General features: G+C 42.3%; 4 protein-coding genes and 1 pseudogene across 4 annotated transcripts; 1 reads left to right on the forward strand and 4 right to left on the reverse strand.

Moving 5' to 3' along the window:
- Positions 1–4,876: 4,876 nt before the first annotated feature.
- CALHM4 (calcium homeostasis modulator family member 4) lies at positions 4,877–10,021 on the reverse strand. Its single transcript, XM_075554641.1, has 2 exons — positions 9,464–10,021; positions 4,877–5,704 (listed from the first exon to the last, which is right to left on the reverse strand). Exons 1-2 carry the CDS (start codon positions 10,019–10,021, stop codon positions 5,321–5,323), a joined length of 942 nt encoding a protein of 313 aa, XP_075410756.1. The 3' UTR covers positions 4,877–5,320.
- A 7,613-nt stretch (positions 10,022–17,634) lies between these two features.
- On the forward strand, positions 17,635–75,060 carry TRAPPC3L (trafficking protein particle complex subunit 3L). Its single transcript, XM_075554642.1, has 5 exons — positions 17,635–17,676; positions 21,085–21,182; positions 24,876–24,975; positions 64,159–64,344; positions 74,841–75,060. Exons 1-5 carry the CDS (start codon positions 17,635–17,637, stop codon positions 74,958–74,960), a joined length of 546 nt encoding a protein of 181 aa, XP_075410757.1. The 3' UTR covers positions 74,961–75,060.
- CALHM5 (calcium homeostasis modulator family member 5) lies at positions 55,121–61,884 on the reverse strand. The gene is made up of 2 exons (XM_075554640.1): positions 61,058–61,884; positions 55,121–57,518 (listed from the first exon to the last, which is right to left on the reverse strand). Exons 1-2 carry the CDS (start codon positions 61,688–61,690, stop codon positions 57,129–57,131), a joined length of 1,023 nt encoding a protein of 340 aa, XP_075410755.1. The 5' UTR covers positions 61,691–61,884; the 3' UTR covers positions 55,121–57,128.
- A 13,656-nt stretch (positions 75,061–88,716) lies between the features above and the next one.
- LOC142452370 (ubiquitin-conjugating enzyme E2 variant 1-like) lies at positions 88,717–94,593 on the reverse strand (annotated as a pseudogene).
- Positions 94,594–101,131: 6,538 nt separating this feature from the next.
- CALHM6 (calcium homeostasis modulator family member 6) lies at positions 101,132–105,600 on the reverse strand. The gene is made up of 2 exons (XM_075553977.1): positions 102,929–105,600; positions 101,132–101,905 (listed from the first exon to the last, which is right to left on the reverse strand). The coding sequence occupies exons 1-2, from the start codon at positions 103,451–103,453 to the stop codon at positions 101,483–101,485; spliced, it is 948 nt and encodes a 315-aa protein (XP_075410092.1). The 5' UTR covers positions 103,454–105,600; the 3' UTR covers positions 101,132–101,482.
- Between the last annotated feature and the right edge of the window lie 17,501 nt (positions 105,601–123,101).

The raw sequence follows: 123,101 nt of genomic DNA on the forward strand, positions 1-123,101 counted from the left end.
CCAATCATTCTCAAAGCATTTGCTCTCCACTTAAGCCCTTTGCATCAGGTCCTCTTTTTTTTCCCCTCCCTCCCTGCTCCCCACTCCCTCATGTGCCCTTGGTAATTTATACATCGTTATTCGGAGGAGGTCACATGTGGATCCTTGTAATCAGTTCCCCCTTTCCAACCCACTCACCCTCCACTCTCCCAGCATCGCCCCTCACACCCTTGGTCCTGAAGGTATCATCCACCCTGGATTCCCTGTACCTCCAGCCCTCATATGCACCAGTGTACAACCTCTGCCCTATCCAGCCCTGCATTTTCCTTCTACAAGCACTTTGTCTAGTGTCATGCCAAAGGTATGTACACATATGTATACAGATACATGTAAACATAAATATAGAAATCTTTCTAGATTTAAACAGCCCTCAAGAATTCATTTAGTTGTTTAGAAAATGAGGATGGCAACCTATGTACAAATATGCTTGATCCGGTTGATGTATAGAATGTTATAGGAGTTTTCCGATTCCCCAATAAAATTATTCAAAAAAAGAATTCATTTAGTTCAGTTCCTTGCCTTCCAGCAGGTAAGGTATCATTCTCCCTATTTTATAGATGTAACAACTGAGTCTCAGAGAGACTGACTTGCCCGGGGTTAATTAACTAACACTGGCGAGGGCATGACACGTCTACTCTGCTAGCAAAGGGCTATACTGCACACTCATCGATAAAACACAAGGACAGAAAACATTTCCTTTCTTCTTTAAAATGCACTTACTATTTATTCCTATTGGGTTTAAGGTTCTCAGAATTTTGCACAAAAATAGATTCTATCTTCCTTATTTGTGTAAAAACATATAACAAATAGTTGATCGCAGTTTAAGTAGTCAAGTTTGCTATTATCATTGAGAAGCCCACCTGGAAGAAGCACACCAACCTGTGTGATCACGAGGTGTCGAAGGGATCAGGTATCAGGCATCATCAGAAGAAAAAATCTTATCATAGTGAATGAGTGGGGGAGTGGACAGTGGAGACCCAGAGCCCATTTATAGGCCACTGGACATCCCCTTACAGAAGGGTCTTGGGGAGGAGACGAGCTAATCAGGGTGTAATGTAGCACTGATGAAACACAACATTCCTCTAGTTCCTAAATGCTTCCTCCTTCCCCACTATCCTGATCCCAATTCTACCTTACAAATCTGGCTAGACCAGAGGATGTACACTGGTACAGAGAAGACCTGGAAATGAAGGGAATCCAGGGTGGATGATTCTTCAGGACAAGTGGTCTGAGTGGTAATACTAGGAGGGTAGAGGGAGGGTGGGTTGGAAAGAGGGAACCAATTATAAGGATCTACATGCGACCTCCTCTTGGGGGATGTACAACAGAAAAGTGGGTGAAGGGAGATGTCTGGCAGGGCAAGATATGACAAAATAATAATTTATAAATTATCAAGGGTTCATGAGGGAGGGGGAGTGAGGAGAGAGGGGAAAAATGAGGAGCTGATGCCAGGGGCTTAGGTGGAGAGCAAATGTTTTGAGAATGATTAGGGCAATGAATGTACAAATGTGCTTTACACAATTGATGTATGTATGGATTGTGATAAGAGTTGTATGAGCCCCTAATAAAAACGATTTCTTCTTTTGGTTTGTAAAAAAAAAAAGAAAGTGAATCTTGAAAATCAAGTTGACGGTTGGCAGCGAGTCCATTGTCCAGTATGATATCATTACTATAGCTAAAAAGAAAGAAAGCCCATCAAAGACTTATTTTCAGCCAATGACCCATCAAGATACATTAGAAAGCTGTCAGATACTAGAGGTCCCATTTAATAAATTCAAGTCAGAGAGAGGTCAGGCCAGCATGACCTCTTGGAGTTCTAAGTACATGTAAGTATAGGTTGCAGTCTTGGTTCCCCAAATATATTATGAGTGCCAAGGTGCAATTTGATAATAGCATGTCAGAAAAGGCAGGAATAATGTCCCCATGGTGGAGCACAGAGTCTGGGAAGCTCTTTAGAATCCACTTTATATGTAGTGGCTATAAAAATGCTCCTAGCATGTAGGTGTTATGAAGAACATTTATGATGCTAAAAAATGACATAATGATGTATCATCTTGACCTGGTTATGGTAGGATGACGTAAGACCTTGGATAGTCTTCTCTCTCATGTGTTATCATTAGAAAGAACTCTTTGCCCTCATTCTCAAACTCGAAGAGACGAAGAAGCGTGACAATGCCCTGGACATGGCATTGTTGCTATTGTGAGATGCTATCAAGTCGCTTCCTGTTAATAGTGACCTTATGATATACACCAAACAAAATATCGCCCAGTCCATCACCATCCTCACAATCATTGCTATGTTGAACCCAGTGTTGCAGCCACTGTGTCAGTCCATCTCGCTGAGCATCTTCCTTTTTGCTGCTGCCTCTCTGCTTTACCAAGCATGGTGTCCTTTTCCAAGGACAGGTCCCTCCCGACCACATGTCCAAAGCACCTGGACAAATTCTCTTTATCCTCACTTCCAGAGAGCAGGGTCTATACCTATACTCCTTCAAGTGAAATCTCTCTCTGGCTGTCTCTGGTATTTTCAGCGTGCTTCAACACCATCATCCAAATGCATCAATTCTTCTTCGATCTCCCTTATTTGTTGTTCAGCTATCACCTCCATAGGAGGCAAATGAAAATATCATGACTTGGGCCAGGGGCACCTTGACCTCAAAGTAACATCTTTGCTCTTGAACATTTTCCAAAAGCCTTTTGCAACAGATCTGCCCACTGTAATATGTCACTGATTTATTGACTGCGACTTCCATGGCAATTTACTATGGATACAAGTGAAACAAAATCTTTGCCAACTTTTGTCAGGGGAACCAGCCCCTATCAAATCATCACAGGCCCAGCAGGTGCAATTGTACAGCCATAACATCTAAAGATTACAGTAAAGTCATAGAGAATAAGAGAGATAACAGGATGTAAAATGAAGAAGTCAGGCACATTTCATGGTGGCATGCTCACCTCAGCCCCACTTGGTGGTCCAAATGAGGAGGTGGAAGGTGGGAATGGCAGGGGGGAGAGAGCGGGGAAGGTGGATGGGGAGAGGGAGACTGGGGACCAGAGAAGAAGGGACCAGAGGAGAAGCACCTTTATTGTTTGGGGCTTTTATAGGTAGCCATTAGTCATATGTCACAAGGTGGGCGGGAATCACAGTAAAGTCCCTGAGCTCACAGGTGAGGAAACCTAATCCCTGCACTGGGAGAAGACATGAGGGGGATGTGTCCCTCAGTGGGAAGAGATACTCAGGCAATGTCTGCCTCTACAGGGAGACAGAATCAACCATGAGCTCACTTTAAGGCATCCTAACTGTTGGGGGAGAATCTGTGGGAATGACCTTTGCTAGTTTCCCACAAACCTCAATCTTTTTATATGTTTTTCATAATGCTACTTATATACCAAGTCTTGAGGAATGTTTTGCTTTCATGATATTAAACTATAATCCAGACTGAAGGCTGCAGTCTTCGGTCTTCATCTGTGAGTGCTTCGAGTCCTCCTCAGCATCAGCCAGCAGTGGTGTCATCTGCATGTCTCACGTTGTCAGTCCCAAAGCAGCATTCTTCTTCCTGAAGTTCAGCTTAAGGTTATTTGCTTAGACATAAATTGAGTAAATATGGTGAAAGGATATTACCCTGATGCACACCTTTCCTGATTTCAAATCACACCGAAGCCCATTATTCTCTTTGAATGACTCTGTGCATAGGTTTCAAATGAGCACGATCAAGTGTTGTTATATTTTCATTATGTGATATGTTATCCTTAGTTTTTTTATGAACTACAGAACAGAATGTCTTTGCATAGCTAATAAAACACAGGAAAGCATCTTTCTAGGAGCCCAGATAGTATAATGGTTATGCATTAGGCTGCCGACTGAAAAACCAGCTGTTTGAAACCACTAGCCACTCCTTGGCAGAAAGATGAGGCTTTTGACTCCCATACAAAAGTTACAGTTTTGGAAACCCACCAGGGCAGCTCTACCCTGCCATCAAGGGTCACCGTCAGTCAGAGCTGCCTCTATGGCAGTGATTTGGGTTGGATGTATCTTTCTGGTATTCTCTGCTTTCTGTCAAGACCCCTCATATTAGCAACATGCTAGTTTAAGTCCTGAGCCCCAACCCCTTCTGAATCTGGCAGTTCCCTGTTGATGTACAGCTTCAATTGTTTTAAACTTGTATTGGGGAAAAATTTATATGTAGTGTGTATGGTATTTCTTGATAATTTCCTCTATCATTTGGATCACTCTACTTTAAAATGGACACAAACATAGATTCCTTCCAGTTAATTGGCAAGGTCACTGTCTTCCACATCTCTTGGCATAGGCAAGTAGATCCTTCTGGCCCTGCATCCATCTGTTCTTAAACATTGCCATTGGTATGCCATCCATCCTGGGACCCAGTGCTGTCAGTGTTGCTTAGATGTCTTCCTTCAGTATCACAGGTTCTTAATCATATGCTACATTGTGAAATGATTAAATAAACATTGCCTGAGTATCTCTTCCAATGAGGGACACATCCCCCTCATGTCTTCTCCCAGTGCAGGGATTAGGTTTCCTCACCTGTGAGCTCAGGGACTTTACTGATTCCCGCCCACCTTGTGACATATGACTAATGGCTACTTATATAAGCCCCCAAACAGTAAAGGTGCTTCTCCTCTGGTCCCTTCTTCTCTGGTCCCCAGTCTCCCTCTCCCCATCCTCCTTCCCCGCGCTCCCCCTGCCATCCCACCTTCCACCTCCTCATTTGGACCACCTCTTTGGGCACCATGACTGTGTATCCTTCTTTGGCAGCTTCCGGAGTTGTTCACTATTTTGCCCATGGAATCTCTCAATATTGCAAATTGGGTTTAACAAGAGAGAAAATATATGAAAATAGGGACAGAGAAAACTGGCAGTACACATTGGAAGTCAAGGAGGGAAAGAGAAGCTAGCATTTATTATCACATCTTTTATGAAGGCATCGTGCTATGAACTTTGATGTCACCCTGCAGATGACAACATGACACACCATTTTCTCAGACAGCTATGAAAGAAATGAGCCAACATTCAAATTTTGATGATCTTAAATTCCAGATGATTTTTGTTTGATCAATATAGACACTTTTGGCATCACCAGATAGTCAATTAAGTTTCAACAAGGGAGCGATAGTTGATTTTGGAAATAGAATTTGGGGTGGATTTATGTAAACAGATACCAGAAGAAAAAGAGAAAGATGAAGATATGAAACCAAAACTCCATCATCATAAAAATAAAGTATCTGTTACGTCCACTGAACGGTGGAATAGCTACCGTGCTCAAGGTTTTAATTCAATCACTTCCGGTTTGCCTTCCTCATCCTCTCCCAGCCTGTCTCCAAGGAAGCTATAGTGACCCTGCGAGTCATTCCCCACGCATAGAAAACTGGGAATCGAAATCTCTTTCCAGTCCTGGCAAGAAGGAATGCGGATGCTTTTGATGTTTTCACTCCCGGGAATGAAGCCGAAGAGATTCTTTATGCGCTGCCTGATGAGCATGCGCGAGTGCTGCTCGGCGGCTTCTTGGAAGAGCTCCCTCTCGTTGTGCAGGTGAGTGGTCCAGTAGAGATGCTGCAGAGAGGAGAGCGGAGAGCAACACCTGGCCACGCAGGAAGAGATCAGCACAGCCATGATCGCCAAGGTGATCAAAATCCAGCCCAGCATCTTCACAGAATTAGGAAGAGGGAAGACAGAAAGCAACAAGACATTTAGTAATCAAGAAACGGACACGATAGTCAGGCTTCTTACAAAGTTGAGAAATGAATTGTGTGTCCGCGCCTTGTTTTTTCTCACCAGTCTCTCAAATGTTAACAAAGGAGATGTGGTGACACAGTGGTGAAGCATTCTGCGGAAACCCCAAAGGTTGGTGATTCCAACTTATGGTGGGGAGTAGGGGTGGGGGTAGGGGGGTGAGGGGAGGGGGTAATGGGGGGAGAATACCTGGTGATCTACTGCTGTAAAGATCCCAGGCAGGAAGACCCAATGGGGGATTTTGGGTCTGTTGCAAGCAGCTGGTATGATGTGGAATCTCCTTGTCAGTACCAACCAATAGTAATGCCTACACAAGGAGGACCGACAGGTGGTTGCACTTGGGTATAGAGCTGAGTAGTACATTCAAATCTTCCAGGAGTCTGTGCTCAACAAATTGCATTAAAATAAAATGAATTTTCCCCACAAACGTTTTGGAGTTCCCTCATGGATACACATAGTTGCACGTTCAAAACCTGACATTGCCCTTGGGTTGGTTCCAACTGATAGCAGCCGCATAGGACAGAGTACGCTTGTTCTGTGAGCTTCCAAGGTTACAGGTCCTCGTGAGAGCAGAAAGCCTCATCTTTCTCTCATGAAGCAGCTGGTAGGTTTGAACTCTCGGCCTAGCAGTTTGCCCACTGAGTAACCTACTACAATACCAGCGCCCATAGTTGCACTTTTTGAAGGTTAAAACCTGTGAAGTGATATTTCATTATTATTCAAGTTCTTAGAGGTCAGCAGGGTGGAAGAGAGACAGCCTTTAACTCAATTGTTACTTACTGAACTCCTGGTTGGGCTCCTGTGACTGTGTGTACATAGTGCTTGGCTAAGGGAGCTGAGATGTAAGTAATTCAAGATACATCAATTCTCACCACAATCTTTAAGCTTAAAGAGGGAGGTAAACTAACAAACCACGAAATGTGGTACAGTAGAATAATTTTTGATATAGGTAAACAGAAGGTGCTGCAGAAACATAATGGGAGAGAAATTGATTCCTGAGGGAGAGGAGTCTCTGGGAGTGATTCCTAGAGGAAACATTGCTGAAGTTGAGGCTTAAGTTGGTAAAGAGAAGTTAACCAGATGCAAGGAGTTGGCACAGGGCAATGAATTACTTTTATGTGGACTTTCTGGCCATTATCTTATAACACCCACCAAACGATTGGGTGGCACTATGCATATCAAGGGCTTGTGACCCAACATAGGATTGAACAGTGTGTTAATGGTACAAAGAAGATATGAGTGCCTTAACCAGGGATTAGACAGTTATGTCATCCGACTTTGCTGAAAAAAATAGAGGCAATTCCAGAACATGATGGAGAATACTACCCCGTGCTGAGAACTGCCTAGACTCGGGATTGCTGTCACACACCAGAGTGTAAGAAGCAGTGTCAGAGACATAGTGGCAGCAGCAGCAGAAATATAATCAGGAGCCTGGCAGAACTGTGTGCTTCCCAGCTCACAGAGTGAAAAGCTGAGTGCCCTGCTGGCGGAGTGGGGTGCTACTGGACATTTATTGGTGGAGCTAAAGAGCTTTGTAGCATTTGCCTGAGTACAGCAAAGGCCAGCCTGGCTCAAGAAGCCAAAGACCAAATAGAGAGGCTTTCCTGATAGAAAAACTGTATCTCGGGACTTTGGGGGGGGGGGGGCGACATTTTTTTAATCTTGAATTGTAGCCTTTTACATCCCTATTAAACTCCATAATTGTGATTATTGTCCATGAATTCTGTGTGATCATTGCAACAAATTGTCAGACCCAGCATTGAAGTCAAGAGTGCCATGGGAGGGACAGTTGGTGTCAGAATTGGTAAAACATTTGGGGAGAGGAGATATGTCTTACCTACTCACAGGAATCAGCCTTGGGCTGTTGGTGCTGATGGTGCCTATTGCCTCTTATGAAGTTAAAGGAGGTTAGATATCACTGCCACAGAATTTTTAAAAGTTGGGAATAGTTTGAATAAAAGAAGGAAGCAAAAAACAAAAGCATGAGGAATTGAGAAAACTTTCAGAAATTTGGATTCACAGGTCACAGGAATTATTCTGAAAATATAATATTCTGGATATTGAGAGACCTTGTATGTCAGCCAAAGGCTGGTAGAGGATAATTGAGAAACTTCAGATGGGGAAATCACAGCTTTTGGGTTGCCTTTAGAAAGAAAACGCTGGCATGTGAAGAAGACAGATCAGGAAGAAGATATTGTAGAAAGGTATATGGGCAGAGAGAGACTCTAAGTTAAACATGATTGTGTGGTTACTTCAGAAAAAATCATGTGAAAAATAGTGTATATTCCTCACCTGAGACTGAAATTGGAGGTGGTAAGGAAGATAGCCAGAGAGACGGACACACCCTGGTCTTTATTCGTGGTATGAATCTAGCTAGGTAAATTATGATAACTCTGTGATCTTTGATGAATTCATCTGTCAAGTGAGAGCAGTACCTGTCTCTTAGGGTTATAAAAGTTGGAATTAAGGTAGTTATGAAGAATGTGATAAGCATCTCTACAGATGTTAGTTTTGTTATTAACCAGAAGGCCCCATTGCCTGGTGGCATGCAGAGCTGTACAATGGAAAAGGCTAAAAACAAAGGCATGTCTGGATGAGATTGCCACTGTGGCTTCAACTACATCAAATGAACATTTGGCATTCTGCATCTTGGTTGTGTTTGTGCATGTTGTTATGCTTCTTTTTTTTCTTCTCCTAATTGAATAGCATGATCTCTTCTAAGTCTGAGTGACCGGAAGGGCATTGGATCACAGAGTCTTTGCCTTTGCCATAGAGCAGTATTCAGACCACAGGTGTGTCTGGATCACAATAATGTGAAAGCATGTTCTATTTTCCTTAAATCCCATAGAGACTGATGAAAGTTAGTGGTTCTTTCTCTACAGAGAAAAATGCACATTTGCACTTTTCTCCCCTTTTTAACACAAAGCACAGTAGGTTCAGACACTCCCCAACTCACCCCACAGACACCAACCTGTCAATGAACATTAGATCAAGAACCACCATGGAGTTTATCCCTTAATCCTGATGAAGATTCCTTTAGTTTTATATGTGATTGTAATAGACAAAGATTCATAATTAAGATGATAGATGCACGTACATCTATATATAGCTGGTAACATGCATTTTAGTAATCCAGTAGCGATACTACTATTATTTCGATTGTATTACTTAAATAATACAGATTCTTGGAACAGAACAAAGCACTTTAGCAATAATAGCTCATTTAGTCCTCAAAAATAACTCTGTGCAGTAATAGTAATGTTAAGGTTTCTATTTTACACCTGAGGAAAATGCGGCACGGATAAGTTGAGCGGCATGCTCTAGTGGGAAAGCATGATGCAAGCCGCGCTTGCCCCGCCCAGACGCAACCTCCTAGTACTCGCACAGGCTCTCCAGAACTCACTTACGAATGACATCTTGTTGGCGTTCTACAACATGTACCGCAGAGACTCGTGTGTAAGCCGAGTGTTTCAGCACATTTTTCATGCAGTTTTTTGCGGTAAAATTTGGTGCCTCGGCTGATATTCGAGGTCGGCTTATACTCGAGTATATGTGGTAAGTAGCAGCAGGGATATGAGATGTTTCTAGTGGTTATATTTAATATGATTGTTTTGCAGATAAGATATTCAGAACTAAAAAAAAAAGAAGAAGAAAAAGATATTGAGAACTTACTTGAGACTGGAATCTGTGGAGAAGAGCCACTTCATCTCTTACTTGGGCCACCTCAGAGGGAGCTGATTTGCAGCAGGGAAACCCAGCCAGGATCTCTTCTCGTTCGCTGCCATTGATGTTGTCAAAGACCGGGTAATGCTCCACAGATGCGAACTCGCTTGCAGCACATTCATAGTAGGTGCCCCTTAGCAGGGTCACGGCCAGCCACGTTAATGGAGCAACAAGTGCTCTCCCGGTGATACTGAAGAACCGAAGGCAAGCCAGTCTGCGTTCCAGGGACCTGATCTGGCGGCGTGGAGAGGCGCAGCTACAGCAGTATTCGTTGGTAATCGGCCAGGTTTGGCTTCGCAGAACATAGCCAGCAATCAGCAGGATCAAGGCAGGAATAAGTAGAAAAGCAGAGCCGTAGGGGAGATTCTTCCCAACTTGACAAGGACATCTGAACGTGAAGGAGGAGAACAGTTGCTGCCCACCAACGGTCAAAGCCGCAATTAAGGAATTGATGAATGTTCCACTTCTCTGCAGACAAGATACAATATTGTTGAGAGTTTGGCTCATCGTGGGAAGCTCTTACTCCAGCCAGCATGTGGTCCTTTCTGATCATTAGACTCCAGAAGCTGTAAGTATTTAATGGGAGGCTACTGGTTTAACTGGTTGTGGCAAGTGACCCAGCATCCTTACGTGTTGAAAGGATTCTAGCATCTTTCCTTATGTACATTGTGAATCCTAAGCCAATAAATGTACGTCAGATGGTAGCCAGAGGATATTGGAGGGGAGGTTCATGTGGTCTGGGTAAAGGGGGAAAGCTTCTGCACTGTATGCTTTCCCTAAAGAGAGGATAGCTTGCTTGCAGAGTTAACTTCTGCAACTTCCCGGGTGCTCTTTGTAAGGCACTGGGAGAGAAACAGAACATTCTTATGTTTGTCCTACATTAGAATGGCTTGGTCACTCTAAAAGTACAATACAGAGAACAATGGGAATGATCAAATACTCAGGTGTAACCAGAAGGTTCAAGACCTAAGGATTCTTCCAGAAGATCCCAAAAGCTTTCAAAAAGGGGAATAAGAAGACTCAAGTCATTGGTTCAGCCAGATCTCCTCTCTCATACACATAATACATTATAATTTTGCACAAAAATTAAAAAGGTGTTTGTATTGATAACTGATAGTATGTTTTGCTTAAAAGCAAAGTCATAGGTTTGCTTATTTGGTAACTTTTGTTATAAGAAAAATGTGATCTCTGGTTGTTAATAGAGTGATATATCTGTAAACAAGGAGCAAGATGACCACATATACCATATACAGTGTCTGCTATGTCTATTTATTTAACTAGTAATTTTGCAAACCTATCTAAAAGGCCCTGGGCTAGGCTTGATTGGGCTTCTTAAGAGGTTGATAGGATAAAACAATTATCTTGTCAAATAAGTTCTCAACTGCACGTGGCTGAATATATAAGTACTTAGTTGAAATGTAGTACAGAGAAAGCGCACTGTACGATAAGCATTTGACTGTTAAGCTCCAGAGCAACCGTTCAAAACCACCAGCCACTCCACAAGAGAAAGAGGAGGGCGCTTGCTCCCATAAGGATTTGCAGTCTGGAAACCCTGGATAGGATAGGTTCGCTATGAGCTGGAATGGACTCAATGGCAGTGGGTTTTAGGGGACTAAGGAATTATCCAGAATGCAGTACAAAAAGACAAAGAGATAAAATAATTTTAAAAATCAGTTTTAAAAATTAAGAACCTCCATGCTGTACTTCCTGGAAATTATAGAAGAAAATTCCAAGAAGCAATATTTGAAGAAAAATAACTGAATTTTGTAGAATTAAAGAAAGTTCTCATATCAGAAGTGCTGAATGTTCTGAGCAGGATCAACAGAGTAAATCCACAGCTAACACATCATAGCGAAGCTAAAGGGTGTTTGGAAACACCCAGATATTCTCTAAAAGCACCGAAGGTAAAGATAGTTAGCCTGCAAATAAATTGCAATATATTGGCAGCAGAATTCTCATCAGTCAGAAGACCATCAGCTAAACCATCATGCAAGATTGGAAGCAAAATAAAGACACCACAAACCCACAAGGGTAGTTCTTCTCTGTCTTCACTTGTGTTGGATTCCACTCGACCAATGGCAGTGAGTGAACAGCAAATGATAACGAACACAGATGTGATATTTCAGAAGTTACTTTATTTAATTTCAATGTTTTTCTAATTTCTAACTAATTTAATTTCTATCAGCTAAATAACGATTTTTTTCATTTAGAAGACCAACTGAGGCAATACAATGCTACAATAGAATACCACTATATGGCAACGAAAATGGTTAAATTAAAAGTTTGGCCATGCAGAAAGTTGTTGGAAATGCTGTGGTAAAGCACCAGGGCGAAGCTGGAGATTTGGGCTGAGCATGTGCAGAATCCCAGCAACATCTTGGGACTACATTTCCCAGACGTCCTTGCTAATAACCCCACCCCCACCCCGCAGCAAGGAATTTCCTCTGCCTCCAGGAACGTGGGCAGGCAGAGAAGAAGCGCAAGAGAGCCAGAAATGCAGGCTGTAGTGTTTTCTCTCTCCTGGGAGATTCTTCATAAAACATCTCTGTGCGAAAACTCCATTCTGGGTCTATCGAAGTAAATCTTTATTTTGGGAAGGCAAGAACCTGGAGCTCTGGTGACAATGATAGAACCCCCTCGCAAACTGTGGTTGTCTTATCTTAAAAAAGGCAAGCATATCTCTACCATAAGATGTATAAATAAAAGCATCTGTCTGAATAAACTCTTGTGCTCAAATGTTCACACAGGCTTTATTTGCAATCACTTATGTTACTCGTAAAGGACAAGTGTCATAGACAAATGAATAATAGATCAGTACCGGATATCCAGATAATGGTAGGGTCCCTAAGTGGTCTCTTTATTTTCTTTTGTTACTTTTTTATATTTTTAGGTTTTATATTTGGATCTTTGATATCTTTTGCATTGGTTTTGTATCTGGTGTGGATTTTGTTTCCTTTTACTGCAAATGGACATCTCCTTCTGTCATCCATCGTTTGTTAAAGAGACTGGCTTTTCCCCATCTAGCTTCCATAGGGTGGAGCAATTTACTCCTGAGTTCTCAATTTTGTTCTATTAGTCTATATATCAATCATCGTACTAAAGCCAGACTGGTTTGACTAGTTGGGCTGATAACTGCAAGGTCAGCAGTTTGAAACCACCAGATGCTGCATGGGAGGCTTTTGACTCCCATAAATGGTTACCGTCTCAGAAACCCACAGGGGGCGTACTGTCCTGTCTGATCAGGTCACTGTCAGTCAGGACTCACTCGCTAGCACTGAGAGCTGTGGAGCAGGTTTGGAAATCAGGACAAATGCGACCTCCTATTCTGTTACTTTTCTTCACAGCTGATTTGCTTACACAGGGTGTTTTTTCTTTCCATATAAAGTTGGTGATTGTTTTTTGCATCTCCTTAGAGAATGTTGACATGAAGAGAAGTTGTAAAAAGTAGTTGATGATGAAATCTTAGAATTATATTATTGTTTGCTGTTGAAAGAAGTGTCGCTTCAACAGCAGTGCTGTTTTTTTTACCATGTGCTGTTGAGTTGATACCAACTTATGAAGAGCCCAACTATGCAGAGTAGAATTGTACTCCATGGGGTTTTCATGCCTGTGTACATTTGAAAGCAGATAACCAGGCCTTTCTTCTGACACACCTTTGGGTGGCTTTGAACTATCAAACTTGTGGTGAGTAGTCAAGTGTTTAACAGATTGTGCCTTCAACGGAAAACCTTAGGCTGGGCTGTCTAGAGCAGTGCTGTGTTAGGCCAGGTTGACTAAAGAAACAAATTTAGTGACACTCACGTATGTGTAAGAAAGAACTTCATATCAAGAAGTAATTATATATCAAGAAAACATGACAACCTAGTGCAACTCAAGTCCGTAAGTCTGATAGTAGTCCATAAGTCCCGCTTCAGACTCGAACAGCCACATGCACTGATGCAGAATGCAGGAAGATCACAGGCCCATCTGTGCAAAGTCATGTGGATCCAAGGTCGGTAGAAACACGGCAGGGCTCCGGCAGGTCTCCCAGTCAGCAAGCAGGAAGTCAAGGCAGAGAGCAAGGAGGAGGTTCAGGGGCCCTCATTGTGAGAGGGCCACACCCACAAGTCGGCACCATCAGGCTGTGGCCTGGCTGACGATTTGAAAATCACCCCTACACCTTCATATATCTTCAGGTTGACATGACATTATGTAACTACCACAAGTGAGAATTCTGGCCCAGCCAAGATGACACAAAATATTAACTATCACAACCAGTGTTTGACTTATCAATGATTGGAAATGACTACTTATGATTATATCTACGCGTAATCTATCTTCTTTTGAGTTTATAGCTAAGTAATGCCCTGTTAACGATCAGTTTTGCCATCTATGTAACCAACATGTAGTAAATATATGTCTACTCTTCAGTACAGATCCTCTTCATTGAACATGTGCAGATACGTGGATAAAGGATAGGGGGTCTCAGTTGGATGGAGGCTAGTCTGCAGGGGAATTGGAATACAGACCAAATCACACACTAATTTTATGCAAAATACCAGGTTACAGTAAACGCTAAATGCAGGGAAGGTTTATTTCTTTTTATTAAGATCGTTTTATTGGGGGCTCTTACAGCTCTTATAACAATCCATATTTATCAATTGTATCAAGCATATTTGTACATATGTTGCCATCATTATTTTCTAAACATTTACATTCTATTTGAGCCCTTGGTATCAGTGCCTCTTTTTACCCTCCCTTACCCCCTCCCACCCTTGTGACCCCTTGATAAATTATAATTAATTTCATATCTTACACATTCCGCTGTCTCCCATCCCCTACTGCTACTTCCCCCTTCTCCTCCCCACCTTCCCCCTACCCTCCTGGTATGGCTATTCTCATTACTATACCTGAGGGGGTTTTCTGACCTGGATTCCGTGTGTCCTGAGCTCTTATCTGTACCTGTGTACATGTTCCAGCCTAGCCCACAGTGAAAGGCAGGATGGGGGTCATGATAGTGGGGCATATGGAAGTCTCAAGGAACCAGAGGAATATTGTGTATTTCACTGGTGATATACTTCACCCTGGTTGACTCATGCCTTCCTTGTAACCCTTCTCTAAGGGGATGTCCCACTGTCTACAGATGGGTTTGGGGGCTCTTCTCTGATCCTCCTCACTCTTAACAATATGTTTGTTTGTTTGTTTGTTTGTTTTGGGTCTTCTGGTACTTGTTACCTGATCCTCCTGACACCTCATGATCGCACAAGCTGGTGTGCTTTTTCTGTGTGGGTTTGTTCCCTGTTTGATGGCTGCTCGTTAAACTTCAAGCCTTTAAGACCCCAGACGCTGTATCTTTTGATAGCTGGGCACCATCAGCTTTTTTCACCACACTAAATGCAGTTTTGAGTAGAAAATGAAATTACGAAAGATAATAAACCCATCGACTTGATGTTATGGGAGATGGAAGGGCTTTGGCTTATCTAATAGTTTGTGGAGAATCTCAGATAGCAATTGTGCATCTGGCAGATTAGTGGATAATGTCCTCTCTCTGCCTTCCCTACGTCTCTACTCAGTTGTTCGGATGCCTTCTACAGGACCAGGATCAGGAAGAGCACCAAAAAAGCAGTGATATGATTGAAGAACACTTCTTCGTTCCCATCTCCAGTTCCATAAGTCAATCCCAGGCAGGCTAAATGAGAAATTTCCCTTCTGCATTGTTTTGAAATGACCTTTCTTCCCATATTGATGCCAGGGCACTATAGATTTTCTTCCTGTTCAAACCTGTGTCAACTTCTGTGGTTTCTTCTACTTAAGGACGATGTGGTTTGCATAACAAGAAAGACTTTGTGTGACGCGAGGTTCTCTGGCATCATCGGAGCTGCTGAAAGCAGGTGGATTTCTCAGTCTGAAAACCAGCAGTGTCCCAAATAAAGGCGTGTTTACAACTGTACTTGTATAGCTTGTGTCCTATGGAACTGTACCTGACAGGGACTCAGCTCAGCCCATTAGCTCACCCACTGCCCTCTGACTTCTCATCATGGTTCTGACATCGCCCCAGCCCAACTCGTAGGGAGATCTACTCAAGTCCATTCCTCCCCTCCCAACACACTCGCAGACTTTGCTCATGTTTTGCTCAGGGATTGCACAGAGAACTCAAAATTGTCCCCAAACATGTTATTGGTCCCAGCAATGTGGTGTCCCGCACCTCAGGAGCTTTTGTGAGTCTGCTTCTACAATAATTTTCTCTAATATGACGAAATTCGGTGTGGTAGGGGTTTAAATCATTTGGAATCAGCAGATAGAACCCATGTTTCTCATTGTCATTTACTGGCTGAATGACTAAGCACTTTAGTTCATTCAGTGACTGACCAAAATGTTGACAGTTCAAATATTCCCAAATGCGCCATGGGATAATAGACCTGGTGCTTTGTTCTCGTAAAGAGAACAAATAATAATCCTATGGGGCAGTTCTACTCTGTCAGACAGGACACTATGAGTCAGAGACAGCTTGATGGCCTAGAACTACATCCAGCTAGCCTTGAACAATTTTACGAACCTCTCTAATTTATAGATTCTTATTCTATAAAGTGATAATCATGACAGTCGGGGCTATTTTAAAGGCTACAGTAGAATGAAAATGAAAGCCATCTTATACACTGTGAAGTTTATACACTGTGGCTGAGTCGACTTGACTAATGTGTGTCAGAGTAGGATGTGTTTCACAAGGATTTCAGAGGTTGACTTTTCAGAATTGTGTCACCAGACCTTTCTTCTGAGGCACTTCTGGTGACCTTGACACTCCAACCTGGGGTTCACCACTGAGTGCACTACATATTTGTGCCCCCCGTGGCTGCCCAAGTTTATGAGTGTGGGTTATGACTTGATCTACACAAAACCTCCCCGAACCATTAACGCACGGGAATTGATTTTTCTGAGCACGGGGTTATGGGACATAGGGATTAATAGAAATGTCTTACATATTACAGAATTGAATTCAGTACATTCACCTATAAGAAAGATCCATATTAATTAGTATTTATATAATCCATTATAATGTGTTTTGTCACACATATTATCTCTTTGATACTTGCAATTATTCTGTGAGGTGGTTATTATTATTGCTATATATGTACAGATGTGGAGAACTGAGCAATAAAATGACGTGACCAGGATCACACAGCCAGTAAAAGCCAGAACTGCACATTTCTTTGGGCCTCCAAGTCCTCCTAGGTCCTTTCAGCAGTCAGCTTCAAAGTGGTCACCAGTCTTTCTTTTTATAGCAAGAATTTTCTGGAACCAACAGTGCTAATGGATTCAAGCTGTAGGAAGTTCTCCACTAATTTCTTAAACAGAACGGTTACGAATCTATTTCTGGAACAGTTTTGATCCCTAACGCCCTGCAGTTGTCAAGATAAGAGACTTTCTCCTTTGAGCTTTAAATGTTTATACTGGTGCATAAATAAAGAGAGGTCCCAATAGCTAACATCTCAGGAACTATCAAAAGAAAGCTAAGGGCTTGTGGTTTGTGCCACCTGAATTCTATCACTCCTTGAAGTTGCTGGGTCTGAAAAGAAAGTCTTAGATGTAGCTGAATTTTATAATCACACAGGGTGGGGAGTCTGTTTTTCAGACAATGTGATACCCATTGGAGTTGCTGATTAGGTTTGAACCCAGGATTTAGTACCTACAGATTGCTGATTGTGTCTCTCTAATTCATACACCAATCAATACAGACTGGGTATTGCTAACATTTAGAGCTATCTTGGATTCTGACGGTTTCTGTTTGTGATTTCAAAATAATGCCTTGGCACAAGAACAAAACACCACTTCTCTGACGTCCCTTGGGGTAAAGAGTTTTCAGTCCCTCGGTTCTTGGGGTTCTGACTTCATGCTATCAGCTTTCCAGCCTCGAGGACACAGCTTCTCCTCACAAGGGAGCAGTTACTGGATCTGTGGCAGGTTCGGTGGCTACAGCGCAGTCCTGCTCCTGGGACTCATCAGAGCGCACAAGCAGCAGTGTGCAGACAGAGCACTTTGGAGCGAAAGAGGGACTGACAAAAACAAGACCAAGGCCGAAGGCTCTGAGGTTCGAGGGTGGGACAGAAAGACATTGCAGACCAGTTCTTCACCTACCAAAAGCTATGTCTCGCCCTGCACAAAGAAGACCAGGATATCATAAAATAGTAAGACCTTTTTATAATCATATTCTTGAAGATACTGTTTTTCTACTTCAGAGACAGTGTTTTCTTGAGTGGTTTCTGATTTATTTTGAAAGGTGATGTTATATTTAGAATTTTTTCACTGGTGCGAAGGGAGTATTTAGTGGAAGGAGTCATGAATGGCAATTCTGGGAATAGTCACACCTATTTCTTGCACATCGCAACAGAGTGATCAGCTCTTTATACATATTTTAGGGCATTCTTTTCTAACTACTTATATCCATGTCAGCAATTTTTTTTTTTACTTTTGCCTCTGACAGAAAATCTAAAAAGATCAAGTAATTCTTTGTTACTATTATATAAAATAAGAAGCGAAGTGGATATAAAATTGTTAAAGCGTGTTAAATTGAATAATAATAGATCACCAGAAAACTAGGTATTAAATGTTTGCCTTTAAAAATATACTTCCTACTCTTAACTGTGCTTATTATCATAATTTGGTATGTGTTAAATCCTGTCTATAATTGAATTTGACAGCAATTTTCAAAATTCGATATTTTACAGGCCATGTTTGGATGCATATTCTCAGCTAATCCTCCAATTGAAGCTTAAATCCTAAGAAGTTGCAAATGCAAAATGTCATCATTGTGTTCAAATCTCTGTTCACCATTTAGGAGACTGATAGGCACTGAATACACTATAATAATTTCAGCCCCGGTTCCTTAGAACTGTAGTCAACAAGCACCAGACTCCAGTTGCAAATGCCCGCAGGATCTTGATCCATCCTTCAGATGCTAATAAAAGTATATCATTATTGTACAGAACTCATACCCCAATCACTTGATTTACACATCAGCTAAAGAATACTTTATTCCGAGATACTCAAATCTCCTAAACATTTCATTGTATTCTTTTTTTTCTCTTCAATGTGTGGAGTTGACTGACAGCGATGGCTAGAGTAGCAACACTGCTGATTTACCTCCAATGATTTCATCTGGCGCCTCAGAAACATCCTTTCCTCCATACATTGCATTCTTTTATACATGAAAATGATTACTTCTTGTGGTTTTAAGAAACTGTAAAGATAAACTTTTGTTGATCCTCCCTGTGTCAATTGTATGCACTTGAGACTCAACTCTACACTTAGCCAGAGGTACAGACAGCTGTTAGTCGTGTTGCAGAATAAAGTAAACTGATCATTAGGGGTATTGAACTTGAAACTCATCTGGAAGTAAAATATATTTCAGGTATATTTCTCGGTCAGAAAGAGAAAAAGGGAATGTTATTGTTGGGGGTTGATTATAAATAAGCACAATGTTTATGACTTGAAGGCAGAATATAATTTTGTCACCTTGTGTCATTTCCCCAAATTCTTTTGTTGTACTGATGTGGCAACAAAAACTGTATGTCCCCATTCCCAAGCAGAGTCTCTCTCTCTCTCTCTCTCTCTCTCTCTCTCTCTCTCTCTCTCTCTCTCTCTCTCTCTCTCTCACACACACACACACACACACACACACACACTTTCCTTCCCCTCTCCTTCCCCTTTGCTTGTTTTTATGCTGTAGTATGTATTAGCTAGAGCATTAATTTATCTTCAGCGACTTTCTATATGTTAAGGAGATATTTCTAGGCATTTCTTGTGATATAAGTTTCAGTTCTGAGTACATGGTGATATTACAGTGATTTGTTTAATCATATATATGTATGTGTGTATATGTATATACCTGAGAGAATATGAATATGTACTCTAAGGCCTTATCTTGTGCTCTACACTATCTGAGACACTTGGGCGTAGAGGGAAGGACACCTCTTTGTATCTGGAGACACACTGTCCTTTTATGAAAGTAAACGATTATGTTGAAAGTCAGAGGACCCTCCTGGCAAGCATCCAATCACCAGTAGCCCCTCTCTCTCCTCCACCCTGTTCACCTCTCCTCCAGACAGGACTTGCCTTGTTCTCCCCAGAGACCAATGCTGTCAGACTAGCTTCAGAGGCTCTGTCCTTGCCCGGGTGCTGGCTGTGGATTTGGGAAAATCCTCCACCCTCCAAGGCCTCCCTCTCTGTTTTGGGAGGCGGGCGCTGCATTCCATGACCTCTCAGATCCCTTCCCTTTCAAATACAGTGTTCAGTAGCAGGAGCAACACAGAAAGCCGTGGACAAAGGCAGCGCTGGGGTTTCATCTTCTGTTTCCTATGTTCACAACATAGCTAAAGCACATGGCTCTATCCTTTCTTTCTAATCCTCTCAGGAAACAGGACGCATACTATACGGAAAGTGAAAAATCCCTCTTACCCTCTAAGTAAAGAGAAAACTAGAAAGAAAAAAGTGCTTACACATTAGCTGGTACTTTCGGGTTCCTCTTGAATGTTTCTTTGGCAGGTCTGGACTGCACTGGAGATTGTGCAGACTCAAGAGACGTCTCAACCACTGATTCCTTCCATTTGAAAGCAGGGTGGGACTACAACACAGGCAAATTAAAAACAATAGTAATTTAAGTTAGCAACTGCTATTGGAAGGGACCTAATCCATGAAAGTATATTTGAACTTACATAATATAAGCAAATTGCATAGAAAGAAGTTCTGGTATGAAATATATATATATATATATTTCACAGTTTGTCCCTCTTTACAGTGTATTTCAAGGACAGCACAGCATGTTCACAAAAGTGCAAGATTGTTGTTCTGATTAGTAGGAGGATGGAAAACATGAACAGAAAATCTCCATGGCTCCTTCCGACCCCTGACCATAGACCAGGGATGTGAATGCAAAGTGGATTATTGCAGATACAGCTAGACTAAAATGTAACACCTTATCATTTGATCCCTTTTAAATTTGTTTTCACTTTTAATATTTTATGCTTTCTTTTCAAATGAGATTTTGATCTGTTTTACTTTGTTAGTATAGTTAGGCTTATGTTTTGCTTTTTAAATGTCTTACTTTATATAAATCCCCCCCCCCCCGCCAAAAAAGCCCAAACTCACTGCCATCAAGTCAGTGCTGACCTCCTATGGGTTTCTGAGGCTGTAACTGTTTATGAGAGTAGAAAGCCCAGAACCTCCCCCACAGAGCACTGGTGATTTCAAACTGGCAACCATGAGGATAGCAGGCCAACGTATACCCACTACTGTACCCGCCACAGCACCAGGCTGCTGTGATGTGAAACCCAGGATAGACTAATCTATAGAGTGTAAATGAGTTAATGGTTCCCAGAGAATATGGCCAGCGGGGTGAGGGAAGGAGGGAGCTAATAACAGTGAGTACAGAAGAATGAAAATGTTCTAAACTTGAGTGTGGTGATGATCGTACAAATCTTCCTGAATATGTGAGTTATATTCCAATAAAACTGTTTTAAAAAAAAGAAAAAGAGAAAGAACTACAGTCGTCTAACTTGTAACTTTGTCCATAACGTGGAGCCATCCCTTCCCTGCAGAACAAAGATCTGTTCGTCCTTACCTATGGAGCTCTGGTTGCCCAGCTGTGCAAGGATTACGAAAAGGACGAGGACGTGAACAAATATTTAGATAACATGTAAGTAGAAAAGCGTCATTCTTGTGGAATGCACGTCACGTTGTAAGAGCGTCTCCATTTTCCCCTTCTTTTTCTCCATTTCACCATTGATTTCACTCACATCTTAAAGCTGAATGTAATTTCTCACAGCGGCCACTAGGGGTTGATAGCATCAAGGACTAGGAAGTGTGTTCGTGAATATGAAACAGTTTTATTTTAGTTAGAAATCATTCCTAAAATAAAGACTGTGATAAGACACTGTTCTTTTAACCACATTTTAGAATATCAGGTGTGATTCTCTTCTGCACTCTCTTGTTCTTAAACTAAGGTGACCAGATTTTAACATTGGTACAGCGGGACACCATTGATAAAACTCATATCCTGGCGAAATAGCCACATGGCAGCCGAAAACCGTATACTCTAGCTTGTCGTGCATTCTTTCCAAAAATCGGGACTTTTTTAAAACGCTGGGGGACGCCAGACAATTTATTAAAAATCGGGACTGTCCCTCATAGATCCCTTAGGGCAGGATATGCAAGCAAGGTCTCCTTCAGGAAGGAGAGTCATGGCACAGGGACGAAGGGTCCTCGTGTTATGTGCTGTGGAAGCGATCCTAACCCAGAGCGCCCTGTATACCAGAGTTGGAAGAGCCAGAGGGTTTGAATATTTATGGAAGCAGATCACTGGGGCATTTCCCCCACAGAGCAGCTCTTGGGTTTGACCTACTAACCATTGGGTTTGTAGCTGATTGCTTAGTCATTCTCATATCAAGGCACCCTGGAACTATGGGTAAAGGCCATTTTTACGTTGTTGTTTTTTCCTTCAACAATGTATGGTTTTTATTGTGTGAATGTTTTTAGTCACCATGGTGCTCTGCTTACAATAAAAGGAAGACTCCGCCCTTCTTTCTTTTTAAAATAAAACCCATTCTTCTTTCTTAATGGAGTTTTCTCATGCACGCATTTCTTTTTTATTGCTCAACAATATGTGTTGGGTTTTTTTTTCAGTCAACGTGTTTAACCTTTTACTTATGAACCTTAAAAGGGAAACTAAGAGTATGCTGATTAGAAGAGGGGGTTTTGTTTGTTCGTTCGTTTGTTTACTACTTAGGTAAGTTGAGGGCAGAAATGTAGCTTACTTGATCATTTTAAAACATTTTTTTAAAGATTCATAATATTTGCAGTTGGGAGAGAAACGTATAAAGGCCTAAAGGAAAGCAGAAAGATTTTCTCTTTGAATCCTTGAGTTCTTCTCTTCAGAAAGGACATTTCTAGATGCGTATCCTTTTTCTATTTGGAAAGTTCTTTTCTAAGCGTCCAGTGCTTAGTTTGGTCCGTGCCCATTTTTATGGTGGTGTTGGGTGTCTTCAGGTCCATTTCAGTTCACGGGGCCCATGTCGGAGGAGACTGCCCTGCAGGCTTCTCCAGGCTGTCCTCTCTCCAGAGCCCGTCACCCCGCCTCTCTGCCTGGGCCACTGGGATGGAACCAGCAGCCGTCCTGTCAGCGGTTGCACCACTGGGCATCTGTCTTCTTCATTTGGCTCCGCCGCCAACCTTCATGGTGACCGACGGGAGCTCGTTTCTGACTCACGATGACACCCCAAGAGGGCTAGCGTGGAGTGGTCCTCCACAGGGCTTCGGTGGCTGATTTTCAGCTTCGGTTGCCCTTCCATAGTTTTGTGGAATAACTGTAATAAAAATTCACAAGCTCATTTACTTGACACAAAACAAAACAAAAACGAAAACATCTTGGCTTACTTTTTTTTTTAAACATTTTATTAGGGGCTCATACAACTCTTATCACAATCCATACATATACATACATCAATTGTATAAAGCACATCTATACATTCTTTGCCCTAATCATTTTCTTTTCTTTTCTTTTTTTACATTTTTTTAGGGGCTCATACAACTCATCACGATCCACACATATACATACATCAATTGTATAAAGCACATCCGTACATTCTTTGCCCTAATCACTCTCAAAGCATTTGCTCTCCACTTAAGCCCTCTGCATCAGGTCATCTTGGCTTACTTGAAAGGGACAAAAACATACTGGTTTTCTAATTGGGTGGACATTTTAACAAATACGAAGGAAATGAATTTTGATTCCCATGAGAGGAGAAGGAATTCACATTTGGATTTCTCAATAGCATCTCTTGGGAGCATTTGACATTTTTTATTTGATTGTTAAAGCATCTACTTTGCACTAACACACCCATGGACCAAGGCAAGATGTGTACGGATGGATGTCACACTGTTCTGCATGTTCGGGCTCCCTCGCTCTGCCCAGAGGCTATGGTGGGCCATCCTGATGACTACAAAGCACTGCGGAGAGAGGAAAACCCCGATCACTGCTGTGTACTATAGACATTACTTTCTTAATGTCAGAATTCTTGCTAGATTTATTCATCTTTTTCTTGAAATTCAAGTATGCTGAATTGAATATTTCTGACCATTCAGGATATTAACTAGAATATCCTCTTGGAATGGACTGACCACTAAAACCAAGCTCATTGCCCTTGAGTCACGTATCCTAACCCATAGCAACCCTGTAGGACAGAGTAGCGCTGTCTATGTCCGTTTCCAAGAAGGCCACTCTTTGCAGCAGTCGAAAGCCTCATCTTCTTCTCTCAGAGTGGCTTGCTGACGTTGAAGTTAGCAGCCCAGAGCATAATCCACTGCGCCACCAGGGCTCCAGCCATTGGAACTAGTCAATAAATAAATAAATAAATAGTCGAATACCAAAGCAGTCTTCCCGCAACTAAAAGCCGGTCCCCAAATCTCACCCTTGGAGCAATTGCTATTTGCACAACACGGTAGAGTCTTATCTTGTTGAACATCTTTTGCTCATCCAAATAATTTATTTAGGTACACATGGTTCTTATGCTGAATGAACCGATTTTGTGCTAGTGGCTAGGCAAACGAAGTCTTTGTCCCTTGTAGTTTCACCATGAAGGTCAGCTTTCATGAAGCAGAATGAACTAGAGACAGAGTTCTTCTACTCCTCTCAGAAGCTTCATAGATTCTCAGTCTCTCTTGAAGATGGTGTATGCCCACTCCTTTTCACTTCTATGCTCAGCTGCATAAACCCATCAATAAGATGCTCTCAGAAGATTTCCTGTAGAGTGGACATAATAAGATACCTTCCTTAAGGTGCATAGATTTGGTTCCCTCCTCGAATTAAAAAGTAAAACTCAGAATTCCAATCACTGAAATCTGTCCTGGCAATAAAAATATATATATATATTTCTCTGTGTTCCTTTTTTTTTTCCTTCCAGAACCCACCCTGGATATGCCTGACCTCTTACCAGGAGACCATGCTAACAAGTATGATCATGTAGTAACCACATGCTCCCTTTGTTTCCGTCACTAGTTGAGTATAAGAACCCTAAGTTACCAAGGAGAAGCATTACACCTCATGCATCAACTTTCCTTAATTTTAGGCTATCCTGTCAAGCCTGGCCCCGTCTTTGTTCTGGTCAGACGCCTCTGCTTGCAGACTTGTTCTTGTTTCTTAGTTGTGTTGCCCTGTGCTTCTGTAGCTAGAGTCTATTGGGTGACTAAGAAACCCAATGCCAAACGGCCTTTTGACCTGGCATCTTTATGTCAAAGATGAAATGCTGAACAGATGAATCCACTCTTAAACACAGGTAGGCGTAGTCATTGCGCAGCTATTGTTTCAAGATGGCATTCTTTCCATTATCCCTAGGGGATACAGCATTGGAACTCGGCTGGTGGAAGACTTTTTGGCACGCTCCTGTGTGAGAAGATGTCATAGTTACTCAGAAATCACAGACATCATTGCACAGGTAAATTCAGTTTCGTTTTATTCATGTGTGTGTGTGTGTGTTTAATCTTTGCTTTTTGGTGGAGTTGGTGGTGGTTTGTTTCTGATTCTGCTGGTTTCGTGCTGTGTTGGGTGTGGAGCAAGAGCGTCCGTAGGTGTCCCTGACTAATGGTGTGGGAAGTGTCTGTCTGATACCGGGTAAGAGGTTTTGAGAAAATAAACAGAAGGAGAATGCTATTATTGTGATAATTGAATAGGACAACCTGTGTCCTACTTTCCTAGTGTTGTGACATAAATGCCACAAGTGGGCAGCTTTACAGAACAGAAATTTAGTTTTTTCACAGGGTAGGAGACTAGATGTCCAAGTTCTGGGGCCAGTTACAGGTGAAAACTCATTCTATGTCCACTCTTGGGGGCACCCTGTCTCTATTTCTATAGTCCAGTTGCTCCTCAGTTTCTTGGGAATATTTTCCTGGCCTGTGGGTTAAACCCTGGGCTGCTAAACACAAGATCAGTGGTATAAACCCACCATTTGCTCTGTGGGGGAAAGGTGAAGTTGTCCATGCGCATAAACATTTACAGTTTCAGAAAGTATAAGGAGTAGTTTTACTCTGTCCGATAGGATTGCTAGGAATCCAACTCCACTCGGTGGTAGGGGGTGTTATTTTATTTTTATCTTTCTCCCATTTGTGCTTGGATGCTTCTGGACCTAAGTTTCCCTTTTTAAACTAAAAAATGATTAGGTTTATGACATACCCTACCGCTATATGGTCTTATGAACATGAAAAAGAAAACCCAAAGCTTTGCCTTGGTTATGTAGTGATGCTGTAACAGAAATGCCACAAAGAGGTGGCTTACACACACAGAAATGCCTTCTCTCACAGTGTACGTGGCTTGAGTTTTGAATTCAGAGTGCCAGCTGCAGGGGAAGGCTTTCTCTCTCTCGTTGCTTTCGGGGACCTCCTTGTCATCAGTCTGCTTTTGGGCCTTAAAGTTTCCTAACACAAGGACCTTGAGTCCAAAGTATGCTCTCTACTCCCAGCTCTTTTTCTTGGTCATAGTAGACCCTTCTGCTTGATTATTTAATCTTTTCCATCTCAAGCAACAGCCTACACTTGTAGATTGTGTCCAGTCTCACTGATAAAACTACCACTAACCCTGGATCATTAATGTCATAGAAATCAAGATTTACAGCATACAGGATAATTACATAAATCACCAAATGCAGGATAATAACACACTACTGAGAATCATGACCTTTCCAAGTTGGCCATGGATTTTCTTTTTTTGGGGTGGGTGTGTGTGTGTCAGGGGGTATGGGTTGGGAGCAGGTAAGACACGGTTTAATCCATAATGATGTGTATTCCCCAACCCAGTTTTCTGAAATAATCATTTAAAATGCCTCTAGTTATCTCAGAGAATATCACTGTAGTGATTCTCATAGCAATGTTTTCTTCCTCAAGAGAAATATAAAGATTTTGTAAATGTCTGTAGTCTAAGAACTTTCACAGTCCAGATGCATGAGGAACAATTTAGAAGTGTTCAGGGTTAATCTCAAATTTATCATATATGAGACAGAAGTAGATAATACAACTGAATTCAGAATTCCTTTAAGCTGAAGACCTATAGCCATCAATCAAATGCTGTTAATTTACAAAAGACGAGAATGTATGCATGGATGTGAGATATTTATGAACTCCGGGTATACTGTTTCTGGTCCTCTTGATTGGCCAGTTTTCTTTTCTACTCTTAACAGGAAGAGTCTTCCATGTTGCCAATCTGATTTTTCATATGGCTGGCAGTTACTCCATAGTCTGTGATTCCAAATGTGATTCTTATGTGGTTGCTGTGTCAGAGTTAACTTGATGGCAGTGAGTGTGGTGTGTGGGGGGGGTGGGGGTACATGCATGTGTAAATATATTTTTCAGAATGCTGGTGAACAATGAAATTAAGAGATAATGGAATTTTTCATGAACTTTTTGAAGCCTTCTCATTCATATATTTTCTTATGAGTAATATTTGCATATATATTCTTCTAAAAATATGAGAGGGATTCAAAATTTGTGGAAAATGGAATTGAAAGATACTAGGTGGAGACCCAGTGCGGGAATTGTGCCCAATCTGGCCCCATCACACTGGGGTGAAACACTAAGGGCATGCAACAGAGCAGCAAGGGGAGCAAAGTGATGAAATCCCCAGAGAATACCAAAAATAGACTTTGAAGACAGAGTGTGGCACCCCATCAGACTCCACTGGAAAACACTCGTAAAGGCCAACAAACAGACCTTGAACCATTTATAGGCTTTTCCACTTTTGTCAGTGCTTTTTTTTTTGGTGTTGCTATTTTGTTTTTTTAAATTGTTATTGCTATTGTTTTATTGGTTTTGATTTCCTTTGTTGTTTTGTTTGACTTTGCCTGATTTTTGCATTTGTTAATGTCTCTGCATGTCTATCTAGATAAGATAGATGGGATAAACAATTTGGAGATTAAAAGAATGGGACCAATGGTTCCAGGGGGGTATGGGAGAAAGGACAGGGGGTGATGGTAACCAACTCAGGGACAAGAGAACATCAAGTGAACTATAATCAATGGAAGGAAGGTCATAGGATGCCTAGTGGGGCTTAATCAAGGGCAATGTAGCAGCGAGGAATTACTAATACCGAATAAAGGCCAAAAGTGGTGGTGGGACAAGAGGAAAGTAAAAGAAAATAGAGGAAAGTACCAAGAAGCAAAGGATATTTATAGAGGCCTAAGTATGGGCATGTATTAATGTAAATATATATATATATATATATATAATGAGAGGGGAATAGATCTATGTACTTATATCTATATGTTAAGAATTAAAGTAGCAGATGGACATTGGGCCTTGACTCAAGTACTCCTCCAACACAAGGACACTTTGTTCAAATAATCTGGCGTTCTGTGATGCTCACCTTCCCAACATGATCGCTGAAGACAAAATGAGTGCATAAGCAAATGTGGTGAACAAGCTGATGGTGCCCGGCTATCCAAAGATATAGCATCTGGGGTCTTAAAGGCTTGAATATAAACAAGCAACCATCTAGCTGAGAAGCAACAAAGCACACATGAAAGAAGCACACCAGCCTGTGTGATCATGAGGTATCTATGGGGTCACGTATCAGGCATATAAGTCCCAGAACAAAATCATAGCCAATGCAGGTGGTGGTGGTGGTGGTGGTGGTGGTGGCGGTGGTGGCGGCAGCATGGAGTGGAGACCTCAAGCCCATGTGTAGACAATTGGACATTGCCTCATAGAAGGGTCACAGGGAAGAGATGAGGCAGTCAGGGTTCAGTGTAGCACCAATGAAACTCACAACTCTCCTCTAGTTCTTTTGTTGTTATTTTTTCTTTTTTTCCTCTAGTTCTTTATTGATTCCTTCCCCACCATCATGACCTCAATTCTACCTTACAAATTGGATTAGACCAGATCATGCACACTGCTTCAGATAAGAGTCCACAACACAGGGAATCCAGGATAGGTAAACCCCTCAGGGCCAACAATGAGATAGAGATACCAGGAGGATTAGGGGAAGGTGGAGGGAGAAAGGGGGAATAGGTCACAAGGATCAGCATATAACCCCCTCCAAGGGGGACAAACAAGAGAAACGTGGGTGAAGGGTGATAGAGGATGATGTAAGATATGAAAATAATAATCAACAACTTATCAAGGGTTCATGAGGGAGCACGGTGGGGGAACGAGGGGGAAAAATAAGGAGCTGACATCAAGGGCTCAAGTAGAAAGAAAATGCTTTGAAAATGATGATGGCGACATATGTGCAAATGTGCTTGACACAATGGATGCATTTACAGATTGTGGTAAGAGATGGAAGAGCCCCCAATACAAGTTTTTAATAATAAAAAAGAAAGATACTAGGATATTTTTAATTGTACATTAAGAAAGACACTAGGATTTTTCTATAAGCTTTTTGAAGCCCCTTAGTGTATGTGTGTCTTATATAGTATGCCTGTTTATTCATTTAATAATAGACAACTGCTTTTCCATGTTAAAAAAAGTTTAGCAGAGCACCCCTCAGATAAATTTGTTGAGCAAAGAGCAGTAACTATCTAGAAATAGAAGCACATATAAACTCACTGCTGAGAGCCTAGAATGACCCCAGGATACATAGTGGAAGAACAAAGCTCATCTGAAATGCCCTCAATGCTGTAATTGTGCTTGACCTGCAAAATATTGGGTGTTTGTTAACTGCACCCCAGTCAGTGCAGTTCAGTGACATGGAAAGATTCTTCCATTTCTTTCTTACTCTTTTCTTGTCTCTAGAGACAGACTGTGATCTCTAAAAGAATAATTTCATAATCATTTTAATCATAAAAAATTAAGAGAACTAGTCATCTCAAGTAGAAAAAAGAGTCTGTATGAGCAATAATTTTTTAACAGCACCATTAATCTAAAGTAGCTGCTAACAAATATCCCATAAAAGTCCTTCCCAGAGGTGGCTAAGTCAATTGGAAGTCTCACAATAAACCTTTAAAGTCCTCTGCCGGGATATGCCTCATGTTTTACTAGTTACATGAAAAAAATATATATATCTGAAAGCAAAAGTAAACATGCTGATGCAGAGTTCATGTGTATGGAGGGCTTACCAGGATTAGTTCTTCATAAAAACACACTGAAAGAAAAGAAAAGATGAAGGGAACTGAACAAAAGGAAAGAGGGATGAGAAGAAAGAACAATTGAATTCTGGTTCAGTCTCTGGGTGATAAGCTTTTCCTTGGCAGGGAAGAGCCTCGGGAATATATTTCATGCTTCAACTCACTGAAGGGCGCTGTGAGGGCTGCATGGTCCCTTCCACGAGGACCTTGACATTGTAGCTGGCAATGACATCTTCGCTGTGGGGTGAGAATAGAAAAAGAGCTCTTTCTGTGCACAGACTAGGAAAGACTGAGACGGAACTAACCTAGTAAGAGAATGTCAGATTGAAGAAATGATGGTCTCTATTTTTTACAGAGACTAGGATGTCCTCCACTTCATAAAAGTATATTCGGTCTTTGAAAGTTCATTTCAGGTTTAAAAAATAGTTGACCTCCAACTAGAGCATGTTTTTACCAGGTTGGAAATAGGTGTGTTTGATATAAGAAAAAAAAATCTTGATGCCATTACTGATGAAGATCAAAGACTACAGCCTTCAATATAGATTAGACTTCAAAATAAAGAAAACAGAAATCCTTACAACGGAACCAAGACAATATCATGGTAAATGGAGAGAAGATTAAAGTTGTCAAGGAGTTCATTTCATTTACCTCCACAATCAATGTCCATGGAAGTAGTTGTCAAGAGATCATATCACAGCGACAAATCTGCTGCAGAAGGCGGCTTGAACAGCAAAGAATTAATTTTGAGGGCAAGCTGCACTTGACTCTTGATATGGTAACCTCATTTGTGTACAATCTGGACCATGAATATAGAGGATGGAACAGGAATTGATGAGTTTGAATTACGGTGTTGGCAAAGCATGCTGAGTATGCCAGGGACTGCCAGGGTAAACTGACTGCAAGGCCCTCGGTTCAAATCTGCCAGCCCCTCTGCAGGAGAAAGAGGACGTTTCCGCTCCAGTAATGTTTGACATCCTCAGAAACTCTATTTGCAAATACTGAGAATCCAAATTGACTGTGAGTTGGAATCGACTCAACAGCGGTGGGCTTGGTTTGAGCATCTACTGGGAGGATGAACACATCTGTCCCACAGAATGAACACATCTGTCCCAGAATGTCCCTGGTTAAAGATACATGCCTGGCAGAGCAGAGGGGGCAATGAAAAAGAGTAAGACCCCAAGGAGCTGATTCGACACCTGGCTGCTACAATGGGCTTGAACATCGCAACACTGTGGTTCAGAACCAACTCGGTGCCATCTAATGACAACAACCAGCATTTTATCATCTCCAGCAGAGCGCCTTTTCCACGGGGAAGTGATTTTGACACGGGCAAAGGGCTCGGCTTTAGCTATCTACCTGCCCACGGATGCTTCGCTTGTAGTTAACAGCTTTCATTAAAATGCCTGGCCTTTGTCAGTGTTCTCTCATTAATCCTTGTGAACTCTCCCGGGAAGAGGCAAGTGTCAATTGTTGGTCTCTTTTACTGGGAAGCAGCGCTGGGTCAGAGGAAGTTGTGCCCTAAGCGTAGAAGGGCACTGCCCACACAACATAACAGAATCAGGAATGGCACCTAATGGCTGGAATTGTGTTTGGAGGCCCTGCCAAACGCTGCACTTAAACAGAATACCATCATCCTTTTCAAGGGCTGAGTACTTATGGCAAGCACTGACATTGTGCCCGTCCACATATCTGACACACCCATCTGAGATATTTAGTATCAATATTTAAACCAAACATCAAACTTCCTGCTTGACCTTTATAAAACAAAAACGTTTCTTACTGGCCACCCCTACAGTCTCTACCCTCTCCCTCCACCCCCATGTCCAGTGGCCCATTGCCTTGGTCCTTCTCTGGATTCCACTAACTTTTCCTTCCTGGAAATTTTGCCTCTAGTTTGGTGGAAGGTTACCTTAAGAGAAAAGGGTTCCTGTGGAATAGAAACTTTTCAGGAGGAATAGAAGACATTTGACGGATGGACAGGTGAGCAAGTGGCAGTCCTGGGCTGGACACCTAGGGCAGGGCTGTGGGCAGGATGGCAAGGCTGTGGGGCACCAGGCAGGGCAGAAGGGTGGGTGGGAGAGGGAGAGGGAGATCTGGCAGCTTAAAATACATCCTTGAAGTCAGAAAAAAAACCCAAACAAAACCCCCTCACTCAGTAACTTGATAACCTAGCGTAGAACTGCCCAATAGGGTCTCCAAGACTGGAGATCGTTACAGAAGCCCACTGCCCATCTGTCTCCATTGATGGGGCAGCACTGCAAGCGGCTCCTCTCCAACCCGCTACCGCCCGTCCCCAATCCCCGCCCCCGCTAGTATCCAAGGGCTTTAACTACTGCATCCTAGGATTGAAGTCGGGCACCCGTCCTCTAGTTTTACTTCTCTAAATGATGTCTCCTAACCGACAGTGGAAACTGCAATGGTTCCTAGAAGCTGCTTGATGGTACACCCAGGGCAGGTGCCACACCTACCATACTTTAGCTGACCCCCCGAAGTGCCTAGACGACGTGGCTCTCACAGTACCCAGAATCTCTGTTTGGGTTCTAGGAATTAAAAAGGGGGAAATGAGAGAAAGCACATGCAGTTGAAGATAATGGAATAGATGGAGTACCTCTAAAGCTAGCGATGGAAAGAGCAGCATGCAGGACCCCATCTCCTGACCACGGTCTACTTCACACTCTTCTGCTGGAGAGCACAGTGGTGTGACTTGAGGTATTCATAAGCCACTAAGCTTCGGAAAATGTTCTTTAGGCAGGTTTTAGACACCAAATTTCACTCTCTAATGCTACGAAAAGAAATTTCATGCCAGAGGCCAAACAATCTTTAGTCAACCTTACATTTTTATTTAAAAAGGAAATGACAGGTTGATTCTACAGTCAACTTCCTGCAATGTGTATCTGCAACCTTTTTTAAAAATATATGATTTTACCACATAAAAGTCTACTGATTGTGGTAGTGGCGCATTAAATAAAATGCACTAATTTGCACAAATAATGATCTGCATTAGGAAATTATAGTTTACATTTTAATGGTACAGTCTTTCCACAGAAAACTCAGTTTGGCCCTCTCCCATTTTCCCAGCAGGAGTCTTGGAAAGTAAACAGATTCTCTATTACTAGCCCCATGTTGACTTTGCCACAGAGGAAAATAGAGAAGCCAGCTGCAAATTTAATTCTTCCGACCCTACGCCAGGATTTTCCCACGGATTTCTTCTTTGAAATATAGCTTTGAAGATTTTTTTGTCCTGCAATAATAGTTCTTGGAGACATTTTGTATTTGTAAATGAAAGTGTGGAGTTTGGTGGTAGAGGTATCAAATCTGATAGTAGTATTAGTCATCAAATATGAAGGAGTGTACCGGTTACTTATAGGCATACATTATTCCCCAGTTTATTATCAGGCAAGTAGAAAATACAATCGTATCCTCTGTGACCTAAGCAGAAATTCTCTTCTTTAATTATACCCAAATGTATTTCATGGTTTCCATTCATAGTCATCAGGGCAGTTTTATTATTGACACAAGCTTATTACAGACAAACTATCATATACATCAAGGTTATTATGAAGAGCAGACATGACAGAAAATGTTATAAGGTTACCATTTCAAATGCAATTCAAACAGAATTCCTATCTCATATCAGGGCCTCGGAAGAGGAGTCTAGCCATGCGTAGTGTGCCAAGCCCAAAGCAAACGCACTGCCATGGAGTGAATCTCAATGGGAGAGGGAAGCCTCAGCTTTCTTCTGAGCAGCAACTTGTGGGTTCAAACTTGCACCCCAAGGTGCAACTCACTATTTCACCCATGCCCCTTATGCCCACTATAGTCAGAGTTCAAAGATAAGGCTCCAAATCTGTGTCAAAACACTCCAAGTTTTGTGAACCTGACCACGTGATTCAGCCGATCTAACCCTCAGTTTCCAGACTTGCCAGATGAGCGCTCTCTGAGCTACAGCTCCCCGGGCTTTCAGAAACTGTCTTCCCTGGAGACACCCTGAACTCTACTCCTCAGTAGCAGGGTGGTGAGTGTACCTGCAAAAAGCCTCCACTTACAGGCAGGGTTCGGAACCACTTCCTTTGGCACAAACTCTGCTCATCAAAGCTGGGAGACGTTTACTGTCAGGCCAATTGGATGGCTGTTCCGAGGGGCAGCATACAGCCCCACCTCACCCGCTGCTCTCAAGGCAACTGCAGTTCCTGGGGCTCCCACCACTGTGGCCATCCCAGAAGCAGAGTGTGACTTCTTTCTCCCCTCGAGGGGCTGTTGTCTTCAAACCATTGACTTTTGGGTTAGCAGCTACATACTTTTAGCCCCACACTGCCAGGGCCCACACCCGGGGCACATAAATAAATGATGACCTCTCTTCATCAGTGTTGACATAGCGAAGAGAATACTAATAATGGAGAAAAGAGTGTGCGGTGGAAAAAGACTTAAGACACGTTACCCTCTCATCGTGGGCTAGAAGGTTGGAATCCAATGTTTGACTTGCAGCTTCCTAATTCGGTAAGGTAAAAATGAGGTCTTCTCCTTTTAATAGAATAAAATGAAATCTTCCCTTAATTAAATAATGCGAGCAACGGATTTTTGGTGACTGACGTAAAATCAATGAGATGATTGAAAGTAAATGTTTAGAGGAAGCAGTAGAAACGCGGGTGCCTAATGCAAGGAAGGAAATCGAAGTGGTGCATGACGTAAGCACAAACTCCAGGGCAAAAGGAGTTAGGCACAGGATCCAGAGAAGAATCTAAATGGCAGAGAGGACTTTTTCCCACACATTTTTATTTAAATTTCAGTAAAGTGGTCTATTTAAGATTGAAGCTGACTGCATAGAAAAAGTCGAGCAAATCCTATTGATTTTATTTTTAATCCCGCATTTGATCTCAATGCACAGAACCGGTGTGGTGGAGTCTACACTAGTAATTTAAGCCTCTACAGTGCAAAACTCCTGAGTCATTTAACAACGGTAGCCACTCTGTGGCCTTAAAATTTCTGCCTTCAACAGAGACTTGTGGGTATGTTTTTTAACAGAGATAACTCAAGTCATACTGTTAGACATTTTCAGAGACAAGGTTTGGAAATAATATCAGTTAGGACCCAATCAGGAGACAACGCACCCAGGGAAGATTTTTTTTTAATGAAAAAATTATTTACTCAAACAAACAAGCAAAAAACCCTCCCCCTAGAAGAATTTACTACAGAGGATAGCACTGAAGCTGCAGCTCAGGGAGAGGGGCATTTCTGATCAGAGCACATGGGAGCAAATGAAGGGGAAGGAAGAGAGAGTGGAGCGCATCCTGGGTCACCAAGCCAGAGGACAATATCCCCACTCAGAACAGCCAATGCACAGAGTGGACCATATGACTGGCCCGACTATGAGACACAATGTCCCTCGCTGACCCATGGCCCTGCAGCAGACAACACTGGAGACTATGTGTCTGTATTGGCCCAGTATGACCCCACCACACTGAGGCAAAATACTAAGGGCATGGGGGAAGAGCAGTGGGAGGGAGCAGAGCAGGGAGGTCCCGAGGGAGTGCTAAAGACAGACTTTGAAGCCAGGGTGTGGCACCCCATCAGACTCCACTGGAGGTCAACAAACAGACCTTGAATTATTTACAGATTTTTCTTTTTTTAATTTTAATTTCTTTTTTAAAAAACATTTTATTAGGGGCTCATACAACTCTTATCACAATCCATACATATACATACATCAATTGTATAAAGCACATCTGTACATTCTTTGCCCTAATCATTTTCAAAGCATTTGCTCTCCACTTAAGCCCTTTGCATCAGGTCCTCTTTTTTTCCCCCTTCCCTCCCCGCTAACCCCTCCCTTATGAGCCCTTGATAATTTTAGATTATTATTTTGTCATATCTTGCCCTATCCGGCATCTCCCTTCACCCCCTTCTCTGTTGTCCGTCCCCCAGGGAGGAGGTCACATGTAGATCCTTGTAATCGATTCCCCCTCTCCAACCCACTCACCCTCTATTCTCCCAGTATCGCCCCTCATACACCTGGTCCTGAAGGTATCATCCACCCTGGATTCCCTGTGCCTCCAGCTCCTATCTGCACCAGTGTACAACCTCTGCTCTATCCAGTCTTGCAAGGTAGAACTCGGATCATGGTAGTTGGCAGGTAATTTCTATTTATTATTTAGGTCATTGGTTTTTTTATTGTCGTTGTGTTTTCTTTTGTTTCTTTGCCTTGCTGTGTCTTGTTTTTCTGTGCATATTATTAACTCTGCAGATATATCTAGATAAAATAGGCTGGATGAAAAGTCTGGAAGAGAAAACCATGGGACCAATGGTTCCAGGAGGACATGGGAGAGGGGGAGGTGGGGAAAAGGAGGTGGTGTTGACCAACCCAGGAACAAGGGAACAACAAGTGATCCAAAATTAGTGGCAAGGAGGTTGTGAGAAGCCTGGTAGGGAATGATCAAGGGCAATGTAATCAAGAGAAATTACTGAAACCCAAATGAAGGCTGAACATGATAGTGGGACAAAAGGAAAGTAACAGGAAATAGAGGAAAGAACTAGGAGGCAAAAGACATTTATAGAGGTCTAAATACACTGGCATGTACATATGTAAATATATTTTATATGATGATGGGGAAATAGATCTATGTGCATATATTTATAGGTTTAGTATTAAGGTAGCAGATGGACATTGGGCCTCCACTCAAGTACTTCCTCAATGCAGGAACACTTGTTCTATTAATTGGCATTCCATGATGCACACCTTCACAACAGGATCGCTGAAGACCTTACAGTCCTGGTCTGGCTACTTCTGACTTGTGGATGGTGTAGCAGGCTGCACATTGACCTGCTCATTGCAAGGTCAGCTGTTCAAAACCACCAGTCACTCTATGAGAGAAAAGTTAGATTTTCAACCCCAATAATGAGTCACAGTCTTGGAAACCTATAGGAGCCATTCTACCCTCTTCTATAGGATCCATATGAGTTGGCATTCACTCAGTGGCAGTGATTTTTTCCTTTTTACCTCTTTGTTTTTTGTTTTATTTATTTATTCATTTTATTAGGGGTTCATAGAACTCTTATCACAATCCATACATATATCAATTGTGTAAATCACATCTGTACATTCATTGCCCTCATCATTTTCAAAACATTTGCTCTCCACTTAAGCCCCTGGCATCAGGTCCTCATTTTTCCCCCTCCTTCCCTGCCCTCCCCTCCCTCACGAGCCCTTGATAATTTATAAATTATTATTTTGTCATATCTTGCCCTGTATGACGTCTCCCTTCACCCCCTTCTCTGTTGTCCGTCCCCCAGGGAGGAGGTCACAAGTAGATCCTTGTAATTGGTTCCCCCTTTCCAACCCACTCTCCCTCTACCCTCCCAATATCGCCACTCACACCACTGGTCCTGGAGGGATCATCCACCTTGGATTCCCTGTGTTTCCAGTTCCTCTCTGTTCCAGTGTACAACCTCTGGTCTAGCCAGACCGCAAAGTAGAATTCGGATCATGATAGTGGTGCAGGGAGGAAGCATTTAGGAACTGGAGGAAAGCTGCATTCTTCATCAGTGCTACATAGCATCCTGACTGACTCATCCCCTCCCCTGGACCCCTCTGCAAAGGGGTCTCCAGTGGCTGACAAATGGGCTTTGGGTCTCCACTCTGTACTCCCCCCATCATTCACTATGGCAAGATTTATTTTGTTCTGATGATGCCTCCTTTGTGTTCCCTAATTTAAAATAATCTTTAACCCATTTCTTCAGTTATTGTTGTTAGATTGCATAAAATTGGTTTCAATTCATAGCGACTTATGTATTAAAAATGAAACTGCCTGTTTCTGAGCATTCTCGCATTGGTTTAAGTGTGAGTTTGTTGGTGCAGTCTTTATGCCATTCCATCTCATTGAGGGCCTTCCTCTTTTTCACTTCTACTTCACCAAGCATGATGTCCTTTGCCAAGAACTGGTCTTTCCTGAGGTGTCAGTCTGAGTGGAATAGAGAAACAAATTCATAGACACTCATATGTATAGAAGAAAGAGCTTTATATAAAAGAGCAATTGTATATTGAGAAAACATCTCAGTCCAGATCAAGTCCATAAATCTGATATTAGCCCATACGACCAATACCAGTCCATAAATCCCTCTTCAGACTCATGCAATGATGCCAAATGCAGGCAGATCACCGGCCAGTGGGTGGAAAGTCTTGTGGATTCAGTGGCAGTGGAAGTCTCTCAGCACTGACATGGGTCTCCAAGTGGCTCCTCCAGCTCCAGGGCTCTGGTTCCATCAGCATAGCTCCATGTGTCTTGTCAGCAGGAAGAGGAAGCAGAGATCCTGGCCTCCAGTGAACTATTTATCTCTGCACCTCCAAATGAGGCCTTCAAGCGGTGACCGATTGACAGGCTAAACTCCACCCCTTCGCTCTTAATAGTCTCAAGTTGACACCAGATTATGTTACTACCATACCGGATAACATATCCATGGTACGTGTGACAAAGTCTTGCCAGCCTCACTTCTAAAGAACATTCTGGCTGTATTGCTTCCAGCACAGGTTTGCTTGTTCTTCTGGCAGTCCACCGTACTGTCCATGTCCCTTGCCAGCCCCATAATTTAAATGCACCAGTTCTTCTGCACTCTCCCTTATTCCTTGTCCAACGTTAAGAAGCATATGAGGCAATTGAAAATTCGTGCTTGGGTCAGGACCACCTTAAACTCAAAGTGACTTTCTTGCTCTTCAACACTGTAAAGAGGTTTTGATCTTTTGACTGCTGCTTCCATAAACGTTAATTGTGAATTCAAGCAAGACGAGATACTGAACCTTTTATTTTTTTCCCCATGATGCTGTCTGTATGTCCAGTCATGGGAATGTTTGTTTTCTTTACATTGAGCTATAATTCACACCAAAGACTTCTATATTTGATCTTCATTTGGAAGTGCTTTCAGCAAGCAAAATAGTGTTATCTGTTTATTATGGACTACTGATAAACCGTTCTCCAATACTGATGCCACATTCTTCACATTGTCCAGTTTTTCAGATTATTTGCTCAGTAAATAGGGTGAGTAAAAGACAGAGTGTGGATGCACATCTTTCCTGTTTGTAAACCATCCACTAGTCCCTTATTTTGTTCCAATGATGGCCTCTTCGCCCATGTACAATGAATGGTCCACACACAATGAAGTGTTCTGGAATTCCCATTCTTCTCAATATTGTCCTTAGTTTGTGATAAGCCACAAGATAGAATGGCTTTCCATAGTTAATAAAGCACAGGTAAACACCTTCCTGGAATTTCCTTCTTTCAGTTAATAGTAGAGAAAGACTATGCTGACGTGGTTACAGTTTAAGGACTCAGGTTTCTCAGCTGACATTGGCGCTTACAGAAGTGTCTTGACTTGGCTGGAGCTTACTTTGACAAATAAGGTTGTTTTTTCTTCATCTTCTTCCCCCCCCCCTTCTTCATCTTCTAATTGTATTTTCTCATGAATTTTTTTGAAGTGCCCTCGTATTTTATTATTGTTAGATGTGCTGTTAAATGGTAGACAGCCAGGAACCATAGGCTACCACTGGCTATTAACTTGTATGATCCTCCCTGGGAATCCAATGGACTTATATGCAAGGCACAAGAGAAAATCCAGTGAAGGTGTAGGGGTAGCTTAATCAGACAAAAGATCGAGTGAGAATCGCATAGGCTTTAAATTAATCTAGTCCATTTTCTGAAATACCTATTGGTCCTAGTGTGCCAAAGGATAAATGTTTGTTTCTATTGTATGGGCTAGAAGCTTCAATGTTGTGACAGGATAAACTTGAAAAGTTCAAAGGGACTCAGGATTAACTAACTATAATACCTTTACTGTAAAACTAACACTACATTTTTCAGTGTTATGTTTCAACCAGTCTGTAAAATGGAACCTTATTGTTTTTCATGCCTGTGTATGCTCCATTGACTAGCTTATTTTTATGTATTTCCATTCTCCAACTAGAGCAAATGTGTTTTACAAAGAGTGAAAATAAGAATTGTCAATCACAAATAAATCAGCACACAGATTTTGTTTAGTTTAATATTCCATTATATCATCCAGTGAAGTTTTCTCTTTTCTGGGCTTTTTAAAATCCTTATTTAGTCTGTGCGCTTTTCAAACAAAGGGGTAAGGTGGAGCATTGTTAGGGTTTGGTTCACTGTGGCAGACCAGCTACGGCAGATACTCACTAAACACTGTTGCGTGAATCTAGAAAATGTTTCAAGTTCTTTTCATGCTTATGTACTTTCTGTCCAGGAGATGGCAGTGGTCTCCACTCAGCTCTAAATTAAAACACCCTACCCGACCCCTCCCACCCCAGCCTATGCCACCTTACGGTTGATGAGAATACTGTACTCAAAAGATATCTGGTAGTCCAACATACGTCCACATTCATAACATCTGACCTGGAATCGAATTCTGGACAGGGAGGTAGCTGATTCCCCTCATCTTGATAATTTTATTGAATGTGTTTCCTTCTATCATCTACTTTTTTGTGAGTGTGGAACGCTTCAGAAGAGCAAGGTTAATTGCTGCTGCTCTGAGGTCAACAGTGATTACACAATGCAAGCATTAAATGGGCAATCAAGTCATTAGATATTACATTTTACAGTCAGATAGTACATTTCCCTTTACTGTGGATAATGTTTTAAATGTATCCTGAAATTCATCATGGAGCCAAGTGGCTTTTAGGTAGGCTCCTTTCCGATGCCAGCACTGGGGTTATGCCAGGTGGTAGGGGTTTACTGTAAGCATATTCTGGGAAACAAGAGCAATTAGAGCTCAGGAGGAACAGAATTTCTTTACTCAGTGTATTTTGTCGCCTCAGCAGCAGGCATGTGCCGTTCCCCATTTCATCTGCATCATTCTGGTTGCAATGAATTTGGTTCCTGAAAGTCCCTACCAATATCTTTCTATCCCTTTTCTTATCTCCACCTCAGTGCCTCTCCTCTCTTACAGTTTTTGCTGTCTTGTGACTTCTATTTATTGTTGATTCTCTAGATAGTCTGTCTTCTCAATCACCCAAACTGTAACTTTCTCTGTTTCATGTTCAAAATATTACAAAAAGGGTCACTAACCTGTCCAGATAAGCTCTAGCTCCTCTCTGGAAAAGAATGTTCATGGAGGCCACTTCCAGGTAAACTACCTGGCTCGAAGATCCACCTAGTCCACTAACTGTGTCAAGGTCATGAGACACAAAGCATAATGACAGAAGGAAACGGATTTGGATATGAAAAACATTCTGAGACCTCACAGAAAAAGGAGGATGTCATTAGCAAGAATCTCATTCTTCCTCTCTGGGAAAGCAGTAATAGTAAGTTGTGACACATCCACGGCTAATATTCTTGGCTGCTAACCCAAACCTTGGAGGTTCAAGTCCATTCAGGGGCTCCTCAGAAGATAGGCCTAGTGATCTGGAAAATCAAACATCGAAAACCTTCTCTGTTCTACTACAGCTCTACTCTGGGGTACACGAGTTGCCCTGAGCAGGAACCAATGCCAACTGTATGTTTGTTTGTTTGCCTTTCCTTATTATTCTTTTTACTTGACCTGGAAACCCTCTTCTTATTTTATTTGCTGTACTTATGCTGGTGCTTGCTGTCCTTTGTTCCAGAGGCTAGCATTTGGGGTATCTTAGTGTTGCAGGCTCTAGTTAGTAGGCTCACTCACTCAACAGCCAACGGGTTGATTCCAACTTATAGTGATTCTATAGGACAAGGTAGAACTGCCCCTGTGGAGTTAGTTGGCATGCTAACTGTACGTTTTTGGAAGTAAAGTCTCCCTTGAATATTTTGCAGATAATAATACAAGGAAGCAAACTTTTTGAAAACAGTTTCACTTAGAAAGCAACCCAAATAAAATCACATGGTTAGTTGCAAGTAAATCGTTTAGAGCATCCTAAAAATGGTAAGCTCCAACAGCTGCTTAGGTAGGATGGCAATAACTAAATTCTCCTAGAAATAGTGATGCTGAACGCAGCACTAAAACCCATTGCCTTCAGGGGAGCTCTAAGTAAGAGCAGCGCTACCGCCCCCGCTGGGTTTCCAAGCAAACTGCCACGCCTGTCTCCCGCACAGCTGCTGAGTTTGAACTGCTGGCCTTTAGGCGGGAACCAAGTGCTTAACCACTGTGCCCCTAGGCTACCTTTGTACTATAGTAGGTAGTATTATGTGTTCTTTCTGAATTTATTTTTAAAGAACCCATCAAAAAGTGTGCTCTGCCTTCAGTTTCCAGGAGGATTTGGCTTTTGTTGTTCTTTGTGTCCAAATCGTTTCAGTCTTTCGCTCCTAACGCGTGTTTTCTTCAAAGAATGCTATCAGAGGTGACCTGATTTTTCAGGGAATTGGAAAGCCACCCAGGTGAAATCAACTTGAAGCAGGCTATTCAAGTCAGAGACAACAGCTAATCTCGGGCTTGGGGCTTTTTTTGTTGTTTGGTTGTTTTTTTTCTTTAGTGGGGGAAAAGAGTTGGTTTTATTCATTATGCCTCTGTTGGTTTTTTTCTTTCCTTTTATTTTTTTTTCTGATTACATGGTCTTCCTAAGTTTTTGAAACAATGTATATTTTTAAAAGAAATCCTTTCTCTAAAAGCCACTGTATTTCAAAATTCTGGGTTTAAGCCTAACTGTACTAATACACCCAGGACAATGCATGACATTAAATTGCACTTTGTTCTTCTCCTTTGAGTGGTCTGTTGTTTGTTTAAAACCAGGGTTAAAGTTTAAATCCCAATTTTAAACTTCCCTTCCATCCCTCCTAACCCTGCTACATAGCCCTTTTATACCCACAATTTATTATAAGAGATGGATTCCGAAATCTCTCTTAGGTCTCAGAGGAGTTCTGGAATCTTTTTGTCTCTGTGCTATCCCTGGCCTCCACTTGGTCAAGCTATCGAAACGAGGCTGTCTTTCCCTGATGTTCTCAACTGGTCTGCTTTCCTTTCACTTCCTGACAGCTGGGAGCACAGCCCTGCAACTAGCTAACTATCAGCCCCACCAGCTGACACCATGCCGTGGCTGAGCCTTCAGAGGCTAGAGAGAGGCGCTATACTCTCACACAGCTGGTGGAAGCAGGGAGGAAGAGAGGACAACTTCCTCTTAGCTCAGATCTAGCTAACCTGGCAGGAAACGTCTAACAGTACAGGATAGGAAGGGCACGTGTAGGGAGCAGCCACTTACGTCACCTACAGAAGACAGCCAAGACAGTTGTGACTCGGTTACAAAGAAGACAAACTCAATTCTATTATTACTCGAGTGTGAGCTAGTGGATATCTTCCCACTACATCACACTAGAATAATTTAAAGTGGATGCTTGGGAATTTCGGCATTATTGTATGTGTAATTGAAGAGGGACACTAGGCCTTGGAATGGTCCAGGGTTTTCAGAGTCTAGGTTGGATCTTGGATGCAAACAGTCCTTAGCAGATGCATGGAACTTAAGGAGAGAAACCAAAGGAAAGGTGAAATATCCATTGGAAGGGTCTAGGCAGATGTGCAGAATTCAGGTTCTAGCTCATCGGAATGGGAACTCCAGATGAGGTCAGAGAGCAGTTCTCAATGTAGCCAAGGGAGGATCCAAGTACTGAATCACTCACTAGGTCTCCTTCTCCAGGCTTTCCTCGTGTCATTGCCTCCTTCCATCCCTCAATCACACAACGGAAGCCAATCACATGCAGCAGCTTTCCTAGTAGTGCTATTTTTCAAGTCCTAACTCACAATTTAGTGGTGATGGTGGTGGTAAAGTCCATTCAATTGCTCCATTTCCCCACTTTTTCCAACATGGCATTCAAATAAGTGGGAGCCCTGGGTAAATAGGGATTGAATTCCAAGGAAGTCACAGTACAGCCCAACACAGCATTCCAGAGAAGGCTGGCATCATAGCTGAATGTCAGGCCATTTTCATATTTGGAAGAACTTTAGAACAGAGAGGAAGGGCATGGAGAAAATGAAAAAGAAAGATTCTCAATATGTGAAAAATGACAAATACTAAAATCAGAGTCAATTTATAAAATATTTTTGAGATTTGTTACTATTTGGGCCAGAAACTTGCTGGTGGGTCATGACAAATAAGAAACTTATCTAAATAAACCTCACCACCCAGGCTTCATTCTCCCTAATGAGTAGGCAAGAACTGCTTTATGTAAACACCCACACACTTGATTCATGCCTCTTTGTACCTCTGGGAGGGATTAAAGAGGAAAAGGGTAGAATTTTATTTTATTTTTTGCAGAAGAGTGTGTGTGCACAGGCACAAGGTCTGCGGGTTTTGCAGACTGCTTGGATTTTACCCAGAAGACCATATTGACTACTTATGGAGGCATTCCAATATAAATAAAAGGCACCTGGAGAGCAATTACCCTTAAACTTTTATTACTAGCATATTTGTATAACATTATTTTCTCCTTTAGTTATAGAGAAATATCTCTGAAGGCTCAGTTCGCAGGACGTTCTGCAAGTCGTGAAGATAGCATGCTTCTTAGCTCACTTGCACATGTCTGACTTCCACTTCTGTTGCCATCAAAATGCACAGGACAGCTGCCTCTTCTAGAGGTCTGGTCTCCTTGGAACTAGTACCAACAAGGCTCCAGAGAGAATACGTTCATCTTCTAGCGCTCTCAGTGCAGGGGAACTCAGGCTGCCCTTGCTGTCCAGTAGAGAGTCTGAATTTTATTGCAACTGCTTAACTTGTTTGACTGGAACTCAGGAGACAGACTTAACTCCTAAAAAAACCCAAGTATTTGGATTGAAAACAGCAGCAGTTTTGGAAGTGTTTTATTACAACAATTATATAACAATTTGCAATGTGATTTCTTACCAGTAGTTGCTTTGAAAATTAAAATAAAACTCTAGGAAATAAAACCCTTTCTATTAATCTGCTCCAAGGATCCTGAAATTCCTTCAGAAGGTCAGTCCTGCGTGCTATGATTCTTAGCTTATAGGCAAATCTAAGATTGACATTTCGTACAATGCTGCACAAGACCAAAGGCTTTCTGTGCTAGTCTCTTTAGAACAGTGGATCTCTGCAACCTGTGGGTTGCGACCCCTTGGGGGCGTCGAATGACCCTTTCATGGGGGTCACCCGATTCATAACAGTAACAAAATTACATTTATGAAGTAGCAATGAAAATCATTTTATGGTTGGGGGTCACTACAACTTAAGGAACTTCATGTAAGGGTCACAGCATTAGGAAGGTTGAGAACCACTGTTTTGGAATCAGCAGGAGAACTTTTCCAAAACTTCTGATGCCTGGACTATCCATTTGATCAATTAAATCATATTTTCTTGGAATGAGGTCCACCGGCCACAGGAACTACTTAGATGTAGCCTTGGGTTGAGAAAAGGAAAGTCTCCTTTGAAAATAAGTCTGCCCTCACAGGGGAGAATCCACATTTCCTGTGTGGCCCCAAATAACCAGTTCTGGGACATATTTTTTAAATGGATTCTTAATGTAAAAAAAATTCTTAGGGAAAAGTAGAATAACTTCATGAATTTAGAACCCAAAATAATTAATTTGAAGACAAAAGAAGCAGAAAATAGCATTTACCATGAATGAAAAAGATGGTAAGTTTCACAAGTTAAAAAGAAAAACCTATCTGTTTACTAGAGGGCATATGAGAAAAAAATGACAAGGCAAGCCACAAACTTGGAGAAGACATTTATGACAGAGGACATATCAGAATTATTAAAAATCAGTAAGAAAATTTGAATACTCACTAGAAAAAATGTGGCATAAGTCATGGACAGACATTTGATGAAAAATACCTCAGAAGAAAACAAATATCAATAAAAGGAAAATATGTATAATTTCATTGGTGAGAAGGAAATACTTTTTAGAAATCACAATGCCAGTCAATGCTATCCACAAATTTCAAAAATTTAAATGAAAAGGTTGAACAAAAAAATAAATAGCATATATACGCAAGGATATGCTGACCTGAATATCAGCCAAGGCACCTAATTTTACCAGGAAAACAGCAGTAAAAATGTGCTGAAAATTTCAGGTTAGACATGAGGATATATGGTAAGTTGAGTTTAACATTTGGTGAGAATATGGAGAAATGAGGTTAATTCTTCATTACTAGTGGAAGATTAATTTGAAGGCAATCGTTTTAAAGATAATTTCATATTTTCTAATAAAATTGATATTTCAAGCTGAAAGAAATGAAAATTTAAACTTTGAATTTTAAAGTTAAAGGATTCATGGATAAAATATTAAATGCTCTAGCAAGCATTAAAAGAAGGTGAAAAAATACACATAACTATATCAAAAAGAATTGGTCAGCATTCAATCATTTCAAGACTGAGCATATAATCAATAACTGATGATATTAAAGGAAGAAATCCAATATGTCAAAAACAAGACACATGGAATTGAAGGAATACCACAAGTGAAATGTTTCAGCAAGCTGATGCAACAATGGAAGCACTCACTAATCTATGTCAAAAAATGTATCAGACAATTACCTGGCCAACCTAATGGAAGAGGTCCATATTTGTGCCTATTCCCAAGATATGTGTCCCATCACAATGCAGAACTTATCAGCCCCATTCATTAATATCACATGCAAGTAAAATTTGGTCGGTGATCATTTAAAAAGAGTTGCAGCGGTATATTGAAAGAGAGGTGCCAGAAATTAAAGATTGGATTCAGAAGAGGCCGTAGCTCGAAGACTATCATTGTTGATGTCAGATAGATCTGCTGCACAGTCCTCTTGAAAGTCCTCTTGAGGAGCAAGAAAATCCCTTTGAAAAATAAGATGTGCCTGACCCAAGCCTTGGTATTTTCACTTACCTCAGACGCATATGCAAGCTGGGCAACGTACGGAAGCCAGAAGAAGAAATGATGCACCTGCGTTGTGGTGTTGGCGATGAATATGGAAAGTGTCCTGGACTGCCAGAAGAGCAAACAAATGTGTCTCGAAAGGAGTGTAGGCAGGATGCCTTTTAGAGGCAAGGATGATGAGACTACATCTCATGTACTTTGGGCATATTATCAAGACAGACAAGTCCCTGGAAAAGGACACTGGCTCAGTAGAGCAGGGAGCCAGTCAGCAAAAAAGAGGAAGATCTTCAACGCTATGGGTTGACACAGTCGCAACAATAATGGGATCAAACAAAGGACAGATTCTGAAAATGGCAGGGGATTGGGCAGTTTTCATTCTGTTGTGTATGCGGTTGCTGTGCATCAGAGCAGACTGAACTGCACCTAAAAGTAACAGCAATGGCATTGCAGATATATGTAGCCTATATCTTAGCTATTCCTGGAGTCCTGGCGACACAATGGGCCTGCTAACCACAAGGTTGGCAATTCGAGAATCCACCAGACCTCCTCAGGAGAGTCGCGAGGCTTTCTGCTCCTGTAAAGATTTACAGCCTCGCAAAGCCAACGGGGCCGTTCTACGATCTTTTATAGGGTTGCAATGAGTCATAATTGAGTTGATAAGAGTGAGGTTGGTGTTTAGTTAGCAATTCTGCTCACCTCTGGTCACATTCCCTAGAATGTAGCACCTCAAATTTGAACATACATGCCCATCCATTTGAGATGTGAGTGAAATGCAAATTCTGATATAGTAGATCTGGGCTCTACCACTTGTCTGTCAGTGAGTTGCACTGTGGTGGCTTGTGTGTTGCTGTGATGCTGGAAGCTATGTTACTTGCATTTCAAATGCTGGCAGGGCCACCCAAAGGGAGCAGGTTTCAGCAGAGACTCCAGACTAAGAAAAGACTACCGTCAGCATGGCTCCAAGTGGCTTGTCAACAGGAATGCAAAGCAGAGAGAGTGCATCCAAGGAAGAGAAGAAGTTCCCAGAATCCTCTTGAGAAGGCCACGCCCACAAGGCATCAGCCTGTGGCTGGATTAACAAACGAGACTCCATCCCTTCTTTCTTAATATCCTCAAGCTGACACGAGATTATGTAACTACCACAGCCTTCACGGAGATTGATTGACACAAGAGGACTGTCCGAGGAAACCAGCCTCCAACAACCAAAGGGACAGAAGGTGCAAATGTACAAGCAATAATATATAAAGATTCTAAACAAAGGATGAGAAAGATAGGAGAGAGAGTAAACATGAGAGTCTGACACATTTTATAGTAGCATGTTCACCTCTGCTCCTCTTGATGGTCCACATGGAACTGGGAGAAGTGAGAAAGAATCTTTACTATCTTGGGACATTTATAGGTAGCCATAAAATATGCATTTTCAGTAGCTACATGCATCACAAGGTGGGTGGAATCCACATGAAGGTCCCAGAGCTTACAGATGAGGAAACCTAATACCTGCATTGGGGGAAGGTATGAGGGGGTTGGGTGACACGTAGGGAGAGAAAGGATGTTTGCATCTATAGTTAAAACTGCTGGCAATGCAGCAATCAGCCTTGTGCCTGTAAGAGTACACTTTAAGACAGCACTAATATGAGAGGGTACACTGGGGAACGATATTAATTATGAGACTGTGATTGTGACTCACCCCCAATCCGCAAGGGTGAAGGCTTCCCTCCACCCCAGAAACCCAGCCTGCCAGGCTTCTTAATATATGAGAATAAAAGATTCATGTGCACACACTCTCTTCCCATTCTCTGTTCCCCACAGAGGACCAGTTGTGAAGATGGCACAGGACAGGGCAGTGTTGATTCAACTAGGCCTAGTGTTGAAATGGGTTGGACCCAACTAGATGGGGCACTGACCAACAACAGTAATCTGTAGGGAGAGAGGATGGAAACCTTAATGTCTGCAGCTAAAACCAGGCGAGGGGCTCACTATAGAAAAGATAATCAACTGTTCATATAGCAGTTCAGGTTGAAGAAGGAAGAAATTAAATCAAGTCCACAAGAGTCAAATCTGACCTGGAGTCTATCCCATCTGAACTTTGAAAGCATCGCAAGAGGAGATTTGCTGTATTGAACACTAGTAACAGAAGACTGATGAGTTGTGGGAGGATATTCATCCATAAAGAAAGCAAAAGGCCATTAAAATACAAGAAAGAAAGGAAAGATCAGAAGAGACTAGGAAACTTGTGTTTGATCTTAGAGCAGATATGTCACATGGAAGAAACAAAGAAGTCAAAGAGATGAATAGAAAATTTCAAAGGGCAGTTTGAGAAGACAATGTACAATATTCTGAAAAAATGAGCAAGGACCCAAAGTTAGAAAACCAAAAAGAAAGAAGATGCTCAACACATCTTAAACGGAAACAACTTAAGAAATCATGCAAGCCTCAGGCTTAAATATTAAAAGATTCCACACGCAAAATATTGAATGATGCAGGAAGCATCAAAAAAGATGGAAAGAATCCATAAAGTCAGTGTACCAAAAAGAACTAGTCAATGTTCCACCAATTGTAGTGAATGCATTAGCAAAAAACAAAAAAACAAGGCTCCAAGAATTGAAGGAACACCCATTGAAATGTTTCAAAACAGCGGACGCAGCACTGCCAGCACTTGCATAAGGCTTCCAGGAAATTTGGGATCCAACTACTTGGCCAATTGCCTGGAAGAGATCTATATTTGTACCCATTCCAAAGAAAAGTGACCCAACCTTCTAAATTAACCAATTAATTAACTATTAATAATAATATTATTATTTTAATTGGGGGTTCTTATAACAATCCATACATCAATTGTATCAAGTGCATTTGTACATATGTTGCCATCATCATTTTCGAAGCATTTTTTTTCTATTTGAGCCCTTAGTATCAGCTCCTCTCTTTTCCCTTACTCCCCCACCCTTACACCCTTGTGATCCCTGGATAAATTATAAATTATTATTATTTTCATATCTTACACCATCCTCTGTCTCCCTTAACCCACATTACTGTTGTTCATTCTCCCCTCCCCCAGAGAAGGGGGGTTATACATCCATCATTGTGATTGGTTTCCCCTTTCTCCCCCTTCTTTCCCCACGTTCCCTTTACTCTCATGGTATCGCTACTCCCATTATTGCTCCTGAGGGTTTTATCTGTCCTGGATTCTGTGTGTCAAGAGCTCTTATCTGTACCAGTGTACATGCTCTGGTCTAGCCAGATTTGTGAGGTAGAACTGGGGGTCAGAAGCATTAAAGAACTAGAGGAATGTTGTGTGTTTTGTTGGTGCTGTAATGCACCCTGATGGACTCATTCCTTCCTTGTGACTCTTCTGTGAGGGAATGTCCAATTGTCTACAGATGGGCTTTGTTTGGGTCTCCACTCTGACCGCCCTCATTCGCATCAATATGATTGTTTGGGGTCTTCTGATGCCTGATATCTGCTCCTGTTGACACCACGTGGTCACACAGGCTGGTGTGCTTCTTCCATGTGGGCTTTGTTGCTTCCTTGCTAGATGGTCACTGGTTTAATTTCAAGACCCCAAAAGCTTTATCTTCTAATAGCCAGGCACCATCAGCTTTCTTCACCATATTTGCTCATGCACCCATTTTGACTTCAGCGATCGTGTTGGGAAGGTGGGCATCACAGAATGCCACGTTATTAGAAGAAACTGTTCTTGCGTTGAGGGAGGACTTCAGTAGAGCCCCAATGTCCATCTGCTACCTTGTTACTTAACATACAAAAATATGTATATAGACGTGTATCCCTACCATTATGTATTAATGGTTTAATATGTTTACATATATACATGCCTATATTTAGACCTCTATAAATATCCTTTTTGCCTTCTAGTTCTTTCCTCTCTTTCCTTTTACTTTCCTCCTGTCCTGCTATCATATTCAACCTTCATTTGGCTCTCAGTAATTCCTCTTGGCTACTTTGCACTTGATAAAACCCACCATGCATTCTACACCCTCCTTGCCATTGATTTTAGATCTCTTGCTGTTTCTTTGTCCCTGGGGTTGTTGGCTCCCTGCTCCTTTTCCCCCACCTCCCCCTCTCCCCTGCCCCCACCTCAGAACTATGTGTCCTACTGTTTTCTCCTTGGAATTGTTTATCTTGTCTGTTTTATATAGATAGACATGAAAAGCAGAGAAGAAGAAGAAAATAAGGCTATTAATAGTTCCAGGTCTGTCTGCTGATCCTTATATATGTTTTCTGACTGACTCTGATGAGGTGCCAAGCCTTGCCTTCCATGGCTGAAGTCTATTTTGGGGATTCCTCGGGGCCTCTGTTGCTTTACCCCTTTTGCTCCCTTTGTGTTTTGCCCAGTGTGGGGGTATCAGACTGGGCATAAATCCTGCACTGTGTCTCCAGTGCTGTCCCCTACAGTGCTGTGGGTCAGTGAGGGATGTCATGTCTCTGACCCTACAGAAGTGACCCAACTTTATGGTCAAATTATATAACAATAGCATTAAGAGCCCATGCAAGTACATTTTTGTGGCAGATCATCCAACAAAGACTGCAGAAGTACATTGGCAGGAGTTGCCAAAGGTTCAGACCAAATTCAAAAAAAGACATGGAACTAGGGATATCATTGCTGATATCACATGGATTTTGTCTGAAAGAAGACCAGAAAGATGTCTACTTGTGTTATAGTGACTATGCCAAGGCATTCGACTGTGTGAATCATGAAAAACTATGATTCGCCTTGAGAAAGAGGAATCCCAGAACACTTTATCATGCTCCTGCAGAACTTGTACCTGAATCAAGAGGCAAATGTGACAACAGAACAACAGATTACTTCATGGTTTATAATCAGCAAAGGATTGTATCTTCTCACTGTACTTATTCAATCTATTATATGTTGAGCAAATCATCAGAGAAGCTGGATTATGTAAAGAAGAATGTGGCATCAGGTTTGAAGGAAGGCTTGTTAACCTGGGATATACAGATGACATCACTTTGCTTGCTGAAAGTGAGGAGGACTTGAAGCACTTGCTGAGAAAGATCAAAGATTGCAGGTTTCAGCATGAATTACAATTCAATGTAAAGAATACCCCAATCCTCACAACTGAACCCATAGGTAGCATCATGATAAGTGGAGAAAAGATTGAAGCTGTGAAAGATTTTGGCTTGTTTGGAACCACAATCAAAGCTCATGGAAGCAGCTGTCAAGAGATCAAAAGATGTGTTGCATTCTGTAAATCTGCTGCACAAGACCTGTTTATAGTATTAGAAAGCCAGGAAATTACTTTTAGGACTAAGGTTTGCCTGATCCAAGCCATGGTATATTCAATTGTCTCAGATGCATGTGAAAGTTGGACATTGAATACGGAAGACTGAAGAAGATCAATGCATTTGATTACGGTGCTGGAGAAAAAGGAAAGGACCATGGGTTGCCAAAACAACAACAACAAAATCTGTCTTGGAAGAAGTACAGCCACAATGCTCTTTCGAGGCATGGATGGGAGGCTTCGTCACACATACTTTGGACATGTCAGGAACGACCAGTCTCTAGAGAAAGACATCATGCATGATAAAGTAGAGGGGCTGATAAAAAGAGGAAGGCCCTCAAGGACATGGACTAACACAGTGGTTAAAGAGTGGGCTTCATAGGAACAAATGTAAGAGTGGTGTGAGACTGGGCAGTGTTTCATTCTGTTGCTTAGGGTCGCTATGGGTGAGAGTCAACTTGATAGCATCTAACAACAACTATAAGATCTGGGCAGGGGCCTGAGATTCTGAATGTCTTCTATCCTGCCTTCCCTAGCCCCTCCTGCACTGTGCTTTACAGCAGGAGTGTGGCCCCTCCAGTAGCATCACCCATGAACTTGTTAGAAATGCAGAGCCTCTTGTCTCTGTCCAGATCTCCTGAGTCAGACATTGTGTGGGTGGAGTACAGCCATCTGCTTGCTAACAAGCCTTCAACATGACTCTCAAACAAGCTAAAGTTACAGAACTACTGCTGTACTGTAGCTCAAATTTTCAGGTGCCAAATAAGGACCTGCAATCTTGCTAAACAGCAGAACTGATAAATAGCTCTGGGATGGGATGTGAGATATGTATATACACAATGACTGATCCTGACAGTCTGAAGACAGTATTTTGAAGAACCCAACAAGAAGACCTATTTGCTTCTGGCTTACTTGAGGCCAACCTATATTATACCACTTTTTGCTAAGGATTAATAAATAATTATAGCTTAATGTGTTAATCTTTCCAGTACTACATTGTTGGTGTGTTCCCTTGAAACAAAATTTAAGCAAAAAGAATTCAAAGCAAAAATCTTAGGTTCTGGGAGGGCTACTTGGGAAAGGTGCATACCTATTCACTGGCTATCCAATCATGAACAAAGGACACAGCACTATAGAAAGCTGACAGTCAAAAAGAGGGGAACGGGAGAGAGAGATCATGCACAAAGAGAATGTTTATAGGAAACTGTCTGAATCTAATTTGACTCTACTTTTTCTGCTTTGATAAAGTCTGTTTTCTGTGTCTTAGTATTTGGGTTATCAATTGCTGTTTATTGCCACAGGCTCCAGTAATTTAAACGATATTTTCCCCTGGTTGTGATTTCCTCGGTCATGCATCTGGATGGCCATGGTGGGTGCAGCTCCACAGTATTTGTACCCTCAGCTGGAGCAGCTCATATGTCTAGAAACAGATGAAATGGAAGTCTCGGGCTTTGTTCTGCTTGGTGGTTGGGTTTCCTGATTCTTCTCTACATCATGTCTGATGGGACTGGGTTCATGCTCGTGACTTAAACAGTTCGAGCTTGCTGGGCATTGCCCTCATTCCCAACTTGGCTCGCTTGGGCCTCTTTGCAGCATAGCAGTGTAAGGTAGTTGAACTTCTTCTTGATCATCGACTCCCATTAGATTTAGCATGGCACGAAACCAAGGCTTAAATTGAAACACTTCATCCAATCCAGCTTCACTTCTAATATTTTCTATGTGTTTCTTAAGGCCAAATTCAAGGAGAGGAGAATAAGACTCCGCCTCTCAAATACTCTGAGTCACCTTTAATTTACCACGATTAACTTTTAGTAAAGTGAGACACGGATGCACCAAAGGTGCACTGGAGATATTTTGACTCCAAGCATCAAATAGGAGCCAGTTGTAAAGACTCCTTGTTGGTGTAAGTGCCATCAAGCTGCCCCTGACCCATAGCAGCCCGAAGCACAACAGAGTGAAACCCCACCCAGCCCTGCACCATATTCAGAATGGTTCTTGTGTTTGAGCCCATTGTTTCCGCCACTGTGTCAATCCGTCTTGTGGGGGTCTCCTCTTTTTCACTGCCCCTGCACTTTACCAGCCAGAGTGCTCTTTCCCAGATCCTCTTCATGTCCAAATACGTGTGGTGCATCTCGCCATCATTGCTTCTCAGGAGCATCTGGCTGCACTTCTTTGTTCTTCAGAGAAGCTATTTTTAGCATCTCTTTCTAACTTTGCATTCAGTGCAGTTACCTTGGTAGCTTACAGCTACCAACCAGAAAGCAAATAAATCAAAGCAAACCCACTGCCATTGAGTTTGTTCTTGCTCATAGCAACCATCGGTAGGACTTTTGAAGCTATCCATGTGTATAGGAGCAGAACTCCCATCCTTCTCTGGAGCGGCTGAGGATTTGAACCAGAAGCAGCCAACGCTTACTCTACAGCATCACCAGAGCTCCGCTCTAAAAGTTACACCATGGAAATCAGAAACACTTCAAACAACAACCTCCTGCTCTCACTCAGTACCACTCACACCGCCTTACACAAACCCTGAATATAAAAATACTATCGCTACATATTAGAAACAGGGCATTTCTAAAGTTCCTGATGCTCAGATCTCACCTCAGAACAATTATATCAGAATAGTTCCAGGGTGGGACCAGGTTTAGACCTTTGAAAACACCTCAAGTGACTCCCAGGTGCAGCCAATATGAGAGTCACTGATAGATGTGGATTCTTTCCATCTGATCTCTCATGTGGAAGTCTTTGACTTATCTGAATGATTTGGGAATACCAAGAGAGATCAAAGCACTACCCACAGAGAAAGTGAACACCCCATGGTTTGTACATTCGAGAAAAAAGGAAAGGGAAATCTCATAAAATATTTGCCTTAAAGAATCCAGAAACACCAATGTAGAATAAATATTTGAAATACCCAATGAGAAGAGGTAGCTGTTTTCTGTTATCCAGGAACTTTGGGGTTCTCTTATCCCAGTGATTCTCAATCGGTGGGTTGTGACCCCTTTGGGGGTCAAACAACCCTTTCACAGGGGTTTCCTGATTCACAACAGTAGCAAAATTAGTTATGAAGTAGCAACGAAAATAATTTTATGGTTGGTGGGTCACCACAACATGAGGAACTGTATTAAAGGGTCTGCAGCATTAGGAAGATTGAGAACCATTGTCTTAACCCATTTTTCTAGCAAGCTTCATCGGGCTTTGAAATGTCTAATTTCAATTAATAATTTCATCATTTTCTTATCAAGTGTACATATTTTCGGTGGTGTATCAAAGTTCCTAAGTAGGAAATCATGCACAGTTTTAAACATTATTTTGGACATATATATTTTTCTAGACATTATGTAAAGGTACATTACATAAAAGTATGTATTCATGTATACCATATCTTATTTTTGCAATTCTTTCTAGATAACTTCATCCATTTGCATTTTGTATTAATATTAATAAGTTGAGTGTGCCATAGCATTGAGTACACTCGCTGAGTCAAAAAAAAGGAACAACACAGAAAAATATCATAGACCGTGTTTGCACATATTTTATTCATGGGATACATTTGACAAAGTAGCTGTCATATGCCATTAACATTTGTATAACCTACGTATTCCTTGTATGGGAAACATCCACTATTTTCCAACAGCATTCTTCAACCCTTAATTTATATACCAGAGTGCTACAGCCGGGAGAAGGATGGGGTTGCTTTCAGAAGCATGGGTCCTCGTTGGGAGCAGGGCAGTAGACGTTGAGAAGAGGAGTCAGTTCGGCATGCTTCCTTAGACCCTCCAAGGGGACTGTGGTAGCAGTTATAGGTGATGTCCTTTCCGGTGTTCTCTCCAGGTCTCTGGTTTCAGGGTGCCCATCTCCCAGTTGCTGGGGTACAACGTTCTCTGGAGGATTACTCTTGGGTCACTGAAGGCTCCTCTTGTAGTGCTGCCTGGGAGATATTTTCCTCTACCTGATTCTGGAATGGCACAAATGGTGAAGCATTCCACTAGTAGCTGTTAAGATCGGCAGTTCAAACCCACCCAGAGGCACTTCAGGAGACAGGCATGGGGATCTGCTTCGGAAAGGTCACAGTCTTGGAAATCCCGCAGAGCCGCTCTACTGTGCACACCTGGGGTCGGGAGTCATCCTGGGCGTGCACTCTGCAGCCCCAGGAGAACATGTACACACAGGGCAATGCTGGAATCCTTGGCTCTCAGGGATAAGCTAATTCTTTTTGTTTTTAATTTTGGGGGGACAAACTAATTCTTATGTAACTGCTGCTCAGTCTTGCCCACCCTGTGAGATGCATGGAAAGATAGCGGAATTTTTTATGGTCTCTTTGAAGCCTCCTTGTAACAGAAATATATATATGATTATAACAAATTATTGTATTATGGATATAGTTCATAGTAGAATATACAATGTATATGATCTATGATAAATATGATACTTTAAAAACATTTTTCAACTGCTTTGGATGATGTATTCTGTCCTTTAATCCTGCCTGTTGGCCATTAGATTCAGGAGGCACCGTGATATGCCTGAACCCAAAACCAAAGCGAACCTACTGCCATTGAGTCAATTCCAAGGCATAGCTAACCTACAGGACAGGATAGCATGGCTTCTTTGGGTTTCCAGATGTGTAAGTCTTTAAAGGAGGAGTCAGCCTCAACTTTCTCTCTTGAAGCAACTGGCGGGTTTGAACTACTAATCTTTCAGCCTCTCAGTGCCTAACCCATAGCGTCTATGGGCCACAATATTATTATTATTAGGGGCCCAAAGACAGTGTTTATAGTGGAAAATTAATGAATTTTGATGCTGGAGGCTATTTTAATTTGTAGTATTAATTTGTTAATATATTAATATTTATATTAGTGTAGAGATATATCTTTAGTTAGAAGGGGGCTCACAGGGCCCATGAAAATCATGAGGCAGTGGCATATGTTCAGTAGACAGTGGAAACATGTGAAAAGCCCTACATTTTAGGTTATTGTCTCTTTTAAATTGGTTATTTTTGAGAACTGTGATCTTCAGAGTCCCAGGAAATTAATTTCAAATGGTAGGATTTTAGACACACTGCATACATATCTCTATTACTGCATGCAGTGATATAGCTATGCGGAACAAAGACCCTTGCTAATCACCCCTAAGCCCCTACTGTGCATGGCAGGCTATGTCAAGGGCTCCTTCTTCCCACAGAAGACACAGCTTCTGCTCCCCCTACCATAACCAACATTTGCAGCAAAGAGCAGATCCTCATGTGTCTTGTCTTAGAACTTGACTTTGACATCTAAGAACTTGAGGGGACTTCAGTGACCACTGAGTTCAATCCCGAACTAATAATACAAGAGCATCTGTGTTAACATCGTTGACCATGAACTAGACTTGGGAGTGTCCACACTGTTTCCTTTGCATTGTTGTCTTATAAAGAAGCAATAAATTTACAAAGACCGAATCATACAGGTTGCTTTTAATGCAGCCGAAGGCCTTCAGATGCATATTCCCCATGAATACTTTGGTTCTGATAGCAGATGAGCTATAGCGGTTCGGCTGTACCCACAAGGACCATGGTTGTCTCGTCTTCCTCTGGGCAGAGGTCCAGACCGTCCTCCACGACCTTGTGCAGGGTGCTGTAGTGTTGCCGGGTTTGGTGGAAAGAGTAAAGCTCTGACGCAGCCTCCCAGGCCGCGAAGGAGGGCATGGGGAAAGCTTCTGGCCTCTTGTTTTCAAAAAAGCACTTCAGATTCCTCATACTGAGCTTGCTGGCATAATCCAGGAACGAATTTTCCAACTGCTCCTTCTCCTTTTCCACGTATGTCTTCCAAAATGTCATCTGGAGGTAGCTAACTTTAGATCGGCAGCGACCATAACAAGTGGAGACCAGAGAGAAGAATGACGCAGAGCAAATCAGACACCATCCTAGAATCTTAGAAAGAAAGAGATATTGAGGCCATGGAAAAGCAAAGCCACGTTTCAAACACCTTGAGGCGGTTTTTATCTGTAAAATTAAAAACAGGCACGGCCACACCTCATGCGAAACCATTACTTTTTAGTAACATTTGAAAGTAGCATTAGCGAAACGCCAAAATAAAGTTAAAAGTTTACCTAATCTTTATTCTTTTGTTAACTCCCATTGTCCAAAGAAAGAACTGCAAGTCAGGAAAAAGAGGAGTCCAGAATATGCCATGCTGACACCGATCAAGCCCTCAACTACGATGAGCTGACAGACAGCTGCTCTCTGTGTCTGAGTAAATGACCAGTGAGTTCCCTAGTCAGGCATTTTTAGGCTTTGCTCACCATTTTTCCTTATGTACCTTTGTTTACATGCAGTATATTTGAGGGACTTTTACTGGAGAAGTGTTATTACTCAATATCTTTGACAATGTGAGCCAGATATAAAACATTAAGGAAACTGAAGCTGTAACTTCTTAAGTCAGCTAAAATCTGGTAGAGGGAGAGAATTTAGGCTAACTTTAAATCCTGAGGATGATTCTTTCTGAATTTGGGTTGGGGAGGGGGCAGAGGGGGTGGTGGTGGGTGGGAATCTTCCTTCTGAACACAAACTGGTTCAACAGTTTGTTATTGTCTTGTCTACTAAATTATAAAAGCAGAAAGCTGGATGCCTCCAGTTGTCTTCTGAATTTCTGTTCCAATCATATTTTTTATAATTGGAATTAATTCCACATTTGGATAGCTAAAAAAATCTCTTTCAAAGTGTCTCTTGACATTTTAATTAAATGCTCCTTAGTATTTCTCTACAGATGTGCCTGTTTTAAAATGGAAATGCTAATATGCAAATAAACTGATTTCTTCATACCATAACTGAACCACTAATGTGCTCCAGGGCCCTATAGAAGTGATGCCCAAAACCTATGGCAAAGGATGTGGAGCTGTTGTGAAGGATCCGAAACGCTGTCAGATGCCTGTGGCCACAGGACAGCGAGCTCTGGATTCATACTAAAAACCAAAACAGTTGCTGGCAAGTCATTTCTGACTCACGGCAGCCTTAGACTGTTCAATGATCTCTCAGAATGAGACCTCCACACCTTTTCTCCAAGGTGTGTCTCAGTGGATTTGAACCGTTGATGTGTGTGTCGGTTTGTAGTCCAGGGAGCCCAACGTTTTCTCTACTATGATGGTCTTCGTGCCCAAGTTTCCTCGATGGTAAAACTGGGCTGGGTGTTGGGGGTCACCTGTTCCTGCGGGTCCTTATGAGGATTTAGTGAGATGATCTACAGGATGTGCTTGGAACAAGGCTGGGCATCCACGCACATTCAGTAACTGATTCAGTAATCACATTCTGTGATCTTTCACATGTGTGGCCTACAAAAGCTGGAACCTGTGAAAGACAGAAACAAGTCAGAGAAGGAAAACACTAGCGTTTCCCTCAACAAAGGGGTCACAGAAAAGACCGTGTGCCGTCAAACATACGTGGAAAACCTGAGCGATCTGGAAAAACAAGGCAGCCCCATCGAGTTCGAATGCTCCAGAGTTCACTGCATGTTTATGTTAAAGAATTGCTGACCTCATAGTAGCTTCTGTCATTATAGTTAATGAATAAGCACAACAGCCATTCTGTGAGTCCTCATATTTGCCTGGAATAACCCGTGACTGGACCTCCGATTTTCCTTTGCATCCTCTACCTTGCTCTTTTCCCCAACCTCTCACTCCAGTACTTGACTCTATTCTTCCTGTGTTAGAGACTTTATCGATCGGTTCATCTTCCTCTCCTATGGCATGATCTTAGCTGTTATCACTGCCAGCTATGAGGAAACTGGGGTGCAGAGAGGTCAAAAGGCTAGCTCTATGCTCGCCAGCTGGTATATGGTAGAGTCAGTACTCAAATCCAAGACTTGCCGATTTTAAGACCCAGCGCTTTCCACTGCTCCACTCTCCCTGCCTTGAGAATGGAGAGCCATCCAGCGGGACTTGTTATTGCTCGGTTCCACCCCTGGATGAATGGATGAAGGCACTTTTCCCACCCCCACCTCTACCACTCACATACCCCCAATTACTGGCCTGGACTGAGCATTGCCACCTGCTTATCCCAATCTCCGTGGTCAGCACCTGCACCTGTTCTGGATACAGCTCCCCTGACTACGCAACTCCTCCACCTCCTCACAGGAATCAGCCCCGGGCTTTGCCCTCTCTCGTTGGACTGAAAGATAAACAGCACGTGTGGCCGACTCAGCTATGACAGAATGTATATGGTTTTTACCTGTGTTTGGAGAAGAACCACTCACACAGTAAGTGTGTGAACTTGGCACCAACTGAATGGAGCCTGTGGCCTGAGGGCATCAATTATGCCATTTATTGTGACATAGTGTTCTTAATTAACACCTTCCAACAACAAAGATGAAAGACATTTGGGAAGCTGGCGTGTTTTATGTAAGATGTGCTTTATGCGCGAAACAAAAGGTTTTGGTTTAGAGTATATTTTGATTTGTCAGCTTATGAAAATAGTATGACTATACTAACAACCAGTTTGGAACTGTGTGGGTTTAAAAATAGACTTTGCCTTACTGTGTTGTAAAGGCAAATCCTTTTGAGGAAAAAAGTAAAATGATCCTATCTTCAGTGTGTTTACTCTGGAAGAAACAGCATTTCTGGCCAGATGTGGGTGTGTTTCACTGCTTATTGCTGGTTTGGGTTTGAGGAATGCCATTCCCCCTTTTCAGACAGTCAGACTGCACATCTGGATTTGTGCTCATGTACCTGGAGTCTGACAAGCTATTTCCCTCCATCAATTAGGCTAAGTTGTCATTTCCTTCTGCTAAGGTTAAAAAAAAAATCTTCAGCTTCAAAAGCAGTAAAAGAGTTTCTTTAGCCATTCCACACTAAGAGGATAAGACATGATGTCCCGGAAGAATGCAGTCACTTATCACTGCAAGCTATTTAAAGCCGGCAGAGGTCAGCTTTAGGGTGAATTCTTTGCAATCTTGACAGGGATAGCAGTTGTCAGAAATCACCCAGGGAAATCTCTACACTGATTATACTGCACGCAACTTCGAAAAGTAGTCGCTCACTCGGATCAGCTGAATCATCATAGAGAGGGATAGGTCTATGTGTTTCTGAGCAACCCGTTTGAAAGCAACTCATTGACAGGCGTCCGTGATTTCTAAGCTGTAGCTTTGCCATTAGCCCTGTGATTTAGGGTCCTGCATGACTTCCAAAGTCAGATAGTTTTAAACAGACTTGAAGTATTTACGTAGGCCTAACTCAACAAGGGTATTCACTTTTTGAAAATGGAAAACACATGGTCCAAGCAGCAGTTTCCCCATCCCGTCCAATCTATCACAAACAGCAGCAGCAGCAGCAGCAGCAAATCCTTTCCGCGTGATCCTCCTCATTCTGCAGTATGTCCCCGTTCCCACTCGGCTTCAGAAGCTCCTGGCAAGCCTCTCTCTCAACCTCGGCTGAAAGGCCGGCAGAGGAGGGCGGGAAAGGCGAGCGGGCGCTTCTTACCTGAGACTGGGCTTGCAGGGACAGCTGGAGCTCCTCGTTGTCGGTGGGCGTCATGCTGGTCTTCCCACAGGACACTTTGTGCAGTTCTTCCCAGCACTCTTTGGGCTTGCCCTTACAAATGAGGTCCAGGAGGCCGGCGCTCTTCGTCCCGCTCATAGCGCACTCATAAAAAGTCCCGTTGAGCAAAGCCACGGAGAGCCACATCACGGGAGCCACCAGCGAATTCAGGGTGATCTGGCCTAGGACGTAGAAGAAGCGGCAGCCGTGGCCCCTGGGGAAGATCTTCCTGGGGTTCACGCAGCAGCCCGTGAAGAGTCTCCAGGACCTGTTGTTCAGAAAGAAGCCCAGGATCAGGAGCACCCAGGCGGGAGCAAAGAGGAAAGCCAGTCCGTAGACGGTGTTCTCGGCGCTGCAGGGGCACTTAAAAGCCACCAGCGAGAAGAGCCGCTCCCCGCCCAGGGTGAGCAGAGCCATGAAGCTGTAGCCTATAGCAGTTTTCTGGTTAAGGAAGAATTTCAAAAGTCCCTGGAAAGCATCCATGGTGGACGTTCTCGAAGAGGGAAAATCTTTCTTCTTCCTTTGGGGCACAGCCGCTGTGGCAGCAGCTGAGGGTGGAGCTAGCTCTTTCTTCATAGAAACACCAGTCCTCCGTCGCAGACAGAATCGAGCCGATAAAGAAATAATGTCATCTACTAGGAATGGCTATTTCCCAACCACGTGGAGAGAATGCCTCCTACTGGCGGACGTTGCGCGGGGAGACTGCTCCTTACACACAGAAACAGCAAATTCAGAGGGCTCAGCATCCTTTTTGATGTTATTTCCATGCTGCTCAGAAAGAGAATCAGAAAAAATTCTCACTCAGACAACCACCAGTGTTGACATTTCCTCGCTGAAGGAAACAGCTTTAAGCAGAATGGATGCCAGCCAATTGACTGGGAGCCAAGAGGAATCTCCAAGCCTGGATATTCATGATGTTTTTGCTTTGTGTTTCTTGCTCGCTTGCTACTCAACTTAAGGGTTTGGAAGACAGGGGTTTGTTCCGGAGGGCATGACGTTGGAGCCGAAATGTAGGGTTTGAGCTTCTTGAGATTTATATGGAACCGTGTTAGGGAGGGTTTAAATTTTGAAGAAAAGGCTAAGGAGAAAGTTTCTTATGATTTCTTTCCTGAGTTATCACAGTAACCTTACCATTGCTTTCTTTGCTTCAGCTCTCAACCCTCAATCTGTCTTACACCTCAAAAGTAAGGAAATCATATATATATATATATATATATATATATAGTTCTGCATTAGTTTTAGAGGTCTTTGGGGTTCAGCACTGCTCCTAGGATGGCAGATTTTATTCACCTTCCCTAGATTTCATTATGGAACCTCAAAATTCCCCATGCCTCTTTCACAGTCTCTTTCACAGTCTCTTGAATACCCCCTCTCCATGTACTGGCAAACTCTCACTCAGTATTCAGGAAAACGTTAGAAGTCCGTCCTCTGTGGATATTACCCAGATTATAATCCCTAATACATTCTTAATTGTTTCCAAATGTATAAAATTGTACTAGCAGGACTTATTACACCACTGCAGTTATGCAATATTCATAGCCGCTCTTTGATGATGATCGCTTGTGCTTGTATGCCATCAGGTTCATTCTAGCTCAGTGGCTTTACAGGAGGGAGAAGCAACGTCCCATGGGGTTCTGAGGGCATCAGCTTTGTAGAAGCAGAGCGCCGCGCCACGCCACACCTTTGTCCCTTGGGACTACCACAGGGGTGTGGATGGCCAACCTCTTGGTCAGCAATTCAATGCTTAACCACTGCACCACCTGGGCTCCTTGTGAACGTTTGTACAACAGAAACTATGTCTTATTATGGTCCTGTGCCTAAGCATGGCTTCAAACACACAGTGGATGCTCATTTAAAATTTTCATTTTTCAGATAAAACTGAACTCCCTTTACCTGCCGGGCACTGTGCTCAACAGGCTGGCCTCAAGAAGTACCATTTGAATGAACGAATGATAAACCTTTTAGTACTTCTATAATCTGAAGTGGTTTCCATCTCTCTGGAACATTTCTCTGAATTCAAAAATTAAATTAGCTAAGATATTTAGAAGTTGACAAATTTTCATTTCTTAACTTCCATGTCCAGGCCTGTGTGTTTGTGAAAAGTAATCACCGTGGGCTTTGAAAGTAGCTACTTGGGAGTATGGACTTGGCGACATGCCATTTTGTGTTCTGAATCCTAGTTTGCTCATTCGTGAAAATAGGCTGGTTAAAGGAAGTCATCTCTATGATTTCTTCAATTTCTACATTTCAAACAGTGAAATACAGATTTTTTTATAGTTACTTTTTCATGGATTTATGTGCCTCTCACCACTGCTACTTGTCTCTTCGCAGGGTCATGTCACCCTTCTAGACACAAATTCCACCAACTCCCCAAACACCTGTGGGCCTAATGTCCTGAGCATTCTTTGCTCTGATTGTTACCATATATCCTGTGTCCCTTCCAGTAATTCAGGAACTTATACTTTACCAAACTCAGTGTGCAAGTATGCTAGCACGTTTATCATTTACAATGGCTTAATTTCCTACCCTCGGAAACCTAAAACCACTGCCATCAAGTCAATTCTAAATCCTAGCAACCCTTAAGGTTCCCATGGCTGTAAATCGTTACAAGACTAGACAGACTCATCTTATCCCAATAGAGGGGCTGGTGGGTTTGAATCCCTGATCTTGTAGTTAGCAGACCGACATTTAATCCACAACATCACCAGAACTCCTTCCTGCCCTCCAAGAGGATATTGAATTTTTTTTATCTGAAAATAATACCTTAGCCTTTGGTGTTTTATAAGCCAAATTATTTCCACTGGACACTGGTTCCTTGGGATGTTCCCTCCAAATAGAAAATTTTATGATTTGCACAAGTCATCCCATCAATAAATGGAATGGTAAATTTGAATCCCAACCTCCTGACTGCCAGCTCCACATGCTCAGCCATTGGCCTGCACTACTGGCGGCTGGCCTATCATAGATCCTTATTCTAGAATCTAGACCAAGTTTTATTAAATGTGTTTTTCTATTGTTGTGTTTTTTAAATCTTCCTTTATCAGGTGGCTTTCAAGATGTACTTGGGAATTACCCCGAGGGTGACCTGTAACAATTCCAGCAGAAATGAATTTTCCCTGATTCTCGAGAAGAATCCTCTGGCGGAGTTTGTGGAAGAGCTCCCTCCTGGACGATCAGCTCTGCGCTACTGTAACTTACTCTGTGGGATTATCAGAGGGGCCCTGGAAATGGTAAACAGCACGCTTCACGGTGTCATGTGCATGCATTCTCTGGAGTCGGTAGGGGATATAACTGGTTTATACAGTCAGCTGCTGACCAATGAATGGTGGTGGCTTGAGTGGCCCCAGACGAACCTTGAATGAAAGGCCTGACAGTTTACTTTTGGAAAACCAGCCATTGCAAACCCCACCGTGCTCCTCTGGCACACGTGGGGTCACCAGGATTCAGAACTGTCTCCACAGCAACCGCCTGTGTTTCCTTCATTCTTTTCAAGTTATCCACTGTGTAAGAAATTACCACACACACATCCCCACCCAGACATACCGACTCAGAACAACACACATTGGTTATCTCACAAAGTTTCTAAGGAATCTAGAAGCAGTTTGGCTGGGTGATCCTACCTCAGAGCCAGTCACGAGGTTGTAGGCTCACTGCTGTCTCTGAAGACTTGACTGAGAGTGAGGCCTCTGCTTCCGGGTATGGTTGTGGGCAGTGAGCCAGACACTCCAGCTCCTTGACACACAGGCCTCTGTGGACAGAGACTCAACATGCCAGCTGACTGCCCTGGGGGGACAGGGGAGAGACGAGACAGAGGGGGGAAAACAGAAGGACAATCCAAGATGGGTTCATTATATTCACAAGTGACATGCCACCATTTCTGTGTGTGCTGTTTTAAACCAGCCATGGGTCTAAATGGATCACTTGACATTTTAATACCAGAAGGTGAGAATGATGGCAGGCTGTTTGGGGGGGCTGATTTCCACACCTGAACTATTCTTGGTTTTATTTCTTCTTTGTTTTGTTTGAATTTATTGGTGCCAAGGGTGAGCCAATCGATGTTAAAGTAGAACCGAGTTCCGTGAGATTTTCCAGAACTAAATTTTTTCAGCAGATTGATCATCAGGCCTCTTCTTTGAGGCACCTCACCTATTAGCATCTATAAAGTGTTGGGCATTAAGGAGGCCAGGTGAATAAGGTACAGTCGCTGTGCTCCTCAGTCCGCTGTCCAGTCGGGAAGGTAAAGGAGCAACGAAGACAGCACGGCGTGAAGAAGGGTTATGGGAGGAACTGGGGGCAGAGGTCAGGGGGTTGCAAAAGATTTCCTGGAGAAACGCTGAGCTGATTTTTGAAGGATAAATAGAAGGTCAGGTGAAAACGTTAGGGGAAAGGAAACAGTAGAGAGTTCAACTATTCTGGTAAAGATTTTCAAAAAACAAAAACTTTTTAATTCAAGAAACAAGGCACTTAAATTAGTTCAGTAGATTGATATGCAGTTTAAGAGAGGGACTGTCAAGAGAAAGGACGTTTAAACTCTTCAGAACTCTATTTTTATTGCATTTTTTACAAGCTTTGGAATGTTATTTTTTATATGGAAAACAACCAACGGCCATTATAAGACTCTCTCAATAGGAATGTTATATTGTGAGGTTTGTGTTTTTAAAAGGGCCTTCCTTTGTCAATGAAATGAAAATTTGTAGGAGGGGAACATTGTTGGAGGGATTGAGAAAAGGAGTTAGGAAGTTAATGTTGATATCCTTAATTAAAACCAGAATAATGCCTACAGAGTTGGAGTGCAGAAGAAATGACTGATTTGAGAAAGAGTAAAAAGATATAACATACACATCAGTTGGCTGAAAGGGAATAGGCTGGGAAAACGATTCAGTAATGACAGGCCTCAGTCTAGTTGCACTATTAACCTTGAAAGAAAAACACAGGAGGAATAAATTGGCAAGTCCAACACACGTACGAGTGAGGATATCGCGAGATATGTTACTTTTTGGATCCATTGGGCTCAGAGAGAGAGAGAGATAGATATGCAGAGCATTAAGAACTGACCAAGCATTCTTAGGGGGAGTAAGAAAAAAGAAAGCCCTAAGGAGCAACGAACTATCATTGTCATAAATTAAACAGAGAATGCAGAGGCAGCAGCCGATAATAGTAACTACAAGAGGGGAAAATACCAAGAAAGGATTAGGTCATCATAAAGATGCGGGGGGGGAAGGTTTTTAGGGAGAGGGAATGATTCATAAGTTCAAGTACAACAAAGAGGCTAAGTAAAAGCACACCTAAACATATCCACACTATTTAGGAGCTGCCTTAATAATTATCTAGTGCGGCTAAAGCAGAAAGATCACGGGTGGCGGGCTTTAACAAGCAAATTTGTTCTCTCACATTTAGGAAGTTGGAAGTCAGGGCACTAGCTCTAGAAGAAGGGCCTGTCTCATTTCAGTGTCGGTAGTCCTGGCATTCTTAGGAAGTTTCTGTGTCTTGGCGTCAATCATCCCCTGATCTAGGAGGTCCCAGGTTACAAGGAATCTAGGACCAAAAAAACATGCATTGTTCCTGCACTTCCTTCTTGGTGATATTAGGTTCCTCTGATCTATGATCAAGGAACCCTGGTTGCTCTATGGGTAAATATTGGGCTGCTAACCCCAGGCTGTCAGTTCAAACCCATCAGCTACTATGAGGGAGAAAAGTGAGGCTGTCTTCTCCCATAAACATTTAGTCTCAAAAACTTTAAGAAGGAGTTCTACCTTGTCCTATAGGGTCCCTATGAGTTGAAATGAACTCAGTGGCAGTGGGCATCTCTGCTCACTTGTATAATCTCTTTCATATCTTAAAAGAGATTGATTCAAGATATAACTGATTCCTGCAGATGGTTTCCTTCCTCATTAACATAACTGCCACCAGTCCTGTCTCATTAACATTATAGAGATTAAGAGTTATAACCCACAGCATAATTACATCAGACCACAAAATGAAGGACAATTCCATAATCCTGGGAATCATGATCTAGCAAGGTGGGCAGATGTGAGGGGACTTCAAAGAGTTCATGGAAAGGTGGAATAAAAATGCGTTGGAAATTTTCCACATATTTTAAGCCCTTCATATTTGGGGGAGATATAATTCAATTTGTAACAGGAACCATATTCGGGGAGGGCCCTGTAAGAACTATTTAAGGAAGATGAAAGGACAATATAATTCATCATCATCTAATGAGCCAACAGAAGCTTAGGTAATAATCACAAAGATAAAAATCAGAGAGTCTCATTTTTCCAGTTTAATTATTAAGAATGGTGAGACTACATAGAGGCCAAAGGTTAGACACATTAGAACTAACCAATAATTAGGGATCTATATTATTTTCAAGTTTTTAATTAATGGAAGAATATCATAAAACAATAAAAGCAAATTATTATTCACACAGATCCTCCATAGGCTGCTTAAGCTTTTTTCCCCCTCTATAATCAGTGGGTGTTAAACCAAAGAAAACAAAGTAAGAGTCTTGGAACTTATCGGAAAAGGTTTGCCTTAAAACCAAGACAGGTATATGAGGAAGAAGTCTTCAGCTCTAATAGCTGCCGGCTGATTAACATGCTGAGAGCTAATCGGAATCACACTGTGGGACTCCAACTATCAAAATAGCTTCAATTTCATCTCCATGCATTTTGAAAGATTGATTTTCTGTTCAATTTTGAGAAAGACACAGGAGACACTATGGAAAAAAATAACGAAGGGTCAGTTTGGCATCTGTATTTCTTTTTTTTAAATCATTTTATTGGGGGCTGATACATCTCTTATCATAATCCATACATACATGAATTGTATAAAGCATATTTGTACATTTGTTACCCTCAGCATTCTCAAAACATTTGCTCTCCACTTAAGCCCCTGGCATCAGCTCCTCATATTTCCCCCTCCCTTCCCGCTCACACCTTCCTCATGAACCCTTGATAATTTATAAATTATTATTTTGTCATATCTTACACTGTCCATCTCCCTTCACCCACTTTTCTGTTGTCCATCTTCCAGGGAGGAGGTTATATGTCGATCTCTGTATTCAGTTACCCCTTTCTACCCCACCCTCCCTCCACCCTTCTGGTATTGCCACTCTTACCACTGGTCCTGAAGGGATCATCTGTCCTGGGTTCCCTGGGTTCCCAGTTCCTATCTGTACCACTGTACATCCTCTGGTCTAGCCAGATTTGTACGGTGAATTGTGATCATGATAGTGGGTGGGGAGGAAGCATTTAGGAACTAGAGGAAACTTGTATGTTTCATCATTGCTACACTGTACCCTGACTGACTCGTCTCCTCCCTGCGACCCTTCCATAGGGGATGTCCAATTGCCTACAGATGTGCTTTGGGTCCCCACTCCACTCTCCCTCTCATTCACAATGATATAATTTTTTGTTCTTTTATGCCTGATACCTCATCCCTTCGACACCTCGTGGTCACACAGGCTGGTGTGTTGCTTCCATGTGGGCTTTGTTGCTTCCAACCTAGAAGGCTGCTTGTTTACCTTCAAGCCTTTAAGACCCCAGATGCTATATCTTTTGATTGCTGGGCACCATCATTTTTTTTCACCACATTTGCTTATGCACCTATTTGTCTTCAGTGATCATATCTGGGAGGTGAGCACACAATGATTGGTTTTTTCCTTCTTTGATGACTGATGACTGATTCCTTCAGCACCTGTGATCACTCAGGCTGGTGTGCTTCTTCCATGTGGGCTTTTTTACTTCTGAGCTAGATGGCTGCTTTTTTACCTTCAAGTCAGTAAGACCCTAGACTATATCTTTTGATAGCCAGGCTCCATCAGCTTTCTTCACCACATTTGCTTATGCACCCACTTTTTCTTCAGCAATCGTGTCGGGAAGGTGAGCATCATGGAATGCCAGTTTAATAGAACAAAGTATTTTTGCATTGAGGGAGTACTTGAGTGGAGGCCCAATGTCCATTTGCTACCTTAATACTAAACCTATAAATATATGCACAAAAATGTATTTCCCTATCATCAAATATAAATATATTTAAATATGTACGTCCCCTTTTTAGACCTCCATAAATGCCCTTTGCTTCCTAACTCTTTCCTCTATTTCCTTTTATTTTTCTCTTGTCCCACTATCATGTTTAGCCTTCATTTGGGTTTCAGTAATTCCTCTCGGTTACATTACCCTTGATCACACCCTACCAGGCCTCCTACACCCTCCTCACCACCGATTTGGCTCACTTGTTGTTCTCTTGTCCCTGGGTTTGTTAACACCCCTTCCTTTCCCCCCACCTCCCACTCTCCAATTTCCCCCTGAGAACTGTTGGTCTCTTTGTTTTCTCCACATTGTTCATCCAGCCTATCTTATTTAAATGGCATCTGTATTTCAAAGTGCATTCTTTACCATACTCCTGGATGGAAAAGCCTGGAGTTTTCCTCCTTTATGAGCCAATTTGTCACATGATGTTCTGTTGTTTAGTAGATGCAGGCTGGATCGGCAAAGGATGCTCAGTGAGAGAGAATTGACTTACATAAGATTCAATAATTAAAATTCTTCATTTCCTACTTCTTATTAGATGCTGTCAAATTGGTTCCCATTCATAGTGACTATGTGTACAACCTGACAAAACACGAGGGGTCTCTTGCCATCTTCACAATCATTGGTGTGATTGAGACCATTGCTGCAGATCATCCCTTCATTGCTGGGTGGAGCCATCTTGGTTTTTTTCTAGGACTTTACCAGCCCTGATGCCCTTGCCCATGAGCTGGCCTCTCCTGATAACATGCCCACAGTCCATAAGACAAAGTCTCGCCATCCTAATTTGTAAAGAGCATTGAGGCTGTCTTTTTCCAAGACAGATTACAATGTTCTTTGCCGGCACAATAATCCAAATGTCTCATTTCTTCTGCGGTCTTCCTTATTTGTTGTCTTCCTTATTTGCTGTTTCACAAGCATATGAGGGAACTGAGAATGCCATAGCATGGGTGAGGCACACTGTAGTCCTCAAAGTAACATCCTTGCTCTTAAACAATTTAAAGAGGTCTTGTGCAGTAGATTTACCCAATCCAATACATACTTTGATTTCTTGACTACTGCTTCCATAAGCATTGATTGTGGATCCAAGCAAGGTACAATCCTTTAAATCTTTCATCTTTTTTTCCATTTATTATGATTTTGCCTATTGACCCACTTCTGAGGATTATGGTCATCTTCACATTGACTTGTAATCCATATGGAGGGTTGCAATCCTTGATTTTCTTCAGCATGTGCTTCAAATCCTCACTCTCAGAAGCAATGCTTTGCCATCTCCATATTACAGGTTATTAAATCTTCCTCCAGTCCTGATACCATATCCTCTTCCTATAGTCTAGCTTTGCAAATTGTTTGTTCAGCATGAAGACTGAATAAGTATGGTGAAATGATACCCCCCTGACACGCATATTTCCTGATGCTAAATCACAGATGATGTATTCCCTTGTTCTCTCCAAACGACCACCTCCTGGCCACGTGCAGGTTCCACATGAACACAATGGAAAGTTCAGGAGTTCCCTTTCTTCTCAACGATGGCCATAGTTTGTTGTGATCCACACAATCAAATACCTTTGCCTCACGAATAAAACACAAGTAAACTTCCTTCTGGTATCTTCTGCGCTCAGGCAAGATCCACCTGATGTCAGTCATGCTGCCCTTCATACGACATCTACTGAATCTGACTTGAATTTCTGGCAATTTCCTTTCACTGTACTGCTGCAACTGTGTTGAATTATCTTCAGCAACATTTTATTTGCATGCGGTATTCATGACATTATTAGATAATGTCTGTATTTGGGGGTCACCTTTCTTTGAAATGTGGACAAATATGAATCTCGTCTAGTCAGTTTTCCAGGTAGCTACCTTCCAAATTTCTTGGCATCGATGCACTAATGCTTCCAGTGCTTCATCAACTTATTGAAACTTTTCAATTATTTTCCCTTCATTTCCTGCGGTCTTGTTTTTAGCTGATGCTTGCAGTGCAGTTTGGACTTCCTCCTTCGGTGCCACTGGTCGCCGGTCATATGCCACCTCTTCGAACGGTGACTGTCAGCAGTGCCTTCTGGTGCAGCAGCACTGGACTGTCCGTCAATTGTGACTGTTATTTTTTAGGAATCTAGAAAATCTGTTGAACGAAATCAGTCAATTGCAAAAGGACAAATATTATATGATGCCATGTACACAAAATAAGCAAATATACAGAAATCAAAGATTGTTAGTAGTTGCCAGAAGTGAAAGAGAGGGGGAGTTAAGGGAAGGGAGAAGAGATTTTTGCTTCAGGAGTATTGACTGTACATTAATGGTACAGAATCACTTGGAAAAGGATAGTGACAAATACCTATAAAATAGGTTATAAAATATGAAGATATAATCCATGTCACTGAATTGTATGTGTAGAAATTGTTGAATTGTTAAATGTTTTGTTGAATACTTTCTCACAATTAAAAATATAACAAAACCATAGGACCTGATTTTTACTTTTGTAACAAAATATGTTAGATTCCTTTTTTAAAAAACCGTTCTATTGGGAGTTAGTAGAGATATTATAGCATTCCACAGTTCAATCATATCAAGCAGTGTTGTACAATTACTACCACAATCAGTTTCAAATCATTCTTTTCATCCTGAACTCCTTGACATCAGCTCCCTTTTACCCCCACACCCACCACTGTACCCCACACCCCCCAGCACCCCCACTAGAAACCCATATTCAATTTGCCTGTCCCTAAAGGTTCATCATTCCTGGGTTTCATACACTGAAAAACAGTCAAACACATAAAAAAATTCAAGCAGAGCGCTCCCAATGACAAAACATATCTTAGATAAACCTTAATATGTATAAACAAAAAACTACAGAAAGTGTTGAAAAAATATCATACGATAGAATTTGCAAGTCAGGTTTATCATTTTGATCTACTTTTTGTTGCTTCCAACATTACCCAATATTTTGCAAATAGAATCTTTCAATGTTGCAAATCAAGGCTTGAATTTTTTTTTCTTCAATTCTTTCTGCTACAGCAGTGGTTCACAACCTTCCTAATGCTGTGGCCCTTTAATACAGTTCCTCATGTTGTGGTGACCCCCAACCATAAAATTATTTTTGTTGCTACTTCGTAACTGTCATTTTGCTACTGTAATGAATCAGATGACCCCTGTGAACGGTTGAGAACCACAGGTTGAGAACCGCTGAGCTAGAGGTATACTGAACACGATCTTTATTTTTGGCTTTCTAGCTTCAGGTTTGTGCATATTTCATAATAATACTTATCTTCTCAAGCTTCGCTTTGAACTTCTCCGTTCCACACTTCTCATTTCATCATTCTTCCATTTGCTTTAGCTAGTCTACCATCAAGAGCAAGTTTCAGAGTCTCGTCTGACATTCATTTTGATTCTTTCTTACTTTCCTGTATTTTTAGTGACCTTTTGTTATCTTTATGTATGTCATCCACAGTTCATCATGTCTTCTGTCATTAGTGTGCAATGCATCGATTCTTGTCTTGAGATGTTCTCAAAATTCAGGTAGGATAGACTCAAGGTCGTATTTTGGTTTCTACAGACTTGTTTTCATTTCTGCAGTTTGATGGGCTGTTCCACAGTCAGCCCTGGCCTAGTTTTGGCTGCTGATATGGAGCTTCTCCATTGCCTTATCTCACCAATGTAGCCGGTTTAATTTTTGCGCGTTCCATCTAGTGCGGTCCATCTGTATAGTCTCCATTTATGTTGCTGAAGAAATATTTGCAACGAAAAAGTCATTGGTCTTGCAAATTCTATCATATGATATTTTATCACCAAGGCCTCTTTCCCAGCTGCTGTTCCTTCCTTTTGGTTTCCAACTATTTTGCATTCCAGTAGCCAATAATTATCAAGATCTCTTGGCTACAGATTTGATTAACTTCAGACCAAAATGTTAGTAGAATTTTTCCATATTATCATCACTAGTTTTAGTGGTTGCTGGATAAACCTGAATAATCATTGTATTAACTGCATTTCCTTGTATGCGCATCTTGAAGTGTACTTTAAAAAAACCATTTTATTGAGAAGAAATGTACTTTTTCGATGATGCATGCAATACCACTCCTTTTTAAATTTGTCACTCCCAGAGTAGCAAACCATATGATGATCTGATTCAAAATAGCCAATACTAGTCTATTTCAGCTCGCGAATGCCTAGGATATCAATCTTTGTGCAGTCCATTTCATTTTTCATGACTCCAATTTCCCTAGACTCCTCTTTCAGACATTGCACATTCTGATTCTTAATGTATTCTTGCAGCTTTTTCTTCTTGTTTTGTCATGTCCCATTAGCCAAAGAAGGTTCCAAAGGCCTTACTCCATTCATGTCACACGGTTGACTCTGGTTTAAGAAGGCAGTTCTTTCTCAGTCCTGTTTTAAGAACCTACCAAGTGGAGTGGCTCATCTTCTCGCACTATATCTGACAATGTTCTGCTGATATTCACGAGGGTTTCCGTGGCAGTCCCTCAGCAGTAGACAGCCTATTCCTTCTCCATAGTCTATTCTCTGTCTGGGAGCTCCTTTTAAACCTTGCCGCTTTGGATGAGCCTGCTAGTAGTTGAAATACCGGTGGCACCGCTTCCCAAATCACAGGAACACACACGCACCACAGAATGACAAACTGACAGACAAGTGGTAGACTTTTCTATGAGATGCAGATAGTTCCATCTTCTAACTTACTTTTATAACAGAACCCTGAGGATGGAATAGACAGGTGCTTGGCTCTTAACCCAAAGTCTGGAAGTTTGACCCCACCAGCCACTCAAGGGGGAAAAACAATTGGCAGTCGGCCTCCATCAAATATATAGTCGTGGAAAGTTTTTGTGGACGTTCCAGTCTGTCCTATGGGATCACTATGAGTCAGGATCAACTTGGTGGCAATGGGCTTTGTTGGGCTATATATGATTTTGCTAATTACTTTCACTTATTTCTTCTTATTTACCTCAATGACCTAAAATAAATCTGAATAAATACTCTACTGAGAGTATTAGGTCAGCAATTTCATGCGCTCCTATGTGAGCCAATTGTAATGAATCAAGAAGTGAGCCCTAAGGCCTACTGCTATCTGCAAACTGGGGGATGCTTTGCAAAAAGAAAGAGGTCTAAGCAGTAAATATTCAGGTCGATAATTTCAATCTTTAATTTTATATTCATGATTTATTTAGTTAATTTTTCCAAAGCTCTCAAAGCGGTAAGTGATTGCTAAATGTTGTTAGGATAAATGATCCTGTTATTTAGCTGAAGACAGAATGATTTATGGCAAATCAATTTGAGAAGAACCCTTTCAGGATCCACTTACCCTTGGAAGACCTACTTGGCCTATACAGCGGTGCTGAGATGATCTTTGCTTTGGGAACTTGTGTTCTTCTTGCGATGGAACTGTAGTTTAGCCTTGTGCTGTGAGCAAAGCTTCCCAAAGGCCCAGACCTGTAAGTCGGTCCCAGAGTCATTCAACTTGAACCAGGCCCTCAAGCTCCTCTATCTCTCCATGGTCATATATTCAGGTTGACACACAGCCAGCCCATCTCCAGAGGACACAGTGAAAGGGACTTATTTCACAGAACTGGCTCTTATTTTCACAAGACGTAAGGAAAGTCAACTCTGTTTAGAATGAAAGCAACTGAAAATGTACAGTTTAAAATTTTTTAATTTAACCCACTGACATAAAACGTTTTTTTTTTCTTCCCTAGGTTCATTTGGATGCTGATGTTACATTCTTGCAAGACAGACTAAAAGGAGACAGTGTGACCGAAATAGGAATAACATTTCTGAAAAAGCCAGAGGAGAAAAAATACAGACGGAAAAAATGAAAAATAGTATGCAGACTACCACAGGGTGGTCAGCTGAGGCGTTATATTAGCTGAATATGCATAGTCATAGAAATGTTGAATTGCATAGTAGCATGAGCTTTTGGATTTTATAAATATTTAAAATGCCAAGCACTAGGATTTAAAGCTGTTTTTCCTTTGCTTACAAATCACACACATGTTCAATCTGTGCCCATGACATTTATACACAAGCAACTCCTTATTAGACGGTAAGCATGTATTCCACATACTACATAATCATCTTAAAGGACCTATTCATTCCATTTACTTCTAATAACAGAAAACATACATGTGCACACACTACCTATGCAATCGATGTATTTGTCTCTTCTTACCAAACGAGCGGGTCAAATGACGCCGTGCGGTGTTCACTACTCTGTAGACAGTTTCTAGACGATGTATGGAAACAGTGTCATTTGTAACACTTTTCTGTACGTCGGAGAAATTACAGATGCGGTTATTCTCATATGTCAGTTTGGTCTAGCTACTCTTGTGATTACCAAAGCAAGCTTTTTTTTATGATAATTTTTTAAACATTTAGGAAATAGTATTCAATTCATTTAATTAACTTGGGCTTTTTTAGAGAGAATTTGCCAAATTTCTTTATGACCAGGCTAGGAAATCTTCCATAAAGTCTCAATAACATTCCTTGAGAATACTTTCTTACTCCAGTACATCTGCACTTAATATTTTAATGGACATTTTTCTATCCTCTAAAATATTCTGCTGGAGATTTTAACTGCACTGGATTAAATAAATACTTGTCTTATTATACCGTCACCATCCATTGCAATTGTCTGCATGGCAGCCCCAAATCACCCCTCCTCTGCAGAGAACTCAGTGACAAGGAGCAGGTAAAATTCTTGCAGCAGTAGCAGGGTAACCCTGGCTGAGCGCCATGATACTGGTAGAACTCCACTAGGACTCGGGCCCACGCAGAACTAAGATGACTGGGATGAAGAAAACCTTCCCTGCTCCGGGAAAGCTGTTGCCTACACTGACAAATTCACTTTAGTCTCTAAGAGAGTAGAGTTGGGTCAGACCATTGCTTGCATTCATTAGAATCAGAAGTAGTAAGTCTGCCAAATCTCCTATTTCCATCAATAGAAATGTAACATACTTCACTGTGTGATAAATATGTGATATGTCAGAAACTTTGCAACATAACGGGGCATATTAAAGGGAATATTTATTCTTACACTGTACACATGGTTGAGTATTAGGTGAAATAAAACCTGTGCTTTTTTCACAGAGAAGAAAGAGCCATAGAAAGGAGCGTATAGAGACTTGCATTCTAAGATGTGTCTGCGGGCATTACAGGTTGCAGTAAAGGGAAATTCCACAGAGAGAAGACATCATTTTAAATTAATAATACCTTGTAAAGGAACCCAAATTCATACACCGCTGTTTATTGCTTCAACACATTTCCACTGGAGACTTTCATTACATCAGGAATCTCTTGAGGATTCTAACATCCAAACAACCCCCTGATTTCAGAAACCTCTAGTGCATAAATCTTTCAAGCCAGTCGGCTGTATTTAGTTACCTGATACTTCGGGGCACTGTGTGACTCACATAGATTTTAGTGACTTAAAAGAGGAAAGAGGAAATGCAAATTCTTAAAAGTCCGTATGTCAAGAGAGAAAATCACTTAGAAGTGCTGACTTCTTTACAGATTCAATTAATATTTTATCAGGTATGGTACGAATTAGCATGTAGTCCTTGCACCTCCCACCCCCATTCTACAAAAATGACTGAGGCATCAGATCAGAGCTAGAAAGAGATGGGGTAGCTATGGAACAAAGGAGCTCTATTTCCAGTCTTCAGCTGTGGAGCAGGTGAACAAAAGGTTCCAGGACTGGGTCCAGTCCTGGGGACTCAGTGAGTGGGAGGTATCATAGGAGGAGAAGGCTGTGGGGGTGAAAAGGGAGTAGACTTTGTAGACGTTTGGGTCTGAGGGACCTCTGAGATACTCAAAGAATACCAGGAGCTCAGAGCTTTTGAGAAGACCTGAAAAAGAGCAGTGGACGCAATAATGGGGCAGCCTTGCCTCACAGCAATTTCAAGGCAGCGGTGGAGGCACTGGCCTGCGATCCTCCTGGTCAGCAGTTTGAAGCTACCATCAGCTCCATAGGAGAAAGATGAGGCTTTCTACTTCCATCAGCAGTAACAGTCTCTCAAGCCCACAGGGGGTGACTGCGAGTCAGCGTGGACTCCATGACAGTGAGTTGGAGAGGCAGAAAGCTCACTGCTGAGGGCTGAGGAGTCTTTGGGAGGTGCAATGGTGAGGTTGCGTAAAGGCCATGGCTGTTAATAGGATAGACAGGGTATGGAGCGCTGAGATGGGAGGACTTCCTGTTTACATTTGTTTGAAAGGAAGTAGATGTTTGAAAAAACAGGAGCGAGGGAATAACTTTTGCCACTCGGAGAGGGAGATTTAGTTGCTCGTCATCTCTGGGGGCCCTGGCTTACGGGTGTATGCTTACAGAGTTGCCCCAGGTGCACTTGCATTCCAAAGTTGGAAACTGCCGAGGATGAAGGTTTGCAGAAGGCCACATAACTGGGTTCACTAAGACTTGTAAGGAGTTTGTTCTGAAAGTATCAAAGAAATGGCACTGCTTTTCCTTGGGCAAGATTGTCCAAGAATTCTCACAGACTTTGCCAAATTCTGCTGTTTAAAAAACAATACTCCAGGAAAAGCAGCACAGAATCAGAAGTCAGGACGTAAAATAGCCCATGCCTATCATTGTGATGGCTGCAAGAATGCTTAAAAACAGACAGCGGGGAGAAAATCTTCAGTCCCATTGTCAGCAGCCCCGGAGACTAACCTGTCTTATGGTGGCCTAAGAAATTCCAGACAGTCTGGAAGTGCTCCACATCTATACAATGTACTGCTCAGCCTTCTAGACAGGTAAAAAATGGGCCTAGTAAGCCTCCCTGAACACCTGTGGGTAGAGTCCCTCCGGAGGACGTCAAATCAAAGGGAACAAGTAGGGCGAAGGACGCCCCAAACAAGTTATTCCACTTTAGACAGCTCAAGAGGAAGTCTTTATAAAGAAGTCCGCTTATGCAGCCTAGCAGTTGATTAGGATGGTATTTCTGTTCATAAATTGAGTCACCTGTCACTTGGCAAAAATATTTCCTCCATAATCTGAGGTTTGAAGTAGTTGAAGAGTTCACTGACATTTCTAGGAATTACTCCGCAGAAACAAGAATATTCGCAATGGATTGGCCTTGCAAGTAGGAAACAGAACACGGAAGTTTGAAGGTCCTTTTCAGTTCTGAGATGGAAAGGTTGAGTTGTTTATCAGGACATGTTACAAAATTCTTTCAGTTAATTCTGGAAACTTCTAATAAATCCTTGTTTAAAATGTTAATACTTATTAAACCTAGGTGTATGGTGGTTCGTTATATCTGTTTCTATTTTTCTCAGTTTACATACTTTCTTTACTAACTCTCCATTAGCTATTGTCTGTAGGGCTGTCAGTTTCCGATCAGGTCCCCTGTGACCAGCCCTTTGCCTTTCTCTCCAATCCTGGCATTGGGCGCTGGGGCGATGCTGATGGAGGTGAGCTCCTGGATCCTCAGTGCTGGCCAGGCCGCTGTGCCTTTCCCAGGCTCTCCCTTCTTCCTACAGTGAGCTCCCCCGTGGGTCACTGGATAGTCATCCTTCAAGCACTCCCCAGCGCACCCTCTATACCTTCCCTCACCACCCTCCTCAACCCCTTACTTCCTTTGCAGTTTCTGTTTTGCCTCTTTGCATACATATTTGAGGAAGCAAGCTCCTAGGCAAATTACTACTACCCACTGCCATGTTCCTAACACGTACATACATTAGACTTTGCACAAGTCTCATTGAATTATAATCATCAGTATAATGGTTTTTGATAACAGGAAGTTACAGGAGTCAACACGAGGGGCCTTCAAAGTGTGCGTGGTAGAATTTAATTATCTTTTAATTCTGTTTGTCCATGAGCTTTGAAAAGCCCACTTGTGTGTCAGCTTACCTAGGTCATGCTTCTCAGTGGTTTGGCAGTTACGTAATGATAACATGATGTGGTGATTAATCACCCCCATGATGGGATGTGATGTAATCAACGTATCAGGTGTAAGAAGACAGATACGGGGTGAAATACATCTACTCAACTCTGATAAATGGAAAGGGCTTTCCTGGGGTGTGGCCTGTATTGTGTGGTATCTTATAATAGATTAAAGAGAAAAGAAGTCAGCACAGAAATAAAGGACCTCTGTACTACCAAGAAAGAAAATCTGGGGCTGAATGCATTCTTGGAAAACGGGGTTCTTGTGTTGAGAACCTCCTAGATCAAGGGGAGACTGATGCCAAGAAACCTGAAGATGTCCATGGAATGCTGGGGCCCACAGAAATCCTGAGGGGTTAACAGTCTTCCCCAGAGCTGACACTCACAGAGAAAGCCCCACAGTGCGGGGTGAAAATCAGATTGTGAGTCTCCTAAGCCATGAGAGAAGAACTTTGTAAAGCCCTCCTCTTCAGGTATTTCTATGACAGCAGCACGACATAACGAAGACACAGGCCTTCTCCCTACTCCCCCCAATTGTTTGTGACCATGCCGTATGTATTCAGTAATTTGTTATTAAATAAAACTGACTGCTAGTTTTAATTTTTCAGTGATGTTTCAAATAAAGGGAATAGCTTAAGTGAATACCTATTTATTAAATAGAATATTCTTTTCCACCAGACCTGATCACTGGAGCTTGTGTTGCATCTTACTCACTGCGACTCTCCTCAGAGCAGATTAACATAACTCCAGCCACAGTATTATTTTGACTAGGTTCCGAGGTCACCAAATAGGAAGCGGAAGTGAAGCCCCGTCGGGCGTCCTCTCTGCAGAGGCAAGGACCTTCTTGTGGAGACCTCTGCAAGAGAAAGGCATCGCAGAAGAAGATGGCAAGCTCAGTGGATCACACCCACACATCTTCTCCACACGCTTCTGTGATTATTTTTAAGTTTCTTCTTATTTCCCTTTTCTTTTAAAATTTACTTTGAAAAATAAAAAGTCTTTATGCAAATAGTTTAGGGTTAGTCCAAGAGTGTTAGTCACCTGGCTACTTCCCCGCCCTATTCCACCCCACCCCACCCCCACCACGTGTGCCTCACTCCACCCCACCCCCACCACGGGTGACTTCCGCTGCCACTTCCGGCTTCCCAGCAGCACCTCTTCTCTACTCTCATAACTGATCCTTGGGATTTTTGCATTTCTTTATATAACACTATTAAAGAGCTCTTTCTTGTTTTTGTTTCTTTGTTTGTAACATTATTTTCTAATTTCTTCTCGAGGAAAGATGTGGCTTTCACTCGCTCGAAGACTCCACCCCAATGACACACATCAGTAACTTGTAGGCATTATAATGGAGGTTCGGTCAATGTTCAGTGGTTACACGACCAAGACTGTGTAAACGTTATTGCCCACTGGGGCATAGTAGACTCCTCTTCTACAACGTGTGGTTTTCCCAGAGGTCATATGGAATGCTTTATACGTTTTATTAGCTGTCTGTATTCTTACCACTAATCCCCAAACTCTTCCCCAGCATGTGTAAATCTACCAATACTTACAGAAGCATTAACTTTCCTACTAGTGTATCTCCTTAAAGAATATTCTCCCACGCCTTCTAATGTGATCTTGTTGACCAGCAGGGAGGGTGCAGACGGGGGTACACTGACTCAAAATTCAGAACAAAATGTTGATGGCTATGAGAACCGCAGCTCAGAAAGGAAGAAGATACTCATCAACCAGAGCTTGGGCATATGCCTTAATTCATATGCCTCGATTCATCAAAATCATGGAACTTTTCTATATATGCACACAAAGCAAAACTCACAATATTGTCCCACGGTCATCAGGGAAGAAGAATCTGTGACATTCAGGTAGAGGAGATGCGATCTGATGTCACACAGCTGGCAGAGGAAAAGAGAGGACATGACAGGCAAACATTAACAAACTTCAAAAGGCTGACTATGCATTGCTTATGTCTTACAGTATAACAAATCACCCCCAAATGTACTGGCTTCAACAATCAGCACTTATTTTCTCACAGTTTTTGTACATCAAGAATTCAAGGGAAGCCTGCCTCGGTGAACCTGGTCCAGGGTCTTGATGGAATGAGAATGTTAGTAGGATCTGCAGCCATTGGAAAGCTTAACAATGGCTGGAGAACGTGCTTCCAAGATGTGACTTTGGAAAACCCTCCCCACCGGGCTTCTCCCTAAGCTGCTTGAGGGTCCTCACAACATAGCTACGACATTCCATCCGAGCCAAAAATCCACGGGGAAAGAGGCTGCCGAGTCCACTCTCACCTACTTCTGAGGCTACGTGGGCATCTTCACATCCCTTTCCCACTGTTCATCAGCAGTGCTCAGTGACTACTCTGCCAACGTTGTTGGCTCTTGTAGATTATGGGCTTATATTTTGTATCTTATATGGATGATAAATTGGGGAACATAAATACGAATTTCAAAGTAGGTCATTGTCTTGAAGTCTCTTTTCTGGCGCAGTCAGATTTCCTGAAAAGGGCTCTTCTGCTCTGCTTGCTGGAGAATATGGACTGCGCATCAGCATTCGAAAGGCAGATTGGAAGGCAGCATTCCAGTACGCACATTTAAACACAAGTCCCATTTATTTGCTATAGTGCCCCTGCCTTCGGTGGTGCCTACTAGCCCTCAGTTCAAAAGTCTTTTGAAAAACCATATCTAGAAATTAAAACTTCCGTCTTCTTCCACAGTAGGAAGGAGCAATTATTCAGTTGCATTGAATGGGGAAACATACTGAGGAATTAATTCCTCCATAAACAACCTTTCCGTCAACCCTGTTGACCGAAAAGCTCTTCCTGAAGCTTCATTTCTGCAGGTGACAAAGGCTGCTAATTCTTAAGTCACTTACAGATTAGATGATGCAAATCATATCAACTACATCACTTGTTATCATTCTCCAGTTCTGGGTTGGGGTTCAGATGTTTCAGGTCTGTTAGGCCAATTACCACTTACCATCTGTTTTTCACTTTCCCCAAATCATGTGCTTTTGCCTCCTTTCCTATTCTCTGGTTGCTTTATGATTTTAAGAACAAACAAACAAACAAACAAACTCTCTTTACTCTTATTTTATTGTAGCTGGATGTGCACTTTCAATGCAGCGAGTTTAAACCAGAGCTGCCTCTGCAAGCTTTCTTTCTCTTTCAATGATATTTGGAGTGGGGACTATCGAGGACCTGGAATAGAGGTTTACATTTTGGGGAAAGGAAATGACCGTTTTAAAGGTTAATGGCATCCACATCTGCAGAGGGAGTTAGATGACTTCTAGCTGAAATATGTGTCTTCATGAGTCTGGGAAGGTTGTAGAATTGGGCTGGAATGTACAGTGGGAAGCAGATTTTAAATGAAAGAATGTGAGCTCCTTCACGTTAGTCTTCTTGGGTTGCATATGACTTGAATAAAAACAGTTGTCTCATCAAGAAGTCTTGAGCAGAGCTGAGAAAGGGCTTAGGATTGTTTTGATTTTCAGGAGGAAAAACATCTGCTTTTGATTTGATGTACTGCTCTCTCTCCCTCCCAGGGTTTTAAGTCTCTTTCAAGTCCTTCAACACAAGATGACCTGGTCTCCGTGAACGAAACAGTGGTTTAATGAATCTCCTATGTACCCATCCATTTGTTTGAGCATTGACACAAATGACCCCATAATCCGATCATGTCTCGCATTTGTGTTTATTTATTGAGGCTACTATTTGGACAGCACGTGATTAGAGGATGTGATTTAAGGATGTGGTGAAGTAAGCGAAACGACAGTTGATGGTCAACTGTCTCTGGTTATCTCAAGTATGTTTCCTAAGGTGTGTTCTGTGGAACAGCAATAGCCCTGAAGTTGTTGGGTCCTCCATTGAAAAGAAAGTCATACATATATAAATATATTTATATGTCTGCCCTCCTTATGCTATAATCTGCCTTTCAGACATATAGCTCAACAGCAAAAAGACCTAATTAATGAGCATAGAGTTCTATGCTGTAGAGATGTTCATATATATACTAGAATGCAACCTCGGGTGGTCGCCGTATTGTCTATGCCTCTATATCTTGTGTCTTAATTTTTTTAAAGAACTATTTATAATATTTTAAATTTTTCTTAATAAAATATCAACAATCCTTTTATTTATCTATTTGGGAATGTTATGTTGCTGGTTCATGACATTGCTCTCTCTATATATGTCTATACATATATGCCTTCTGAAATCATGTTCAGAAGAGCAACACAGATTGCTTTAATATGATACAATGAGGTATGTGATCAAGTGTTACCTGGATTCTGAAAGAGAAAATTATAAGAATTCAGAGAAAGAAGAGATTTCTGTCCACTCATTTATCAGCGGGAGGCGGTGAGGAGGAAGCAAGCTATGCAGTGGAGCCTAAAATGAAAAATGTGTGCTTGCCCATGGTCTTTATGAACCGCTAGGGTTCCTACATATCTTGTCAGCAGGCCAACGATGCAAGGCTTGGGCTCCTTTTTGTCCAGGACATTTCTCAGCGTTGTGCAAGCAGCCTTAAGAGATGAAGTCATGTATCTTCAATAGCAGTCTCAATTACTGAAAACCAAATCCGAACACAAATAGACCTCCTTATAAAACTCACTGCCGGCAAGTCAATACTGACTCCTAGGAGTTCCGAGACTGTAACGGTTTACAGGAGTAGAAAGCCCAGTCTTTCTCCTGTGGAGCTGCTGCTGGCTTTGAACTGCCAACCATGCAGATCACAGCCCAGAACATAACCACTATAACAGCAAGACTCCATTAACTTCGTTATGGCAGAGTGGATTCCAATGCCTAATGATTCTATAGGATAGAGTAGAACTTACTCATGGGGTTTCAAAGGCTATAAAGCTCTACAGAAGCAGACCACTACACCCTTTTCCACATAGAGACGGGCAGGTTTTGAACGATTGACTTTTAGGTTACAAACTCAGTGCTTAACCACTAGGCCACCAGGGCTCTAAACCAATAGCCTAAATCAATAATACCAATTTGATTACTACTGGCCATAACATACTTGTTCCCTAAAGTCAACATTCTTTGCAGTTATGCAGCCTTCTGTGTCTAGCTCTGCTTTCCACACTATCCACAGGTATCTAGCTCTGCTTTCCACACTGCCCCCTTGAGACCTGGAGTCAAGGAGAACCAAAGGCAAATGCGATTCTTACGCTGTTTAATAATCTTTTCTTGGCCTAGAAATTTCATGTCCTCTTCCAGCATCCAGGAAATGGTAACACACTAACTGAGAGCTTATAAGTAGGGTAAAACTAAAACCCAGGACTGATACTGGGATAAAAGAGGGGGAAAAATCAACCAAATAAAGTGAGGCTGAACCTGCATCTTTCATGATGCTGGTCATGGGTTTGGGAGAAGAATTAAAAAAAAAAACTACACTCACAGACATTGAGTTGATGTCAACTCATAGTGGTCCTATTTGGCAGGGTGGAATTGTGCCCATGGGTTTCTGAGTCTGTAATTATGGGAATAAAAAACCGAATCTTTCTGCCATGGAGCAAAAGGTGGTTCTGAACTACTGACCTTGTAGTTATCAGTTCAACGTGTAAACACTATGCTACCAGGCTTAATTAAGTCAGAAATATTGAAAAATAATGAAAACAATAATGGTATGTGCGTAGCGGGTAGTGATGGGTGGACCTTAATAATCTTAAATGATATTTAACTCTTAAAAGAAATTTAGATTTTTTAACTAAGCCAAGGTCAGATACAATCTCTCATCTTATGTGACAATAAAAAAATCATATCCCCAAATTCAAGAGAGGGAAAGACTAATTGGTGCATAGATCCAAGCCAAGAATAAGAAACGTCTATAAATTGATGTGTAACCAATCACAATTTTCCTTCCGGAGCATGATTCTGAAAGCCATTGAGTCAGTGATAATCTCACAATTCTGAAAGTCAACAACTGTTATAATTTTGAAAGCCAGCCAATTCTCAACACCTTTACTCCAATACTCAATTTTATGTAAAGTTCTACCAATTTCTAAACAATTCCCACTCTGACTGTTCACAAGTTCCTGAAACTTACCACGTTGCAAAAACCTGTTCAGTATACCTGTGGCCTACAAACACAGGTACCTACTTACCAAAATCTCCTCCACCCCCAAGTTATATTTTTGCTTCATAAAATGATTTATGAGCCATGGAGCTTAGAGCCTAGATTTGATAGCACAAACCTCAGTCGGGTAGTAGTGACAGGATCAGTGTTCTAGAAACTGACTCTGTAATTTCAGGAAGAAATTATTCATGATTAAGGTATATTATGTGTGGTCATCCAGGTAGACTAGAGAAACAAATTCGTAGACACTCATATGTGTATAAGAAAGAGCTTTATATACAAGAGTAGTTGAATATTGAGAAAACATCCCAGCCCAGTTCAGATCAATCCAGAAGTCAGATATTAGCCCATATATCCTATACCAAGCTATAAATACCTTTGCATCATCATGAAACACATGTAATGATACCAAATGCAGGAAAATCACAGGCTGGTGGGTGTAAAGTCTTTATTATTGTTATTAAATGTTTTATTAGGGGCTCATACAACTCTTATCACAATCCATACATACATCAATTGTGTAAAGCACATCTGTACATTCATTGCCCCCATCATTTTCAAAGCATTTGCTCTCCACTTTAGCCCTTGGAATCAGGTCCTCTTTTTTCCCCTCCCTCCCTTCTCCCCCCTCCCTCATGAGCCCTCGACAACCCATAAATTATTATTTTGTGGGTGTGAAGTCTTGTGGATCCAGTGGTGCTGTAAGCATCTCAGTGTTGGCATGTGTCTCCACATGGCTCCCCCAGGACCAGGGCTCTAGTGTAGCTCCATGTGTCTTGTCCTCAGGAATACAAAGCAGACAGAGAGACTGTATCTGGCCTTCAGGGAGCTATTTATCTCCTTAGCACCTTCAAATGAGGTCATCAAGCTGCAACCTGATTGACAGGTTAGATTCCACCCCTTCACACGTTGACAGATTATGTAACTGCCATACCTATGTCCAGTCATAGTCTGTAAATTCCTCTTCAGAATCACACAACACATGCAATGACACCAAATGCAGGAAGATCACAGGCCAGTGGGTGGAAAGTCTTGTGGATCCAGTGGTGGTGGAAGCACCTTAGCGCTGGTGTGGTTGGGTCTCCACATAGCTCCTTCAGCTCCAAGGCTCTGGCTGCCATCAGCATAGCTCCATGTGGCTTGTCAACAGGAACGTCTCACAGGGAGTGAGTGTGTTCTGCCTCCAGTGAGCCATTTATCTCCTTACCGCCTCCAAATGAAGTCACTTCCAAGATGCGACCTGATTGACAGGCTAAACTCTACCCCTTCACTCTTAGCAGTCTCAAATTGACAACAGATTATGTAACTACCACAGACCAACCCTTGTCAACTTGACACTTTCACCCTACTCTTTAGCCATATGTAATTTTCAAATAAATAGTAATAAAATCATATCTGTACCTAACAGGATAAAACTAAAATGCATACAATTAAAAAATGTGCCACCCTCATTTAAACATAACATTCTATATGTGAACAAAACAAAAATGTTCTATACTTATGTGAACACCTATACCTTAATCCTATAATCTTATAAATATATTCCAGCACCTATGAAAGTTTGTAAGCCAACCACTTCCTGCCTTCATCCTCCCAATTTTGAGTATCCAATTTCTAGACTGCCCACTTACATCAACCTGAGCTCTGAGGAGGCAATCATATTATTTGATGTGAAGAATCTTCTTTCCAGTTGGAACCTTGTGAATCATAAGCAACGTCAAATCAGGACAGGCCATCATAAAGTCAGTAGCAATATGCACTAGCGTACAGGCTCAACAATCTTCTCTTCATCTGGTCAGGTGCTGGTCAACTCAATGTGGGCTGCCTCACCAGGGAGCCCATTGGCTGCCTTGCCTTTAGACCATGGCTCCATTACAAATTCTCAATAACCTTAACCCCTTGGGCTAAGTCATGAACTTCAAACCAATGAACCTGCTAGCTCATCTTTTCCTCTAGTCTATATGAACCAGGTCTATGGGTGTCAGTGGCCAGGCTCAACTTGTCTCTTTTTTGTTGCATTTCTCCCAGTTCCACCCAACAAGAGGTTCCAGGTAGTTACCTAACAAGCATTCCAGGCTGCCACAGGCTCTCTTTAACGTTTGTACTAGGGAGAAGAGTTTCTTTGTGGTTCCAGATTTTTCCAGTCTCAAGTACAAACCACTAGTTCAAATTTTTTTAAAGGGTTTCTTGTTTTTTTTGTTTTGTTTTGTTTTGTTTTTCAATCTGTCAACAGTCCTAAGGCAAGTCTCTTCCCCTTTGAATGTCCTGAGCACTCAAGGCACTTGGCGGGGTTTATCGTTAAAGAGCCTTCTTTGCAGGCATGTCCTAACCCATTTAAAGATTCAAATTTTAATGCCTGAAGGCAAGGCTTACAAACTATTTGCATACTTCCCAATAATTACTTCTATCAATTATTATATCAACAATAATAAGCAGAAGAAATCAGCATAAAAAAGTAGAATTAGATCCTAAACTCAATTCTTAAAACAGTCAGGTCAAATCCTTATTTAGCTTAGCTTAATTCTTATCTAAATTAATCTATTGATACAAAGTATGGCATGAGACCTCTGACTGCATAAAGCCTGGACCAGGCTTTCTGTCAGCCATGTTGACACGTTGTCAGCTATGTTCACTAAGCAGCATGGTCTCTGAGAAATTCAAGAGGCGATTTTGCAACCCCAACTCAAGATTCATATGTATCACAATCATTTTCACCATTTCACCCAAGATTAACCAAAGACAATTTCTAAGAATCAAAGCTTTAACTGCCCATATTCTTTCCAGAAAACAACTCAGTAAACTGCATGACCATATCTGACCTCTGGCTAGCCAAAGAAGAGAAACTACCATGAGGCAGAGGTCAAAACACATCCACTCTCTATCTTTATGATTTGTTTCTCTGGTACCCACTCCCAAGGTGACATAATGTGATAGTCAGAGTAGACTAGATAAAAAATTCATAGACACTTATGTGAAAAAAAGGGCTTTCTATAACAAGTAATTGTACATTAAAAAAACACCCCAGCCCAGTCCACATCAAGTCTATATGTCTGATAATAGCCCATATGTCCAGTACCAGTCTCTAAATTCCTCTTCAGATTCACGCACACATGTAATGACACCGAATGCAGGAAGATCACAGGCCAGTGGGTGGAAAGTCTTGTGAATCCAGTGGTGGTGGAAGCACCTTAGCGCTGGTGTGGGTGGGTCTCCACATAGCTCCTCCAGCTCCAAGGCTCTGCCTGCCATCAGCATAGCTCCTTGTGGCTTGTCAACAGGAATGTATTGCAGGGAGTGAGTGTGTGTCCCACCTCCTGGGAGCTATTTATCTCCGTAGCACCTCCAAATGAGGTATCAAGCTGCGACCAGATTGATAGCCTAACTCCACCCCTTCACTCTTTTTGCTGTTGTTGTTAGAGCACAACATATATTTCAAATGGAAAAAAACATTAGTATCATGTACAGTGTTTTAAGATAACTTGCCCTTGAATGGGAGCTTCCTGTCCACTACTTTGAGGTCTACAAGAAGTTATCTAAAAAATGTAATACCGTGGCAAATGAAGACTGCTTAAATCGAATGGGGGAGGGGAGGGCCTGTGCTTTTCTTGGTGATTAATCGCTGTAACACTGTCCTTCGGGCGGCTGAGGGAGTTTCATATTTTCGTTAGACATCAAGAGGCGCTGGAGCTCTTGCAGGACAACTGTGATGCTGAAAGAATTCTGCCATTTTGCCAGCGCTGATATAGCTCTTGGGTCTGCCACTCCATTAGAACTATTAACTCCATTCATATTAATTTTTGTTACAAATCTTACAAAGTGGGTGCTTCTGGGTATTTAGGTCCATATTCTAAGGCTGTATATCTGGTTTTTATAAATTGTCATTTAGAGGGATTAAACAGCATCAGAGGAGGTTCAAATATATAGACTGAAACTGGTCTAAAAAGAATAGCCACATTTCAGAAGATATACCATTGGTGAGCTTTTCCGTGATAAGGCTAATATTTGTTTAAAGGAGGCACAGTGAATTTTAAGACATTGACACGTATAGCCGTAGCTCGATGCTTACTCTTGGAGGCCGAATTGTCATCCCTGTCCATCTTGTGTCATGTCTTCGTCATCTTTGAGAACCCAGCTAACTGTTCCATCTCCTACTCCTTTTGTGGCCTTCTTCGAGTTCTTCCAACAGTCGGAAATTGCGAGGGACTTTTACTCCTGAGCCCATGGTGGCTGTCACTCGAAGGCCCCACCCCTTCACTCTTAATAGTCTCAAGTTAACAACAGATTATGTAACTACAACATTATGAAACAGATGAATTTTATAACTTCTTCTGGTCATGGTACTAAAAATGGGACGTTTGGAGCAAATTGTTAGCTGTTGTTCCTTTCTGAAACTGCTGGAATTAAAATACTGGTGCATTGGCCTAAGGACACACCCGATAATGAAGAAATTAGAGAAAGTCACCCTGGTGGTACAACTGCTAGTTCGGCTATGTCCCATATGACTGTTGCCTCGATTACAAACGGGAATTTATAGAGGAGCCTCTTAAAGAACCTATAGAGAACGATTCCCATGAAATTGCGAACCTTTCTGAATCCACCATAGAGCAGCTTTTAAAAAAATCAGTAAGTAGCTCAGTCAGATAAAAGTGAGACATGGACAAAGTCAAGCTGTTACCAAGACCTGCCTCAAGCCTATGGTTAAGGCTAGATGCTAATACCTTCCTTCATAAGCTTTTGTGTGTCCCTACGATGAGAATGGTACATGAGAATATTCATGTCTGAAGAGACAAAATGATTGACATGTTAAAGAAACACCACTCAGGATATTTTTCTGAGACAGCTGAGCATATGGCCTCTTACTTCTCTATTTACCCGCACTAAGAATCATGTTAAGACTTTACCTGGGCAATGTCTTTGCCTTCTGAAACTATATTTATATAACAATTAGATTTTATCCAACTTCTACCTTTGACCAGCTGGAAACATGGCATTTTAATTATACCTTAATAGAGAAAATATTGATGTTGTCAAGGATTTAATCTTGCTTGGATCTACAATTAATGCTCATGGAAGCAGCTGTCAAGAGATCAAACGATGCATTGCATGGGGTGAACTTGCTGCCAAGATCTCTTTAGAGTGTTGAAATGCAAGGAAGTTACTCTGAGGAGTAAGGTACACCTGACCCAAACCATGGCATTTTCAATCATTATGTGAAATAGGACATTGTGTAAAAATTGATGGTGTTGAATTATGTTACTGCTGAAGAATGTTGAAATTCCATGGACGACTAAAAGGACAAACAAATCCATCTTGGAAGAAGTACGGCCAGAGTGCTTCTTAGAGGCAAGGATGGCAAGGCTTCATCTCACATACTTTGGACATATCATGAGAGACCAGTTCCTAGAGCAGGACATCATGCTCAGTGAAGTAGAGGGGGCGGGAAAAAGAGGAAGGCCTCATCTCAATAAGGTGTGTTCAATGACTGCAACAAGGGGCTCAAAGGTAGGGACAGTTGTGCAGTTGGTGCAGGACCTGGCAGTGCTTCATTCTGTTGTACATCGGGTTACTATGCATCAGTACCAACTGGATGGAACATAAAAACTATAATTATATTTCACTTCTTTTTTATGTTACTTTAATTAAACTTTCTCCATTGTAAGTGTTCTTATTCTTTTGATTATCACCATCACTGATATTTGCCACCAAAATGCTTTTATCTTGATAACCCAGTGCCAACAATTTGACTGAATAAAGGGTATGTCTTTCTTAAGTCTACCCAGAATCACACAGATCTACTTGCTATTCCAGTCTGAGGTTATACATTCGGACACATACTCACTGCCATTGAGTCAATTCCATCTCCTAGCAACCCTATAGAAGTGAACAGAACTGTCCCCATGGGTTTCCAAGACTGTGACTCTTTACAGGCATTGTTAGGCCAATACACCTTACCTACTCTTGGATTTCCAGTGTGTACACTTTGGTACAATGGGAGCTTACTATCAAAAGTGATTTGAAATTAATATCTGTCCCAAAGTGAGAATTCATTATATCAAATAATCCCATTGTGATAAACCTGAGTAGGGCTGGGCATTGATTTGAGTTCTGGTTTCCTTCCTTGGTCTATTACAATTAAAACAATTTCTTTGCAATATGTCTGCTACTTTGGTCCAAATTGCTGATAGAATGAAAACAACAAAAATGACTAAAATCCCTTTTGAAAATTTTCATTGATAACAAGGTCGCTCCTGATTTTCTTGTAGCTCAGCAAGGAGAAGTTTGTGCTTTTGCTAATACCGCTGCCTGTTCATGAATAAATGCCTCCAAAGAAGTATAACAAAATGTCTGCAGAGTATGCTAGAAGACCTTATGGTTTCATACCTTTGCTTTCATGACTATTCTTCCATACTTTTCTTCTTTGACATTTTTAGCTGGTTCCCCCAAAACATCAGATCTGAGATCTGCTCCTTCCTACTGACCTGCCTAACCTTTAAGTTATTGTGGATGTTATTATAGGTCTTGCTAAACATATTATATAATGTGTTTTTATTGCCATAAAAACATTCAAGACATCTTCCAGGCAATGAGTTACATATTTAAGAGAAAGTATTTTTTCAAAATCTCAAATTAACCTGCAGTTAGAAAGTCAAAAGAGAAAACACACTTAGCATATTTCAAGCTGAAAGAATGGAGGAAAACAATTTAAGTGTCTGGTTGTCATAGTGAAGCATTCTATAGGTAAATATTGAAGGATGCAGGAAGTGCCAAAAGAAGATGGAAGGAACACCTAGTGTCATTGTACCAGAAAGAACTGGTTGTCATTCTAACACTTCACAAGTTAGATCACGAACTGATGCTACCAAGGGAAGAAACCTAAACTGCACTGAAGAAATTAAGGAGAAACAAGGCTCCAGGGATTTGGTGGGATACCAAGTGGAATGGTTAACGAGTTGATGAAATGCTGGAGGTATTCCCTGGTCTTGGCCAACTGACTGGAAGAGATGCATATTCGCACCCGTTTCAAAGAAAGTCAACCCAGCAGAATGTGGATATTATCAAACAATATCACTTCATTAACACATGCACATAAAATTTTAATAAAAAATTATTCAACAATAGTTGTAGCAATTAATCAATACAAAGATGTCATGGATACATGTCAGATTCTGAAGAGAAAATATAATGAGGGATGTCATTGCTGACATCAGGTGGATTGTAGTTCTAAACTGGGGATACCAGAAGCCAGCTTACTTGTGTTTCCTTGACTATGCAAAGGCATTCAATTATGGTATTCATAACACACTATGGATAACATTGAGAGGAATAGAAATTCCAGAGCACGTCATTGTGCTTCCGAGCAACCTTTACATGGACCAAGAAGAGGTCCTGCTAACAGGCAAAGAAATCTAATGTGACTTAAGATCAGGAAAAGTGCATGTCAGGGCTGAATTCCCTTACTATACTTACTCAGTCTCTATGCTGAGCAAATAATCTGATAAACTGGACTATGTGAAGAAGAGCCTGTGGTACCAGCATCAGAAGGTTTATTAACAATCTTTGGTGTGCCGATGACACAACCTTGCTTGCTGTGCGAGAAGGCCTAAAAGCTAATGCTGATGACGATCAACGAAGCCTACAATATGGATTACAACTTAATGCAAAGAAATCCAAAATCTTCCCAACTGAACCAATAGGCAGCATCATGAGAAACTTAAAAAAGCAAAATGTCAATGATTTAATTTTGGTTGGATCCACAAGCCATGCTCATCAAGCAGGAATCAAGAAATTAAATTATATATTGCTCCACGGGGCCTCTTTAAAGAGCGGACATGCAAGGATGTCAGTTGGAGGAGACAGGGGTGCCTGTCCCAGGGCAGGAATCCTCAATATCCTCCTGCACAAGGGAAAGTTGGACACCGTATAAAGAAGACCGCGGAAGAATTCATGCATTTGATTTGTGGTGTTCATGAAAAATAATAAAAGTACCATCGACTGTCAGAAGAACAAACAAATCTGTCTTGGCAAAAGTATAGCCAGAGTCTTCCTTAGAAGCAAGGATATTTTTGGACATGTGGTCAGGAGAGGCCAGTCCCTGGAAGCATGGGTCATGGTTTGTAAAGCAGAAGGTCAGTGAAAAAAGAGGAGCGTCCTTGGTGAGAGACATGGACACAGTGGCTGGAACAATGGGCTCCGGTCTGGACTCAAGAATGACAAGATTCTGCTCACCAGGAAAAGCATTGCATTGTGGGATTGGACCCCCAGGTAGACACGCTACCTTTGCCCTATTCACTTTTGCATCCCTGAAGATGAACCACCATTGGAACAAAAGCTTCGAGCCAGGAACACAGGAATGGAACCAGGAATCCTGGGCAAATCATAATTTGACATCTAGTAAGGGAAATGAAGATTCATTTACAGATGACAGATGGCGGAAGGCCTTGCCGAGGACTGAAACATTTCAAAAGGCAACAGCGAATGCCGAAGAAATGGCTAATGTTTCAAAGGAATTTTTATGTAAGACTTTGGAGAAGCACGTGTACATGTCATTGCAGAACCAACTTGATAGCAATGAGTTTGTTTTGCTGTTTTGTTTTGTCTTTTTATAATTTGGAACAAACACTACAGTAGCTGCCTAGTGCTAGTGACTTCTGATTTCAATAAGTCACTTCATTTTTTTAACCTCCACCGGAGTGTTAGCCTGCTATTTTCTTTGAATATTGAAGGTATCATAAGATAACACATACACACACCACTTCCTATCTGAATATAGTGAGTGAGTGTGTGTGTGTGTGTGTGTGTTTCAGATCTCAGAAATCACTTTCATGGTTTCAGGGCTATGACCACCTGCAGTCTCACTTCCCCTTGTCTTGAGCAACATGTTTTCTTCTGTCTGGTTCTCTCAAAAGGACGAATGTCTGACTCAGTCATCAGATGAGTTTAGCATTGTGGGGAATGTGGGAAGACCTTATACATCCCCTCCCCACCCCACCCCCCCACCACCACCACCCCACCCCGCTCCTGAAATGCTCTCGCTTGTCCGGCAGCATGAAGCACTCAGCCTGTCTTTGGAAGTCACTTCCCCAGGCGGCAACCCTTCTCCAAGCCCTGCATCCCTAATACCTCTGACAGCGCTCTGTTAGAAAAAAAGAAAGCTTCCCTTCCTTGCATAGCTGTTGTTCTATTTCATTAGTATGTTAGGTCTTTATTTATCTGTCTCCACCTCGACTGCCAACTCCGCAAGGAAGGATAAATCTCCAGCACTTAAAATATATCTGGAACATTGTAGACGATTAATATTTGTTGGATAAAGTGAATGAAGTAATAATGTACATATCAGGAGGAAAAAGACAGACAACTCATTTTTTTTTAAGTTAGAGAAAAGGCTTGATGAGGCATTTTAGGCTAGCCGGATGTGAGGCTCATAGCTTCGGTCCTACTTACTGTGCACCGGGCTCGGTGCCAGAGAAGCGCCCGCAGCCTGGGCAGCATGTCGTCGGCGTGCTCAGCGGTGCCTTCGCCCTGAGACTCCTCACACCTCTTCAGCTCAAAGCAAGAGCCAACCTGACTTAAGCTCTCCCAAGATGACCAAGCAGCAGGACTGCGACCTGGAGAACATTGAGAACAAAGCAGAACCCACCCTAGCCCAGCTTCCCAATGGCCTCTCAGCCCTGCGAGGTTTCAGGAAGGTCCTGCGCCTGGCCATGCAGGTGGAAGGGCAGGCCAGCACAGAAATCAGCAGCAAGAAATTGCCCCAGGGATGGCTGCAAATAAATGTGAAAATAATGGAAGTCTCCCACACACTTTTTGAAGCCCCTTTGTGTATCTATCACACAACTTTTGCCTGTTCAGTTATTTACAGGTTTGAGCCTTATTGACAGCAATTACAAGACTCTGTTTGCAAGCTAACATTCCATGATCCATGTAGTTTTTCCATCACCCATCCCTTCCACCCCCACTTTCTCTATACCCTAGTAACCACTATTAAACTTTGATAGCTATAAAAGAAAGAAAGGAAGAAAGGGCATTTTATAAAAGAGGATATCCCAAAGCCTTTAATGATAAGGGGCGTGACAATTAAAATTCACACACACACAAAAGTTATGAAAAGTAATTGGAAATAACCAGTGTCGGTGAGGTTATAAGCAATGGGAACTCTCCTAATGGTGTGAATTGGTACATCTCTTTTGGACACTGTGATGGTTTATTGTGCCAGCCTGGCCGATAAACACAAGTAGGATTAACTGAAGGGCAGAGGGATAAATGGCTCGGTGAGCCTCGCCTTGCTTGTTCTGTGCCTCAATTTAAAGGGGTACACGACCTGTGGGATGACTAGCCTGTGGACTGTGTCGCTGTAAGTTGAGGTCCCTTCAAGCCCACACGATTGGAATGTTCATCTCTGGAGCTGGGACCAACAGTTGATGACAGTTGGGGACCTGCCTTGCTGTTTGCTGCCTGGATATATATAGCCCAGCTCTCTTTACAGAAGGGGACTGGCAACTGGCGGCTCTCAAGCCTTAAAGGACTGCTAGTGTCTCACTGCTTTATAATTTAACTGTTAATTTCTTATATTATCTATCTGTATATAATTTAACGGTTCATTTCTTGTATTATATATCTATCTTTATAAATATATTTATATATAATTACTAGCAATCTGGTTTGTCTCTCTAGAGAACCCTGTCCAACACAGACACCATCTGGCATTATCTAGAAACCAGGACTATGCACACCTTCTGTGCGTACCACCTTGGGAAAACACTTTCACATGTATAATACGATACAAGAACATGAATGTTTACTCTAGGATTGATCATAAGAGATGGAAACAAGGAGAAATCCAAATGTTCAGTGCAGTGAAATAGATAAGTACATGGTAGTATGATCATACAATGAACTATCATACAGTCATCAATATAAAGAAGTTATTTTAAATTTAATATTGATGAAATGCTCAAAAAACCCAAATGGATTAAAAAGATCTTAAAACAATTCTGAGAGGAAATTTTTATTCATTTAAAATTCGGAAACACACAAAACAGACTATTAGTTAGGGATGCTGAAATTATAAATAAAGCTTAAAAAAAACATCATTCCCCTACTTCTAGGCAAAGAGGGTGGGCCCGTGAAGGGACATATAAGTTAGGGGGCTCTTTCTACTGATCCTCACTGGCATTGTCTTGATGCTGACTCACAGTGACCCGATAGGACAGAGTAGAGCTGCTCCTGTGGGTTTCTGAGATTGTAGCTCTTTACAGGAGGAGAAAGGCAAATCTTTCTCTTAGAGCGGCTGGTGGTTTTGAACTGTGGATCTATGGTTATCAACCCAACGTATAACCACTACACTACCAAGGCTCCTTGGGGGCTCTTATGGGTTCCTCAAATGTATTATTTCTTCCCCTTCTGTTGAAGTTACATAGATGTTTGCTTTGCAGGGGCTGATTAGCCAACAAGCAAAGTAGCTATCAATTCTGTTTATTTGCTCATCTGTAGTTTGTAATTTCACAATTGATAAGTAAACACAAGTAAGCTTGTGCTTATCTTGCTTACATCCCTGTTAGAGATTGCAAATTTGAAACGCGGCTTTCAGTTTGTAAGAAGATACTGTGATCTTGGAAGATAGACTGATGCCAGAATGTCTAACATGGTGGAACAAAGAGAAATTGTTCCCTATAGATTAGTAAATTAGGACCAGTAAGCTGTGCTTCCCTTGTTGGTAGATAATCTGACGTTGTTGCTTGGTAATTATTCTTGCATCTGTAAATAAGAGCGTGAGTACTCATTTTTCTGTTGAATATATCATAGTTATTAAATAATAAAAACATGCCCTAATCTTCTTGGATTTGCCTTTCATTTGGAAGATTTTAGTGTTCTGGTCTTATGGCCAAGTACTGACAGATCATACCCTTTTTTGGATACAAGTCTTTTTCATTAGATAGGAATACAAATTCCAAAATCACTGCCTTACAATGACAGGAGTTATTTTACAGGTAATCGAAGGAACAGAGGAAATAACATCCACTGAAAGCTTGCCTTTCAGGGCAGGTACAGCGGCTGACACATCCTACCTGGGCTCTGTGGGGGGGGGGGGAGTTGGCTGTTGACAACAGTAGGTAGCAGCAGGTGCTGCTGGGGCTGACTCAGGCAGGGAGTGGTCCTCCATCTTTTGTCTCAGGAGGAGTTACTCACAACAGGTCACCTGGCAGATACGATGCCGTGTGTTGTGAAAGCTATTTTTCAGCGAGACATTTTCTTTCACACACGTCTAATTCTATTTTGAAACGCTCCACTCTGGACTTGCTTCTTCTATCAGTTCACTGACCTTTCTGGCCGTAGTGTGGGATGGGGCCAACAGATCCTGCCTCAGCCTGTGCTAAATTTTATCATCTTGCCAATACTCAATACAATATGGAATCAGCCTTCAAGACAACTTGGGGTATTTTTTTCGGCAAATAGCAGACATTGAGTCAGAGACGCTTCTAACGTGAAGCTTTCAGAGCAGCATGAAGCCATGAGGGATTACTGAAGAATCAGTTTGGTCAACCAGCAAGCAGTGTCACACCTACTGTAGAAATCCTTCTTGAGCCAAGGAAATGGCCTGTGTGGAGCCCCACCCAGAAGAGGGGTGTGGCCTGCTCCCACTATGCGAAAACTTGGCTTTGTCCTGGTCTCCTCTGCTTATTCAGAGGGGACTTACCTATTTCCTTATAACCAGAAGCAGTTGCCAAGCCTCAGGATAATGTGAAAAACACTGAAACTCACTGAGGAAGTCTGCATTTCTTCTGCTCACAGGACACATGGGCTAAGAAGTGAAACACCTGGCTTAGTAGCAACAGCCAAGGAGTCACTTAGAAGAACTCCCTCATCTAGAGAGGTCTTCACTGACCTTGTGACCTTGAAGAAATAATATAATCTTGGTGTGTTCTGATTCCTCACTTGTGAAAGTGCTTCATGGGTATCTCGTGCCGGAAATAAACAGGGTGAGAATGCTTTGTTGACTATAATGTCCGATATGTGTGTAAAGGTTCTGTTTAATTTTTCTCATTACTCAGGTAGTGTTTGTTATTCTTACAAAATCTTTCAAACAACAAAACTGCATAAAGTTAAAAAAATCCCCTGTCCCAATCTTAGTCTCCCCCAAACAGACCATTTAACCATTTAATGTTTATACTTGCGTCCTTTATGATTGTGTGTCAGACAAAAAGTAAGGTGGGATCATGTTCTATTAATCAGGGAAACACTATGCAATAATTTTTAATGAGGTAGAGTGACATGAAAGAATAATATGTATATTATATTTAATCATTTTATTAGGGATTCATGCAACTCTTATCACAATCCATACATACATCAATCGTGTAAAGTACTTCTGTACATTGATTGTTCTCATCATTCTCAAAACATTTGCTCTCCACTTAAGCCCTTGGCATCAGGTGCTCATTTTTCCCCTCCCTCACCACTCCCCCCTCCCTCATGAACCCCTGATAATTTATGAAAGAATAATATTTTATGTGAATAACATATACTTGTGTAGACATGGAGTATATGATTAATTTTTGATGGGTTATATGGAAATGAGGCAATAATTGTACATTTTACTTCACATGATCTCTATCATTATAATTTTTCAAATCTTAAGCATATGCAAATGGCTTCAAAAATGTCATAACATGTTTCATTATCTTTTCAGTCCATTTTGCATGAACTTTTTGAAAGCCCCTTGTATATTTTATAATTATTAAAGACTGTTCAAGAGAAAGTGGAAGGGGCAAAGTGGACACTATGTGCTACTAACTCAAGGTAACTGTCAGTGGGAGATTAGAAGAAAGTGTTGACAAGCAAGAATGCATAAAAGAATAACAGAAATAAATCGGTAAGGTAAACCCCTCAGGACCAATAATGAGAGTAGCCATACCACGTGGGTAAGGGTTAGGTGAAGGGAGAAAAGGGGAAGCTATCACAATGATCTAAATATAAGGGATACACAGCAGAAAATTGGGTGGAGACATCAATCAGTGCAAGACGTGAAAAAATAATAGTAGTTTATAAATGTCAAGGGTTCGTGAGGGAGGGAAAAATATGAGGAGCTGATCCCAAGGGCTCAAGTAGAAAGAAAATGTTTGGAAAATGATGATGGCAACAAATGTACAAATGTGCTTGACACAGTAGATGTATGGATGACTTGTGATAAGAGCTGTATGAGCCCCCAATAAAATGATTAAAAATAAATAAATAAATCAGTAAATGAAAAAAAAAAAGTACCCAAAACTTAAAGTAGGCATGGTATGATTTTCAAAAGCATTTTTTAGGGAAGAGAAGAAGACTGATCCTGCGTTTCTGCTGCCAACTTTTGGTTATATGAGGCATTCAACAACAGGATATTCTGCCCTGCAGGCGAGTTCTTTTTAATGGCTTTGGGTAACAGGGTAAATAGAAGCCAGTTCAGGGGACTGTCCAGAGAGGAAGAAGAGTTAACTCTGCATGGTGTTCAATTGTTTTATAGTTTAAAGATAGTTTTAATCTCAGTTTTGAAACTCTGAAAATAGCCATGTGGTAGTTACATAATCTGTTGTCAATTTGAGAGGATTCAGACTGATGGGGTGGAGTTTAGCTTGTCAATCAGGTGGCAGCTTGATGACCTCATTTGGAGGTGCTAAGGAGAAACATAGTTCCTTTGAGGTGGGACACACGCTCATTCCCCAGGAGATGATCCAGCTGACACGACACATGGAACTATGCTAGTGCCCTGAGCTGGAGGAGCTAGCCAACACTGCCACCAGCTAGCTGGAGACCCCTGCCAAAGCTGAGATGCTTATAACCCCACAGGACCCACAAGACTTCCCACTTACTGGCCTGTGATCTTCCTGCATTCAGTATCATTGCTTGTGTTTCGTGAATCTGAAGAGAACTTTAGACATTGGTATCAGGCATATGGGTTAATATGAGACTTAGGGACTTTTGATCTGGACTGGGCTGGGATGTTTTCTCGATATTCAATTGCTCCAGTATATAAAGCTCTGTCTGATACACACGAGCCTCCCTGGATTTGTTTCTGTCGTCTATGCACACTAACACAAGCCATACATCTACGGGCTGTACAGCAACGACACTCTAACAGAAGACAAGTGTCGCCTGAAAGTTCTGGCATTTTCACGCAAGATAATTTTATCTAAAGCTATTATTGCGCTCCCTTCCTACATTTTTCCAACAATGCCTGTCACACCAATCTACTTTGAATCTATCCATTTTGCCCAAATTTATCACCAGCTCAAGGCATCTCCACCTCACGCCCACCTGCTCTAATGTAGTCTTTCCCCTGGTCATTCGTTTTTTCACAAGAAAAATAAATCAATGTTTCTAAAATGTTCATAGGATGAGAACCCAAGTCCTTTACGTGGTGTGCAAGCCCTGCGGGATCTGCCCCCTTGCTCAACATGAAGACTTCCACTACGCTAGTCTTTCTTATCACTGAGGCTTTGTATATTTTGTTGTATATTTTGTTTCTCAGACCTCCCCTACTCTTTCCAAATTAGGTCACGATTTGTTTTTCTCTTATTTTAATCTAGTGGTTCCTATCTGACATCCCGTTTCTGTTGAGGCTGCATGATGCCTATGGGGGGTATTCTAAATATCAGCTTCCTACTTTTGTGCAGATTTGAAATCTGTCATAACAAATAATTTAAAAATATTTCCTCCGGTTCTACAAACTATAAACAAGCTATTAGCTGCAAGTAACCTAAATCCTGTCCCCAAATTTCGTATTAAATAGTTTCACTTTCCTTTTCAAGATGAATTCATGGATTTTTGTTGAGCAGCCACACCGCAGGCATAACATGCGTGTCTTTAAGTTGCAGGTAAGGTGTTATCTACTGGAAAGTGATCTTAAAAACAGATAACCTAACAGAAAGTTCTGACATTGAATTAATCTCCCTTGTTTTTGCCATAGCAACCCTGGCGGTGTAGGGGCTGCTAACAAAAGGTCAGCAGTTTGAAACCACCAGCCAGCTCCGTGGGAGAAAGGTGAGGCTTTTTAGGTCCATAGGATCACTACGAATTAGAATTGACTCAGTGGCAGTGACTTTGATTTTTTTACTACTGTCTCTTACCTAAAAGGAGCATTGTTCTACTGTGGTAAAGACACTACACTCAGAATGTAGCACTTCAGATCTAGCTCCAGTCTGTCACTGGAATTGTTCCATTTAACCCTTTAAAAATATCTTGTATACAGAGGTTCATTTCTAAATTTTTATTTCAGATTTAAAATACTATGGTTTTTAAAATGTGGAAGGGGAAAGAGAGAGGCATAAGAAATACTACTGTTTCTTTTTTTAAAAAAATGAAACTGTTCATCCAAGGACCTTTTTTCTCTCCATTTTAAAGGTTATAACTCAGCGACACTGGTTATACCAGGTGAATCTACAAAGCCAAGAATAGGAACAAAGGCATCTCCTTCTGAAGATTTAACACTGTGACTCTTCTCTCTTCTGTTCACATATTTGTGCAGCATGCTGTAGTACTGGTCCTTGGGATTGAATTTATATAGCGCTGAAATCTGCTGCCAGTCTTTCATGCTGGGGGTGCAGTGTTCCTTTGAACGTGAGCATTCAAAGAAACATTTGATATTCTCCTTTGCCAATTCGGTTGCGTGCTCCGTGGCTTGGGTTTTAAGGATCTGCTGCTCTTGCTCCAAATAGATTTTCCAGAATTTCAGTTGCAGAAAACTAACTGGAGAGAGGCATCTGGTGACAGCTGTGAAAACCAGAAGGACCGTGATGACAACTGCTATCAGGACCCAGCCCAGCACCTTTGGAAAACACGGCAAAACCACACGTTAGTCATATCTTTCAGAAGAAACTGAAAAATCATCAGATGAGGCTTGAACAGAAACATGACCTGTCACAGTAGCAAAACACAACAGCTTGAGGACTTCATCCTATTCGGCTCTCACAGTGACCTTGCCTGAGTAATTGCTTACCTGGGAAACAATAACAACAACCTCACTGGCTTGGACCCCGACTTGTAGTTGACTCCGTCTTATGGGGCAGGCCCGAATTGCCCCTGCGAGTTCCCCAAGCTGCAATTCTTCATGGGAGTGGAAAACCCCATCTTTCTCCTGTGGAGCAGCTGTGGTTTCAGTGGGGCCTTGCTGATAGCAAGCCAACGCATAACGACTAGCCACTAGGCAGTTCTGCCATGTCGGGAGAAGATCCCACGAGGCAGCTTGTGACTCTCACAGACCGCAAACCCTGTGGGTTGTCCGCGTCTCTCACAACTTCAATGTTCATTGTAAAGACGATCCGGACTGTTAGCCCACAAGTGGGGTTTGTGGCTCTCCAGTGGGACAGACCCATGTTGTTGCTAAGTATTTTTTTTTCCTTCGGCCCAGCCAGAGAAAAACTTTGACCTAAATTCAGTGTATTAGTTATAAAATGGAGCTAAGAATGTTGTGAGACTGAAAAGAAGAAGGTTGGCCTAGCACAGTACCTAGCACAGAGTAAGAGTGGCTTTCATATTTAAAATTAGTTTTATATTTATATTCTCCTGCTGTCCTATTAGACAGGTGTAGGCTTCCTCATCCCGCTAGGGGGTCGTAAGTACTGATTGGCGCGGTCCAGTAGGCATTGGGCTACTGACCGCCAGGTCCCCACCAGCAGCTCAGGGGGAGAAATCCTATATAGGGTCGCAGTGAGTCAGAACACACTTGCTGTCAGAGGGATTCAGTTTGGGTTCTTATGCCTGGGAAAAAGATCAAGCGATTGCCCCCACCCCGCCCCGACTCTAGCCTCCTCCCCAGCTCTCTCGCTGCGACCCTAGGTGAGCGGCTGACCTGAGACTGAGCTTTGAGTTCTTTGAGGAGGTCTTGCACCTTGGCGGATCCCGCCTGACCGCAGGGCACCAGCGGCAACTGGGCCTTGCATTCTTCCGAGTCCCGGCACAAGCGCTCGGCGAAGAAGGGGCTCCCGCTGGCCGCGCACTCGTAGAAGGCGCCCCCGAGCAGCGCCACGGCCACCCAGGTGAGCGGCGCGAGCGCGGCGGCCGCGCTCACGTGCGTGCACACCAGGAGGCCGCGCAGCCCCGAGCCGCCGCAGGCGCGCGTCCCGGGCGCGCAGCAGCCGGTCAGCAGGCGCCAGGTGCGCGCGCTCAGCACGTAGCCCAGGAGGAAGAGCGCGAGCGCGGGCACCAGCAGGAAGACCAGGCCGTAGGGCAGGTTCCAGGCGGCGCTGCACGGGCACGCGAACACCACGCTGGAGAAGATGCGCTCCCCGCCCGCCGTCAGCAGGGTCACCAGGCCGTAGCTCAGCGCGCTGTGGTGCTTGAGGAACTGGTCCAGCACCGTCTGAAACTTCTCCATTGGTCCCTTCCTCCTGCGCTTCTTGGAGGCGTCAAGATGCTTCGGCCTTACTCCAGCCCTGCCGGTCAAGTGCAGTGGGGTGGGCTGGGGACTGGGGTTTTCTCTGTGCCTTCTGAGAAGCAGTCTCAGAAAAAGAAAGAAGTTTCCCAAGCCTGCAGGGGGGTTTCACTTTCTCATTTCAACCCAAGCAGCTCTGGGAAGCCGGACTTTGACCTCCTGGCCACCACCCTTTTGTTGCATTTCCTGACCACACTGAAAGGGTAATGGGGACTTTCCGCGCGACACGTCGGGGGCCACTCTGTGAAAACAACTGCTTGCCTTCAGATTTTCCTGTAGGCCACCCTGGTTCCTCTGCCAATTCGTAGGAAGACCAAAGGATTAGGGAGACCTGGGTTGCTGCCGGAAACATGCTGCAAAGGCACATTTCTGGTTTCTCTTTCATAAACTGCACCGCAGCAAAGCCCGGCTCCAGCGCTCCTTCCTCCATGATGCTCCGCTCTCTTCCCAGGCCCCTTTGGAAGAGAAGGGTTTGCATAAACTAGTCTCTCCTTGTCTTCCGCAGGCCACGCCCTCGCGTTCACTGTCATCCCCTGAATTTATTGCAGTGAGATCTGACCGTTCCGCTATGTTAACACACCTCAACCTTGATCAGCACAGATGGGGGCATGGCTGACCAAACACTACTAGGGGGGAATCAAAATATTCGATCTGAACTGTAGCAACATCTACCTTCTTTTCTCCTCCCTCCGTTTTGTCAAGGCAGCCTTTCTCTGACCCAACCTGGGTGAGCTTCTGTGACACTAAGCCTTATTCTGTGTGGCTCCAGAGGGAGGTGAGGTGTACATGGAAGAATGCCAGTTTCAGGGTCCGATGGGTGCGTGTTCAACAAGTTCGCCCCTCTCCGGCACGGCGCCCTCATTTGTAAAAACACGGCCATAGTTCCGGTTTTCAGAGTTGAAATTGAGTGAACTGAGCAGCATGTGATCAGTGCCTTTAACAGGTGTGCGGCAGGAGAAAGGGGAGGCTTTCTACGTCCTTAAAGAGTTACAGTCTCTGTGCTACTTACATTATTTGGTGTCAATTTGAGGATTCAAAGTTAAAGGGGTGGAGTCTGGCCTGTCAATCAAAATATAGCCTGGCCTGTCAATCAAGATATAGCCAGTGAGGCCTCTGTGTGGACCTGGCTTTTCTCCTGAGGATTCTGGGAACTCTGGTTTTCCTTCCTGGAGGCAGGAGACATTCTCTCTCTGCTCACTCCCTGAGAGACTCTCTACTGACAAGACACAAGGCATTGCGTTGATAGAACCCGTGCCCTGGGAACTGAAAGAACCATGTGGAGACCTGACAGTGCTGAGATGCTTACACTAACCCTGGATCCACAAGACTTTCTACCCACTGGCCTGTGATCTTCCTGCATTCAGCATCATTGCATGTGTTTCCTGAGTCTGAGAGGACTTTGTAGATTGGTATCAGGCATGTGGGCTATTATCCGACTTACAGACTTGATCTGGAGTGGGCTTGGATATTTTCTCAATGTACAATTGTTCTTGTATATAAAGTTCTGTCTTATATGCCTGTCTATGAATTTGTTTCTCTTGTCTACCTGGACTAGCACAGTCTCGGAAACCCACAGGGGCAGTTCCATGCTGTCCTACAGGATCACCATGAGTCGGAATGAACTTGATGGCAGTGAATTACACAACCTGTGTGCAGATGTCTTATTAAAATCTTCCCTAACTGAGACCTAACCACAGTGCTCCCTTTATCCTGCACAACTGAAGCTCGTTTATGCCTGTACATTCCACAAATCAAAAGCAAAGGCCGGCACTCTGTTGGTCCCCACCCTATGCCTAAACCAAGGCGTTGCTACCACTGCATAATAATTTATCCATTACTGAAGCTCATGATTTGGCATCACCGCCACTTGTAGGTACCTCCCACTTATCATCTGTTTTCATTTCCGTCTGTTATTCAGCATTTGCATTGGTCATTTGTCAAAGATTTTGTTTTCAAATATTTTTCAGTTACAGAAAGCATTATCTTATTGGTTTTCTTCCCTAGCTGCATTGATGCCTTGCTTAATCAATTTATTAATTAGTTCGTTCAGTCATTCATTTAATTATTTAACAAGCACCCAGAATGTGCCAGGTATTTCTGAACACTAACAAGTACCCTGCTATCAGTGAGCTTATAGGATGGTGAAGAGATAGAAAATGGGACGGGGCAGTTCCAAAGGAGATACACCATGGTACCAGTGACCATTGAATTGATTTTAACTCATAGCAAGCCCACAGTTTCAGAGCAGAACTGTGCCTTAAAAAATGTCAGTGACTGATTTTCAGAAGTACAGCACAAGGCTTTTAGGGGCACCTTTGAAGCGCTCTTATTGCCAGTAAGCCTTAGTAAGGAAACAGCCTTTAAACTGAACCCTGAATGACAACGGGGCATTGGTGTAAAGAAGCCTGGCTTTCTGTGGTTGGAACAATAGTCGGAATGGTGAAAGTATGGAAGTCAAGGAGAATGGTACCATTTTCCGGGGGACAGAGCTGCAGGTTGGGGTCAGACTTAAGGGGTTCATGTTGATGTCGGTTGCTGCCTAACGCATGGTAACCTCATGTGTGCAGAGTACAATTGTCCATAAGCTTTACAAGTTCGTGGCCATTGGGATCTAGATAACCAGGCCTGTCTTTCTAGGCACTTCTGGGTGGATGTGAAGCACCAACTTTTCAGCTAATAAGTGAGTGATACATAGACCAGAGTATGTGTTTGGTAAACCAGCTGCTGAAACTCATGACAGGCAGCTGACATGAGTAACTTCCTGTCAGCTTGTGCCTCCAAATAGCATCTCTTGTGTTTGCTGCCTAGATACTGATGGTCATTCTGAGACCCATTCCAGCTTTCCGTGTCGGAGGGTCTGGGTTCTGCTCACCAGCCAAGTTTTCTCCCTGAAGGGTATTATGAGTCTAATGCCCTGCCAGTAGCTCCCACCATTTTTGTCCAATAGATGATTCTGATTCTGGGTCTCCTGAAGATTTCCCAGCACTCCACTGACATTGCTCAGTTCAACCCTCAATGGAAACAGAGTAACATGCAAATGATGTGGAGCTGATTCAAGAATTCTCTCCGAGAGTGAATTAAATGAGAACTTTTTATTATTTTTAAAAATCTACGATTCGAACCCCAGTTTGCATTCGCTTTTATGAAATGGTTTAGAGCATCGGGGCAGGAAATGAGTATCATTCTCCTGGGAAGGACGCTGCAAATCGAATGGGTCTGAGCACGTTTTTGCTTTTTTTAACTGCTGCATTTGTTTTTCTGTACTATCATTATCAGAAACCACAAAACCTCTTTTGGAAAAAGGAAGTAAAAGAAACTCTTAAAGAGGAAATACGAGTTCACGCTGAATCTGAAAACTTCCTTGCAATAGTCTTTCTTCAAGTAGCCCCCTTTCAAACAGGATTCCCTGCAGCTTTCCTGGAGAATGGGCTTGACCTTCATTGGAATGTGACTGCTAGATTCCAGCCAAATGCCAATGCCGGCTGGCCCCAAGGCCCATCAGTGAGCATACAATCAGGTTACATTAAATACCCGTCAAGTGTCCACCAGGTGTAAGACACAACTTTTGTCAGGATGCCAAAATTGACAAGTTAATTTAGAAAGTCTAACGCTACTGATCTTCTGGATCGTGCCATTCCGCAAGTTTAAACGTACGGACACATTATTTATTTGAATGTACCTGAAAATCTAGACATTTTGTGATTTTTGAATGTTCATGTAAGCACGTCCAAGGGAAGAGTAAGATGGTGAGAGGGAAATGCTCAGACCCTCTTGGGAGCATAGGGGTGATCTCATTGGTTCAGTGGCAATTCCAGAACATCTCAGGTAAGCTTTTCCAGATTTCCTGAACTCTCCATTTCTGAAGATGAGTTCTATAAACTTATCACCAAAGGTTAAGTATTGACTGTGAAGCAGGTGGGGATTTTAGCTGGTCGACATCACCTTCATCATCATCAAACCTTAAAGTCCATCGACAGTTCTGATTTTCCTCCTTGGCTCTTAAAACCTACATCTAGTTGCCATTTTAGTGAATTAAATTCCATTTTCCCACGGACTCGAAATTATCATTTCAAAGGTGATAGATGTGTGTGACAGAGCTTCGTCGTCACTGGCTACCTGTACTTTGTTTCAAGTACCTGTGAACTCAGATTCGGTTTACTAGTTTATGAACAAAGATTTGAATTTCCAAAGACAACCATACTGAATTACTAAGAAGATGAAAGAGTACATTAAAGAAAAAAATTAACTGGGGGCAATTTGGTTTTCTCAAATTATAAGTGACACTATTACAAAACCTCAAATGTGAAACCTTTAAATGAACTTGATATAGAACTTAAACTGCTAGGGAAGAGTATCCCTAAAGGAATCTATGGGGTGAGATTTGCTGCATGTTTAACGCATTCACCATCCTCTCAAAAGCTTGCAGGCAGTGATCAAAGATACACTTGGCCTACATTCGTTTGGAGAACAGAGGAAGGCTCAGTGATAGGAATAAATGGAGTGCGGGTTCATTGCCTCTGTGAACACCTGCTTCCTCAGCCTAGAGACCAGAAGAACTGGATGGTGCCCAGACGATTACTGACCATTTTGATCAAATATTTTCTAAAGAAGACTCCTGATCAAAAGTGTGGCCATAATCAGAATTAACTTTTGCAGCAGGTTTTGTAGATGCATGAAATATTTTGCAAGGTTCAAAAATATGGTTTTTAGTGTCGGCTTCTGTGGACTGGGGAGGATTGGGGTGAGTTGTGCACAGGGAGACTTTTATTGAATATCTTTAAAAAATTTAGACACGTACATGTATAATTAAAAAGACTAATGGAAAATACCTTGTTTTTATGGAGACACTATAAGGAACAAGACTGGAAACTTTTATCAGCCTCCCCATTTTCTTTCTTTCTTTGAACGCTAGGCTTATGCCAAGGGCTGCTCCTTGATCCTAGAATTCTAATCACTGTACCCTTGTGACCCAAACTAAAAAATCCTAGTTAGAATTGACTGTGTTTGCAGAATGTGGCCTGGCTGGGGCCCCATCTGACCTCCTCTGGGGACCAGGCATGCCTCCATCTTTGTTCACCTAATCGGATACCATCCGGTCCTCCCACAGTACTCTACTTCTTTCTGAGTTCCATCATCTGTTGCATTGACCCCCAAAACTCACAGACAAAATCCACCATTGTAGAGATTAATTAGGGAAGTTAAGAGGTTACCACAATTCAGGATCAGTAAACAGTTGGCTACATTCATTGATCTGTATAACTAGAGAAGATTCCAATCGATCCAGCATCCCTTTCCTGGGATCTGCTATCCAAATGCAAATGCCCAGTATACAAAGAAAGGAAAAGACACAGCAAGCCCTCTCCTCAGCCAGGAGCCACATCTTTTTCTGGTACTTGACTTCTCAGCCAACATGATGTCTTTCCCTCTTCCTTGGTGGCCAGGTAGCCAACGAGCTGCTCTGCCCCACCGCCCCACCGCCTCAGCGCTGCTGCTTTGCTGTGTCTCACAGACTCCTTGCCTCAGTGACTGGTCACAGCCCTGCTATTTTGCTCTGTCCCAAGGTGTCCATGTCACAGCCGTTGGCGCCTCTGGTCTTCGCTGAAACAGACCTCGCACGTGCTCCACTTTGAATGGTCCTGGGATTTTTCTCTGTGGTCTTCTGAAAGGACTCTTGCACACAGGGGGATGGCTTTCATGGAGATGTGTTTTTTGTTTCAGCAGACCAGATCCCCAAGGAAAACAAAGGATAATGGCTTACGTCACACCCTCTAGTACAGTTACTAAAGATACACCCCTACCTGTAACAGAGAACACTCTCTAAAATGGGAGTATAGCCAAAGGCCTAGAGTCACAATCCCAATGCATCACATAAGTAATTGTGGCTAGAAAGGCCAGCTGAACTGACTACATCTCTGGGTTGAAGAACAGGAGAAAAAGAAGGGAGTGTTTGAGAATTCAAAGTGGCCAACAGTAGCAGTGGAAAAAGAGGACAAGTTTAGATGGTAGAGTGAGGTTGGGTGAAATTTATCCAACCCCCCAAGCAGGAAAGTCTCTCTGCCCCTTGCCAGAAGGCTCCCCTGTGCTCTGTAGTTTCCTGTGCACCATTGTGTTGAGTGCTCTTGCAGTGGTTTGGCCTCATCAATGGAAAGTTCTTCTGCCAACCCACTGTCATGAAGTTGATTTCAACTCACAGCAATCCTATAAGATTGAGCAGAACTGCCCCAGAGGGTCTCCAAGGCTGTCCATCCTTAGGGAAGCCGACTGTATCATCTTGCTCCTACCAAGGCGCTGAGCAGTTTGATCCACTTAGTTGTTGGTTAGCTGCCGAATGCTTAACCCACTGCACCACCAGGACTCCTTTGGCTATGACCATAGAGAGGTAGACAGAGACTGGTTCCAAAGACTGGTAGAAAAGTGACTGGTTCCAGTTATAGAAACTCCTACTTGGCTCTAGCATCCATTTCCTGAGATCTGTGATTAAAGCTTAAATCAACAGTCTAAAAGGAAAAGGCAGGAAATGCCTTTAAAGTTTTATTATGCTCTTCACAGAGAGGCAGTTGGAAGTTAGGCAGAGATTAACAAGCACTTTGGGAGTTTAGGCTGAGCTGAAACGGTATCTCACCAGTACTGTCCCAACCATCCAGAAGCTGAGCCGAGAAAGCGGAGCTGCCAGATGTTAATGTAGTTGCTGAAGCCAACAAGCCACATGCTACAATAGCACAAGTAAAAAGGGTATGCATCCACCAAAAAAAAGCACCCACTCAATTCTGTTCCTCTTCTCTCCATGCACTGGCAGACAACCAGAGAAAATGCCTCATTCTAAAAAGGTGTTAGAGGAAACCAGGTTCTAACAGCCGAAGGGCCAGTAGGCGCAATTGTATGGCAAAAATATATGAGGAGTATAGTAAAGTCAGAGAGGACAGGAACGATGAGAGAGAAGATAAAATAAAGGAGTCAGACACATTTAATGGTAGCATGCTCACCTCAGCCCCTCTTGGTGGTGCATGTGGAAGTGGGAAAGAAGGGGTGGGGTCTTTACTATCTTGGGATATTTATAGGTGGCTATAAGACATGCACATTCATTAGTTATATACATCACAAGGTAGGTGGGATATACAGTAAAGTCCCTGAGCTCACAGGTAAGGAAACTTAATACCTGCACTGGGGGAAGGCATGAGTGGGGCTGGGTAAAGAGATAGCAACAGGATGTCTGCTTCTATAGAGAGATAAAATCAACCATGTGCTCACTTTAAGGCACCACAGCTGTTGGGGAGAATCTGTCAGAATGATATTTAAAGCAGGATCATGTACTTGGACTTTCCCTCTAGTGGAGGCTTTCCTACTGTGGAACAGACTTTCCAGTTTCCCTCTGTTATAAGTTAGGGAATATAGTCCTCATCATATTTCCCTCAGGGTTAGTTTCCCACAAAAAAGGAACATTGGAAGTGACCCAGCTGGCACTGGTTGCTGAGTGGCAATTCTGAAACCAGCTAGTTCTCCACGGAGCCCTGGCTCCTTTCAATGGGAAAGAGTGTCGTAACCAAAAAAAGGGGGTTCTGGCTGTGCCCATTGCTACTGGGGGCTTTTTGCATCGGGGCCCTCTTCGCTAACAAAGTAAGAAAACATACATATGTTTGCTTCCCTGTGTGAATACTGCTACATGTAACCATCTGTATTTACAGGAAGCTATTAATGAATTCATCCTGATGACCACAGCTTTTATCTACAGGTTTATTTTAATGGGCATAGATTTCCGAGGCTTTCTCAGGGTTTTCCTCTGTTTTTTGGGTTTGGAATCCAAAACCTGTCAGTCTTTCAATTGTGTAGAGCTATAATTATCTGAAAAAAATTTCTATTCCTTTTAATTTCTGCTCACAAATCAGCCAATTCTTTCTTAAGCTTAAAAGGCCTTGCCAAACACTGCCATTAGCAACCCCAGTACACTAGAAGCAGTCTGTTTTCCAACCTTTTCCCTTTAGAGCTACAAATTCCTTAGCTATATGACCTTCTTTCCAAGCTAACTTCCAAATTAGTTTATGAAATGCGTTGCCTTTTCCTAACAAGGGGTGCCATTTCTCAAGCTTCCATTATAGATTGTCATGCCATCTGCCATTAGACTGCTTAGCCAATGCCATATGTTTTGGGTATTTGAATTGTGACAGCTTTTTGCTTCATGAAAGGTGGTGTAGTGGTTACTAACTGGACTGCTAATCTTGAGGTTAGGAATTCATACCCACCAGCTGCTCCCAGAGAGAATGACGAGGCTTTCTATTCCCTTAAAGAGGTACAGTCTCAGAAATCCACAGGGGCAGTTCTACCCTGTCCTATTAGGGTCCCCATGAGTCAGAATTGACTCCATAGCTCCGATTTTGAATTTGGTTTTGCTTCTTATGCTAGTATATCTTCAACCTATAAGGAATGTTGATGGTGCTCTTAAACAGTGGACTGCTATCCACCTAGCTGGCAGTTCAAACCCACCAGCTGCTCCGTGGGAGAAATATGGAGATATCTGCTCCTGTAAAGACTTACAAGGCCTTGTACATCCTATATAGAGTTGTTATGACCTACGTACTTGATGGCAGTGGCTTAGCCACATGACAAGTGTGACCCTATCCCATGCTTTAGACCCTGACATTGAGAAGCAAAGAAAACTAGGTCTGTCTGAACACACAGGCTCTATCCTTCTATCACCACTTGTTTTAAGAGTTTCCCGACATTGCCCTTAAATCTTCTTTTGGTCTTCAATTCATATGAATTTTTATTTGCTAATGACTGTTTTTCTTTTAGTCATTTTATGGTGTGTCCCCGCCCCCCCTCAACACATACCAACCATTATGCTGGCACCTAATCATACAATTGAATCGTTACTGTTATAGTTTGCTAATTTTTCATTCAAATCGGCAACTATATTATAAATTCCAAACGGCTATGGATTATGCCTGACCTTTTGCATTCACACAGCTCTTAGCGCAGTGCATGGCCCATTCCAGCTGCTCACCAGTGATTTTCAGAAACGAAGAGCGAATGAATGAAACTCGATGTTTATCTTCTACACTTCACGCCTGCTTCTTTATTCAGCTCGGCCTGGAGCCCTTCTGCAGAGGCCAAGCCAGTGTGAGCATACTTCCCAATTCAGAAGAACCCGAGGTACCACAAGCTCCAAACCCTGTGTATAAGAAGGTAATCTACCCAGCAAGGGGCTGGCCAGGACCGTGGAGGAGACAAAGCCATGAGGCATGCACCAGGTGCAGCTGAAGCAAGACGTGGACACCCACTCCCACCCACTTCCAGCAGTCACCACATCACTATGAGGGATGGTGCAGCAGCAGGCTGAGGCCAAACAGAAACTCTCCCACAACTTCCTCTGCCCTGCTTCCTGCTTAGTTCAGCTGTCTGGTTTATTTAGCAAAATGGTCTGCTATGTGGCCCTTATCTCCCTCCCCACTCCCCCCTGTTTCTTCACCATCTCTCCACACCCACATGGAACCAAAGAGGAACAGCCAGATTTCCACAGGTGTAGATTCCCTAAAGACATGTCACTTTCTTTCTTGGAATCCTTGGAGCGAGCCTGAATAGGTCCCATCTGCGGTGCTTACCTCTAATGAGCCAACTTAAGTCTGGCTGTTCATCATGCTCTTCCAGCTCTCCTCCGAATTAGATGACTAATTCAAGCATCTTCTTCCTCCAGATCTTAACACTACTACTTGCTAAAGTGCTGACCCTTCCATATGCTCGCCCTCAATAATCTGTTGACTCTCCCACTGACTAGACCTTTGACCATGATTTTCTGCGACTCAGTTCTCTTACTTATATAATGAAGATGATATCACTTACCGCATCGAGTTCTTGTGAAGCTTACATGAATCGATACATGTAACATTCCTAGAATACTGCCTGCACATAGTAGATGCTCAAAAAGTGTCATTGATTATAATTTCTCTCCTGTCCCACAATTCCAACCACCAAATATCTATGAACATTTCCAAATCTTAATCTCTATCCCCTAAATTTTATCCATATGTTTCTTGTTGAGTACTCAGCAGACATCTCTATTTATAAATCCGGTAGTCATCTCAAATCCAAAATGGAACTATTTTCCCCTTAAACCGATTTCTCTTCTAAATTTTGATGTCATTTAAGGATGTTAGCCTTTTCATTAAGAAAACTCAGTCACCTTGAGTGCTATTCGCAGTCTTGGGTGACTTGATTCTGAATCAAGATGGTTCCTTAGACTGGATCTCTCCTCTCCGAACTCTTTGCGGGTGACTTGATTCTGGCTCAAACCAACTTCAGGGGACAAAGTAAGACTAGCCCTACAGGTTCTGGAGGCTGTAAATCTTTATAGGAACAGAAAACCTCATCTTCTTCCTTTAGAGTAGCTGCAGAATTCAAACCACCGGCCTTGTGGCTAACAGCCCAACTTGAATCTACAATACCACCAGGGTCTCTGAAGCCAGATTAGGCCCCTATTACTTCACACCATTTCATCTTATTCCACACAGTCCTACAGAGCTATCTTCCTGGAAAAGTTAATTTGATGATATGTTAATGTTTGTTACACGCAGGTGAATTAAGGGTAAAGCTCATAGCAGTATTGTTCATAATTGCCAGGAACTGGTTTAAAAAAATCAAAAACAAATATTCATTAACAGACAAAAACCCACTGCCATCAAGTTGGTTCCAGCCCATGGTGACCCAACAGGACAATGTAGAACTGCCCTGTGAGTTTCTGAGACTGTAACTCTTTCAGGAATAGAAAATGCAGTCTTTCTCCCGAGGAGCAGCTGGTGGCTTTGAACTCCTGACCTTGTAGTTAGAGCTCAACATGCAACCACTATGCTTACTAACAAAAGATGAGATGAATTTTGAAATGTGCAAAATAAAATGCTGTAGGACAACATAAGCAAATGAACTATAATTCTAGCAACAAAAGACAAAAGGGATTCATCTTAAAGACATACATAGAATAACAGAAAGAAAATAAAACGCACTCAATAAATTTTCATTTATATAAAATGAAGAAAACGACAAAATTAAACTATTTCCTATAGATAAATACACAAACGACAAAACTATAGTGAGAAACAAACAAGTGATTACTCTGAGAATCAGAACATAGTTCTTTCTGTGAGATTGGGTGGGACGGATGGGATTTCACAATGTCATAATTCTGAGCGGAAGCGATGATGGTTGAAGGCTTGTTTGATTTATAAGATCCTTCGTGTGGTATATTGGTTTTAGTATTTTTCTGACTTCCGATCAGATTGCTCTATTTCTCGGCCAGAAGCAAAAGAAAGGAATGCAATGACGTCATCTCCACTGGAGAGCATCGCTGTTCTCAGGCATCACCGAGACAAGTTCTGGTCCTTCACCTAGACACGGACGCGCTTCCCAGTCTTGCTCCACAGCTGTCTCCGCCCACTTCGTCTCAGGCGCCCGTTTCCAACCGCACACGTCCTCCTACAGTTCTATGAACTATCACGGGCTTCCTCAAGACGACCCCTTCCACCCGCTCGCTTGCTGTGTCAGCGGTACTTCTCTGCTCACCTGGCAGGCTTCTGTCTTCCTTCAATACTCAGCCCAACGCCACCTGCCCCTCGAAGCCTTCTTTAACAGCTCTCTGCAGAGTGGGTTCCCTTTCTTTGCTCCAACCATTAAAAACCAAAGCACTGCTCCCTGCCCCAAGCGCAAACCAATGGCAACCAGTCTGAACATGCCTTCTGCAGCATTGCCTCCCAGGGCTCTCTCTCCCCTGCTACACTGGGGCTCCTGAGAGTCAGGAGCTTCCTCATCACTTCTGACACCCAGAAGAAGCTCTCGCCACATTGCCTATTACCTTTATCTACTCACCGAGCTGTCACAGCCTGTACCAGAAAACTGCTGTGAGCATTAGCACGGAGTATATAAACACAAATAATTCAGTACCATGTTTAGAACATTTTAATTCTACACTAATCTTTTATACATTTTTGTTCTAAAGCAATGACTTAGAAATGTGCTAGAGGGCGCACACTCACTACTGTCATAGGCTATTGCACCCTAGCAACGTTTTTCTTTTATTTGTTCATATAAGCAGGAGCCCAAGAAAGAGCCAGCTATTTAGTAAGAAAATTATTATCTATCATCACTTAATAAAATAATACAGTTCAAGCATTAAAGTCAGTGAGGCATTTGAAATGATCTGGGTGATGATCCAGTCAACATCAAGACCGATGAAGTTATGGGGAGTGCTTGTTTCAGTTCCTGGTCTGCAAATTCTGTGTGTGTGGGGGTCTCCATCAGTCAGAGCCAACTCAACAGCAGCAAACACGGGGTGGAGCCAACAAAGCAGTGGGCACATGGCAGCAGGCAGACTGGGTTTCAGCGAGGCCCTAACAAATGCTAAACAAAGTGTGCCCTCCTCTGTGAAACAGCAGGCTGGAGCTCGATCATGTCCAAGGCCCCTTCCAACTCTCGATTTTTTAAAAAGGAGAAAGAATAAGGCCTGCCCTCAAAAGGACAAAGACATTGGGCCAGAAAGTTAGAAAAGTAAATCAGAAGTAAAAAAGGAGTTTTTTGGTTGTTGTTTTTTTTTAATTTCCAAATCAGAAAGTCAAAATAAGCCTCAAATCTGCAGTTTGGGTCTTCCCTTCTACATCAAGTAGGCATAAGAAAAAAGCAATGTGAGTGGCAGAGGGCTGGCTGGCTGAGCAATTTATTGTTTATGAAATATTTTCCAGATTCCCTCTCCATACCTTCGGTTAATAATGATTTCAGCCAAATCTCTTGGAAGGAGGTTTATTTTATGTAACATATTAGTAACTGGCTGTTGTAAAGCATCACAGTTTTTCAGTGTCGTCGGTCGTCAGTCAGTCGCTGTCACCAGGAGAGAAACTAAATATTTAGAGTTGTTCATTGGGTTTCACCCTAATTGTGAACCTAAGAAATGATCTTAAATTGAGATGTGAAGAGATAACCTTACAATTTGCTGTTAATGTTATGAAGTGTCTACTTTGAAACAATCAAATTGTCTCATAGTTTAGGTACAAGACAAGACTAGGAATCAGCAATAATGCGATTTCCCCAATGACTTATTTTACCCCCTGAAAGCCATGCTGAGAAGTCTTACATGACGACAAATAGCTGTGACTAATTTCTAGAATGTGAAGATGTCATTTTGCCTATCTTTAATAAAGAAAATATTTACAAAGAAATTGCTTGCTCTTTCACTAGAGTAAAGGTAAACATGAGCTATGCTCATAGTTCATAGTCAGTATCGTACCTGTTATTAAGCCGTAGCGTTTTTGAACACTCCACGTAATTACAAGTCAAGCAGTCAAACATTTTATAGTGAGCTTTTGGCCGTAGTCTATAATGATTGCTATTGTTTCTTCTCCTGAGCCTAGCTTCCTACTTTGTAAAACTCACCTTTCACACATCATCGGTATACAGAGTGGTTAGAACCCTGCCCGGTTCCAAAAGAAGGCCGTTCCTATCTTTGCTATCCAGAAAGGTCTACCTATCATAATGTGGCAAACGCAGACAGGGTGATGTTTTCATGCATTGAAGTGCATTTTATAAAGCAGGCTTTGCATGTGTGATTTTTGTACCATTAAAAAACTAAACTTATTTTATAGACCTAGCAAATACTCTTTCAGTCTCTCTTGTCTTCCTCTGGCATCCAAGTAATTTTTTTTAAATGAAAAAAGGCCTCCCTTTACACAAGGTGCACTCATCTTCAACCAGGCTCTTAAAACATTCACCGGGCAACACAGAAACTATTTAGAGAAAGAAACCACGCAGGAACTTCTCTAAGACACTCCCTTGCCAGTGTTTCTGGGGAAATCTGGTGGACCCGCAGGTGCCATGGCGTGAGTCTACATGTGTGCAGGTGCGGCTGCAAAGCCAGCTGAATAACCAACTCCCAGGCCCACTGCCCACCCACATTGTCCTCTGTTTTCTAGGAAGACTGCTAGGCTGGCCTGGCTTTCTGGATTGCACAATGCTGGGAACTCAAAAGGCATTCTCACTGGAAAGGCATTCTCATGGGCAATTACTGAAGCTTAGCAACCATCGGTTAATTACTGGTCATTTACAACATCCCACATGGATGGTGTGTTATTTTAAATTGTAATTGGCTTCTGGATTCTCTATCTCATTTGGGAATGACCCTAAATATAGCAGCCATATAACAGCTATTGGAGTGCCTTGTTAACATCTGACCTTCACATGTACCGACCCAGAGTTTTGGGTCATCACAGAGCTCAGGTTTGACAGTGTGCAAACAGCTCCAGGATCTAGTGAGAGCATCTCTTAGGACAGCAGTTCTCAACCTGTGGGTTGCTACCCCACTGGAGGTGGAATGACCCTTTCACAGGGGTTGCCTGATTCATAACAGTACCAAAATTACAAGTAGCAATGAAAATAATTTTATGGTTGGGGGTTACCACACCATGAGGAACTGTATTAAAGGGTCACGGCATTAGGAAGGTTGAGAACCACTGTCTTAGGGCCAAGGCTCAGAGCTAGCTATGTGGGAGATCAGTGATGCAGGCCCCCTGTTAGAGCTAGAAGACCATAGGAAGGTGTCTGGGATCACAGCAGTTTGCACCCCTTTCATTCATCCATTCTACCAGCATGTTTTTAAATACCAAGCACTGACTAAGAATCCACACACACACACACACACACACACACACACACACGGAGCAGGCGACACAATCCGTAGCCACAGGAAGTGCAGTCCAGTGGGCAGACATTTAAGGAGGGAATGATATTCTCTCTGTGTCTTCCATTTGCACCATTCCCGAGGGACCAGTTTCGTTATTGCAATGAACACTTCAGCTGTGATAAAATTTCTGTAAATCTGTCCAAACAAGCGTATTTTCCTCTCCAGTCTCATTTGCATCAATGATGCTTTAAGTACACGAGGGGGCTTAAGAAGTCCGTGAAGAAATGGAATGAAAGGACAGTGGAAATGTTCTACGGCTTTGAAGCCCTCTGGCATGCAGTACTTCAAAAATGTTCTCCAGACTCTAATGTGTGCTATGCATCCAGTCCTTCTGCCAATAAGACAAATTCCACAGAGATGGCGGCGAAGGAGCAAAGTTAAAGCTTATCTGCACAGAGAGCCAATAAATGGGAATCTCTTTTTATTTTATTGATGGTCTCTGATCCTGGACAAAAATTTAAAAAGTAACAAGCAAAGACTGAAAAGTGAAAAACAGGGAAATCAGACAAGAAGTTTCCTTCACCAAAACAAAGCAAAACAAAACAAAATAAGATACTCCCAGCATCCCGTTCTTACCATTTCTTTGAAAGAAAATGTGTAAACCATAGAAAACTTTTGTTTCAGAAAATGCTTCCCAACTCTGCACTGAAAACACTTCTCACTGTTTAATTTGGAATGTGTGGGACAGACTGGAGTGTCTTAGAAACTCTTGCCTTAAGAAATTCGATCTGACACTAAAGCCCACTCCTTAGGGTTTCCACTGGGGCTTGCCACCGAAAGAATAAGACCGTATCCCGACAAGCGCTCCCCAATAACTGATTTCCAAGGCATGCAGAGGTTCAGCCCTTCCCTTTGCTGATTTAGAAGGCAGTGCGAATGTCTGGGTTAATCAAAAGTTATACAATTGGCACTTTATCATTTTGAACATGATCCCCTCACCCTAAAAGTACCTTTTCAGTCTCATTTTCTACCACCTGTCATTATCCACCTTTGCTCCAGTCCTGAGAGCCGTGATGGTGTAGTGGTTGTGCATTGGGCTGCTAGCCAAAAGGTGCACAGTACGAAAGCACCAGTCCCTCAGAGGGAGAAAGGCGGGACTTTCTACTCCCCTAAAGAATTACAGTCTGAGAATGAGGTAGTTAGTCTATTGTGCCACCATGGCCGATAAACGCATGGGGTTAATTGAAGGGCGGAGAGATAAATGGCTCGGGGAGATAAATGGCTCGGTGAGCCTCGCCTTTCTGTTTCTCGGGTCTCTTGCTTTCTGATGGTCGGACCAGGGTGCAGATGCCTTAGCCCGTTCCCTGCTTCAGCTAACAAGGCTGACTTCCTGCAAGACATCTCTGAGGAAAAGTTACATGGACTTACCCCGATGCAGCCCTGGGTGCTGGAGCAGCCGTGTGGAGACCCCTGCCAGTGCTGAGATGCTTACATGCTCACTGATTCAGCTTTCCTCCTGCAGCCAACATCATTGGGTCTGTTTTGTGAGATGAAGGAGGATTCTGTGGATTAGTGTTGGACATATGGGTTAATGGTGGACTTGTGGACTTGGGTAGCACTGCATAGGGATATTTTCTTAATGTGCACTTAACCTTTCTATGAAACTCTCTTATACATGAGTTTCTGTGGATTTGTTTTTCTAAAATATCCAGACTAAGACAGAGAAACTCACAGGGGCAGTTCCATCCTGCCCTACAGTGTTGCTATGAGTTGTCATCTACTAGTTGACAGGGAGTTTGTTTAGCAACTTCACCTTGTCATAGCAATCAAGGTGAAGTTCTTAAACAGAAATGGTAGAAAGATTTGGACAAGCTCCCGGGTTTATTAAGAAACAGCAGAGTGACTGGGACAGAGCTGTAACAGACAACTCTACTTAATTAAAATAGGACCTGGAGGCAAAGCATTATGGGCTTTGACCAACGCTGCCACCTAAGATAGATGCGTGGGCCATATACTTTACCTGTACACTGGGCCTTAGCTATTCCTTCTTTGAACTTTGTGAAGGAGCAGATGGCTCTTGGAAATGTCCCCCTGATTGGATTTGTCCTCTTCACTGGAATTAAAGTTGGTTTTCTAAAATGCAGTCTGATTATTTAAAAACAAACAAATAAACAAAAAACGTCCTCCTGGCTTTTGTTGCTTACAAGGCCTTCCAACAGTGATTCTCTAGGGCGAATCCTTCCCTGGAGGTATGGAAACCTATCAGCGCCGCTGCAGAGACTTTCCCAAACTGGTGCACTGGGTTGTGTCTTGGGCTGCTACCTGCAAGGGCGGCCATTCGAAATCACCAGCAGCTCCTTGGAGGAAAGATGAAGTTGTTTACTTCCCTGAAGCTTTAGTCTCAGAAGCTGACAGGGGCAGTTCTACTGTCCTTTGGGGTCACTGGGAGTTGGAATTTCCTTGCTGGTGGTGAGCCTGACACAGAGATGTGACATCTCCCTTGGTCTTCTGCCTGGTGAACACTGCTGTCCAGCTGCTTCAGTAACGGGTGCTGGGCTTCCATTACAGGTTCAGCTCAGCAGCACTCTGCAGGAGCTGTAGCAGTCTGCTTCCAGAAAGGTGACAGCACTGGAAACCTTATGGGCGCTTTGTTCTTTCTGCCTAATAGTGTTCATGTGGGTCAAATCTGGTCTCAACAGCAATGGGTTTGGTGTCTTGATTTTGTGAAGGTCTAACTTCACGTTCACTTCTAAGCTTAATGTTATGAAAGAAACTTGAGATGATCTAATCAAGCCCCGGAATCTGCAGATGAGAAAACTGAGGCTCAATACCCTTCACTAACCTTTTTATTTCCCGAGTTAACCTGTGAAAAAGATGACTACAGCCCAAGTTTTCCCAGTATTGTCCTGGCGTAGATATGTTTTTAAAAAGTAGTTTATTACTTTTCTTTTACCTCTCAAAAATGTCCCAATTTGGAAGATAAATCCCATGGTCCTCCTACCTGTGGCTATATCATTGCATTGGACATTTTAAGTTTTGTTGAAATATAATTCACGTGGTAAATGTGTTAAGTTGTTCCATCATCACGATTTGAAACATTTACTTTTACATGGACAAATATAGTATTGCTTTCTCTAAAATTGGGGGACATTTCAAATTCTTTGGTGGTGGTTTGTGAATAAACAATCCTAAACAGTTAAGTCGTAATGAATTTTTTTTTTCTATTTAAAACATAGTGTGTCTGGTATTCCGTCAAGACATTTTCTAGTAGCCTTAGAATATTTAGTATTTCTTTAAAATCGTGATGGCTAAGACATCAGTGGAAGAATTAAATCAAGATTGCAGCTGATAGAAGAAAGTTAAATCACTTAAGCAGTCTTTAATTACCTAAGCAGAACAGGGTCCTCTACCTGACCTTCTTAACAAGGACAGAGGAATGTTCTCTCAGTAGATGACAGGTCTGATCCATCATGACAGCCATTTTTAGGACAGTTACAAACAAGGGTGCTTCTAACTGCACAGACGAGCTCTGTGTGCCAGTGACTCTCAAATTTTCTCTAAGGTCAGGACCCAGACCTTCCAATCTGCAGGCCAACAGCTTGCATCTAATCCAATAAACTTGAAACAGTCCTTTCATAGGGAGCAGCCTTGAAAGATTCCATAATTGATTACGGTTTCAAAGGAGATTTAATGTTGCTTGCCTTTCTTGAAGCTACAGAGAGTTCCTTAGTTTTACTCACATATGCACTATCCCTGATATAAAACATGTCTCATGATGAAAACCTGTGATTTGTTTCAGCAGCGTTTCACTTGACCACTTAAGCCAGTGTCTGCAGAAGTTTCTTTTTTCAGTGAAATAAATACCAAGTCTATTTGAATGGGAGTGTGGGGTGGGTTGGGAGAGAGGCAGGGACAAGTACTTTGCATTTATTTTGTCTTAAGACGAGATTATCGTCTTTTTAAAAATCACCTTTAAAATGAGCTCACCGTCCACTAGATCCTGCTGTGGCGACTGATTATTGCCTGGTCTCGCGAACAAGAGCTGAGGGGGACCTGGTGCTTGCTGGCGCTTCTCAGCTCCATGAGAAAGTATGTCTGAGCTTTGGGCCTGAGATCAGGTTTGCTTAGCAGCCTTAAAAAGTAATTTTCCTTTCCCCCCCTCTTTTAAAATTTCCTTTTGATCGTTTCAGACAATTCATCCTTTTGAAAGAGAAAGAGTAGAAGAGAGGAATGTTGAATGGGGTTAAGTAAACGGAGAATCTGTCACAGAAAGCAAGTTTAAATCCCAGTAAGAGCATCCAGGCAAGACACACGGAAGCATTATCCTTCTGAAAACATTATTCTTTTAAACGGTGTGTAATGGCATCCTCCCTAGAGACTTTTTACATGAAAGGGGAGAGAAAAACAACAACCCCCAAACACTTGCTCAGAAATCATTTTCGAGATGCCCAGTGCAGTGAGTGTAACACTGCAGAAAGCCCAAGTTCGGTCTCCTTCATCTAAGAAGACTGAAAAGTGGAAGGGCACAAAAAGTGATCATGAAAACCCCGGCCGGTTCTTTTCTGTTGTTGTGGCGAACTGGTATTTCCATGCGCAAAAAAGACTAGGAGGAGAAGTCATCATTATTGCCTTAGACCTAACAATTGGTGAATGTGTCCTGACTCTTAACACTTGCACTGGGGATACTTTGTTCTGGGGTGGAATGCACGAAAGGCGCAGACGTGCTCAGTGGACAAAATCCCTCGGCGGTGTGCCCGCCTCTTTGGCTGAAGTGCAGGGAAGCCGGGAGAGCAGAGCTCGGTGGAACTGCCTTGTTATTCCTGGTCCCACCGTTTGTCGGCCTCTGACAGGATGCAGGCTTTGCACATTTTAACCACTCACTTTTGTGGAAAACATTTGAGTTTCCCTTCTCTAACAGGTTTCTACTTGACTCACGTTCCA

The sequence above is a fragment of the Tenrec ecaudatus genome, chromosome 7 (assembly GCF_050624435.1).
Source record: "Tenrec ecaudatus isolate mTenEca1 chromosome 7, mTenEca1.hap1, whole genome shotgun sequence".
NCBI lineage: Eukaryota > Metazoa > Chordata > Mammalia > Afrosoricida > Tenrecidae > Tenrec > Tenrec ecaudatus.

Bases quoted from the DNA above. Each gene is read 5' to 3' on its own strand.
- CALHM5 (XM_075554640.1), bottom strand. From the start codon at position 61,690: ATGAAGAAAGAGCTAGCTCCACCCTCAGCTGCTGCCACAGCGGCTGTG. The intron at 57,519-61,057 runs GTAAGAAGCGCC...TTTCTTTCTAAG, and splicing joins CCCTGCAAGCCCAGTCTCAG to ATTCTAGGATGGTGTCTGAT.
- TRAPPC3L (XM_075554642.1), top strand. From the start codon at position 17,635: ATGTCTCGCCCTGCACAAAGAAGACCAGGATATCATAAAATA. The intron at 17,677-21,084 runs GTAAGACCTTTT...CCTTCCCTGCAG, and splicing joins GACCAGGATATCATAAAATA to AACAAAGATCTGTTCGTCCT. The intron at 24,976-64,158 runs GTAAATTCAGTT...TTCCTTTATCAG, and splicing joins TCACAGACATCATTGCACAG to GTGGCTTTCAAGATGTACTT.
- CALHM4 (XM_075554641.1), bottom strand. From the start codon at position 10,021: ATGAGCCAAACTCTCAACAATATTGTATCTTGTCTGCAGAGAAGTGGA. The intron at 5,705-9,463 runs GTAAGTTCTCAA...AATTCTGTGAAG, and splicing joins TCCACAGATTCCAGTCTCAA to ATGCTGGGCTGGATTTTGAT.
- CALHM6 (XM_075553977.1), bottom strand. From the start codon at position 103,453: ATGGAGAAGTTTCAGACGGTGCTGGACCAGTTCCTCAAGCACCACAGC. The intron at 101,906-102,928 runs GTCAGCCGCTCA...TGTTTTCCAAAG, and splicing joins AACTCAAAGCTCAGTCTCAG to GTGCTGGGCTGGGTCCTGAT.